General features: G+C 44.2%; 2 protein-coding genes and 1 non-coding gene across 4 annotated transcripts; all 3 read left to right on the forward strand.

Moving 5' to 3' along the window:
• Positions 1 to 22361: 22361 nt before the first annotated feature.
• Positions 22362 to 87407, forward strand: LOC132397064 (sentrin-specific protease 3-like). Of its 2 annotated transcripts, XM_059975322.1 has the most exons (12): positions 22362 to 22443; positions 31330 to 32711; positions 46116 to 46463; positions 48097 to 48208; positions 50100 to 50247; positions 57486 to 57533; positions 59261 to 59338; positions 60316 to 60453; positions 61579 to 61662; positions 67621 to 67671; positions 81862 to 81987; positions 85538 to 87407. In XM_059975322.1, exons 2-11 carry the CDS (start codon positions 31451 to 31453, stop codon positions 81970 to 81972), a joined length of 2379 nt encoding a protein of 792 aa, XP_059831305.1. In that variant the 5' UTR covers positions 22362 to 22443; positions 31330 to 31450; the 3' UTR covers positions 81973 to 81987; positions 85538 to 87407. The 2 variants fall into 2 exon arrangements, with proteins under 2 accessions (XP_059831305.1, XP_059831304.1); XM_059975321.1 differs by having other exon boundaries at positions 81862 to 87407.
• Positions 87408 to 99435: 12028 nt separating this feature from the next.
• Positions 99436 to 111351, forward strand: LOC132397067 (eukaryotic initiation factor 4A-I-like). Its single transcript, XM_059975323.1, has 11 exons — positions 99436 to 99547; positions 100273 to 100324; positions 101278 to 101410; positions 102004 to 102143; positions 102439 to 102607; positions 102980 to 103089; positions 103549 to 103692; positions 108488 to 108625; positions 109844 to 109933; positions 110174 to 110253; positions 110346 to 111351. The coding sequence occupies exons 1-11, from the start codon at positions 99507 to 99509 to the stop codon at positions 110488 to 110490; spliced, it is 1242 nt and encodes a 413-aa protein (XP_059831306.1). The 5' UTR covers positions 99436 to 99506; the 3' UTR covers positions 110491 to 111351.
• On the forward strand, positions 103304 to 103477 carry LOC132397596 (small nucleolar RNA SNORA81). Its single transcript, XR_009513409.1, has one exon. It is a non-coding gene; the product is annotated as a small nucleolar RNA SNORA81 (small nucleolar RNA).
• Positions 111352 to 138048: the final 26697 nt, after the last annotated feature.

Raw genomic sequence — 138048 nt, forward strand, 5'->3', positions numbered from 1 at the left:
CATTGTCTTGCTGGAAAACCAGTATTCTCCCAAGTTGCAGTTCTCTTGCAGGCTGCATCAGGATTTCCATGAGTTTTGCTGCATTCATTTCTCTACCATCATAGAAATCTACAGCACATTACAGGCACTTCATTGTGTTGACCATGTAACCTACTCTAGAAACTACCTAGAATTACCATCTATTTTCCTAAGCTCCATGTACCTAGCTAAGTCTCTTAAAAGATCCTATAGTATCCGCCTCTACCACTGTTACTGGCAGTGCATTCCATACACCCACCATTCTGCGTATGTGGAGGGTTGGACTTAACTCTGACAGCCCCCATCGTACCTTCTTCCAAACTCCTTAAAACTATGCCCCCTCATGTTAGACATTTCAGCTCTGGGGAAAAGCCTCTGGCTATTCACATGGCCAATACCTCTCATCTTGTACACCTGTCAGGTGACCTCTCATCCTCCATGGCTCCAAGGAGAAAAGGCCAAATTCACTCAACCCATTCTCATAGGTCTGGTATAGCTTTAACATTACCTCACAGCTCTTGAACTCAATCCTATGGTTAATGAAGGCCATCACACCATGCGCCTTAACAACACTGTCAACCTGCGCAGCAGCTTTGCGTGTCCTATGGTCACGGACCTCAAAATCTCACTGATCCTCTACACTGCCAAGAGTCTTACCATTAATATTATATTCTGTCTTTAAATTTGACCTACCAAAATTAACCACACTTATCTGGGTGTGGCATGTGACCAAGTGGTTAAGGCTAGCGATCTGAAGGTCGTGAGTTCAAGCCCCAGCCGAGGCAGTGTGTTGTGTCCTTGAGCAAGGCACTTAACCACACGCCACGGAAACCAGCATAAATACTGGCCTGATGAGGCCATAAGGCTTGGGACAGACTGTAATTTATCTGGGTTGAATTCCATCTGCCGCTTCTCAGCCCAGTTCTGCATCTGATCGATATCCTACTATAACATCTGACAGCCCTCCAGACTAACCATAACATCCCCAACTTTTGTGTCATCACCAAATTTACTAACCCATCATTCTACTTCCTCAACCAGGTCATTTATAAAAATCACAAAGAGGGGGTCCCAGAACAGATCCCTGCAGGACACCACTGGTCACTGATCTCCATGCAGAATGTGAACCATCTACAACCACCCTTTGCCTTCTGTGGGCAAGCCAATTCTGGATCCACAAAGTAAGGTCACCTTGGATCCTATACCTCCTTACTTTCTGAAGGAGCCTTGCATGGGGAACATTATCAAATGCCTTGCTGAAATCCACATACATGATATCCACTGCTCTACCTTCATCAATGTGTTTTGTTACATCCTCTAAGAATTCAGTTAGGCTCATAAGTCACAACCTGCCCTTGACAAAATCAGATTGTCTATCCAAATACTCATAAATCCTGCCTCTCAGGATTTCCAACAACTTGCTCACCATGAAGTAAGACTCACTGGTCTACAATTTCCTGGGTTATCTCTACTCCCTTTCTTGAACAAGGGAACAACATTTGCAAAACCTCCAATCCTCTGGTATTTCTCCTGTCCCTATTGATGACACAAAGTTTATTGCCAGAGTCTCAGCAATCTCCTCCCTCACTTTTCAGAGTAGCCTGGGTATATCTTGTCCAGTCCTGGTGACTTGTCTAACTTAATACCTTTCAACAGCTCCAGCACATCCTCTTTCTCTGACGGTGGTGTCTGAAAAGAGGGTGCTGTCCAAGTTGCGTGCAATCTTGGACAATGACTCCCATCCACGCCATAATGTACTGGTTAGGCACAGGAGTACGTTCAGCCAGAGACTCATTCCACCGAGATGTAACAGTGAGCGTCATAGGAAATCATTCCTGCCTGTGGCCATCAAACTTTACAACTCCTCCCTCGGAGTGTCAGACACCCTGAGCCAATAGGCTGGTCCTGGACTTATTTCCACTTGGCATGATTAACTTATTATTATTTAATTATTTATGGTTTTATATTGCTATATTTCTACACTATTCTTGGTTGGCGCGGCTGTAATGAAACCCAATTTCCCTCAGGATCAATAAAGTATGTCTGTCTATCTATACACTCAAGCATTTCAATCCACTCTAAGTTATCCTCACAATTACCAAGGTCCTTTTCACTGGTGAATACTGAAGCAAAGTATTAATTTAAATACCTCCACTATCTCCTCCGGCTCCATGCACGTGTTTCCACTGTCGCACCTGATTGGTCCTATTCTCACACAGCTCATCCTCTTGCACTTCACGTACTTACAGAATGCCTTGGGGTTTTCCTTTATCCTGCTCACCAAGGCCTTCTCATGGCCCCTTCTAGCTCTCCTAATTTCATTCTTGAGCTCCTTCCAGGCACCCTTGTAACTTTCTAGAGCTCTTACAGTACCTGGTTTCTTGAACCTTTCATAAGATTTTCTTTTCTTCTTAACTAGATTTTCTACACCATGGTTCTTTTACCCTACCATCCTTTCCATGCCTCAATGGAAGATACCTATGCAGAAAGCCATGCAAATGTTCCCTGAACATTTGCCACATTTCTGCCATGCATTTCCTTGAGAACATCTGCTCCCAATTTATGTTCCCAAGTTCCTGCCTAATAGCATCATATTCCCCTCAACCTCAATTAAATGTTTTCCCAAAGTGTCTGCACCTATCCCTCTCCAGCGCTGTAGTGAAGGAGATAGAGCTGCGAACACCATGACTGCACTCGGGTTTATATTCACAAGCCTTCCAGGGCCTGCTGCAGTGAAGCATCCCCACAGCCACCACCATGCTTCACATAGAGGATGGTGTGTTTTTGATGATGTGTGCTGTTTGGCTTGTGCCAAACAAGCATTTAGTCTGATGCGCAAAAGCCCAGTTTTGGTTTCATCACACCATAGAACCTTCCGACTGAATTCAGTCTTCCACATGCCTTATGGCAAACTAGCCGAGATTTCATGTGAGGTATTTTTTCAGCAGTGGATTTAATGTAAAACAATAAAACATTAGGAGCGGGGGAGGTGAATGCTTTTTATAGGTGCAATACATTGAAACATACAGTGTTTTCTGTAACAAATCAGTGAGGATTGTGTAAATGTCACCGTGCTTCTGGTGCTGACATCGCATGCCCACACCTGAACAAACCAATACACTTCTAACGTGGGAGGAAACTCAAGTGGTCATGGGGTTAATATATAAACTTCTCACAGACAGTGGTGGGAAATGAACCCTCAATAGAACCGCTGGCATTGTAAAGCAATGTGCTAACCGCTATGTCATTGTGTCACCCTGCAGGGGAGAGACAAAGAGTAAGGTGTCTGATCCTAGACCAGTTCCTATAGACTGAAGCCCCCCAATGTACCCCAAGATGAAGACCATAAGATAGTGAAGCAGAGTCAGCCCATTTGGTCCTTAGTGTCTGTTCTGCCATTTGATCATGACTAATCCATTTCCTTCTCAACCCCACTTGTGGCAACGAATTCCACAGATTCACCACCCTCTGGCTAAAGAAGTTCCTTCTCATCTCTGTTCTAAATGAATGTTCCTCAAAGGTTGTGCCCTCAGGTTCTAGACTCCCACACTATAGGAAACATCCTTTCCACCTCCACTCTTCGACAGTTCAAAATTTGATAGGTGTCATTGAGATTCTGCCCCCATGCTCTCCCCCCCAACCATTCTTCTAAATTCCAGGAATACAGGCCCAGAGCCATCAAACACTCTTCATATGGAATTCCTTTCAGTCCCAGAATCATTTTCATAAGGGGCCCATAACTGCTCACAATACATAACTGAACACTGACCCCTGTGGAACACCACTAGTCACTGGCAACCAATCAAAAAAGGCTCCCTTTGTTCCCCACTCTTTGCTTCCTGCCAATCAGCCACTGCTCTATCCATGCTAGTATCTATCCTGTTATACTGTGGGCTCTTATCTTGTTAAGCAGCCTCAGGCGCAGCATCTTGTCAAAGGCCTTCTGAAAATCCAAGTACACAACATCCACTGATTCACCTTTGTCTATTCTGCTTGTTATTTCTTCAAAGAATTCCAACAGATTTGTTGAGCAAGATTTTCCATCAAGGAAACCATGTTGACTTTGGACATTTTATCATTTGCCTCCATGTATCCCAAAATCTCATCCTTAACAATCACTCCAGCACCTTCCCAACCACTGAGGTCAGACTAACTGGCCTACAATTTCCTCCCTTCTTGAAGAGTGGAATGACGTTTACAAATTTCCATTACATCGATATAAAAATGTAAAAATACATCGATTCTTGAAAGATCCACAATCTCTTCAGCTACCTCTTTCAGAACCCTTGGGTGTAGTCCATCTAGTCCAGGTGACTTATCTATCTTCACTTGTCCACTTCCCAGACACCTTCTCCCTAGAAATAGCAATCACATTCACTTCTGTCCCCTGACATTCTTGTACTTTGAGCATACTGCTAGTGTCTTCCACAGTGATTTTTGATGCAAAATACTCATTCAGTTTGTCTGCCATTTCCCTTTCCCCCATTACTGCCTATCCAGCATCATTTTCAACTCACACCTCTCTTTTACTCTTTGTATATCTGAATAATTTGTAAAATCTTTTGTTATCCTCTTTGCTATTATTGGCTAGCTTACCTTCCTGTTTCATCTTTTCCTTCCTTACTGCTTGTTTAGTTGTCTTATAGTTTTTAAATGCTTCCCAATCCTCCAACTTCTCACTAATTTTTGCTCTATTAAAAATTAGAAGGCTATTATATGCCCTCTCTTTGGCTTTTATGTTGGATTTGACTTCCCTTGTCAGCCACAGTTGTGTCATCTTGCCTTTAGAATACTATTTTCTTGGGATGTATCTATCCCACACCTTCTGAATTATTCCCAGAAACTCCAGCCTTTGCTGATCTGCCATCATCCTTATTAATGTTCCCTTCCAATCAACTTTGGCCAGCTCTTCTCTCCTGCCTGTGTAATTCCCTTTACTTCACTGATACATCTGACTTTAGCTCCTCCTTCTCAAATTGCTGCATGAACTCAATTATAATCATAGTCTCCTAGGGTTCCTTTACCTTAAACTCCATAATCATAATCTTGTTAGCTATATAACATCCAATCCAGAATAACTGATCCTCTTCTGGGCTCAACTATAAGCTATTCTAAAAAGCCATTCTAGGCATTCTACAAATTCGCTCTTGGGATCCAAAAATAGTACCAACCTGATGTTCCCAATCTACCTGCATATTGAACTCCCCCATTACTATATTAACAATGCCCTTTTGACATGCATTCTCTGTCTCCCATTATAATTTCAAGCCCACATCCTGACTACTATTCAGAGGCCTGTATATAACTTCCATCAGGGTCTTTTTACATTTGCAGTGTTAACTTCTGACACATAGATTCTGCATCTTCTGATCCTATGTCACCTCTTTCTAAGGATTTGATTTCAATTATTTTTAACCTACAAGGCCACACCACACCCTCTGCTTACCAGCCTTCCTTTTGATACAATGTACAGTATATCCCAACTATAATCTTCTTTCAGTCACGACTCAGTGATGTTCACAATGTCATTCCTGCCAATCTCTGACTGTGCTATAAGATTTACCTTATTTCAGGTAGATGGAGCTCGTCAGCCTGGGAAAGCAGTCCATCTAAGAGAGGGAAAACTCTGATTTCAAACCTCCGCTGCCTTGTGGCCATACCCACTCATGGGAAAGGCTTCAGGAGTAAACCCTGAGGACAAATTGGAGCTGGAGTCCCTAAGGCAGTCCGACGTTGTCTTCAACCTCGTTCTAGCAACTCCTGCGACGACACCGGTGTCAAGCTGTTTCGGCCCTTGCCCTTCCCTTGGACAACATCGGTGGCGTGGAGAGGGGAGACTCGCTGCATGGGCAACTGCTGGTCTCCCATACAACCTTGTCCAGGCCTGCGTCCTGGAAACCATTCCAGGCGCAGATCCATGGTCTCGCGAGATTAACGGATGCCACCACATATTTTGTATACTGTGAGCATTCAAATATAACACCTTCTGTCCTGTATATGTCCCCCTGTTACACTGCAACTCATTCCACTGACTGCAATTTTGCCTTATCATCAGCCTGTCCTTCCTGACAGTCTCACTACGTCCGCTTGTGTACCAACTGCCCCATCCTCAGCTCTATCACTCAGTTTCCCATCCCTGTGCTAAATTTGTTGAAACCAGGGGTCCATGGCATGAAAAGGTTGGAAACTCCTGGTTTAAACCTTCATCAACCATTTTATCAAATCTGCCAACTTGGATATTGGTCCCCCTCAGGTCAGAATTAACTTGTCCCTTTTGTACAGGTCATACTGTCCCCAAGAAGGAATCTGAACCCCTGCCTCCTGCACCAGTTCCTCAGCCATGCATTCATCAGCTGAATCATCCTATTCCTACCCTCACTGGCATGTGGCACAGGCAGCAATCCACATATCACTACCCTGGGGTTCCTGCTTTTCAGCTTTCTACCTAGCTCCCTAAATTCTTTCTTCAGGGTGAGGGCAGAGGTGCGTGAAATACTGGAGACGCGATGGAGGGCAGAGTTGATAGTGGACGAAGGGAAGCCCCTTTCTTTAAAAAAGGAAAACATCTCCTTTGTCCTAGAAGGAAAGGCCTCATTCTGGGAGCAGATGCAGCGGAGGCGGAGGAATTGAGAGAAAGGCATAGCATTTTTGAGGGAGACAGGGTGGGAGGAGGAATTTCACGCATCTCTGCCCTCACCCCATCCCCCTGCCAACCCACCAGGGATAGAGTCCCCCTGATCTTCACCTATCATCCTACCTGCCCACAGATCCAACATATAATCCTACGTAACTTCCACCACCTCCTACGGGATCCCACCACCAGCCACATCTTCCCCTCCCCCCCGACACTCAGCTTTCCGCAGGGATCGCTCCCTACGCAACTCCCTTGTCCACTCATCCCCCCCATCCCTCCCCACCAACCTCCCTCCGGGCACCTATCCCTGCAAATGGAAGAAGTGCTACACCTGCCCCCAAACTTCTTCCCTCACCACCATCCTAGGCCCCAGACAGTCCTTTCAGGTGAGGCACCACTTCACCTGCGAGTCAACTGGGGTGATATACTGTATCTGGTGCTCCCGATGTGGCCATTTATACATTGGGGAGACCCGCCGCAGACTGGGAGACCGTTTCGCCGAACACCGGCGCTCAGTCCTCCAGCAGTGACTGGATCTCCCTGTGGCCACACACTTCAATTCCACAGACCACTCCCACTCCGATGTGTCTGTCCATGACCTCCTCAACCGTCAAAATGAGGCCACACGCAGGTTGATGGAGCAATACCTTATCTCCTGCCTAGGTAGCCTCCTACCTGCCAGCATGAACATTCAACTCACAGACCTCCGTTGATACCCCTGCCCCCCTCCTTACCCCATCCCTATCTATTATTTTAGTCTGGTTCTCTTTCTCTCTCTTTCCCCCCTCACTATAATCTCTCCCCCCAGCCCTACCTTTCTTTCTCTTTTATTTCCCATAATTCTCCACCTTCCCCCAGCCTATTTCCCTTCAGCCTATCACTTCCCAGCTCTCTACTTCATCCCTCCCACCACTTCTTATTCCCCCTCGACCATCCCATGTTACTTCACTCCTGATGAAGGGTTTCGGCCCGAAACATCGTCACTACCTCCTCCCATTGATGCTGTCTGGCCTGCTGAGTTCTGCCAGCATTTTGTGTTTTTATTTATTTCCAGCATCTGCAGATTCACTGGTGTAAATTTACCAGGTATACTCACTTTGCCCATTAACTAGCTCATCACCCTGAGTCATCAAAACGAGAAGGCTGCATTCCCCTGATTAGCAAACTTAACTAGTTTATTTGTTATGTGCTTATCCAAATCATTAATGTAAATTAAAAACAGCAGCAGCCCCGAAACTGATCCCTGCTGAACCCCACTTTTAACATCTTCTAGGTGTGAAAACAATCCTCTCACCGTAACTCGTTTTCTGTTTTGGAACCAATTCTGCCCCCATTCGCAAACCTTACCCTGAATCCCTACCCTGTAACTTGATTACCTCATACCTTGTCAAAAGCCTTCTGAAAGTCCAAGTAGATGATATCAATTGTTATATTGTCATAATAAACTTGAGTTGTCTCTTCATAGAACTCCAGTATATTAGTAAAACATGGTTTCCTCTTTCTGAACCCATGCTGGCTTTCTGCTAACATGCCTGTTCTTATCATCTGCTTTTCTATCTTATTCTTCATTATTGTTTCCATTATCTTGCCTGCAATACACATTAAGCTTACTGGTCTATAGTTACCAGGGTCAGTATGGTCACCCTTCTAGTATAGCCCATTTCTAGTCCTTGGGGATTTCACCAGTCTTCACTGACTTTTGAAAAGTACATGTTAGGGGTTTGAATATGGAATCACAGATCTCTTTACAGACCCTTGGATATACATTGTTTGGCCCTGGAGATTTATTAACTTTCAGCCTTTTCAGGTGAAACAGAACCTCACTTTCTAAGATCACTAAGTCATTTAAAACAACTGCATTTTGCTTTACACTTGCTGGCATATTGCTAACATCTTCGCAGGTGAATATAAGTTAAGAGTATCTGCTGACTCTTTCTCTGCATAATTTAACACCCCACTGCTATTCCTAATACACTTACCTTCCTCCTTGACTGTTCTTTTACTACCAAAATACAGAAGAAAATCTCGGCATCAATCTTAGCATAATCAGCAATATCCTTCTCAATCTGCCTTTTAGCAATCTGAATTTCCCTCTTGACTATAGCTCTCATATTTTCATATGCCCTACGGTTAACATCATTAGTAATTTTTCAATATTTTTTATATTGCTTTGTAATAGCAGTGGCTATTAATAGCAGTGGCTCTCCTGCTTCCTGACACTCATAGACCTCTGGAACACTGCTAGTGTCTTCCACAGTGAACACAGATGCAAAATACTCATTAAGTTCATCTCCATTTCTTTGTCCCCCATTACTACCTTACCAGCATCATTTCCCAGTGGTCCAACATCAACTCTCATCTCCCTTTTACTTCTTATATAACTGAAAAAACTTTTGGTTTCCTGCTTTATATTATTGACTAGTTTACTCTCATATTTTATCTTTTCCCTTCTTATAGCTTTTTAGTTGCCTTTTGTTGGATTTTAAAAGCTTCACAATCATCCAACGTCCCACTCACTTTTGCTACCTTATATGCTTTTACTCAGCATAACAGCTTTTATGCTTTTACTCCTTGGCTTTTACTCAGTTCTTAACTACCCTTGTCACTCACGAATGCCCACCCCTGCCATTTGAGAACTACTTCCTCTGTGGGACATATCTATCCTGCACCTTGTGAACTATTCCTAGAAACTTCAGCCATCTCTGCTCTGCTGTTATCCCCACCAGTATCCTCCTCCTGGGCAAGCTCCTCTCTCCCGCCTCTGTCATTCCCTTTATTCTATTGTGATACTGATACGTGTGACTTATGTTTCCCCTCTGAAATTGCAGTATGAATTCAATCATATTATGATCACTGTTTCCTAAGGGTTCCTTTATAAGACCATAAGATAAAGGAACAGAAGTAGACCATTCAGCCCATTGAGTCTGCTCCGCCATTCAATCATGGGCTGATCCAGTTCTTCCAGTCATCCCCACTGCTCTGCTTTCATCCCTTACTCTTTGATGTCCTGGCTAATCAAGGACATAGGAGGGGTGATTGATAAGTTTGTGGCCTAAGGTAGAAGGAGTCAATTTTAGAAAACCTAGCACATTTATTTTTCAATATAGTACCCTCCTACATTTACACACTTAGTCCAGCGGTTGTGGAGCATACGGATCTTGGACCTCCAGGAAGTGTCCACAGCAGGGGTGATTGATAAGTTTGTGGCCTAAGGTAGGAGATGAGTTATACAGCTGCCGTTACACGCACATGCAGTTCAACTCTTTGAGTGATTATGCAGAAAGGTTGTTAATAACTCATCTCCTTCTACCTTAGACCACAAACTTATCAATCACCCCCCAATGTAATGAGAGCTGTATAACTCATTTCCTTCTACCTTAGACCACGAACCTATCAATCACCCCTGCTGTGGACCACCTGGAGGTCCAAGATCCGTATGCTCCACAACTGCTGGACTAAGTGAGTAAATGTAGGAGGGGACTATGTTGAAAAATAAATGTGCTAGGTTTTCTAAAATTGACTCCTTCTACCTTAGACCACAAACTTATTAATCAGCCCTCGAATCTATGTTGAGTTCCCTAACAAGATCTGGGTCATTACACAGCACCCAATCTAAGATGGCCTTTCCCCCAGTAGGCTCAAGCACAAGCTTCCCTAGAGATTCATTTCATAGGCATTCAACAAATTCCCTTTCTTGTGATCCAACACCAACCTTATTTTTCCAATCCCCTTGCATATTGAAGTCCCCCACTACAATTGTGTCATTACCCTCATTACATGCCTTTTCCAGCTCCCTTTGCAATCTCAACCCCACATCTTAGCTACTATTTAGAGATCTATATATGATTTCCATAATGTTTTTTTTTACTCTTGCAGTTTCTTAACTGCACCTATAGAGATTTAACATTCTCTGACACTGTCACCTCTTTGTGAAGATGTAATTCCATCTCTTACCAACAGAGCCTTTGCCTTCCTGCCTGTCCTTTTGATACAAGATATATCCTTTGATGTTAAGCTCCCAACTATGGCCTTCTTTCAGCCACAACTTGGTGATGCCCACAAATTTATACTGACCAATCTAATTGCACCACAAGTTCATTCACCTTATTCCAAATGCTACACACATTTAAATACAGCACCTTCAGTCGTGCATTCTTCACCATTTTGAATTTTGCCTCTGTGATACAATTTAACTCTTTGCTCTGTCTGCAGTTGAACCCAATCATTGCCTTGTCCTTCCTTACATGAGAAACAGGGAGAGGGTACAGTGAGTATGAATAATGGATAGAGTACAGTGAGGGTGAACAGTGATTGTGAGAAACAGATAGTGTACAGTGAGCGAGAGTAACAGAGAAAGTACAGCGATTGTGAGTATCAGACCGTGTACTGTGAGTGTATGTGGCAGTGCGGGTGTACAGTGAGTGAGTAACAATGAGAAAGTGGAGCGTGTGTGAGTAACGGGGAGTATTCAGTGAGTGTGAATAACGGAGAACGGACAGTGAGTGTGAGTGGAGAGTGTACAGTGAGTGTGAATAGTGCAGAGTATACAGTAAGTGTGAGTAACAGTGAGAGTGTACAATGAGTATGAATAACAGGGAGAATGTACCTTGAGTGCGAGTAACCGAGAGAGTACAGCGAGTGTAAGTAACCTGGATAGTGTATGGGGAGCATGAATAGTGTAAACTTAGTGAATGTGAAGAACAGAGAATGTGAAGTGCTTGTGAGTAACAAAGATTGTGTACAGTGTGTGTGAGTAATGGTAAGTTTACATCATGTGTAACTGAGAGTGTACAGTGAACGTGAATAACAGGGAGTGTGTAGAGTGAGTGTGTACAATGATGGTAACATTGTGTACATTCAGTGTGAGTAACATGTAGTGTACAGTGAGTCTATGTATTGGAGACAGTAAGTGTGAACAACAGTGTGTACAGTGATTGTGAGTAATGGAGTGTGTATGGTAAGCGAGAGAAACAGGGCGAATATAGTGAGTGTGACTAATGAAGAGTGTACAGTGATTGTAACAGGAAGATTGTACAGTGAGTGCGAGTGACTGTGTGTGCACAGTGAGTGTGAGTAACTGTGTGTGTACAATGAGTATGAGTAATGGTGTGTGCAGTGTGAGTAACTGTGTCTGTGTACAGTGAGTGTGATTAATTGTGTTTGTGCGGAGACTGTGAGTATGAGAATGGTGTGTGTGCAATGAGTTTAAGTAACGGTGTGTGTACAGTGAGTATGAGTAATGGTGTGTGTACAGTGAGTGTGAGTAATGGTGTGTGTACAGTGTGAGTAACTGTATGTGTACAGTGAGTGTAACTGTATGTGTACAGTGTGTGTGAGTAACTGTATGTGTACAGTGTGAGTAACTGTGTGTGTAGAGAGTGTGAGTAACTGTATGTGTACAGTGAGTGCGAGTAACTGTGTGTACAGTGCGTGTGAGTAACTGTATGTGTACAGTGAGTGTGAGAAACTGGGTGTGTAGAGAGTGTGAGTAACTGTATGTGTACAGTGTGAGTAACTGTGTGTGTACAGTGAGTGTGAGTAACTGTGTGTGTACAGTGAATGTGAGTAACTGTGTATGTACAGTGTGAGTAATGGTGTGTGTACAGTGAATGTGAGTAACTGTGTGTAGAGAGTGAGTAACTGTATGTGTACAGTGAGAGTAACTGTGTGTAGAGAGTGTGAGTAACTGTATGTGTACAGTGAGTGTGAGTAACTGTGTGTAGAGAGTGTGAGTAACTGTATGTGTACACTGAGTGTGAGTAACTGTGTGTGTACAGTGCATGTGAGTAACTGTATGTGTACAGTGAGAGTAACTGTGTGTGTACAGTGAATGTGAGTAACTGTGTGTGTACAGTGAGTGTGAGTAACTGTGTGTGTAGAGAGTGTGAGTAACTGTATGTGTACAGTGAGTGTGAGTAACTGGGTGTACAGTGAGTGTGAGTAACTGTGTGTGTAGAGAGTGTGAGTAACTGAGTGTGTAGAGAGTGTGAGTAACTGTGTGTGTACAGTGAGTGTGAGTAACTGTGTGTGTAGAGAGTGTGAGTAACTGTATGTGTACAGTGAGTGTGAGTAACTGGGTGTACAGTGAGTGTGAGTAACTGTGTGTAGAGAGTGTGAGTAACTGAGTGTGTAGAGAGTGTGAGTAACTGTGTGTGTACAGTGAGTGTTAGTAACTGTATGTGTACAGTGAGTGTGAGTAACTGTGTGTGTAGAGAGTGAGAGTAACTGTATGTGAACAGTGAGTGTGAGTAACTCGGTGTGTACAATGCGTGTGAGTAACTGTATGTGTACAGTGAGTGTGAGTAACTGTGTGTGTACAGTGAGTGTGAGTAACTGTATGTGTACAGTGAGTGTGAGTAACTGTGTGTGTACAGTGAGTGTGAGTAACTGTGTGTGTAGAGAGTGTGAGTAACTGTATGTGTACAGTGTGAGTAACTGTGTGTGTAGAGACTGTGAGTAACTGTGTGTGTACAGTGAGTGTGAGTAACTGTGTGTGTAGAGTGAGAGTAACTGTGTGTACAGTGAGTGTGAGTAACTGTATGTGTACAGTGAGTATGAGTAGCTGTGTGTGTAGAGAGTGAGAGTAACTCTGTGTGTACAGTGAGTGTGAGTAACTGTGTGTGTAGAGAGTGAGAGTAACTGTATGTGAACAGTGAGTGTGAGTAACTGTATGTGTACAGTGAATGTGAGTAACTGTGTGTGTAGAGACTGTGAGTAACTGTGTGTGTACAGTGAGTGTGAGTAACTGTGTGTAGAGAGTGTGAGTAACTGTATGTGTACAGTGAATGTGAGTAACTGTGTGTAGAGAGTGTGAGTAACTGTATGTGTACAGTGAGTGTGAGTAACTGGGTGTGTAGAGAGTGTGAGTAACTGTATGTGTACAGTGAATGTGAGTAACTGTGTGTAGAGTGTGAGTAACTGTATGTGTACAGTGAGAGTAACTGTGTGTAGAGAGTGTGAGTAACTATGTGTACAGTGAATGTGAGTAACTGTGTGTAGAGAGTGTGAGTAACTGTGTGTAGAGAGTGTGAGTAACGGTGTGTGTACAGTGAATGTGAGTAACTGTGTGTGTACAGTGAGTGTGAGTAACTGTGTGTAGGGAGTGTGAGTAACGGTGTGTGTACAGTGAATGTGAGTAACTGTGTGTGTACAGTGAGTGTGAGTAACTATGTGTAGAGAGTGTGAGTAACGGTCTGTGTACAGTGAATGTGAGTAACTGTGTGTGCACAGTGAGTGTGAGTAACTGTGTGTGTAGAGAGTGTGAGTAACTGTATGTGTACAGTGTGAGTAACTGTGTGTACAGTTAGTGAGAGTAACTGTGTGTAGAGAGTGTGAGTAACTGTATGTGTACAGTGAGTGTGAGTAACTGTGTGTAGAGTGTGAGTAACTGTATGTGTACAGTGAGTATGAGTAACTGTGTGTGTAGAGAGTGAGAGTAACTCTGTGTGTACAGTGAGTGTGAGTAACTGTGTGTAGAGAGTGAGAGTAACTGTATGTGAACAGTGAGTGTGAGTAACTGTATGTGTACAGTGAATGTGAGTAACTGTGTGTGTAGAGACTGTGAGTAACTGTGTGTGTACAGTGAGTGTGAGTAACTGTGTAGAGAGTGTGAGTAACTGTATGTGTACAGTGAATGTGAGTAACTGTGTGTAGAGAGTGTGAGTAACTGTATGTGTACAGTGAGTGTGAGTAACTGGGTGTGTAGAGAGTGTGAGTAACTGTATGTGTACAGTGAGAGTAACTGTGTGTAGAGAGTGTGAGTAACTATGTGTACAGTGAATGTGAGTAACTGTGTGTAGAGAGTGTGAGTAACTGTATGTGTACAGTGAGTGTGAGTAACTGTGTGTAGAGAGTGTGAGTAACTGTATGTGTACAGTGAGTGTGAGTAACTGGGTATGTAGAGAGTGTGAGTAACTGTGTCTGTACAGTGAGTGTGAGTAACTGGGTGTGTAGAGAGTGTGAGTAACTGTGTGTAGAGAGTGTGAGTAAAGGTGTGTGTACAGTGAATCTGAGTAACTGTGTGTGTACAGTGAGTGTGAGTAACTGTGTGTAGAGAGTGTGAGTAACGGTGTGTGTACAGTGAATGTGAGCAACTGTGTGTGCACAGTGAGTGTGAGTAACTGTGTGTGTAGAGAGTGTGAGTAACTGTATGTGTACAGTGTGAGTAACTGTGTGTACAGTTAGTGAGAGTAACTGTGTGTAGAGTGTGTGAGTAACTGTATGTGTACAGTGAGTGTGAGTAACTGTGTGTAGAGTGTGAGTAACTGTATGTGTACAGTGAATGTGAGTAACTGTGTGTAGAGAGTGTGAGTAACTGTATGTGTACAGTGAGTGTGAGTAACTGGGTGTGTAGAGAGTGTGAGTAACTGTATGTGTACAGTGAGTGTGAGTAACTGTATGTGTACAGTGAGTGTGAGTAACTGGGTGTGTAGAGAGTGTGAGTAACTGTATGTGTACAGTGAGTGTGAGTAACTGTGTGTAGAGAGTGTGAGTAACTGTGTGTACAGTGAGTGTGAGTAACTGTATGTGTACAGTGAATGTGAGTAACTGTGTGTAGAGAGTGTGAGTAACTGTATGTGTACAGTGAATGTGAGTAACTGGGTGTGTAAAGAGTGTGAGTAACTGTATGTGTACAGTGAGTGTGAGTAACTGGGTGTGTAGAGAGTGTGAGTAACTGTATGTGTACAGTGAATGTGAGTAACTGTGTGTAGAGTGTGAGTAACTGTATGTGTACAGTGAGAGTAACTGTGTGTAGAGAGTGTGAGTAACTATGTGTACAGTGAATGTGAGTAACTGTGTGTAGAGTGTGAGTAACTGTATGTGTACAGTGAGTGTGAGTAACTGTGTGTCGAGATTGTGAGTAACTGTATGTGTACAGTGAGTGTGAGTAACTGTGTGTAGAGAGTGTGAGTAACTGTATGTGTACAGTGAGTGTGAGTAACTGGGTATGTAGAGAGTGTGAGTAACTGTGTGTGTACAGTGAGTGTGAGTAACTGGGTGTGTAGAGAGTGTGAGTAACTGTGTGTAGAGAGTGTGAGTAACGGTGTGTGTACAGTGAATGTGAGTAACTGTGTGTGTACAGTGAGTGTGAGTAACTGTGTGTAGAGAGTGTGAGTAACGGTGTGTGTACAGTGAATGTGAGTAACTGTGTGTGTACAGTGAGTGTGAGTAACTATGTGTAGAGAGTGTGAGTAACTGTATGTGTACAGTGTGAGTAACTGTGTGCGTACAGTGAGTGTGAGTAACTGTGTGTAGAGAGTGTGAGTAACGGTCTGTGTACAGTGAATGTGAGTAACTGTGTGTGCACAGTGAGTGTGAGTAACTGTGTGTGTAGAGAGTGTGAGTAACTGTATGTGTACAGTGTGAGTAACTGTGTGTACAGTAAGTGTGATTAACTGTATGTGTACAGAGTGTGAGTAACTGTGTGTGTACAGTGAGTGTGAGTAACTGTGTGTGTAGAGAGTGTGAGTAACTGTATGTGTACAGTGTGAGTAACTGTATGTGTACAGTGAATGTGAGTAACTGTGTGTGTACAGTGAGTGTGAGTAACTGTGTGTGTAGAGAGTGTGAGTAACTGTATGTGTACAGTGTGAGTAACTGTGTGTGTACAGTGAGTGTGAGTAACTGTATGTGTACAGTGAGTGTGAGTAACTGTGTGTGTACAGTGAGTGTGAGTAACTGTGTGTGTAGAGAGTGTGAGTAACTGTATGTGTACAGTGTGAGTAACTGTGTGTGTAGAGACTGTGAGTAACTGTGTGTGTACAGTGAGTGTGAGTAACTGTATGTGTACAGTGAGAGTAACTGTGTGTAGAGAGTGTGAGTAACTGTATGTGTACAGTGAATGTGAGTAACTAGGTGTGTAGAGAGTGTGAGTAACTGTATGTGTACAGTGAGTGTGAGTAACTGTGTGTAGAGAGTGTGAGTAACTGTGTGTGTACAGTGAGTGTGAGTAACTGTGTGTAGAGTGTGAGTAACTGTATGTGTACAGTGAATGTGAGTAACTGTGAGTAGAGAGTGTGAGTAACTGTATGTGTACAGTGAGTGTGAGTAACTGGGTGTGTAGAGAGTGTGAGTAACTGTATGTGTACAGTGAATGTGAGTAACTGTGTGTAGAGTGTGAGTAACTGTATGTGTACAGTGAGTGTGAGTAACTGGGTGTGCAGAGAGTGTGAGTAACTGTATGTGTACAGTGTGAGTAACTGTGTGTACAGTGAGAGTAACTGTGAGTAGAGAGTGTGAGTAACTGTATGTGTACAGTGAGTGTGAGTAACTGGGTGTGTAGAGCGTGTGAGTAACTGTGTGTGTACGGTGAGTGTGAGTAACTGGGTGTGTAGAGAGTGAGAGTAACTGTATGTGTGCAGTGAATGTGAGTAACTGTGTGTAAAGAGTGTGAGTAACTGTATGTGTACAGTGAATGTGAGTAACTGTGTGTAGAGAGTGTGAGTAACTGTATGTGTACAGTGAGTGTGAGTAACTGGGTGTGTAGAGAGTGTGAGTAACTGTGTGTGTAGAGAGTGTGAGTAACTGTATGTGTACAGTGTGAGTAACTGTGTGTGTACAGTGAGTGTGAGTAACTGTATGTGTACAGTGAGTGTGAGTAACTGTGTGTGTACAGTGAGTGTGAGTAACTGTGTGTGTAGAGAGTGTGAGTAACTGTATGTGTACAGTGTGAGTAACTGTGTGTGTAGAGACTGTGAGTAACTGTGTGTGTACAGTGAGTGTGAGTAACTGTGTGTGTAGAGTGAGAGTAACTGTGTGTAGTGAGTGTGAGTAACTGTATGTGTACAGTGAGTATGAGTAACTGTGTGTGTAGAGAGTGAGAGTAACTCTGTGTGTACAGTGAGTGTGAGTAACTGTGTGTGTAGAGAGTGAGAGTAACTGTATGTGAACAGTGAGTGTGAGTAACTGTATGTGTACAGTGAATGTGAGTAACTGTGTGTGTAGAGACTGTGAGTAACTGTGTGTGTACAGTGAGTGTGAGTAACTGTGTGTAGAGAGTGTGAGTAACTGTATGTGTACAGTGAGTGTGAGTAATGGTGTGTAGAGAGTGTGAGTAACTGTATGTGTACAGTGAATGTGATTAACTGTGTGTAGAGAGTGTGAGTAACTGTGTGTACAGTGAGTGTGAGTAACTGTATGTGTACAGTGAATGTGAGTAACTGTGTGTAGAGAGTGTGAGTAACTGTATGTGTACAGTGAATGTGAGTAACTGGGTGTGTAAAGAGTGTGAGTAACTGTATGTGTACAGTGAGTGTGAGTAACTGTGTGTAGAGAGTGTGAATAACTGTATGTGTACAGTGAATGTGAGTAACTGTGTGTAGAGAGTGTGAATAACTGTATGTGTACAGTGAGTGTGAGTAACTGGGTGTGTAGAGAGTGTGAGTAACTGTATGTGTACAGTGAATGTGAGTAACTGTGTGTAGAGTGTGAGTAACTGTATGTGTACAGTGAGTGTGAGTAACTGTGTGTCGAGATTGTGAGTAACTGTATGTGTACAGTGAGTGTGAGTAACTGTGTGTAGAGAGTGTGAGTAACTGTATGTGTACAGTGAGTGTGAGTAACTGGGTATGTAGAGAGTGTGAGTAACAGTGTGTAGAGAGTGTGAGTAACGGTGTGTGTACAGTGAATGTGAGTAACTGTGTGTGTACAGTGAGTGTGAGTAACTGTGTGTAGAGAGTGTGAGTAACGGTGTGTGTACAGTGAATGTGAGTAACTGTGTGTGTACAGTGAGTGTGAGTAACTATGTGTAGAGAGTGTGAGTAACTGTATGTGTACAGTGTGAGTAACTGTGTGCGTACAGTGAGTGTGAGTAACTGTGTGTAGAGAGAGTGAGTAACGGTCTGTGTACAGTGAATGTGAGTAACTGTGTGTGCACAGTCAGTGTGAGTAACTGTGTGTGTAGAGAGTGTGAGTAACTGTATGTGTACAGTGTGAGTAACTGTGTGTACAGTGAGTGTGAGTAACTGGGTATGTAGAGAGTGTGAGTAACAGTGTGTAGAGAGTGTGAGTAACGGTGTGTGTACAGTGAATGTGAGTAACTGTGTGTGTACAGTGAGTGTGAGTAACTGTGTGTAGAGAGTGTGAGTAACGGTGTGTGTACAGTGAATGTGAGTAACTGTGTGTGTACAGTGAGTGTGAGTAACTATGTGTAGAGAGTGTGAGTAACTGTATGTGTACAGTGTGAGTAACTGTGTGCGTACAGTGAGTGTGAGTAACTGTGTGTAGAGAGAGTGAGTAACGGTCTGTGTACAGTGAATGTGAGTAACTGTGTGTGCACAGTCAGTGTGAGTAACTGTGTGTGTAGAGAGTGTGAGTAACTGTATGTGTACAGTGTGAGTAACTGTGTGTACAGTGAGTGTGATTAACTGTATGTGTACAGAGTGTGAGTAACTGTGTGTGTACAGTGAGTGTGAGTAACTGTGTGTGTAGAGAGTGTGAGTAACTGTATGTGTAGAGTGTGAGTAACTGTGTGTGTACAGTGAGTGTGAGTAACTGTGTGTAGAGAGTGTGAGTAACTGTGTGTGTACAGTGAGTGTGAGTAACTGTGTGTAGAGTGTGAGTAACTGTATGTGTACAGTGAATGTGAGTAACTGTGTGTAGAAAGTGTGAGTAACTGTATGTGTACAGTGAGTGTGAGTAACTGGGTGTGTAGAGAGTGTGAGTAACTGTATGTGTACAGTGAGTGTGAGTAACTGTATGTGTACAGTTAGTGAGAGTAACTGTGTGTAGAGAGTGTGAGTAACTGTATGTGTACAGTGAATGTGATTAACTGTGTGTAGAGAGTGTGAGTAACTGTATGTGTACAGTGAGTGTGAGTAACTGGGTGTGTAGAGAGTGTGAGTAACTGTATGTGTACAGTTAGTGATAGTAACTGTGTGTAGAGAGTGTGAGTAACTGTATGTGTACAGTGAGTGTGAGTAACGGTGTGTAGAGAGTGTGAGTAACTGTATGTGTACAGTGAATGTGATTAACTGTGTGTAGAGAGTGTGAGTAACTGTATGTGTACAGTGAGTGTGAGTAACTGGGTGTGTAGAGAGTGTGAGTAACTGTATGTGTACAGTGAGTGTGAGTAACTGTATGTGTACAGTGAGTGTGAGTAACTGTATGTGTATAGTGAGTGTGAGTAACTGTGTGGGTACAGTTAGTGTGAGTAACTGGGTGTGTAGAGAGTGAGAGTAACTGTATGTGTACAGTGCGTGTGAGTAACTGGGTGTGTAGAGAGTGTGAGTAACTGTTTGTGTACAGTGAGTGTGAGTAACTGTATGTGTACAGTGAGTGTGAGTAACTGTGTGGGTACAGTGAGTGTGAGTAACTGGGTGTGTAGAGAGTGTGAGTAACTGTATGTGTACAGTGAGTGTGAGTAACGGTGTGTAGAGAGTGTGAGTAACTGTATGTGTACAGTGAGTGTGAGTAACTGTATGTGTACAGTGAGTGTGAGTAACTGGGTGTGTAGAGAGTGTGAGTAACTGTATGTGTACAGTGAGTGTGAGTAACTGTATGTTTACAGTGAGTGTGAGTAACTGTGTGTGTACAGTGAGTGTGAGTAACTGTATGTGTACAGTGAGTGTGAGTAACTGGGTGTGTAGAGAGTGAGAGTAACTGTATGTGTACAGTGAGTGTGAGTAACTGTATGTGTACAGTGAGTGTGAGTAACTGTGTGTGTACAGTGAGTGTGAGTAACTGTATGTGTACAGTGAGTGTGAGTAACTGGGTGTGTAGAGAGTGAGAGTAACTGTATGTGTACAGTGAGTGTGAGTAACTGGGTGTGTAGAGAGTGTGAGTAACTGTATGTGTACAGTGAGTGTGAGTAACTGTATGTGTACAGTGAGTGTGAGTAACTGTATGTGTACAGTGAGTGTGAGTAACTGGGTGTGTAGTGAGTGAGAGTAACTGTATGTGTACAGTGAGTGTGAGTAACTGGGTGTGTAGAGAGTGTGAGTAACTGTATGTGTACAGTGAGTGTGAGTAACTGTGTGTGTACAGTGAGTGTGAGTAACTGTATGTGTACAGTGAGTGTGAGTAACTGGGTGTGTAGAGAGTGAGAGTAACTGTATGTGTACAGTGAGTGTGAGTAACTGGGTGTGTAGAGAGTGTGAGTAACTGTATGTGTACAGTGAGTGTGAGTAACTGTGTGTGTACAGTGAGTGTGAGTAACTGTATGTGTACAGTGAGTGTGAGTAACTGGGTGTGTAGAGAGTGAGAGTAACTGTATGTGTACAGTGAGTGTGAGTAACTGTATGTGTACAGTGAGTGTGAGTAACTGTGTGTGTACAGTGAGTGTGTGTAACTGTATGTGTACAGTGAGTGTGAGTAACTGGGTGTGTAGAGAGTGAGAGTAACTGTATGTGTACAGTGAGTGTGAGTAACTGGGTGTGTAGAGAGTGAGAGTAACTGTATGTGTACAGTGAGTGTGAGTAACTGTATGTGTACAGTGAGTGTGAGTAACTGTGTGTGTACAGTGAGTGTGTGTAACTGTATGTGTACAGTGAGTGTGAGTAACTGGGTGTGTAGAGAGTGAGAGTAACTGTATGTGTACAGTGAGTGTGAGTAACTGGGTGTGTAGAGAGTGAGAGTAACTGTATGTGTACAGTGAGTGTGAGTAACTGTGTGTGTACAGTGAGTGTGAGTAACTGTATGTGTACAGTGAGTGTGAGTAACTGTATGTGTACAGTGAGTGTGAGTAACTGTGTGTGTACAGTGAGTGTGAGTAACTGTATGTGTACAGTGAGTGTGAGTAACTGTGTGTAGAGAGTGAGAATAACTGTATGTGTACAGTGAGTGTGAGTAACGGTGTGTAGAGAGTGAGAATAACTGTATGTGTACAGTGAGTGTGAGTAACTGTGTGTGTACAGTGAGTGTGAGTAACTGTATGTGTACAGTGAGTGTGAGTAACTGGGTGTGTAGAGAGTGTGAGTAACTGTATGTGTACAGTGAGTGTGAGTAACTGTATGTGTACAGTGAGTGTGAGTAACTGTGTGTGTACAGTGAGTGTGAGTAACTGTATGTGTACAGTGAGTGTGAGTAACTGTGTGTGTACAGTGAGTGTGAGTAACTGTATGTGTACAGTGAGTGTGAGTAACTGGGTGTGTAGAGAGTGAGAGTAACTGTATGTGTACAGTGAGTGTGAGTAACGGTGTGTAGAGAGTGTGAGTAACTGTATGTGTACAGTGAGTGTGAGTAACTGTGTGTGTACAGTGAGTGTGAGTAACTGTATGTGTACAGTGAGTGTGAGTAACTGTATGTGTACAGTGAGTGTGAGTAACGGTGTGTAGAGAGTGTGAGTAACTGTATGTGTACAGTGAGTGTGAGTAACTGTGTGTGTACAGTGAGTGTGAGTAACTGTATGTGTACAGTGAGTGTGAGTAACTGGGTGTGTAGAGAGTGAGAGTAACTGTATGTGTACAGTGAGTGAGAGTAACTGTATGTGTACAGTGAGTGTGAGTAACTGGGTGTGTAGAGAGTGAGAGTAACTGTATGTGTACAGTGAGTGTGAGTAACTGGGTGTGTACAGTTACCGTGAGCTGGACGTAGTGAGTGTGAGCTTTCTTGGACCGTGCACGCCCGGCATGACGAGAGCAGGTGGGGCGCGCACACCGCGCAGTCCGCTCGTAACGTGCCCAACCCCTGTGGACGGTCACGCGCTCCAGCTCTGGGCCGATGCGTGCGGAGCCGCGCTCGCTCGGTGTGAGCAGCGTCCTGACGTCATTGAGACGGCGTCCAGCTGCGCTACTGACGCGTCGAAGAGCGCGACGGGGCGAGGGGAGCTGCAGAGGGAGAGCGGAGCCATGATGGTGAGGGGGTTAAATAACGGCTGGGGGCCGCCATGCGAGCGGCCTGGTGGGATGATGTGGTGAGGGGTAGGGAAGGGAAGGAGGTGGGTGGGCTCGGCTGCTCCAGGAGGGTAGGTCACACATATGGGGAGAGGGACAGAGCGACCCCTCACTCTCCTCCTCCCTTTCATCTTTCCCCCCTCCTTCTCCCGTACGCCCTTCTCTTCACACCCATACTTCACCTCACCCACTCCGCTTCTTTCCCTTCCACCAGCCCCTCCCTCCCTCCTTCCCACCTTAGCACTTCCCTCCCCTATCTTGGATATATTTTAGAAATTTTACGTATGTTCCTTTTTGTGGGAAAGTTGATTTTCAGTAAGTGGGCTGTATTTTCTAGTTTGTGTTGGGTTTTGTCGGCTGAGACACCAGATCCAGGAGGAATTTTGATTTAATTGGTTAAAATTATTCACGCATGTATTTTCATTGACTGGAATGTATACTATTAATTTAAAATGTTTTTCGGTTAGGTTCATATGTTTTATATGTGTGGCCAGGTGTGGTCAGGGCTGCATCATAGAGTGATGTGAAAATGATTCTTGATTCTGGTTCTCCCCGACCCCAAGATAATGACCTAAGGCTGAACTTCGTGAAGTTGTGTGAGAGACTTGGGGAGGGGTTAAAGATGGAAGATTATTTGCGCCATATATATTGAACTTGAACATCAAAGTATAGTGAGTTGTGCCATTTGCATTGATAAGAATAGTCCCACACTTCCATCAGCAGTATGACACGGCTACAACTCACTAACCCTAATCAGTAGGTCTATGGGATGTGAGAGAAAACCCAAACAGTCAGGAGAAGAATGCACAAACATACAGACAACAGTGGCAATTGAGCCTTGGTCAGTGATCATCAGCAGGGAAAAGTGATGCTGCAACTGCAGTGCTTCAGGGAATGGGGAATCGGGGCATAATGATGACCCTTGCTCTTCACAGAAGATCTTTAGCCCACCTGTAGAGGTTTAGTGTCTTATTGATGAGTTTGCAGTTATTGGTTGGTGTGTTTTTTTTTCCATCACCAGAGTGCCAATGTTGGTAAAAGACAGTACAGCACAGGAACAGGGCACTTGCTCCTCATATCCCCCTTGAACCTACCCCCTCTCAACCTTCAATGCATGCCCTCTGGTATTAGACATTTCAACCCTGGGAAAAATACTGCCTGTCCACTCAATCTATGGCTTTCAATCCTGTAAACCTCTATCAGATCTCCCCTCAGCCTCCAGCACTCCGGAGAAACAACTCGTTTATCCAGATTCTCATGGCTGCACCTGCCCTCTAAACCAGGCAGCATCCTGGTAAACCTCTTCTACATCCTCGCCAAATGACATCCTTCCTATAGTGGAGCAAGCAGACTGCAAACAATATTCTAGATGTGGCCTAACCAGAGTTTTATAAAGTTACAACATAACTTCCTGACTTTGCCTAAACAAATAAAAACAAGCATTCCATAAGCCTTCCTAACCACTTTTATCAAGTTGATAGCTCACTGAAGTGGCAACCAACTTGGATCCCAAGATCTCTCTGCTCACCAGCACTGTTAAGGATCTTGCCCTTAACAGTGTACTGTCGCCTTACATTTGCCCTACCAAGGTGCAACACCTCACATTTAAACTCTGAGATAAATGGTAGGATGCAAAGTTTTCTCTGAGGAGGTGCACTAAATCTTCTGACATGTTCTCATCTCACCCCATTACAGTCTCCCCCCACCCTCTTGTCTGGGAGGATGCCTGAATCCCTTCTCTCCAATCTTGCTTGTTCACCTCTGTACTCTAAGCCCAGTGCACTCTACCAGTGAGGGTGTTTACTACCTGACTCATCCTTGCCCTGTCTAAAACTGTTTGATTTTTAATTTATCACATGGGTCAAGCTCTGCAGTTTGCACTGGGGAGAACTGAATTTCTGTGTCTCCACGTGGATATCTGAGCACAAAGGCAATTATCAATTCTGATGGAAGATTGATCATTTGTGTATATCACGAAGAATCAAGCCAGGTTACTTTTTAAAATAAAGGCAGAGTTCAATTGGACACTGCTTATTTAAATCTACAGTGACTATAACAATAGGGTTATTAAATACGCTTGAAGCCGCAAATTTAAATTTCTTCAGATTCATTTATTTACCATATTTACATTGAAACTACTGTGAAATGGGCTTTTTGTATCAACCAACACAAGCTCAGGGGTTCTGAGGCAGTCTGCAAGTGTTGCTACGCATTCTAGACTTGTTGCCCTGTAACACATCAGTTCTGTGCTGTATCGTGGGCTGGATGATAGAGTCTATTGGACTGACCAGAACAGAGAGCAGGGGGAATTTCTTTCACCAGTGAGTTATGAATCTATGGAATTCAATGCCACAGATGGCTGTGGAGGCTGTCATTAGGTGGATCTAAGGCAGAGGTTGATGGGTTCTTGATTAGTAAGGTCATCAAAGGTTACTGGGAGAAGGCAGGAGAATGATAGTAAATCAGCCATGATAGAATGTCGGAACACACTTGATGGGCTGAATTGCCTAATTCTGCCCTTGTATCTTAGGGAGTCCCTCCCCCAATAAAGAAAAGCTGAAGCTCCCAAGGACATTTGATTCTGGCCTGGAAGCTGGAGCTGAAAGTTCATGAAATAGTTTAGATTCAGAACAAGAAAACAAAACAATAGTAAAACAAACCTCTTTTCTCCCTCCCACCCACTCACACATACAGTGCCTGTAAAAAGTAGTCACCCCTCCCCAGTTTTAATGTTTTATTTTTGTACAACATTGAATCACAGTGGATTTAATTTGTTTTTTTTGACATTGATCAATAGAAAGTTATGGGAGTGGTTCAGTAATGAGCAAGAGAAAAATATCTGCTGTTTTTTCAGTGCTTCAGTGTCCAATTTGGAGGTTGAGTGAAATTCTGAATGGAGATAAAATATGCTTTTGCACTATTCTTCAAGTTCAATGCTTATTTCAAAATTCATAATACATTTTATTATCACAGTATTTATACTTTATACAACCTTAAGATTCGTTTCCTTACATGAAACAAAGAACCCTAATAGAAAACATTAAAGACAAAAGCAGACCATCCAAGCATCCAGTGTGGAGAGAGGGAAATAAAACAAATTGTGCAAACAATAAACAGCATTGGGAACTAAAGTTTCTGATGCCAGGCATCACTGCAGCTAACCTCAGCTGAAGCACCCATGAACATAGAATAGCATGGCAGATTGATCTTGAGTTCGGTTAAAAGGTGACCTATGACGTTATGCAGGCGCTTTAACCTACTCCCAGGTCAATCTAACTTCTCTTCCTCAGAGCCCTCCATTTAACTTTTGTCCACATGTCTATCTTCCGGAGAGCTACGTTGACTGGAGTCAGGGCTTTTTGCCAAAGAGGTCAAAGGTAGAAGCCAGACAAAGAGTGGTCCACTGGTCCCCCAGATTCAGGGGTTCAGCTCAGGGCTAACAAAATTGTCTGACCTGTCTGGTCAAACAAAATTGTTATGGAAATGAAGAATCCTTCTTCATTTGAGTGTGACAGTATTCCTTAGTCTCCACCTGGAACTTGCATGACTGGCAGTAGTGAAAACTGAGCTACTGGCATGATGAAGGAAGCTTTGAATACCCCCAGAGATGCAGGATCTTCATTACTGCCCTAAATGCCAGCAGCATTACGGACAGTAGAGAGATATGTCTTTCTAAGAATCTCTTAAATCTCCCAGTGACCATATGAGTTTCTTCCAGGTGCTCTGATTTCCTCCCACATTCTAAAGACTTACAAGTTAGGTTTAGTAAGTTGTGGGCATGATATCTTGGCACTGGAAGCATGGTGATAGTGCACTCAATGCATCAGCCTCTCTTGGGCCAACCAATGGCGTGGTTGTTCATCCTTTGTTTGTTTAATAATGGCAAGATACCGCTGGATATTGAGACCACCAGTGCTGCAGGTCTACCCCAATAGCAAGGTGCTCGATAGTGTTGAAGCTGGACTTGCTGTGCACTGTGTTGCAGTCACCTAGGGAAGTAGGTGTCAGAGGTGATGTGTGATCGAACGGACAGTGCATATGTTTTTGTTGAGATCGCAAAATCTGTTGGATATTGGTGATGTGGAATACCGGTTCATTGGTGAGAATAACAGCGGGGAACTGCATGGCCTCGGCTTTGGCATTGACCAGGCCCTTGTTCATGCCCTTGGGGTCACCAGTTAGGGGCCATTGGATTTAGGCTGGCCCAGACCATCAGTGCTGCACTCCAGTGTTGCCTCAGTGGGAGACAAGTAGGATTGCCTTAATCTGCGGCTGCACTGTGAGAGATGGGCAGAAATGTGGCTTCAGGGCACTTAGGAACTTGGCCTTTATATTATTTTTTAAATATTTTCTGTGACTATGTTTTTCTGTTAATATGTGCTATGTGTGCTGATGCTTGTGTGTTTTGCACCTTGGCCCCAGAAGAGTGCTGTTTCATTTAGCTGTATTCATGTGTGTGTTTGAATGACAATTTAACTTGAACAGAATGCTGTTAAATCTCCTCTGCACCCTTGAGATTGCAAAGGGTTTTGGAAAAGGCATGTAATAAGGGTAATGACACAATTGTAATGGGGACTTCAGTATGCAAGGGGATTGGAAAAATCAGGTTGGTATCGGATAGCAAGAGAGGGAATTTGTCGAATGTCTATGAGATGACTTTCTAGAGCAGCTTGTGCTTGAGCCTAGTCGGGGAAAGGGTATCTTAGATTGGATGTTGTGTAATAACTCAGATCTTAGTAGTGAATTTAATGTAAAGGAACCCTTAGGAGACAGTGAGCATAAATTGATTGAATTCATACTGCAGTTTGAGAGGGAGAAGCAGAAGTCACATGCATCAGTATCGCAATGGAATAAAGGGAAGTACAGGGACATGCAAGAGGAGTTTGCCCAGGTGGATAATGGCAAAGCAGAGGTGGCTGAAATGTCTGGGAATAGTTCACATAGCGCAGAATAGATATGTCCCACAGAAGAAGTTCTCAAATGCCAGGTGTAGGCAACCGAAGCAGACAAGGGAAGTTAAGGACTGCATAAAAGCCAAGGAAAGGGTAGCAAAAGTGAGTGGAATGTTGGATGATTGGGAAGTTTTAAAAATCATATTAAAATGATTGGACCTTCCCTAACTAACCTTCCGTGTGGAACCTTGTCAAAGGCCTTCAATCCATACCAGTTTCTTTCCAGTAACACCATAGGATCTTATCTTGTTAAGCACCCTCATGTGTGGCACCTTATCGAATGCCTTCTGAAAATCCAAGTAGATGACATCCACTGTTTCTACTTTGTCCATCCTGCTTGATACTTCCTCAAACTATAGCAACTAAAAAGCTCCAGAAAGGGAAAAGATGAAATATAAGGGCAAACTAGCCAATAATATATAGCAAGATACAAAAAGTTTTTTCAGTTATATAAAGAGTAAAAGAGAGGTGAGAGTTGATTTGGACACTGGAAAATGATGCTGGTGAGCTAGTAATTGGAGAAAAAGATATGGCAGACAGACTTAATGAGTACTTTGCATCTGTCTTCAATGTGGAAGACACTAGCAGTGTTCCAGAGGTCCATGAGTGTCAGGGAGCAGGAGTGAGTGCCATTGCTATTACAAAAGATAATGTGCTAGGCAAACTCAAAGGTCTTAAGGTGGATAAATCACCAGGAGCAGATGGACTACATCCCAGAGTCCTGAGAGAGATTGCTGAAGAGATAACCGATGCATTGGTCATGATCTTTCAAGAATCACTTGATTCTGGCATGATCCTGGTGGATGGAAGATTGCAAATGTCACTCCACTCTTCAGGAAGAGAGGAAGGCAAAAGAAAGGAAATTATAGTCCAGTTAGCCTAATCTCAGTGGTTGGGGAAGTGTTGGAGTTAAGGATGAAGTTTCAAGGTATTTGGAGGCTAATGATGAAATAAGTCAAAGTCAGCATGGTTTCTGTACAGGGAAATCTTGTCTGGCAAATCTGTTCTTTGAGGAAGTATCAAGCAGGATGGACAAAGTAGAAACAGTGGATGTCATTTACTTGGATTTTCAGAAGGCATTCGATAGGGTGCCACACATGAGGGTGCTTAACAAGATAAGATCCTATGGTGTTACTGGAAAGAAACTGGTATGGATTGAAGGCCTTTGACAAGGTTCCACACGGAAGGTTAGTTAGGGAAGGTTCAATCATTAGGTATTAATATTGAAGTAGTAAAATGGATTCAACAGTGGCTGGATGGGAGATGCCAGAGAGTAGTGGTGGATAACTGTTTGTCAGGTTGGAGGCCGGTGACTAGTGGTGTGCCTCAGGGATCTGTACTGGATCCAATGTTGTTTGTCATATACATTAATGATCTGGATGATGGGGTGGTAAATTGGATTAGTAAGTATGCAGATAATACTAAGGTAGATGGCGTTGTGAATAATGAAGTAGGTTTTCAAAGCTTGCAGAGAGATCTAGGCCAGTTAGAAGAGTGGGCTGAATGATGGCAGATGGAGTTTAATGCTGATAAGTGTGATGTGCTGCATTTTGGTAGGAATAATCAAAATAGGACATACATGGTAAATAGTAGGGCATTGAAGAATGCAGTAGAACAGAGTGATCTAGGAATAATGGTGCATAGTTCCCTGAAGTGGAATCTCATGTGGATAGGATGGTGGTGAAAGCTTTTGGTATGCTGGCCTTTATAAATCAGAGCATTGAGTATAGGAGTTGGGATGTAATGTTAAAATTGTACAAGGCATTGGTGAGGCCAAATTTGGAGTATTGTGTATAGTTCTGGTCACTGAATTATAGGAAAGATGTCAACAAAATAGAGAGAGTACAGAGGAAATATACTAGAATGTTACCTGGGTTTCAGCACCGAAGTTACAGAGAAGAGTTGAACAAGTTAGGTCTTTATTCTTTGGAGCGTAGAAGGTTAAGGGGGGACGATAGAGGTATTTAAAATTATAAAGGGGATAGATAGAGTTGACATGGATAGGCTTTTTCCGTTGAGAGTAGGGGAGATTCAAACAAGAGTACATGAGTTCAGAGTTAAGGGGCAAAAGTTTAAGGGTAACACGAGGGGGAATTTCTTTACTCAGAGAGTGGTAGCTCTTTGGAATGAGCTTCCAGTAGAAGTGGTAGAGGCAGGTTCGATATTGCCATTTAAAAAAAAATTGAATAGTTATATGGACAGGAAAGGAATGGAGGGTTATGGGCTGAGTGCAGGTTGGTGGGACTAGGTGAGGGTAAGCATTTGGCATGGACTAGAAGGGCTGAGATGGCCTGTTTCCATGCTGTAATTGTTAACCATATGTTATATGGTTAAGAATGACTGGTAGGCAGGAGGCAATGAACCGGAATTAAAGGGAGCCTTCTCTGGTTGGCTGCCAGTGGCTAGTGGTGTTAATCAGGGGTCAGTATTGGGATCACTATTTTTCACATTGTCAGTGATTTAGATACTGGAATTAGGGTGATGGCTTTGTGGCAAAGTTTGCAGATGATATGAAGATAGGTGGAGGGGTAGGTAGTGCTGAGGAAGCAATGCGATTACAGCAGGACTTAAACAAATTGGAAGAATGGGCAAAAACATGGCAGATGGAATACAGTGTTGTAAATGTATGATAATGCATTTTGGTGAAAGGAACAATAGTGCAGACTATTAACTGAATGGGGAGAAGGTTCAAACATCAGAGGTGCAGAGGGATTTAGGAACACTTGTGCAAGACTCCCAGAAGGTTAATTTCTAGGTTGTGTCTGTGGTACAGAAGGCAACTACACTGTTGGCATTTATTTCAAGGGGAATAGAATATAAAAGCAAGGGAACAATGCTGAGCCTTTATAAGACACTAGTCAGGCCGCACTTTGAGTATTGTCAACAGTTTTGAGCCTCATATCTCAGAAAGGATGTGTTATCATTGGGGAGAGTCCAGAGGAGGTTCATGAGGATGATTTTAGGAATGAAGGGATTAACATAGAAGCATTTGGCAGCTTTGGGACTCTACTCATTGGAATTTAGAAGAATACGGAAGAATCTCATTGAAACCTGCCAAATGTTGAAAGGACTTGATAGGGTGGATATGGAGAGAGTGATTCCGATGGTGGAGGTATCCAGATCTAGAGAGCACAGCCTCAAAATTGAGGGGCAACCCTTTAGAACAGAGATAAGGAGGAATTTTTTTTAGCCAGAGAGCAGTGAATCTGTGGAATGTTCTGCAACAGTCTGTGGTGGAGGCCAAGTGCATGGGACGTTTAAGGCAGAAGTTGATTGTTTCCTGATTGGTCAGGGTATCAGAGGAAATGGCCAGAAGGCAGGTGTATGGGACTGAGTAGAACTTGGGAATGGCGGAGCAGACTCGATGGGCTGATTCTGTTCCTATGGTCTTGTGGTCTCAAGCTTTTGCACCCTTCCTATAATGAGGCGACTGGAACTCAACATGATACTGGCAAATGTGGTCTAACCAAGACACGTGGGCTTGCTTTCCCCATCACAATCCTCACTGATTTCAATTTGAGCCTAAGGAAGTGTTTCACCGAATGTCTTGATATTTCAATGTACAAGTAATCTAATAAGTCTTAAGACCTTAAGGAGGCATGGTAGTGTAGCAGATAGCACAACAATTTACAGCACCAGTGATCACCAACAACCCTGGTTTGTCGTTTGGTTCAGTTAGTTTGTTCTTAAAAGTTCCACTGCTTTTTACTGTAAATTATTTGAAGGGACATTGATGGGAAGTTTGAGTCCCTGATCACCCTCTGTTCAGTGAGTGATTCTCATTCTGACACAGAAATGACAGCTCCCCATGTGTGTGTGTCTGTATGTGTGTGTGGCATGAGGGGAGAGAAGTGTGAGAACAGATGTGTTAAAAACCTCTTTTCTAAACCTGCAGGTATCTAGAAACTATGCAAGATAACACCCAAGTAAGGAAGTGCTGTGGGAAAGGCTCATCTCGGATGTGAAGAATTGTTCCCTCACTCCTTAAACAAGGGCAGCTACAATTCAGACAGAAGATGGACTTCAGAGGGAGGAGAGTGAAGCCATTGTTGGCTGAGGCTTGGTTCCACCAACCAAAGGGGTGTGGCTCACTAACCGTTACTGGTGGTTCCGACCTGACCAGGGGCAAGCTGCTGAAGGCTGGAAGCTACTCCTCGGCCAACCACACCACCTGGAACAACCTGTCTAGGAAGAGAAAAACAGCCTTTGAAGGGGTGGCTGAGAGCTCTGCCAGTGACTGGGGGATGGTGCCTGGCTGGGAGGTGCCAGGATGCAGCATTCCACATGATGGGGTCACTGACAGCTGGGCCACTTCCAGGCAGCTGGATGGCAACAGCTTTGCCGCACACTCAACCAGCTGCAGCCACTACATTCCGGCCTGGGCTGATCAGGGTGAGGCCCAGCACAGGGGGGGGAGTGAGCCCGGCATCAACCCTCGCAGAAGGCAGGAACGCAGAAAGTTCCGGAAGAGGCGCAGACTGATGCGGGCCCTGCACTTGCTGTTAAATCACCGCATATCCCCTCTGACTTTCCATTGGAGAATATGGGGCATGTTCTCCAGCAGGAGGCAAATAACCCGGCCTCGAGGTAGCAGGCGAGGCCTGCCCCGTCAACAGGGGCCAGTAGGCGAGGCGTTGGAAGAAGGAACGATTGACCTGCCACAGGAATGCCATCCAAATTTCCCTGAAACCAGTGAGCTGCCCCCGACTGACGTCCCTGGCCTGGACCCCGGGGCTTGCAGCTCATTTGCAGAAGGCCACAGGGACTCACTGGAGGGAAGCAACGAGTTTTGGCCGAAATTGGTGGGCAGGGGTCTGCAAGGCCCACCCATGGCCAATTGCCAAGTTTTGCCCGTGGACTACAAGCTCCTGACTCCAGCGGGGCCTTTTGAGAAGGTCAGTAGTCCCTCCGCCCTGCTCCGGGGGAGTGTTGCAGCTGGCTTCCCAGAGGTGCCAAAGGAAGGGCCGAGCACCTTTTCCCAGTTGGGTCACCGTGGACTCTCAGGAGCTGGCCGGGCACTCGGAGGCGTGGACCACGGGGAGAGCGCAAGGCTACTGAGCAACCCAAGTGTGGATGGGGATCGCCTCCTGTATTCCCGCCTCATGGCTCGGCAGAAGGGCATTCCCCAGCTCTGCCAGGCGGAAGGCAGTGGTGACACTTCAACCCTCAACTCCATTAGCGTGGGCGTTCAGGAGCAGGAGAGTGGGATCACGCTCAACCACACAAAGGCAGCTGAAGTGGGGAGTTCCAGCCGGCCAGCGGTCTCTGGCATTGCAGGTAGCTGTCACAGGAGGAGGTTTACGGAAGCATTCAGTTGGCTGAGTGCACAGTGTTTTGGTGTTCCCTGTTGGTCAGAGGATCCCAGATGTTTGTGTTCCTGTTGTCAGAGACTTCCAGATGTTTGTGTTTCCTATTGGTCAGAGGACAACTATATTTTGGTGTGCCCTATTATAGACAATAGACAATAGGTGCAGGAGTAGGCCATTCGGCTCTTTGAGCCAGCACTGCCATTCAATGTGATCATGGCTGATCATCCACAGTCAGTACCCCGTTCCTGCCTTCTCCCCGTATCCCTTGACTCTGCTATCTTTAAGAGCTCTATCTAACTCTTTCTTGAAAGCATCCAGAGAATTGGCCTCCACTGCCTTCTGAGGCAGAGCATTCCATAGATCCACAACTCTCTGAGTGAAAGAGTTTTTCCTGAACTCCGTTCTAAATGGCCTACCCCTTATTCTTAAACTGTGGCCTCTAGTTCTGGACTGCCCCAACATCGGGAATATGTTTCCTGACTCTAGCATGTCCAATCCCTTAAAAATCTTATATGTTTCAATTAGATTCCCTTTCATCCTTCTATACAAGCCCAGTCGCTCCAATCTTTCAACATATGACAGTCCTGCCACCCCGGGAATCAACCTCGTGAACCTATGCTGCACTCCCTCAATAGCAAGAATGTCCTTCTTCAGATTTGGAGACCAAAACTGAACACAATACTCTAGGTTATTATTACTATTAATACTACTGGTTAGAGGATCACAGATGTGTCTGTGTTCCCTATTGGTCAAAGGTTCTTGAATGTTTGGAGGAAACTAGATGTTTCTGTGTTAACTTTTGGTCAGGGGCTCCCAAATGTTTCCGTGTTCCCCATGTTCAGAGGATCACCAATGTTCTAGTATTCCCTATTGCTTAGTGGCTTCCAGCTGTTTCTGTGTTCCCTTTTGGGTCAGTTTCCCAGATGTTCTGGTTCCAAATAGGTCAGAGGCTCCCAGACATTTCAGTGCTCCCCATGGGTCAGAGGCTCCCAGATGTTTCAGTGTTCCTCATTGGTCAGAGGCTCCCAGATGTTTCTGCATTCCCTATTGCTCAGAGGTATGGAAGAATGGTGTAGGCATTTACAGCAGTTTAATTCCAACTCAGACTGGTCTAATTTAAAAGGCAAAAAATGGCAGATGCTAGAAATCAGAAATGAAAACTGAAAATACTGCTAATTTTCAGCAGGTTAGGCAGCTTCTGTGGAGGGAGAATCTGATTTAACATGTCATGTTGGAGCCAATTTGATGAGCATCTCCAGTTATAATTCAAAGTGGTATCAGTTTATTCTTCTCATAGACATCCATTCACAGTGTATAAATACCATAGAAATTAACCATTTGTTGCAGCCAACCAGACACAGGGTATGAATACCATAGAAATTAACCATTAGAGACAACCGTACAGAGGGAATAATACCATAGAAGTTAACCATTTGTCATACACATTCATATACAGAGTTTAGATACCATAGAAATTAACCATTTCTCATAGAGATTCATACACAGGTATAAATACCACAGAATTTAACAGTTTGTTAAACACATCCATGCACATGGTATAAATACATAGGAATTAACTGTCATAGACATCCATACACAGTGTAAAAATACCGTTGAAATTAACTGTTTATCATAGACATTTATAAACAGGGTTTAACCACCATAATAATAACCACAATTTGTCACAGACATTCATACCCAGAATATAAATACCATAGAAATTAACCATTTGTGGTAGACATTCACACAGGGGACGAATACAATATAAATTACCCATTTGTTATAGACGTACTTACGCAGGTTAAAAATACCATAGAAATTAACCATTTACCATAGATATCCATACACCAGCTATAAATACCATAGAAATTAACCCGTTTGTCATTGACATTCATACACAGGGTATAAATGCCATTTTAAAAAACTGTCATAAGTATCCATACACAGGATATAAACACCATAGAAACTAACAGTTTATTATAGACAGCCATACACAGGTATAAGTACCATAAAGTTAACCATTTGTCAAAGACATTTATACACAGGGTATTTCTATGATATTTATATCCTATCTATGGATGTCTATGACACATGGTTAATTTCTATGTTATTTACACAAAGTTGTGCCGAACATGTCCCTACTTCAGAAATTACTAGGCTTACCTATAGCCCTTTATTTTACTAAGCTCCATGTACCTATCTAAAAGCCTCTTAAAAGACCCTATCTTATCCGCCTCCACTACCGTTGCCGGCAGCCCATTCCACGCGCTCACCACTCTTTGAGTAAAAAACTTACCCCTGACATCTCTGTACCTACTCCCCAGCACATTAAACTTGTGTCCTCTTGTGGCAACCATTTCAGCCCTGGGAAGAAGCCTTTGACTATCCGCATGATCAATGCCTCTCATCATCTTGTACATCTCTCATCCTCCTTTGCTCCAAGGAGAAAAGGCCGAGTTCACTCAACCTATTCTCATAAGGCATGCTCCCCAATCCAGGCAACATCCTTGTAAATCTCCTCTGCACCCTTTCTATAGCTTCCACATCCTTCCTGTAGTGAGGCAACCAGAACTGAGCACAGCACTCCAAGTGAGGTTTGATGTTATATATACCCTGTGTATGGATGTCTATGATAAACGATTAATTTCTACAGTATTTATACCCTATGTTTGAATGTCTATCACAAACTGTTAATTTCTATGGTATTTATATCCTGTGTAGTGTTGTCGATATTTGTTACAGACATTCATACACAAGGTATAAATACAATAGAAATTAACTGTTTATCAAACATATCTATACACAGGGTAAAAATACCATAGAAATTAACCATTTGTTACAGACATTCATACAGAGGGTATAAATACCATAGAAATTAACCATTTGTCATATCATCCATACACTGGGTATAAATACCATAAAAATTAACCCTTTGTCAAAGACTTTCATACAAGGGAATAACTACCACAGAAATACATGTTTGTCATAGATAGTCCTACATGGTATGAATACTATAGATAAACCATTTGTTACAGACATCCATACACAGGGTATAAATACCAAAGAAATGAACCATTTGTCAAACACATCCATACGCAGGTTAAAAGTACCATAGAAATTAACCATTTTTCATAGACATCCATACACAGGATATACATACCATAGAAATTAACCATTTACCATAGATATCCATACACCAGCTATAAATACCATAGAAATTAACCGTTTGTTATAGACATTCATACACAGGGTATAAATACCACCGAAATTAACTGTCATAGATATCCATACACAGGGTATAACTACCATAGATCTAGAACTGGCTTGCCCACAGAAGGCAAAGAGTGGTTGTAAACGTGTTATATTCTGCAGTGTGGTTGGTGACCAGTGGAGTGCCTCAGGGATCTGTTCTGGGACCCTTACTCTTCGTGATTTTTATAAATGAATGACGAAGTGGAGGGACAGGTTGATGACATAAAGGTTGGGGGTGTTGTGGATAGTGTGGAGGGCTGTTAGAGGTTACAGCGGGACATTGAAAGGATGCAAAACTGAGCTGAGAAGTGGCAGGTGGAGTTCAACCCAGATAAGTGTGAAGTGGTTCATTTTGGTAGATCAAATATGATGGCAGAATATGGTATTAATGGTAAAACTCTTATCAGTGTGGAGGATCAGAGGGATCTTGGGGTCCGAGTCCATTGGACGCTTAAAGCAGCTGCGCAGGTTGACTCTGTGGTTAAGAAGGTTTATGGTGTATTGGCCTTCATCAATCATGGAATTGAATTTAGGAGCCGAGAGGTAATGTTGCAGCTAAATAGGACCCTGGTTAGATCCTACTTGGAGTACCGTGCTCAGTTCTGGTTGCTTCACAACAGGAAGGATGTGGAAACCATAGAAAGGGTGCAGAGGAGATTTACAAGGATGTTGCCTGGATTGGGGAACATGGCTTATGAGAATAGGTTGAGTGAACTCGACCTTTTCTCCTTGGAGCGAAGGAGGATGAGGAGAGGTGACCTAATGGAGGTGTATAAGATGATGAGAGGCATTGATCATGCGGATAGTCAGAGGCTTTTTCCCAGGGCTGAAATGACTGTCACAGGAGGGCACAGGTTTAAGGTGCTGGAGAGCAGATACAGAGGAGATGTCGGGGTAAGTTTTTTACTCAAGAGAGTGGTGAGTGCATGGAATGGGCTGCTAGCAGCGGTGGTGGAGGCGGAAACGATAGGGTCTTTTAAGAGACTTTTGGATAGGTACATGGAGCTTAGAAAAATAGAGAGCTATGGGTAACCCTAGTAATTTCTAAGGTAGGGACATGTTCGACACAACTTTGTGGACCGAAGGACCTGTATTGTGCTGTAGGTTTTCTATGTTTCTATGAAATTAAACATCTGTTTTTGGCAACCCTACACAGGGTATAAATACCATAGAAATTAACCATTACACATAGACATTCAGACACAGGTAATGAACCATTTGTCATAGTCAACCATACATGGTATAAATACCATAGAAATTAACCATATGTGTTAGACATTCATACACAGGGTACAAATACCATAGCAATTAACCATTTGTCATAGACATTCATACCCAGGGTATAAATACCTTAGAAATTAACCGTTAGACATAGACGTTCAGACACAGGTATAAAGACCACACAGTAATGAACCATTTGTCAACCATACACAGGGTATAAGTACCATAGAAATCAACCATTTGTCATAGACTGCGGATTTTATGTTCTGTCGCTGAGCAGCAGTGAGCCATCTGATTGGCCTATCAGAGTTCTCTTTAGGAACTAGTTGACTTGATCAGCATTTCTGATCTGGCTATTGTTCCCAGTCACACTCAATAAAAAATACAGCAGCAGCCGTGAGCGGCGGGTCTTGTGCTTCTCCAGGTCCTAAAGTCCACCCGCACTGAGACAGATTAAGTGGGACAAGTGAGGGCAGTGCTGACTGGAAAAGGTGGGGGGGGGTGTCAGGGTGAATCTTGCTAAGAAATATTTAAACCAAATACAAAGTTACCCATTCAACACAGAGTTAATGGCAGTGACTTAAAATGGTGGACGGTGTCGCGATCCGTCTTAAAATGGCGGATGGCATTCTCTTTCCTCTGTTTGTAAGTATGTGTTGTCCGTAAGTCAGACGTTCTTAACTCAGGGACTGCCTGTATCATAGAAATTATAGTCATAAACAGGTTATAAATACCATGGAAATTAACCTTTTGTCATAGACATCGATACACAGGATATCAATACCATGGAAATTAAATGTATATTATGCACAATATAATTACAATAGAAATTAACCATTTGTCATAGACATTCATACACAGGGTATAAATACCATAGAAGTTTGAATCGGGAGCAAGTTACAGCTTGTGATTCAGCTGGGAGCTCAGAGAATTCGACCGTGTAGGTAGGATTTCAGCCTACCTGGTCAATACCAGTGGAGGAGGGGGAACTGCGCAGGCGCGAGTGACGTCAGCGTCGAGCGCGCACTTTAAAAGGCAGGACTTCTTTTCAGAGCGGGCAGCGGAGTCCGTGGAAGCAGAGTCCTGGGCTTTGGCTAAGTGGGCTTCGGCGTAAGGGGACTTCGGTAAGCTTGTGTGATTGCTCGCTGAGGGGAAGAAGGTAAGGTCGCTAGGTGCTTTTTAGACTTATTCTATTAATTCAGTTCAGGTATGGGGGAGACAGTCAGAGCAGTGGTGTGCTCCGTATGCAGTATGTGGGAGGTCAGGGTCAACACAGTTGTCCCTGATGACCACACCTGCAAAAGGTGCGTCCAGCTGCAGCTCCTATCAGACCGAGTTAGGGAGTTGGAGCAGGAGCTGGATGAACTACGGATCATTCGGGAGGCAGAGGCAGAGATAGATAGGAGTTATCAGGAGGTAGTCACACCAAAAAACCAAGAAGTAGGCAGATGGGTCACGGTCCAGAGAGGCAGGGGGAGCAGGCAGAGAGAGCAGAGCACCCCCTGCGGCCATTCCCATTAACAATAAGTATACCGTACTGGATACTGTTGATGGGGATGACCTACCAGGAATGAGTTGTAGTGGTCCTGCCTCTGGCACAGAGGTTGAACCCTCAACTAGAAAGGGGAGGAGGGAAGAGAAGAGAGCGATAGTTTTAGGGGACTCTATAGTTAGGGGGGCAGATAGGAGATTTTGTGGGGCAGATCGGGAGTCTCGGATGGTATGTTGCCTCCCTGGTGCCAGAGACATCTCAGATCGGGTGCAGGCTATTCTTGAGAGTGAGGGCATGAACCCAGATGTAGTGGTCCATGTAGGGACCAATGATGTAGGTAAGGTGAGTGAGGGGGTCCTGCTTAGAGAGTTCAGGGAGTTAGGAGTGAAGCTGAAAGGCAGGACCTCCAGGGTGACAATCTCGGGACTGCTACCTGTGCCACGTGCGAGTGAGGCGAAGAATAGAATGATTATGCACATTAATACGAGGCTGAGAGCATGGTGCAGGAAGGAAGGATTCAGGTTTTTGGATAATTGGTCTTTGTTCCAGGGACATTGGGATCTGTTTCGAAGGGATGGTCTACATCTGAACCGGAGGGGTACTAACATTCTTGCAGGAGTATTTGCCAGTGCTGCTCGGGGGGGTTTAAACTAGATGTGCAGGGGGCAGGGATCCAGACCCAGAGGGTTGGTCAGAAGGTGCATGGGGTTAAATGTGTACAAGGTTTGGGTGATCTTGAGAAGGTCATCAAAATTCAGGGTGCAATTTGCCCGATGGAAGTTCAAGGAGCTGGGTTAGTAGACAGTGTTTTAAGCAAAGAGAGGAGGAATGGGCTAAGAATTCTATACTTGAATGCGTGTAGTGTCAGAAATAAGACAGATGAGCTTGAAGCTCAGATGAAAATGGGGAACTACGATATTGTTGGGATAACGGAGACATGGCTGCAAGGGGATCAGGCCTGGGAATTGAGTGTACCAGGGTATACGTGCGATCGTAGAGACAGAAATATGGGAAGAGGGGGTGGGGTGGCCCTGTTGGTGAGGAATGAGATTCAGTCCTTAGCAAGAGGTGACTTGGGAACAGGGGAAGTAGAGTCTGTGTGGATTGAGCTGAGGAACAGTAAGGGTAAAAAGACCCTAATGGGTGTTGTGTACAGGCCCCCAAACAGTAGCGTGGATATTGGGTACAAGTTGATTAGGGAGTTAACATTGGCATGTGCTAAAGGTAATGCAGTCGTTATGGGAGATTTCAACATGCAGGTGGACTGGGAGAATCAGGTAGGTGCTGGACCCCAGGATAGGGAGTTTGTGGAGTGTCTAAGGGATGTATTTTTGGAACAGCTTGTGCTTGAGCCAACCAGGAACGAGGCTATTTTGGACTTGGTGATGTGTAATGAACGGGAATTGATAAGTGATCTTGAAGTAAAGGAGCCATTAGGAAGTAGTGATCATAACATGATAAGTTTTTATCTACAATTTGAGAGGGATAGGGGCAGATCAGAGGTGTCAGTGTTGCAATTAAATAAAGGAGACTACGGAGCCATGAGGGATGAGCTGGCCAAAGTTAAATGGGCAGATGCCCTGGCAGGAAAGACAGTGGATCAGCAGTGGCAGATATTCTTGGGCATAATACAAAAGATGCAAATGCAGTTCATTCCAATGAGAAGGAAGGATTCAAAGAGGGGGAAGGGGCCACCGTGGTTGACAAAGGAAGTCAGAGATTGTATAGCATTAAAGAAAAAGAAGTATGACAGGGCTAAGATGAGTGGGGATACAGATGATTGGGAAAGTTTTAAGGAACAGCAGATCTTAACTAAAAAAGCAATACGGAGAGAAAAAATCAGGTATGAGCTCAGTCTAGCCAGGAATATAAAAGGGGATAGCAAAAGCTTTTTTAGCTATGTGAAGAGAAAGAAGATAGTTAAGAACAATGTTGGCCCCTTGAAGAATGAATTGGGAGAAATTGTTATGGGAAACAGGGAAATGGCAACGGAATTTAATGCATACTTTAGATCTGTCTTCACCAGGGAAGACACAAGCAATCTCCCAGATGTATGGATGGGCCAGGGTCATAAGATATCAGAGGAATTGAGACAGATTGACATTAGGAAAGAAACTGTGATGAGTAGACTGGTAGGACTGAAGGCTAATAAATCCCCGGGTCCAGATGGTCTGCTTCCGAGGGTTCTAAAAGAGGTGGCTCAGGAAATTGCGGATGCATTGGTAATCATTTTCCAATGTTCCTTAGATTCAGGATCAGTTCCTGAAGATTGGAGAGTGGTTAATGTTGTCCCACTTTTCAAGAAGGGAGGGAAGGAGAAAACGGAGAACTATCGCCCTGTTAGCCTAATGTCAGTCGTGGGGAAGATGTTTGAGTCCATTATTAAGGACGAAATAGTGGCACATCTAGATGGCAGAAATAGGATTAGGCCGAGCCAGCATGGATTTACCAAGGGCAAATCATGCTTGACTAATCTGTTGGAGTTTTTTGAGGGTGTAACAAGGATGTTAGACGAGGGTAAGCCAGTAGATGTTGTGTACCTAGATTTTCAGAAGGCATTCGATAAGGTGCCACATAGGAGATTGGTGAGTAAAATCAGAGCTCATGGCATTGGGGGCAGGGTTTCAACATGGATAGAAAACTGGTTGGCAGATAGAAAGCAAAGGGTAGCAGTGAATGGGTGTTTCTCAGACTGGCTGGAGGTGACTAGTGGGGTACCACAGGGCTCTGTATTGGGACCACAGCTCTTTACGATTTATGTCAATGATTTAGATGAGGGCATTGAAAACTATATCAGCAAGTTTGCTGACGATACTAAACTGGGTGGCAGTGTGACATGCGAAGAGGACGTTAGGAGAATACAGGGAGACTTGGATAGGCTGAGTGAGTGGGCAGATACTTGGCAGATGTCATTCAATGTGAATAAATGTGAAGTTATCCACTTTGGAAGCTGGAACAAGAGGGCAGAGTATTGTCTGAACGGTGTCGAGTTAGGTAAGGGAGACCTAGGAAATGCAAAGAGACCTAGGAGTCCTAGTTCACCAGTCAATGAAGGTGAATGAGCAAGTGCAACAGGCAGTGAAGAGGGCAAATGGAATGTTGGCCTTTGTTACAAGGGGAATTGAATACAAGAGCAAGGATGTTCTTTTGCATTTGTACAGGGCCCTGGTGAGACCACACCTGGAATATTGTATACAGTTTTGGTCTCCAGGTTTAAGGAAGGACATTCTGGCAATTGAGGAAGTGCAGCGTAGATTCACTAGGTTGATTCCTGGGATGGCAGGGCTGTCTTACGCAGAGAGATTGGAGAGATTGGGCTTGTACACGCTGGAATTGAGGAGATTGAGAGGGGATCTGATTGAAACGTTTAAGAAAATTAAAGGATTTGATAGGATTGAGGCAGGAAATATGTTCCAGATGTTGGGAGAGTCCAGTACCAGAGGGCATGGATTGAGAATAAGAGGTCAGTTATTTAAAACAGAGTTGAGGAAGAGCTTCTTCTCCCAGAGAGTTGTGGAGGTGTGGAATGCACTGCCTCGGAAGACGGTGGAGGCCAATTCTCTGGATGCTTTCAAGAAGGAGCTGGATAGATATCTGATGGATAGGGGAATCAAGGGATATGGGGACAAGGCAGGGACTGGGTATTGATAGTGAATGATCAGCCATGATCTCAGAATGGCGGTGCAGACTCGAGGGGCCGAATGGTCTACTTCTGCACCTATTGTCTATTGTCTAAGTTAACCATTTGTCATTGTGGGCCAAAGGGCCAGGTATAAAGACCATAGAAATTAACTGTGTTCTCGACATCCATATACAGAATATAAAGACCATCGTTGTTATAGTGATGCTAGAAAGTTTGTGAATCCTGTAGAATTTTCTATCTTTCTGTATGAATATGACTTAAAATGTGATCAGATCTTCACCTAATTTCTAAAACTAGATAAAGAGAACCAAATTAATTAAGTAACACAGAAAATATTATACTTGTGTTTTTATATATTTGGAAAATTGTCCCAATATTGCATGTATTTATTGGAAAAAGTATATGACCCTTTGTTTTCTGTAACTTGTATGAACCACTTGTGCAGGAATTACTTCAACCAAACATTTCTGATAATCGTTGATCTCTCCTGCACATCAGCTATGCCTGCTTACTAAACTGTTGGGATGTTGGTGAGTTGCCTTGCATGAACTTGCTTCAGGTCCCTCCACAACATTTCTATAGGATTAAGGTCAGGACTTTGATTCAGCCATTCCAAAACACAATTTTCTTTTTTTTGAACCCAGTGTATGGAGGTTGTTGATTTTCTCTTGTCTTTCGTGTCATTGTCTTGTTGCATTATCCAACTTCCATTTAGCTTAAGGTGATGGACTGCTACCCAGACAATCTCCTGTAAGATGCCTTGATACAATTTTGAATTCATTGTTCCCTTAACTATTGCAAGCTATTCAGGCCCCGAGGCAGCAAAGGAGCCCCAAACCGTGATGCTCCTTCCACCATGCTTCACAGTTGGGATGAGGTTTTGGTGTTGGTGTTGAATGCCCTTTTTCCTCCAAACATGGCAGTGAGCACTTTTGCCAAAAAGTTCAACTTTTGTCTCATCTGTCCACAGAACATAGTCCCAGAAATGTTGTAGAAAATCCAATTGGTCTTTTGCAAACTTGAGATGGACAGCATTCTTTTTTTTAATTTGAGGAACAGTGGATTCATCTGTGGTGTCCTTCCATGAACACCATTCTTGTTCAGTGTTTTTCTTATAGTGGACACATGGACAGAGACTGGCAAGTTCTAGAGAGTTCTGCAGGTCTTTTGATGTTACCCTTGGGTTCTTTTTCACCTTCTTCAGCATCGCATGTTGTGTTCTTGGTGTGATCTTTGCAAATGCTCACTCCTAGGGGAGAGTAGCAACAGTACTGAGTTTCCTCCATTTGTAGACAATTTCTCTTACTGTGGACTGAAGAACACTCAAGTCGTTAGAAGTGTTTTTGTCACCTTTCCAACTCCATGAATCTCTACAATTCTTCTTTTAAGGTTCTCTGAAAGCTTTGATTGAGGCATGGTGCTCATAAATAGATCTTTCTTGAGAAGAGCAGGCTCCATCAGTAACCTGACTTTGTGTGTCTTTTTTATCGGGCAGGGCACCTCTACAACCCACATCTCCAATCTATCTCATTGATTGCAACACCTGACTCCAAATAGCTTTTGTAGAAGCCATTACCCCAGAGGTTCACATACTTTTTCCAACAAATACATGTAATATTGGATAATTTTTCTCAATAAATAAATGAAAAAGTAGAATGTTTTTTGTGTTATTTATTTAATTGGGTTCTCTTTCTAGTTTTAGGATTTAGGTGAAGATTTGATCACGTTTTAGATCATATTTATGCAGAAATAAAGAAAATTCTACAGAGTTCACAAGCTTCCCATCACCACAGTAACTGTTTGTTATAGCATCCATACACAGGGTATAAATACCAGTGAAATCAACTGTTCGTCATAGACTGTAAGTACATAAGACATAGGCGCAGAGTTAGACCATTCGAGTCTGCAACACCATTCCATGATGGCTGATCATGGATCCCTCTCAAACCCATACACCTGGTTTCTCACCATATTCTTTGATAATCAGGAAACATTAACTTCTGTTTTAAATATACCCATGGACTTGGCCTCCACTACAGAGCATTCCTAGGATTCATTATTCTCTGGCTAAAAAAATCCGTCTGTTCTGAAAGGTCTTCTAGTTCTAGATACTCCTACCATATGAAACGTCCGGCTGGTGGCGCAGTGGCATCAGCGCCAGACTCTGGAGCAAAGGTTCCAAAGTTCGAATTTTCATCCGTACCTGGTTGAGTGTTGAGCTTGGCAACACTGTGCTGTGAGAAGGACGTGGGGGACCACTCACAGAATCTTTCCTCCAAGACAACCACTTGAAAAAATAAGTGGTCGCCGAGGCTCTGGTAGATTATGGCACACGAGAAAAACAAACCACAGGAAACATCCTCTCCACATCCACCTTATCCAGTCCTTTTAATATTCGGTAGGTTTCAGTGAGATCCCCCTAAATTCTTCTAAATTCCAATGAGTTCAGGCCCAAAGCTGCCAAATGCTGCTTATATGTTAACCCCTTCATTCTCGGAACCATCCTTATGAACCCCTGGACTCTCTTCAATGACAACACATTCTTTCTGAGATATGGAAGCCAAAACTCCAAATGTGGCCTGACTAGTGTCTTGCTCAGCAATATCTCTTTGCTTTTATATTTTATTCCTTGAAATAAATGCCAACTTTGCATATGCCTTCTTTACCACAGACTCAACCTGTAAATTAACCTTCTAGGAGCCTTGCATGAGAACTTCTAAGTCCCTTTGCAACTCTGATGTTTGCACCTTCTCCCCATTTAGCTAGTAGTCTGCACTATTGTTCCTTTTACCAAAATGCATTATCATGTATTTCCCAACTCTGTATTCCATGTGCCACTTTTTTGACCATTCTTCCAATTTGTCTAAGTTCTTTTGCCTCAGCAGTATCTACCCCTCCACATATCATTTGCAAACTTGGCCAAAAAGCCATTAATTCCATTATCTAAATCATTGACAAGTAATATGAAAAGTAGCAGTCCCAGTACTGACCCCTGAGGACCACCTGTAGTCACCGGCAGCCAACCAGAAAGGCCCCTTTTATTCCCGCTCACTACCTTTTGCCTGTCAGCCATTCCTCTATCCATGCCAGTATCTCTTCTGTAACACCATAGGATTTTATCTTATTAAGCACCCTCATGTGTGGCACCTTATGAAATGCCTTTTGAAAATCCAGCTGACATCCACTGCCTCTCCTTTGTTCACCCTGATTGTTACTTCCTTTGAAGAACTCTTAACAGATTTGTCAGGCAAAATTTCCCTTTATAGAAACCATGTTGAGTTTGACTTACTTTATCTTTAGCCTCCAATTACCCTGGAACCTCATCCTTAATAATAGATTCCAACACTTCCCCAACCACTGAGATTAGGCTAACTGGCCTATAATTTCCTTTCTTTTGCTTTTCTCCCTTCCTAAAGAGTGGAGCGACGTTTGCAATCTTCCAGTCTTCCAGGACCATGCCAGAATCAAGTGTTCTTGAAAGATCATGACCAATCTATCTGTTATCTCTTCAGCAACCTCTCTCAGGACTCTGGGATGTAGACCATCTGGTCCAGGTGACTTATCCACCTTAAGCTTGCTTGGCATGCCACGTTAAGCAGTGGTTTTGGCAGAGAAGATCTGTACACCTGAGTGAGGGTCCTTATGGATGGTGTAGTTAGTGTGGCCGTGTTGAACTCATACTCCAGTGATAAGCAAGAAGACTTGTTTAACCTCAATGCTGTACAATGAATATGCTTGTCTTACCGCCTGCAATGGTTTTGCAGATGCCCTTGAGATGAACGGGCACCCGCTGAGTGACCCGGACGAAGCTCCCCAGCTAGAGAGCAGCGATCCACGGCAGTACATGGCTGGAGTGGACAACTCAATTGTCATCAGCCATGTCTGCAGCATCGGTTCACAGATGGCCGAGCAGCTGTTTGGTGGAGATGAGGACGGCGGAGAGGGCAGCACAGCTAGTGTTGCCAAGCACAGGCGAGTGCCGGAGGGCCAAGGCAGTGGTGCCGGCGATTCGGAGGCTGAGGCAGCTGCCGCAGAGCAACTGAAGGCTGGGGACAGGACAGGCACAAACCACGTGGCGGCAATGAGTGATGAACACATCGCCTGTATCCATGGTAAGGTCACTGTGGTGAAATGGAGACTGGCAACCCATAAACTGTTGGAACTAGGCCAACACCTGGTATTGGGGCTTTTGTACAGTGGAGTGTAATATTATTACAGTGTAATAAGGGAGGGTAATATTATTACAGTGTAATAAGGGAGGGTCTCACTGTGTGAGGGAAAGCAGCAAAGAAGTGGTGAGGGAGGGTCACACTCTGGGATGGGTCACACTGTGGAAGGGGTGATACTAGGGGATAGTCACTGTGCGAGGGGTGATACTGAGAGAGTGTCACACTGGGAGGGGTGATACTGAAGGAGGGTCACATTGTGGGGGGATGTTACTGAGGGAGGGTCACACTGGGTCTTTAGGCTTCAATGTGGTAATGAGAAGAGGGCAGTTCTTGGGTGGTGAGTGTTCTTCGTGGTGGTGCTGCCTTCTTGGCATCATCTTTTGAAGATGCTCTCCTGAACTGATGTATCTGAGGGCCTCTCCCCGCAGGACTCAGTCAGGATTGTACCTGCATCTCTGGTGCTACGTGGCAGCAACTTTACCGGCCAAGCCGCTGCATCACTATGTCCAGCAGTATTGATGATGTCAGTGACGCAGAATCAGGTTTATTAACATTCACATTATTGTATGTCATGAATTTTTTTTTGTTTTGTGGCTGCAGTACAGTGCAATTTATAAAAAAAATGCTTTTAAGCTACAATAAGAAATATAAAAAATAAGTAGTACAAAATAATGAGATGGTGTTCATGGGTTCATGAACCATTCATAAATCTGATGGCGGAGGGGAAGAAGCTGTTCCTGAAATAGTGGGTGTGCATCTTCAGGTTCCTGTACCACCTCCCTGATGTTAGTAATGAGAATGCTTTACTGTGGAATGATAGAACGTTGAACAGTTCAGTACAGTACAGTACAGTACAGGCCCTACAACCCGTGATGGCCTTCTAACCTACTCTAGGATCAATCTAACCCTTCCCTTCCACACAACATACACAAAATGCTGGAGGAACTCAGCAGGACAGGCAGCATACTGTATATGGAAAAAAGTACAGTCACTGTCTTGGACAGAAACCCTTCGGCAGGACACATCCATGTTTCTAAGAGGCTCTTAAATGTACTTAATGTATTTGTCTGGCAGTGCGTTCCATGCACACGGCACTCTGTGCAAAAAGCTACCGCTGACATTGCGATCCTATACTTTCCTCCAAATACCTTGAAATTATGCCAGCTATTTTAGCTATTTTCATCCTAGGGAAAAGTTTCTGGCTGTTCACTTGATCTCTGCCTCTTATCATCTTGTCCACCGTCTTTTACTCCTGAGAAATGGACCCACATAGCCTCCTACAACCCTTTTTTAAACCCAGAGGATGACCTTTTATTCCTTTCTCCCCGATGAATTTTCCTTAACCGTGCTGAGGTTGGGATGAACATCATTGTAGTATCTAACTCTTAGGAAGAGCAGACCTACTGATAGGAAAAAGGTCAGTAAGAAAGCTCCTTCCCTCTGGTCCCTCTCGTCACCTCACTCTTGTACAGCCTCCCTACCTACTTGCCTCAGGGATGGACCTAACAGTGTGTTGGAGCTTGGAAAATCCTTTTCGTCGAGGCTGATTTCTCTCACAGTGATCCTTCCTTTGCAGGGCTCCTGGATGAGTATATCCAAGCGTACGGCAGCTTGATCCCCCTGAACACGGATGAGGTGATTGAGAAGCTCCAGGATGTGTTTGAAGAAGACTTCTCAACCCTTCACAGGTACGCGATCTGTTGCTGATGGTAGGCTCGATAGTGGCACAGTATCGCAGCAGTTACTGTAATGCTATTATAATATCTTGACCCAGGTTCAATGCCTGCTGCTGTCTGTAAGGAGTTTGTTCATTCTTCCTGTGATACAAGTGGGTTTCCTCCCACTGCAGAGATGTAGAGGTAGGTAGATTACTTGGTCACAGGGGTCTAGTTGGGCAGCATGGGCTCGTTGGGCCGGAAAATCCTGTTACCATGCTGCACCTCTAAATGATAAAAAGGCTGTGGGGGTGGGTGGATGTGGAAATGCTAGACTTACCATTCAAAGCAAGGTGGAAGGTGTGCTTATGACTTATTACTTTTTCTTTTGTTACTGCCACAGTTGCTTCCTTGTCCCCTTTACCCTGTGATCTAGTTCAAGGGCAGAGCCACTGGGGATAGAGAATGGACAAAAAGAATTGTTTACATCCTTAAGGGCCCAAGAGTAAAGGATGGACACATGAGCCAACTGTCATGGAGTCGGTTCCCCTCACCGTTGACAGTAGTGATCTTGGCAGGCGGGTGTTCCTGTTACTCTTTTGGTTGGACAGGGTTCGGTAGGACTGTTGATGAGCTGATTGTGGAGCCAACCTCCTCACTGCTGATACAGCTGTAACCCCTTGGGTCGCCTCAGGCTCGCTCAGCTCGTTCTCGTCTAGGGGGAGCAGCCTTCGGCCCCGCCAAACTGGGTAATCAGCTGGTGTGGGTGCTGTGTGATATCCCCGTCTCGCCCAAAAACAGACAGTACACCATATGCGATTAAATGAGTACAATTTATAAAGGTTACTATAACTAAGTGATTAATAACGATACAGTATATATGAAGAGAAAATTAAAGAAAAGGCGCCAAACTTATCAAAGTCCAAACCACTTCGTGCACAGCCATTGGAGCTCAATTACTGAAGTCTTCTGGCCACCATTCGATCCCCTCCGAACTCCTCGACTCGCAGCTCAGGACCCTCTGAACTCCTCGACTCTCCAAACAGCTCAGGACCCTCCGAGTGGTCAACCAAGCACATCTAGCTTCATCCCCCCCCCCCCCCTCCTCGGAGAATCTCCCGGCCTCGGACCCCCCCTTTGGGGTCCGATCCTCGCCCAGCTTAGAGCATTGCGTCCTCTCTCTCGACCCCCTCGCGCCGATCTGCCCAAAAGCCCGTCAACAAAAGCTTACAGACTCAGAAGAAAGAACATTAATCCCCATTTGGTTTACAAAGGAATACCATTCTCATGATCAGTAAATTAGCATTCCTGCTAGTTAACAAAAAGAAGAAACCCTCTTTACACAGCTAATGAATGCAGTGTTCCCGGATGGACAGGACTGGGTGGGATTGTTGGTGCACAGTGGGCTTGAGTGTAGAGTGACACTGCCACCCCACCCACCTCAACTGCCTGCAGTGTTCCTCTGACTCTCTTGAATGGGGTGCGATTATTGGTGAGCTGATCAAGTAGGCCTGAGTGTGGAACAGACCACAATGAATGACACATCATCCCTAACCTGGAGCCGGGATTGCAGAGTTGTTAGGACCACGCCTTAATAGGGCAGCACAATAGCATAACACTATTACAGTACAGGACACCCAGGTTCAACTGCTGCTGTCTTTAAGGAGTTTGTACATTTTCCTTATGAGCATGTTGATTTCCTCTGGGTGCTCTGGTTTCCTCCCACATTCCAAAGACACATAGGTTAGGGTTGGTGAGTTGTGGGCATGCTGTGTTGGCGCTGAAAGCATGGCAACACTTGCAGGCTGCCCTCAGCAAATGCTCCAACTGTGTTGGCTGTTTTTGGAAGTGGCACATTTGTTTGATGTACATGTGATAAGTAAAGCTAATCTTTTCTTTCACTGTGGCTTCTGTTTGTGCGCAGGAAGAGTATGATTCACCATGTGATGCAGTCTTACCATCGGATGGTTGGGAATAACGCTGTCCGCAACTTCCGTGTAACCTACAAGAGGCATGTGCTGACAATGGATGATCTCTCTACGTTATATGGGCAAAACTGGCTTAATGACCAGGTTATGTTTCTCTTGTTGTTGAGCACCTCGGATGGGAGGGTTATTATTCCTCACTCTCTAATTTGATACTTTCCTTTCTCTTGACGTGCCCACCAACCTAAAATCCCCAAAATTCTGAACTATGGCTTGTTGGTCTCCCCAGAAACCCCACAACCAAAAGATCCTCGATTGCACCACCCACGCTGGCCAGCACTCAAGTCATTCTCTGCTTTCACCACTGGGATTCCTGTGTGGCAAATCAGGAACCAGAGATGCACAGAGTAGCATGGCCTGGTAGGGGAACACCAGTGACCAGGGACGGAAATGCCTGTAGAAAGTGGTGGAACAGCACAGTCTAACACAGGTAGAGTCCTCCCCACTGCTGAGCACAATTGCATGGAGCACTGCTACAAGGAAGTCCCACCATGCAGATCATGCTCTCTTCCCACTGTACCACCAGACAGGAGGTACCTGAGGATCCCACAACCACCACGGTCAGGAACAGTTACAGCGCCTATAAAAAGTATTCACCCCACCCCTTAGACATTTTCATGTTTTTTGTTTTACAGCATTGAATCACAGTGGATTTAATTTGTTTTTTTTTGACACTGATCAACAGAAAAAGACTCTTTTGTGTCAGTGAAAACCTCTCTACTAAGTGATCTAAATTAATTACAGATATAAAACACAAACTAATTGATTGCATAAGTATTCACGCATTTCAAGTCAATATTTAGTAGCAATTACAACCTTGAGTTTGTGTGGATAGGTCTATATCTGCTTTGCACATTTGGACACTGCAATTTTTTCCCACTCTTCTTTACAGAACAGCTCAAGCTCTGTCAGATTGCATGGGGATCGTGAGTGAACAGCCCATTTCAAGTTCAGCCACAAATTCTTGACCGGACTGAGGTCTGGACTCTGACTTGACCACTCCAGGACATTAACTTTGTTGTTTTTCAGCCATTCCTGTGTAGCTTTAGCTTTATGCTTGGGGTCATTGTCTTGCTGGAAAACAAATCTTCTCCCAAGTCACAGTTCTCTTGCAGACTGTATCAGCTTTTGCTTCAGGATTTTCTTGTATCCTGCTGCATTCATTTTACCCTGTACCTTCACAAACCTTCCAGAGCCTGCTGCAGTAAAGCATCCATACAGCATGATGTAGCCACCATGTTTCACGGTAGAGATGGTGTGTTTTTGATGATGTGTAGTGTTTGGCTTATGCCAAACATAGCATTTACTCTGATGGCCAAAAAGTTCAATTGTGGTTTAATCAGACCATCCAGCTGACTTCAGAGTCTCCCACATACCTTCTTGGCAAACTCTAGCTGTGATTTCATGTGAGTTTTTTTCATTATGTCTTTCGCTTTTCCACTCTCCCATAAAATACCTGGTCAACAGAGTCTCTGCCATCTCAGCTACTGGAAGCTTCTAACTCCTCCAGAGTTGTCATAGTGGCCTCTCCCACTCGTCCCCTTCTTGCATGGTCACTCAGCTTTTGAGGATGGATTTACAGCTGTGCCATATTCTTTCCATTTTTTTATGATTGACTTAATTGTACTGCAATGTATATTCAGTGAGTTAGTAATTTTCTTGTGTCCATCTCCTGAGTTGTTTTCAATGACCTCTTCACAGAGTTGCTTGGAGTGTTCGTTTGTCATCATGGTGTAGTTTTTACCAGGATACTGACTCATCAGCAGTTAGATACAGGCGTAATTTTACTGCAATCAATTGAAACACCTTGACTGCACGCAGTGATTTCCATTTAACTAATTCTGGCCTTTTGACTTCTGAAACCAATTGGCTGCACCAGTGATGAGTTGGTGTCATACTTGTAATTAATTTAGATCATTTTGTAAAGATCCGTTTTCACTTTGACATGGAAGAGTTTTTCTATTTATCAGTGTCAAAAAAAAAGCCAAATTAAATCCACGTGAACATGAAATCTTCTGGGGGTGGGGTTATACTTTTTACAGGCACTGTATTAACCTTCAGTTCACACTTCTCAATTCTGAACTGATTTTACAACCAACAGACTCACTTTCAAACACTCTACAAACTCATGTTCTCAGTCTTAATTTTTGTTTGCACAGTTGTCTTCTTTTGCACATTAGTTGTCTGCTTATGTATAGGTTTTTGTAAATTCTGTTGTATTTCTTTTTTTTCCTGGTGAAGACCTATAAGAAAATGAATGTCAAGGTAGTATCATTATTGTCATCGTTTTGTGCTGTGTAGGGTGACATAGGCAATCGTGGTCTTGGTAAATTTTTCTACAGAAGTGGCTTGTCATTGCCTTCTGGGCAGACTGGTGATGTGCACCAGCTGCTCATACAACCACTCACCACCTGCACCCATGGCTTCATGTGACCCTGATCAGGGGTGGGGGGGCTAAGCAGGTGTTACACCTTACCCAAGGGTGACCCGCAGGGTAGTGGAGAGAAGGAGCACCTTACACCTCCTTTGGTAGGAATGATCTCTACCCTGCCACTCTCAAGGTAGTATATGGTAACATATGCATAATTTGATACTAAATTTACTTTAGATGTTGAGTGGAATGCTCCCTGTAAAGTCTGCTCTGTTGTCATCCACTACTATGCAGCCAACCAAAGCCCAATGGAAGATTTCCATTACTGATCAACCTTGGCTTGACCCTAAGTTGCTGTGACTTGGGAGAGATGTGCACATCAACCTCCCACAAGTCACATCAGATTGACACAGTGGTGCAGTGTCTCATAGCAGCAGTGACCTGGGTGTGGTGGTCCTCCTTGTATCTTTGTGCTCTGTTCTCCTGTCACGTTCCAAAGACAGGCTGGCAAGGTAATTGGCTGCTGTGAATTGCCAATAATGTGTAAGAAAGTGGTAGAATCTTAGGAGTGTTGATGGGGATGTAAGAATAAATTGGGAATAAGGTAAATGATTAACCCCTTTTGTTTTAACTATGTCCCTATTAAAGGGATGGCGCAGTAGCGTAGTGGTTAGTGTAACACTATTACAGAGCCAGCGATCCAGGTTCAATTCCCACTGCTGTGTGTAAGGTGTTTGTATGTTCTACCTCTGATCATGTGGGTATCCTCTGGGTGCATTATTTAGTTAAACGATCACATGAGTGTAATTAGGCAGTGCTGACTCATTGGGCCTGAAGGGCCTGTTACTCTCAAAATAAAAGTAATGAAAAAATAAATCAATGGGTGCTTGATGATTGGGTTGGATTTAGTAGGCTGGTTTCCATAGCAATGGACACAAAGTGTGGGAGAAACTCAACAGGTCAGGCAGCATCTATGGAGGGGGATCGACAATCAACATTTTAGGCTGAGACCCTTCATCGGGACTATAAAGGAAGGGGACAGAGGCCAGAATAACAAGGTGGGGGAAAGGGAGGGGGTACAAGCAGGCAGATGATAAGTGAAAACTGTGCACAATTAGATGTCTTTGTGGAGAACTGAATGAAATAAAATTCCACCAAAATGTTTATATTGAACTGTTTTAAAATACATAAAATGTTCAGTAGGTTTGGTATGTGGAGAGAAAAAAATTAACATTTGAAGCAAGTTTCCTGTCAGAACCGGTATGAGTATTGGTTTAAAGCAAAACACACACAATGCTAGAGGAGCTCAGCAAATCAGGCAGCATCTATGTAAATGAATAAACAGATGAAGTTTCGGGCCGTGACCCTACTACAGGCCTGAAAAGGAAAGAGGGAAGATGGCAGAGTAGAAGTGGTGGGGAAGGAAGAGGGTGATAGGTGAATCCAGGTGGGAAAGAAAGGGAAAGGGCGAGAGAAGAAGGAATCTGATAGGAGAGGAGAGTGGACCATAGGAAGGAGGAGGAAAGAAGAGGTAAAAGGCCAGAGTGGAAAATAGAAGAGGCGAGGGGGAAGGAATTGTTTTTATAAGAAGAAATTGATATTCATGCCATCAGGTTGGAAACTACCCAAACAGAATATAAGATGTTGCTCTTCCACCCTGAGGGTGGCCTCATATTGATATCAAGTGTTCCGTCCCTCTTCTTCTATTCCCTACTCTGGCCTTTTGCCTCTTCCTACCTGCCTATCGTTTCCTCCTGGGTCCCCTCCTCTGTCCTTTTTCCTATGAACCACTCCATGAAAGAATGGGGGGAGATTGCCATGCTTGGCAGAACAAAGGACCAAGAGAAGGCCATTGCTTATGCCATTGAGGGGATATAAGCATCTCTGAGGCGAGTTCATAGAATTACAGCACTCCATCAGCATCATAGTGAATATTTTAACCGTCCTCTTGAATAGACTCAATGAATGATATACCCCCTACCCCAGTGGTCCCCAACCACCGGGCCGCAAAGCATGTGCTACCGGGCTGCGAGGGAACGATATGATTTGGTTATATAAAAAGATATGAGTCAGCTGCACCTTTCCTCATTCCCTGTCATGCCCACTGTTGAACTTGAACGCACGCAAGGTCATCAGTCAGACATTAACCTACAACTACTCAATGAGTTAAAAAACAAACGTCGCTTGATAGTTTCTTTGGAAGAGGTGGTAGGAACATAAAAGACAGCTCAGAGACAGCTGAGGTCGAGTCTAAAAAGAAAGCTTTCTTCAACAGAAAATATGACGACTCTTACATAAAATATGGCTTTAATGCGAACGGTGACTCGCACTCTCCAAGCCCCCTGTGTGTGATATGTGGAGACAAGCTGTCTACTGAGGCAATGAAGCCCTCAAAGCTGCTTCGGCATCTTGAGTCCAAGCACCCTGCACTTAAAGACAAGCCAGTTGACATTTTTGAGCAGAAAAAAAGTGAGCAAGCGGGACAGAAGCAAGTGCTGGGAGCCCCCGCCTCCACAAATGCTGCTGCTCTGAGAGCATCGTACTTGGTGGCTAGCCGTATTGCTAAGGCTACGAAGCGTTTCACTGTTGGTGAAGAATTGATTCTGCCTGCTGCCAAGACGTGTGCCATGAACTGTTGGGAGAAGTTTCAAGATGGCACAGGTTTCTCTTTCATCTACCACAGTTTAAGGAGAATCGATGACATAGTGGAGGACATCGAAGCACAGCTGTTGGAACGGCTTAACGAGTCACCATGTGACGAGGAGTGGATAGCAAAACTCGCTGATCTGTGTGACATCTTCAACCTGCTCAATGAACGCAATTTGTCACTTCAGGGGAGAAGGACAACTGTCTTCAAGTTGGCAGATAAAATGTCTGCTTTCAAAGCCAAACTGGAACTGTGGGGACGGCGAGTGGACAGGGGCATATTTGACATGTTCCCAAATCCCATGAGCTGGGATTTAGGGAGAGACTGAGGCTGCACCGTCCTTCTCACAGCTGTTGCGCTATCATCTGTCTTTGCTGTCGACAGAATTCAAGCGTTACTTCCCAACCGCAAATGACCCAAGACGTGCAAAGGAATGGTCTGTGACCCATTTGTGAATGTCCCCGGTGAATCATCATGTCAGCGCGGGAAGAAGATCAACTCCTCGAGCTTGCAAATGACGGTGGGCTGAAAGGTATGTTTGACATAACACCTCTGCCGGCATTCTGCATCAAAGTCAAGGCTGAATATCCTGAGATAGCCACGAAAGCACTGAAAATGTTGCTTCTGTTTCCAACATCATATCTCTGCGAAGCGGGGTTTTCTGCAATGAATGCAACGAAAACTAAACTGCAGTATAGACTGGACATAAGGAACCCCCTTCGAGTATCACTGTCTCCCATGACCCCTCTTGTTGCAGGGAAACAAGCCCAGAGCTCCCACTGATTCAGCAATATTGGTGTGTTGCAATGATTTTATATGTTCATACGAGGAAAATATGTGCTGTGTGTTTAATATCCAAACGTTACTTAAAATGTTATGATGCTACTGACTTATAAGTGACGTATAATTTTAAAACTATATTCATGAGAGGAAAATACGCACTGTGTGTTTAATATTAAATTTGTTGAGATAAACCCTTTTAGAAACTAAATTGAGTGTATTAGCCATTTGTAAGTGACTTATAGTTGATTTATCAGTTATCATATATTCCAGTTGTGATTAACACCACCCCCAGGCCCCCGTTGGCCGGTCCGCAAGAATATTGTCAATATTAAACTGGTCCATGGTACAAAAAAGGTTGGGGACCCCTGCCCTACCCCCATTCCCCACTCTGGCCTCTTACCACTTCTTCCCTGCCTATCATTTCACCCTGGTGCCCATCTTCCTTCCTTTTCTCCAATGGCCTATTCTCCTTTCCTATCAATTTCCTTCCGCTACAGCCCTTTACATTTGCTACCCACCTGGCCACCTATCACCTTTTGGCTTGCCTCCTTCCTCTCCCCCCACCTTTTTATCCTGGCATCTTCCCCCTTCCTTTCCACTCCTGATGAATGGTCTCAACCCGAATCATTGACTGTTTATTTATTTCCATAGGTGCTGCCTGACCTACTGAGTTCCTCCAGTATTTTGTGTGTTCTTTTGAATCCCATTAGCTTTCTAACCAAAATGGATACATTATTAGTTGATTGTGACCCTCTTACTGGTCAGAAATGTCACCCCCTCCCTACCCTTGTTGTGTCCTCTGAACTGGTGATTCTGATATCCATGGATGTACACTGTAATGGTCTTGTCCTATTGTTTGTCTTTCATTCACTTGCACTGCAGTGTAAACACTTGAACCATTTTTATAATGCTGTTTACATTGTAAATACATTGTAAATATCTGTGTTTTATTTCTAATTGTTGTTTGTTGCATGTCACACCCTGACCAACACACCACAGCAGATTCCTAATACATGTAAATGTATATGGTGAATAAAGTTGATGCCTGTTGATCTCTCTGAGTGCATCACCTCACATTTCTCCAGAATAAATTCTATATTGCAGTTATTCAGTTCTCTGCCTTGTTGGAAATTGTTAGAGGCTTTGGGAAGTGGACGCCTGTGCCATGGTGTGCCCCTTTTTTGGAGTCATTGCTGAGTGGCACCATGTAGGTGCTGAATTGTAGGACACCAGGTATCACAGGAAAGATTTTCATAGAAAGGGTTAGGTGACTTTTTTATTTGAGGTGCATTCAGGGGAGATTCCAGTGATCCCAGTATGTACGCAATTTGTATCTGTCCTGGAGCAAAGCGTAAACGTAAAGGAAAAAACATTTCCATATGTTTCTCATTTATGTGGCTGACTTTCGAGAGGCTTGGAGCATAATTTCTGTTCAAAATATTTGGACCTGTTGTTTGATTGCTAAGTGTTTTCTTGTGGTACAGTGGTAGGACATGAAGTACTTTTTCTTGTATTTTACTACAGGTCATGAACATGTACGGAGACCTCGTTATGGACACTGTCCCTGACAAAGTAAGTCCGTTTGCCTCGAATCACTGCTCAGAATCATGTTTATTATCACTAATGTGTTGTGAAATACGGGTGCAGTACAGTGCAATACATTAAAAATTACTGTAAATTACCTTAAGAAATGTAAGAGAGGAAAAAGAGAGCAAAATACTGAGGTATTGTGCATAGACCATTCAGAAATGAGCTGGTGGAGGGGAAGAAGCTGTCTTTCCCTGAAACGTTGAGTGTGTGTCTTCACCTGATAATGATCTGCCCATGTGTGTGTCATTATCAAAGTATTTGCAATACAGAAACAAAATGCTGAAATTTGAAAGTTCCTCCACCTCATCACTAGTAACTTTTTTAAATGCAGCAACTCACTTGGGTTGATGAATGGCAAGATTAATGTTGATGGAGGGAAGGATTAATGTTGACGGGGAACAGGGTTAATTTTGATGGTGGGATGAATTAACATTGAAGAAGGGCAGCATTTATGCTGACAGTGTGGGATGCACACTAATTGAGAGCAGGATTAAGGCTGATGATGTGGGATTAACGCTGATTGAGGATTAACGATGATGGTGTGGGATTAGGATGAATGAGGGCAGGATTAACACTGACGGTATGGGATTAATGCTGACCGAGGGCAGGATTAACGCTGGCGGTGTGAGATTAATGCTGACCGAGGGCAGGATTAACGCTGGCGGTGCGAGATTAACGCTGATTGAGGGCAGGATTAATGCTGACAGTGTGGGATTTACGCTGATTGAGGGCAGGATTAATGCTGACAGTGCGGGATTAATGCTGATTGAGGGTAGGATTAATGTTGACGGTGCGGGATTAACGCTGATGGTGCGGGATTGACACCAGCGGAGGGGTGGAGTTACGCTGGTGGAGGGATGGAGTGATGCTGATGAGGGTGGAATTGATGCCGACTGAGGGATGGAGTAATGCTGATGGAGGACGGAATTAAATTTGACATAAGGGTTGGGTAACGCTGGCAGAGGGCAGGATTAACATTGAGGTTCATTTAGGGAATTAGGTGCAACAGAAAAAGATCCTCAGAATACGTACACAATGCTGGAAGAACTCAGCAGGCCAGGCAGCATCCGTGAGAAAAGAGTAGCCAAGGTTTCGGGCCGAGACCCTTCATCAGGAGTGGGGGTTTTGTCTACTCTTTTCTCACAGATGCTGCCTGGCCTGCTGAGTTCTTCCAGCGTTGTGTACGTATTCTTTGATCCACAGCATCTGCAGTTGTATTTTTGTGTTTAGAGAAAGATCCTCCTCTTTCAGGAGTTTAATTGATATCACTGTAATTTTTGATTATCTGTCGTCTGAGTATGAAACAACCACGACTACCTTCTCCCTTTGTTTTTCTTTTTACATTTTTCCACCCTTGTAAACCGATTGTAATTAACAAGAGTTTTGCCACATTCTTAACTTCCAAAGGACCTTCAGATCACGAAAGCTTGCAACATTTTACCAGTTGGACGTGTCTCCCTAACTAACTAATGCAAAGCCCTTGTCATGTCCATTTAACCTCTCCAATTTCTCCAGTCTATCTCACTGTTCCTGAATTCACTTGACCCTGCATTAAGCAAGGAGATCTCCTCTACTCCATCCATTTAACCTACAGGTTACAGAGTAAGGAATGCTGTGGGTGAGAGGAAAGATTATTGTGGTTTCGATGGGACTAATTGGATATGCAGATGATGGTTACAGATGTCTAACAACTTGTCTCCTTCACACAGGTACACTTCTTCAACAGCTTTTTTTATGACAAGCTGAGAACAAAGGGATATGATGGCGTGAAAAGATGGACCAAAAACGTAAGATTCCATTGCACCCCTCCCCCCAAGCCCTATTCTCCCCTGAGAGTGGTGCCATGTACAGTGCAAGCTACTCCCAAAGTAGTTTCTGCCCCAGCCCTTTCATCCAGGCCAGGTCTATCTTGGGGAGAGTGAACTTTACCCATAACTTCCATGATCTCAACACTTGTGGCCAAAGTTCCTGCAGAAGCTGGGTCGAGTCTATTGAAGCTACTCTAAATTCTAAAGATGTTCCCACTTCACCTGTGTGAAGCCACCTTCATGTTTCATTGGGCTGTTTTTTATTTTCTCTTTCAACATTCTTCTGACTTAACCCCATAATATTTGATGCCTTAACTAATGAAAGATCAACTTAATTCATCATGTACATTTACATCATTAGGAACTTGCTGTAGTGTATTGGCACTACATACAGCAAAAAGCATCAACATTCATCAGTTGTAAAGAATAAAGAATTATATAAAATACAAAGTTTGAGTGGAATAAAATATGATGTGTATAACGCCTGTATTTACAATGTAAACAGCATTATAAACAGTAGTTTAAAGTGTTTATACTGCAGTAATAGTTAGCAGAGGTGGGGGGGGGGGGGGCTAACTAGCATGATTGATCCGATTAAACTGCCTGAGAAAAGAAACTTTTAAGATGGTGTGATGTTTTTCTTTCATTAGCCCTGGACTACTTTCCAGAAGGGAGCTTTCGGAAAAGGCATTTTATAGGGTGGGTAATGTCTGCTTCTTTGATCTGTACACAGACAAGCCCTGCAATGGTGGTGGACTCAAGCCTTTTCTGCTGACCTGACAGTTCACTATAGTTTACATATATTGTGAGGGGATGCTGCACCAAACCAGACAGTGTGCAGCTCTTGACTTGAAAGGGGAGTTTCACGGACTTTGACTAATGCCACTTCTACCCACGCTGACAGACCCGGTCATGAACCGTAAAGTTACGTTTTGCTTTACACATTCATCCCACAGGTTGACATCTTTAACAAGGATCTGCTCTTGATCCCTATTCATCTGGAGGTTCACTGGTCCCTGGTCTCTGTTGATGTGCGGCAAAAGACAATAACGTACTTCGACTCCCAGCGCACCCTGAACCGGAGGTGCCCCAAGGTACAGCAGAGGGAGTTGGTTTCCAGCATTGATTTTGAGGATTATGGCAATGGAACCCACACTGTGTGAGATATAAAAGATCTGTTATTTCCCACTTTCTACATGGCAAAAATAGAAGCCATGTGATCTTACACCACAACAGATCCAAATCCAGCAAGGTTGTTTTCTGGTATTATAGCATGACAAATGTAAGCAGGTTTTATCCACTGAGGTTGGGTGACACTAGAGCTTGTGGTCATTGGTTAAGGGTGAAAGGTGGAATATTTAAGGGGAACCTGAGGGGGAGCTTCTTCACTCAGAGGGTGATGCTAGTGTGGAATGAGTTGCCAGAGGAAGTGGTCGATATAGGTTCAAATGCAACATTTAAGAGAAGCTTGGATATGTACATGGGTGGGAGGGGGTATGAATGGCTATGGTCCAGTTGCAGGTCGATGGTGCTAGGCAGAATTTTTGGTACAGCCTTTTTCTGTGCCTTAGTGCTCTATGACAGACTCATGCAGAAGGAACTGTTTCCAAGTGTCATACAGCATCCAACGGTAGTATTGTACACCTTATAGTTGAGGTGCATTTATCACAAAGTAGATAATAAAGCATAGGAGCAGAATTAGGCCATCCAGCCCATTGACTGCTCCACCATTCTATTATGGCTGATTTATTGTCCCTCTCAACCTCTTCTCCCTGTTACCTTCAATGCCTAGACTAATTAAGAACCCATCAACCTCCACTTGGCCTCCACAGCTGTCTGCAGCAATGAATTCCACAGATCCACCACCCTCTGGCTAAAGAAATTCTTCTTCATCTCTATACTGTAAGGTTGTAGTCACCTTTATTCACCTATAGTACCATAGCAATTAGCATGACATTTTGCAGCACCAGTGACCCATCCCTTTCTGTAAGGAGTTTTTACGTTCTCCCTGTGACTGCGTAGTGCTCCATTTACCTTGCATGTTCCAAAGGCGTATGAGTTTGGGTTAGTGAGTTGTGGGCATACTATGAAACAACTCAGGTTGGAAGGACTGTGGAAGTAGCCAGGCTCCCTATGGGTGGGCTTCTCTCCATGGGCTGGGTGGTGTCCAAAGGTGTATGAACTGAACCCTGTAGCCTGAAATCTCATCTCCCTTCCAGCACATTGGAAAGTACCTTCAGGCAGAAGCTGCCAAGAAGAACAGACGTGACTTCTACGATGACTGGAAGGGATATTTCAAAATGGTGGGTAGCCTGCAAAATCAGTCATGTATATTGAAAATAACTAACTTGTTGGAAAAGTTAAGCCCGTTATTTGACCGTAACAGCTTCTGATTATTTATAAATTGAGTGCATCCCATTTTTTTTAACCATGGTATTGTAACAAGCTTAGGTTCAGAACTAGAATCAGGTTTATTATTGCTGACATACAGTATGTTGTGAAATGCGTCATTTTGTGGCAGTAGAACAGAGCAGTGCATAAAAATCACTGTTAGTTGCAATAAATCATAAATAAATATTATGAAATAAGAATAATGATGTAGTATTCATGGACCGTGCAGAAATCTGAAGGTGGAGGGGAAGAAGTTGTTCTTAAAATGATGAGTATGGGTCTTCAGATTCCTGTACCACCTCCTGATGGTAGTAGAAGAGGGGGAATGTCCGGGATGGTGAGGGTCCTTAGTATTGGATGCTACCTTCTTGATACACCGCCTTTTAAAGATGTCCTCGATAATGGGTGAGGGTGCCACTTTTTCAAGATGCTGTCAATGATGGCTAGTGTCCATGATGGAGCTGGCTGGGTCTACAACCCTTTGCAGCCTCTTTCCCTGCCCGTTACACAGACCTGGTGTGGGACAGATTGGGCTGCCAAGGGTCAATCTGAACCAACAGACTAAGTGTGGTTTTGGGGTCAGGTTAGAGTCTAGGGACACAGACATGGAGGATTTTGAGGTCAGGTCAGAAACAAGGTAGGAGTACACAGTGAGCCAAAGGCCAGCTAGGACGATTGCTAGTGACCTCCCCCCCAGTTTGGTGAGTACACCCATGTTGGTGTGTCCTAGTATCAGAGGTCCATGCAGGCAGAGGTACAAGGACCAGCGGACCCCCCCCCCCCCACCCCCAGTTTGGTGAGTACACCCATGTTGGTGTGTCCTAGTATCAGAGGTCCATGCAGGCAGAGGTACAAGGACCAGTGGACCCCCCCCCCCCACCCCCAGGTTGGTGAGTACACCCATGTTGGTGTGTCCTAGTATCAGAGGTCCATGCAGGCAGAGGTACAAGGACCAGCGGACCCCCCCCCCCCCACCCCCAGTTTGGTGAGTACACCCATGTTGGTGTGTCCTAGTATCAGAGGTCCATGCAGGCAGAGGTACAAGGACCAGTGGACCCCCCCCCCCACCCCCAGGTTGGTGAGTACACCCATGTTGGTGTGTCCTAGTATCAGAGGTCCATGCAGGCAGAGGTACAAGGACCAGTGGACCCCCCCCCACCCCCAGGTTGGTGAGTACACCCATGATGGTGTGTCCTAGTATCAGAGGTCCATGCAGGCAGAGGTACAAGGACCAGTGGACCCCCCACCCCCACCCCCAGGTTGGCAAGCCCAGACTTCAAGGTCTGGAGTTCCCATCGTTGGGTTGATACCAAAGTTGGCAAAAGAGGCCCAATGGAGAAGCTCTGGATCTGCGAGTCTGTAAGTCTACAGGGGAAGTTGGAGCCCTGATATCTGCGAGTCCGCTGGGGAAAGCAGCCCCAAGCTAAAGACCCTAACAATGTGCCTATTACTAAAACTGCTTTTCTCTTTGGTGGCTGGGGATTCCTGCTTGATTGCATTCATTCACTACAAGGAATGTAGCATCGATGCCTGACGGTCTATAGGGGTGTAACATTCAGAGCATTACCATTTGCACAGGATCAGAAAAGGCTGCAGAGGGTTGTAAACTCAGCCAGATCCATCATAGGCACTAGTCTCCCCACCATCCAGGATATCTTAAAAGCTGATGCCTCAAGAAGGCTGCACCCATCATGAAGGACTTCCCACCGCCCAGGACATGTCCTCCTCATTACTACCAACCGGGAGGGAGCGCTTGGAGGCATACAATCAACATTTTAGGAACAACTTCTTCCCCTCTGTCATCAGATTTCTCAATGGTCCTTGAACACTATCTCACTATTTTTCTCTCATTTTGCATTATTTATTTATTATAAATACTTATTGTGATTTTTGTATATTGCACTGTTACTGCTGCAGAACAACAAATTTCATGACATGTCAATGATATTAAACCTGGTTCTGCAAGTATTTGCCTCTATTGGCTTCCTTAGTTATTTACCAGCCTCTGTATGATTGTCAAAGTGGGGATTTCTGAGTTACCAGTGGGCTTGTTTTTCCACACACCTCTTCTGTCTATCCTTGAGGCTGCTCCATCCTTTCATTGACATAAAGGAAAGCTTGATAATCCAGTTCCTCAGCTGGGGAAGGTTACTTAGCGTCACTTCCCTGTCCTGTGTGGTTCAATGGTTCCATTTAATATCAGAGAATATATACAATACATAACCTTAAATGCTTACTCTCCACAGACATATCAAGCTCACCTTTGTCCCCCTGCACCCACACCTCACTGAGTTCTGCGCCCACCATGAAGCTGAGCTCTTCTTCCACCACCTCTGTCTCTGAGCCCATTTCTTTGGCAAGGATTCTCCATCCTGCACTAATGACACCTTCACCCGTCTTCAACCCTCCTCCTTGTCTTGGACAACCCGTTCTGCTCTTCTGCCTGTTCTGGACCTTTTCATTGCCAACTGCCACCAGGACATCAACCATCTCCACTTCATCACTGCTCTCTCTAATTTCAACTTCACTCCTTCCAAATGCACTGCTCTCCACTCTCTCCGAACCTCAGCATCAAACCCTTAGATAAGGGGCGTGCTGTAGTAGTCTGGCGTACTACTCCTTGCAGAGGCCCAGTGACAACTCTCAGACACCTCAAACAGGATGCCTCAAAGGAGCACCAGGCCATTGTCTCCCACACCATCACAGACTTCATTAGCTCTGGAGATTTCCCATCCACTGCCACCAGCCTCAGAGTTCCCTCACCTCACATCTCTCATTTCTACCTTCTGCCTAAGATCTATGATCCTGCTTGTCCAAGTAGACCTATTTTTGTTGCTTGTCCCTGCCCCACTGAACTGGTATCTGTATACCTCGACTCAGTTTTATTCTCCCCCCCCCCACCCCCCCCAGTTCAGTCCCTTCCTACCTACGTCTGTGATGCCTCACATGGTCTTTTCAAGGATTTCAAGTTCCCTGGCTTCCATCATCTTATTTTCACTATGGATGTCCATTGCCTATACACCTCCATTCTCCACCAGGAAGGCCTCAAAGCTCTCTGTTTCTTTCTGGACATCAGAACTGACCAGTTCCCCTCCACCACCACTCTCCTCCGTCTAGTGAAACTTATCCTCACTCTAAATAATTTCTCCTTTGGTTCCTCCTACTTCTCCTACTTCTTTCAAGCAAAAGGTATAGTAATGGGCAGTCACATGGGTCCCAGCTCTGCCTGCCTGTTTGTCAGCTACGTGAAACAGTCTATGTTCCAAGGCTACACTGGTGACCGTCCCGCATTTTTCCTACACTACATCGATGACTGCTTTGGTGCTGCTTCCTGCATGCATGCAGAGCTCATTGATTTCATCAATTTTGCCTCCAACTTCCACCCATATTCACCTGGTCCATTTCAGAAACTTCAATTTCCTTTCTTGATCTCTCTGCCTCTATCTCTGGAGACAGCCTATCTACTGATGTCTATTATAAACCCACTGACTCTCACAGCTACCTGGACAAGGGTTCCTCTTGTCCTTACCTACCACTCCACCAGCCTCCACGTCCAGCATGTAATTTTCCATAATTTCAGCCATTACCAACGGAGTCCCACCAACAAGCACATTGTTCACCCACCCCTGCACTTTCTAATTTCTGCAGGGATTGCTCCCTATGTGACTCCCTTGTCCATTCATCCCTTCCCACTGATCCTTAATCTGAAACTTATCATTGCAAGTGCCCCACCTGCCCCTACACCTCCTCCCTCACTACCATTCAAATAGTCTTACAAGATGAGGTGACACGTCACCTGTGAGACTTTTGGGGTCATGTACTGAGCTCCCGGTGTGGCCTCCTGTATATTGAGGAGACCCGACGTAGATTGGGAGGACCGGTTCACTGACCACCTACACTTCGTCTGCCAGAAAAACTGTGATCACCCGGTGGCCACCCATTTTAATTCCACTTCCCATTCCCAATCCGACATGCCATTCCATTGTCTCCTTTATTGGCATGATGAGGCCACACTCAGGTTGGAGGAGCAACACCTTATATTCAGTCTGGATAGCCTCCAGCCTGATGGCATTTCTTTCACCATGGCCTTCTGCCCTCTGCTGTCAAATTCCCTCTTCTCCAGCCTTGTATTTCTCAATAATCAACTTCCGAGCTCTTTACTTCACCCTCCCCTCTCCCGGTTTCACTTTTACTTTGTGTTTCTTCCTCCCACCCCCCCACCTCTTAATTCTGATTCCTCATCTTTTTTTCTCCAGTCCTGATGAAGGATCTCAGCCGGAAACTTTGCTGCCTGGCCTGCTGAGTTCCTCCAGCACTTAGAGCGTGTTTCTTGGGTTTCCAGCACCTGCAGATTTTCTCTTGTTTATTCATCCCAACAGTTGGACATGTCACAGGCTCTCTCTCACTGAGAACTTCTGCCACAGCGAGAGGGGAGACAAACAGATCACTGTTTTGATGCGACAGTCTGCAGCATCACTTTGTTTTGAGTTCCTCCGACTTGAGAATCAGCATCAAACTTATGGATAATGAAGTAGGTTTTCAAAGCTTGCAGAGAGATTTAGAAGAGTGGGCTGAACGATGGCAGATGGAGTTTAATGCTGATAAGTGTGAGGTGCTACATTTTGGTAGGAATCCAAATAGGACATACATGGTAAATGGTAGGGCATTGAAGAATGCAGTAGAACAGAGTGATCTAGGAATAATGGTGCATAGTTTCCTGAAGGTGGAATCTCATGTGGATAGGGTGATGAAGAAAGCTTTTGGTATGCTGGCCTTTATAAATAAGAGCATTGAGTATAGGATGTAATGTTAAAATTGTACAAGGCATTGGTAAGGCTGAATTTTGGAGTATTGTGTACAGTTCTGGTCACCAAATTATAGGAAAGATGTCAACAAAATAGAGAGAGTACAGAGAAGATTTACTAGAATGTTACCTGGGTTTCAGCACCTAAGTTACAGGGAAAGATTGAACAAGTTAGGTCTTTATTCTTTGGAGCGTAGAAGGTTGAGGGGGGACTTGATAGAGGTATTTAATATTATGAGGGGGATAGATAGAGTTGACATGGATAGGCTTTTTCCATTGAGAGTAGGGGAGATTCAAACAAGAGGACACGAGTTGACAGTTAGGGGGCAAAAGTTTAAGGGTGACACGAGGGGGAATTTCTTTACTCAGAGAATGGTAGCTGTGTGGAACGAGCTTCCAGTAGAGGCAGGTTTGGTATTGTCATTTAAAGTAAAATTGGATAGGTATAAGGACAGGAAAGGAATGGAGGGTTATGGGCTGAGTGCAAGCCAATGGGACTAGGTGAGAGTAAGCGTTCAGCACAGACTAGAAGGGCCGAGATGGTCTGTTTCCGTGCTGTAATTGTTACATGGTTAAACTCTTTGCTACCATTGAGGTCGCTCAAGTGCAGAGGCCTCTGACAGCCGTACTTGCTATTCCAATGTTCTGATGTCCCGTGGAACATCAAGGCCAAGGGCAGCACCCCAAAGGCACGAGCACGTCTTTGGGTCCAGCCCTGTGGACAACCTGATTCATTGCCAGTGTCACTGAAGTGAGTGAGATCAGACTGTTTAACTCCAAAAACACTGAGCGTCTGGACACTTGACCGGACTCTGTTCTGTAAGATGAGAAACAGAACTGCTGATCTGTACGCTGCAATCTGAAACAGTATAATCTAGACTAAGGTGATGCCATTTTGATTGTGAATTAATTTTATTAATCCATTATGTTTCCATATGTAAGCAGCTGGAATATAAGTAAGTAATTTTATCCTATTTAAGAGTAAAATATCCCTGTTGCATCCCAGGGTTATCTTCCAATTTGACACAACAGCCATAGAACTAACATTAGCCTTTTGTGTTTGCAGAATGTTGCGAGGCAAAACAACGACAGTGATTGCGGAGCCTTTGTGCTGCAGGTACCTGTCAGACTTGGCTATTGAACTGTCACCTACTGCTTTCGGGTGACGGCGTTCCTAATTCCTTCCTCAAAACAATCCCCAATGGCCCAGCTTTGTTATGCTCCCTTTGTTCTGAACTTTATATTTTTATCACCCCCTTCTCTGTTCTCCATCACTGAAATGTGTATGTCATTTCAAATACAATACAGCACAGTACAGGCCCTTCGGCCCACAATGTTGTTCCGACCCTTAAACCCTTTCCCCCATATAACCCTCCACCTTAAATTCCTCAATATACCTGTCTAGTAGTCTCTTAAATTTCACTAGTGTATCTGCCTCCACCACTGACTCAGGCAGTGCATTCACACACCAACCACTCTGAGTAAAAAACCTTCCTCTAATTTCCCCCTTGAACTTTCCTCCCCTTACCTTAAAGCCATGTCCGCTTGTATTGAGTAGTGGTGCCCTGGGGGAAGAGGCGCTGGCTGTCCACTCTATCTATTCCTCTTAATATCTTGTATACCTCTATCATGTCTCCTCTCATCCTCCTCCTCTCCAAAGAGTAAAGCCCTAGCTCCCTTAATCTCTGATCATAATGCATACTCTCTAAACCAGGCAGCATCCTGGTAAATCTCCTCTGTACCCTTTCCAATGCTTCCACATCCTTCCTATAGTGAGGCGACCAGAACTGGACACAGTACTCCAGGTGTGGCCTAACCAGAGTTTTATAGAGCTGCATCATTACCCCGCGACTCTTAAACTCTGTCTCTTGACTTATGAAAGCTAACACTTCATTAGCTTTCTTAACTACCCTATCTACCTGTGAGGCAACTTTCAGGGATCTGTGTACATGTACCTCCAGATCCCTCTGCTCCTCCACACTTCCAAGTATCCTGCCATTTACTTTGTACTCTGCCTTGGAGTTTGTCCTTCCAAAGTGTACCACCTCACACTTCTCTGGGTTGAACTCCATTTGCCAAACTTGATCAAATACCTTGATCAAACTTCTGCAGCCAGTAGTGCATATTGGCACTAATGATGTAGTTGGGAAAGGGGAGGAGGTCCTGAAGAGAGAATTTAAGGAACTAGGCAGAAAGCTGAAAAGCAGGACCTCCTGGTTTAGTAATCTCTGGATTGTTGCCAGTGCCACATCCCAGCGAGAGTAAGAATAGAATGATTTGGCAAATGAATGTTTGCCCGAGGAACTGGAACTGGGCGCAGGGCTTCAGATTTCCGCAGAAGGTTTGACCTGCAGAAAAGGCACAGGCTACACCTGAATATCCTTGCAGGCAGGTTTGCTAGAAGTGTTGGGAAGGAGTTAAAGTAATTTGGCAAGGGGATATGGCTGAGGATGGAGCAGTTGGTAAGCAAGCAAAGGCAGTGTGCGATGAGAGTGTCAGCAAGGACAAGCAGATCATGGGGCCAAATTGCAGTCAGTGGGATGAGGACAAAATCGAAAAGGGTAACCAATACAGGACTGAAGGTGTTATATTTGAATGCACACAGTGTATGGACTAAGGTGGAGGATCTGTAGTGCATTGGAGATTAGCAGCTATAACTGTGGGCACCACTGAATCATGGCTGAAAGAAGATTATAGTTGAGAGCTTAACATACAATGATACATATTGTGTCAAAAACACATGCAGATAAACAAAGGAGATGGCATGGCTCTGTAGGTAAAAAATGAAATCAAATCCTTAGAAAGAGGTGACGTAGAATCTTTGTGGGTAGAGTTAAGAAACTGCGAAGGTGAAGAGACCGTAATGGAGTTATATGCAAGCCTCTGAACAGTAGCCAGGCTTGGGTTACAAAATACAATGGGAGATAGAAAATGCATGTCAAAAGGACAATGTTACAATAGTCATGAGGGATTTCAATATGCATGTAGACTGGGAAAATTAGGTTGGTGCTGATTTTGGATCCCAAGAGGAAGAGTTCATAGAATGTCTATGAGAGTGTTTCTTAGAGCAGCTTGTGGTTTGGCTCACTGGAGGATCAGCTGTTCTGGATGGGGTATTTTGTAATGAACTAGATTTGATTACACAGGTAAGAGAACCCTTACAAGGCAGTGATCATAATATGATAGATTCACTGTCCAGTTTGAGAGGGAGAAGCTATATCTGGATGTATCAGTGGAGTAAAGGGAATTACAGCAGCACGAGAGAGGGACTGGTTGATTGGAAGGGGACACCATCAGAGATGATGGCAGACCAGCAATGGCTGGAGTTTCTGGAAGCAATTCGGAAGGTGCAGGATAGATACAACCCAAAGAAGAAGTAGTATTCTAAAGGCAGTATGACACAACCATGGCTGACAAGGGAAGTGAAAGCCAACATAAAAAGCAAAAGAGAGGGCATATAATAAATCAAAAATTAGTGGAAAGTTAGTGGATTGGGAAGCTTTTAAAAACCAACAGAAGGCAACTAAGAAAGCCATAAGGAAGAATAAGATGAAATATGAAGGTTAGCTAGCCAATAATGTCAAAGAGGATACCAAACTTTTTTTCAGGCATATAAGGAGGAAAAGAGAGGTGAGAGAAGATATCAGACTGCTGGAAAATGACACTGGAGAGGTAGTAATGGGGAACAAAGAAATGGTGGATGAACTGAATAAATATTTTGCATCAGTCTTCACTATAGAACACACTAACAGTATGCTGGAAGTTCAAGAGTGTCAGGGCAAAGTGAGTGCAATTGCAATTGTAAGTTTTCACAAATAAGACGGTGGAGGCATTTATGTTTAGAAAAAACCATAGCAACTCATTTATTGAACACCACAATACTGAATACAAAGTGCAGTAAATCCCTTTGTTTAATTACCTCATCACATCAGACCAGTCTTTCAAAGTGAATCCCAACTCAATGTTGGTGGTTGTGTATTATGAATGTGTCCACACATTTCATTACCTTACACAGCCCCTCCACCCACCAGAATTCACTAAAACCAGTGTTAACACCCAGCTCAGGCCGCATATTCCATGGGTGGAGGAACAGTGGATGCCTCTAGCTCGTCCAGAGGGTTTGTTGACACACTGATGGTCATGTCATGATGGCAGGGGCATGGTAGCAGAATCCTCCAAATTTTGATGGGCTGGTTTAAGGCAATCTACTGAAATATGTTGAAGTTTACCCATCTTATCTATGATAAAAGTCTTCTCTCTCCATTTCTAAATGTGGAACAGGCTGTACACCATCATGGGAGGTAGGAATAGGTACGAAAGGACTGAATTTACTGAAGAGGGTGGAATGCTGTTGAGAGGACAACCAAGTGGCTGTGGTGTCAGGATTAAAATCATATGGCACTCATATGGTTGCTCGTATACCTATTCAGCTATGAACGACTATTCTGAACCCCAGCAGGACCCATGGAGACGATCATGCCAAAACTCATCTGTCAGGGAAGCCCTTAGAGCAACCTTTAAGGAGCAGTGAAACCACTCTCAGAGGCCATGATGTATCGTAGGTCTGATATGAATTGAGGACCGCATTCAGAGGAAATATCAGATGGGGCACCAAACTGAGCAAACCAGGTGCTGATGAATGCCCAGCCCACGTCTGCGGCTATCATCGATGCTAGAGGGTCAATTTCTGGCCACTTCATGGTACTGTCCACCATGGTAAGTAGGTGCCTGAAACCGCGTGAGGAGGAAGAGGACCAACCAGGTCCACATTGATATGGTCAAACTGATGCTCAGGAACCTCAAAAGAAGTCAATGGCACTTGGACATGACGGTTAATTTTTTTCCCTGTGGCTCTCCGCACAGGCTGCAGTCCAATCACTCACGTCTTTTCTGAGGCCATGCCTCACAAATATTAATGCAACCAGTTTTTGAAAAGCAGTATGCCTCTAGGTTGTGGGCTCCATGGGTGAGGACAACCGGTTGAGACATCGCACAGAAGAGAAACCCCAGCTTCCCCAAACTTAATGTCAGCAGAATGCAAGCCCCTGACTGCTGTTCGGTAAACCTGGACCTCTTGGTCAGCTACAATGCCAGCATAGTCAACCCCTGTATGTATGGCCTCAAGGACTGGCTGTGAGAGTCAATCAACTACAGCATTATCTTTCTGTTGTTATGTTGTACATCAGTTGTGAACTCTGATGTGTAGGTGAGTTGGGGTTGCTGTTGGGCAGACCAAGAGTCTGATATTTTGACCATTGTGTGCACGAGGGGCTTGTGGTCTATGAACGCTGTGAAAAGCCGACCCTCTAGAAGAAAACGAAAATGGAGGACAGCCGGATGGAGACCAAGAAACTCACAGTCAAACATGTTGTACTTCCTTGTGGGGGGGGGGGGTGAAATGGAGCTACAGGCTGATGAAGACGGATAGCTGCAACATGCCTCTGACCAAGTTCATGCACAGCACCCACAGCATAGTCTGAGCCGTCAGTAGTAATGGCTGCAGGTGTGTTGGGGAGCGGGTGTGCCAGTAGGGTCACGTTGGAAAGAACTTCTTTAGTTTCATTAACTGCTCTGGTCATGTCCACTGACCAGTCAAACATGTGATTAGGGATGTTGTCTTTAAGCGCACTATACAGGGGAAGCAAAAGTTCAGTAGCTCATGGACAATCATCCATGTTGGCATAAGTACTCGAAATGTGTTTGGATTTGGATGCACTGGCGACAAGTATGTCATCCAAGTAAACAAAAAGAAAAGTCTTTTAATACAGAGTCCATCAGCTACTGGAAAGTGTGCACTGCATTTTTCATCCCAAACGCATGCACAGAAACTGAAAGAGGCCAAATGGGGTTATCACAACCATTTTGGGAATGTCCTCTGAGCACACAAGTATACAGGTGGTAGCCCCTAACTAGATCGACTTTGGAAAAAATTAATTTTCTAACAAAACATGCTGAAAAGTTCTGAATGTGTGGGACCGAGTAACGATCAGGGGTTGTGGCCTCATTAAGGCATTGGTAATCGCCACAAGGGCGGCAACCGCCATTGAATTTAGGGACCATATGAAGGGGTGAAGCCCAGAGACTATTTGACTGGCATATAGTGCCAAGCTTCCATGTTAGTAAACTCAGCCTTCATGGTTGCCAGCTTTGCTGGGTCCATTTGTGTGTGGGCTAGTTATAGAAATAAAACCATAGGATATAGGAGCAGAAGTAGGCCATAGAGTCTGCTCCGCCATTCAATCATGGGCTGATCCAATTCTTCCAATCATTCCCACTCCCCTGCTCTCACCCCATACCCTTTGATGCCCTGGCTAATCAAGAACCTATCTATCTCTGCCTTAAATACATCCAATCACTTGGCTTCCACAGCCACTCGTGGCAACAAATTCCACAGATTTACCACCCTCTGACTAAAGTAATTTCTCCGCGTCTTAGTTCTAAAAGGACATCCTTCAATCCTGTTGTGCCCTCTTATCCTAGAATCCCCTACCATGGGAAGTAACTTTGCCATTTCTAATCTGTTCAGGCCTTTTAACATTCAGAATGTTTCTATGAGATCCTCCCTCATTCTCCTGAACTCCAGGGAGTACAGCCCAAGAGCTGCCAGACGTTCCTCATACAGTAACCCTTTCGTTCCTAGAATCATTCTTGTGAATCTTCTTTGAACCCTTCCAATGTCAGTATATCCTTTCTAAATACGGAGCCCAAAACTGCACACCATACTCCAAATGTGGTCTCATGAGTGCCTTATAGAACCTCAACCTCACAGCCCTGCTCTTATATTCTATACCTCTAGAAATGAATGCCAACATTGCATTCGCCTACTTCACAACTGACTCAACCTGAAGGTTAACCTTTAGGGTATCTTGAATAAGGACTCCCAAGTTCCTTTGCATCTCTGCATTTTGAATTCTTTCTCCATCTAAATAATAGTCCGCTCGTTTATTTCTTCCATCAAAGTACATGATCATACACTTTCCAACATTGTATTTCATTTGCCGCTTCTTTGCCAGTTCCCTTAAACTATCTAACTCTCTCTGCAGACTCTCTGTTTCCTCAACACTACCCGTTCCTCCACCTATCTTTGAATCATAGGCAAATTTAGCCACAAATCCATTAATACCATAGTCCAAATCATTGACATACATTGTAAAAAGCAGCGGTCCCAACACTGACCCCTGTGGAACTCCACTGGTAACCGGCAGCCAGCCAGAATAGGATCCCTTTATTCCCACTCTCTGTTTTCTGCTGATCAGCCAATGCTCCATCCTTGCTAGTAACTTCTCTGTAATTCCATGGGCTCTTATCTTGCTAAGCAGCCTTACGTGTGGCATCCTATTAAAGGCCTTCTGAGAACCCAAGTACACCACATCTACTACATCTCCTTTGTCCACCCTGCTTGTAATTTCCTTAAAGAATTGAGGTAGGTTTGTCAGGCAGGTTTTTCCTTTCAGGAGACCATGCTGGTTTTGGCCTATCTTGTCATGTGCCTACAAGCACTCCATAATCTCAGCTTTAACAATCAGTTCCAACAACTTTCCAACCACTGATGTCAGGCTAAGAGGTCTATAGTTTCCTTTCTGCTCCCTTCTTAAACAGTGGAGTAACATTTGCAATTTTCCAGTCATCCGGTACAATGCCAGAATCTATAGATTCTTGAAAGATTATCATTAATGCCTCCGAAATCTCTCCAGGTACTCCCTTCAGAACCCGAGGGTGCATTCCATCAGGTCCAGGAGATTAATCCACCCTCAGACCATTAAGCATCTTCTCAGTCGTAATTTTCACTGCACTGACTTCACTTCCCTGACACTCTTGAATGTCTGGTATACTGCAGACGTCTTCCACTGTGAAGACTGATGAAAAATTCCTCTGCCATCTCTGCATCTCTCATTACAATATCTCCTCCGTCATTTCGATTTGGTCCTATATCTGCCCTTGATACTCTTTTACCCTTTATATACTTAAAAAAGCTTTTTCTTTGATATTAGTCACCAGCTTCCTCTCATAATTCATCTTTTCCTTCCAAATGACCTTTTTAGTTTCGTTCTGCAAGTTTTTAACAGCTCCCCAATCCTCTACCTTCCCACTAGCTCTGGCTTCCTTGTATGTCCTCTCTTTTGCTTTTACTTTGGCTCTGACTTCGCTTGTCAGCCATGGTAGTGTACTCCTTCTTATTTGGAATATATCTGTCTTGCACTTCCCTCATTTTTTGCAGAAACTCCGGCCGTTGCTGCTCTGATGTCTTTCCTGCAAATGTCCCTTTCTAGTCAACTTCAGCCAGTTCCTCTCTCAGGCCATTGTAATTTCCTTTACAGGTTTCCCCCGCAATTCAAAGATTAGAGCATTCCTGTGAAACCGTTTGTAAGCCGAAATGTCGTAAAGTAGTGGTCACCAACCTTTTTAAGCCCAAGATCCTCTACCTTGGCCTTAGTGAAAGGCGAGATCGACCCCAGATCAATTAGTTACACGCATGCGCACCAGGGCAGAAAAGACCGGAAGTAAAACCCTGCAACCTGGAAGTAGAAATAATGTATAAACACCAGGGGTACCCACCCTTTCTTGCACCACAGACCAGTTTAATATTGTCAATATTCTTGCGGACTGGCCGACGAGGGCGGGGGGGTGTTAAACACCACCAGAATACAGCGATACTCGAAGCAGGTTCATTGTGTCCAGTCTATTCCATAATTTAGTTTTCACGGCTCTTGGCACTTAGCTTCTGTCCCACTTGCTCACATTTTTTCTGTTCACAAAACTCAATGGGTTTGTCCTTAAGCGAGGGTGCTTGGACTCAAGGTGCTGAAGCCATTTTGAGGGCTTCATTGCCTCATAAGACAGACTCCAGGCCCGAACTCCAGCCTCCCGTCTGCCTACCGCTAGATGCCTTGGCCAGGTGCAGCTGGTCATGAGTGGGGTGAGAGGACAAGGTCAGGGCCAAGGTCCCCATGCTGGGGCCACGGCAGTTACAGTCGAGAGAGAGTGACCGACCGAGCGAGGAGTGCAACAGGGCGCGCACCCGCTCCCCTTGTAGGATCTATCGGCTGAGAAAAGATTGTTTCAGTAGAATGCAGCGAGGTAACTTCTCTGCTACTTATGAAATCCTGAGCCCGTCTGCGAATATTTTAGCACCGGGTTCCCTACGAACATTCGGTGTGCTAAACAGGTTCAGAGGTGGCGCCCACTTGTCCGCACTCCAGGCAGTTCTCGCTGGCGGCACGAGGGTGTCACTGTGTTTACGTGACTGATGACCTCGTGTGGGTTCAAGTTCAACAGTGGGCGTGACAGGGAATGAGGAAAGGTGCAGCTGACTCATATTGTTTCCTCAATATGGTGGTTGGGGTCTACTGAATTACACTGTGTAGTGCAGGGGAGTTATATGCACGTGCACTGTGCAGAAAGAACAGAACTAAAACCCTGCAACCCGGAAACAATCTCTCAACATTATTTATGTATTTATTTTTCATTTTTTTTCGGGATCTACTGGGAAAGTCTCAAAGATCGACCAGTCGACCACTATCATAAAGCAAAGAAGCAATTAACGTTAATTTATATGGGAAAAATTTTTGAGAGTTCCCAGACCCAAAAAATAACCTACCAGATCAAACCAAATAACACATAAAACCTAAAATAACACTAACATGATGGTAAAAGCAGGAATGATATGATATGATAAATATACAGCCTATATAAAGTAGAAATATTGTATGTACGGTGTAGTTTCACTTATCAGATCGGGAAGACAGTGAGCCAAAATCGATTTGGAGAAAAGAATCGGCATGCATACGCCTACGCACATACACAGATACGTATGTACATGCACACGCATGCGCACACAAATGCCCACACAAGGCTTCACCCCGTCATGGTAGTCTTTCTTGGAGTAAACACACGTATAAAGCGGGCGACTTTTTTCGTAAAAGCGAAAATCTTCTTTGGTTAGCGAAAACAGGTACTGATGTAGGTCTTTCGTAACAGCGAGCTGTCGTAAAGCGAACGTTCGACAAACGGGGGCCACCTGTATTCCACTGAAATACTGACACATTGGATTTTATTTTTTTCTCTCTCAAATGTCAATGTGAACTCGATTATATTGTGATCACTGTTCCCTAAGGGTTCCTTAACTTTAAACTCTCTTATCACCTCCGGATCATTGCACAATACCCAATCCAGCACGGCTGATCCCTCAGTGTGCTCAATAACAAGCTGTTCGAAAAAACCATCCCTTAGACATTCTACAAATTTGGAATGAAAATAAGTGCTGAGAAAACCAAGCTCATGGCAAATGCCTATGGTGCCATCACAACAGACATCTCAGTCCATGGTCAGAAACTTGAGAAAGTGCAGCAGTTCAAATACCTGGGGCAATCATCAGTGATGAAGGATCAAGACCAGAAGTCCTGGCAAAAACCACACAGACAATGACTACACTATCCAAACTGGAGACAATATGGAGGGACAGCAACATCACCATGAAGTACAAGATCAGACTCCTGCGTGCATTGGTATTCTCCATCTTCCTGTACGCGTGCGAGACATGGACTCTCACAGCAGAGCTACAGAGGAAGATACAGGCTTTGGAAATGAGATGCTATCGTAACATCTTGGGCATCTCATACTTGACCACGTCACAAATGAGTAAATCTGCAAGACCATCCAGCACCACATTGGCCCTCATGAAGACCTCACAACAGTGAAGGAAAGAAAGCTGAGATGGTACGGCCACGTAACAAGATCCAGTGGTCTTGCAAAGACCGTTCTACAAGGAACTGTGGAGGGGAAAAGGAGAGGCAGACAGAGGAAAAGATGGACGGACAACATTAAAGAATGGACAGGGAAAACATTTGCAGTGACCCAGGCTCTGGCACACAGCCATGACAGATGGAACAGACCGGTGCAAAGCTTGTCATGACGGTGCCCTGACGACTCCACCAGGAGTTAAGGGCACAAGGAGAAAAGAAGAAATTCTCTCACTTGTGGTCCAGTACTGACCCGGTTTTCCCAATCCACTTTCATGTTAAAATCCCCAACAATTATCTGACATTTTCTGACATGCCTTTTCTATCTTCTGCTCTAATTTGTAATCCACATCCCAGCTGCTGTTCATAGGCCACTATACAACTGCCATTAGGGTCCTTTTACCCTTGCCATTTCTTAACTCAACCTGTAGAGACTCTACACCTTCCAATCCTATGTCATCCCTTTCCAATGATTTAATATTATTTCTTATATATAGAGCCACACCACCCCCTCTGCCTAATAACCTATCTTTCCAATATACTGTATATCCTTGGACATTCAGCTCCCAACAGCAGCCATCCTTTAGATAAGTTTCAGAGATGGCCACAACTTCATGCTTGCCAATCTGTAGCTGAATTTCAAGATCGTCCATTTTAGTCCTTATGCTGTGTGCATTCAAATATAACACTTCCAGTCCAGTATTTGTTGCTTTCTGTTTTTACTGCACCACGCCTGTATTGTCCTGTAACTCATGTCACTGGCTTTGATTAAACCTCATCTCCTTCCTGTTCTTTCTATAATATCTTTTGCACGCTATCTTTGATTTATTTCTGTTTTCCCCTTCCTCAGCCCTATCACCCCGGTTCCCATTCCCTGCCCAAATTAGCTTAAACCCTTCCTAACAGGCCGGCTGGTGGCGCAGTGGCATCAGTGCTGGACTTCAGGGCAAGAGGTCTCGAGTTCAAATCCAGCTGGCTACCATTAAGAGCTGGTGATCTCTTTAAAAAAACCTCACCCGGCAGAAGGCAGTGGCAAACCACTGCTATAACTTGCCTAGTATGCGATTTCCCAATACGTCACAGCAGTGTGGAAGGAAATCGTCCGCTACCTGGAAATAATTCCAGATGCGACATACTTTTTTTTAACAGCTCTATTAAATGTGCCAGCTAGGATATTGGACCCCTTTGGATTCAGGTGTAACCCATCCTTTTTGTACAGGCCGTACTTCCCCCAGAAGAGGCCCCAGTGATCCAGGAATCTGAATCCCTGCCCCCTACACCAGTCTCTCAGCCCCGCATTAATACACCTGATCATGTTATTCTTGCACTCGCTAGCACGTGGCACAGGCAGCAATCCTGAGATCACTACCCTAAATCTAGTGCTTGAGCCTATGATTTGTGACTGTCTTGGAAAATGTTGGCTTGGTGAGGTTTTGGAATTCACCCAGCAGTCAAGTAAACTCACATGGTACATTCACTTGACTGAGTCATTGTGGAGAACCTACTGGGGGTGCAGGGTAATGGCCTTGACATCCACAAGATAATAATTCGTAAGATCAACTAATAGTCTTAGAACACACAGGAAATCTGCACTGAGCAGAGGTCTAGTCACTTCAGCCAGGACAAAGTCCATGTGTAACATCGCCCACAGAACTAGAGTGTCACCCATCGTATCCTGTAGGTCTAGATCCTGCTGCCTCCAGCGAGGTTTCGTCACTCTTTATCTTCTGAGCAATAGGTGATACTGGCAGCACACTCACTTGAGCACCCGTGTCACACAGGAAGCATCACCCTGATGGGGTGTCAGTAATGAACAGTAGACGACCCTGGCAGATGGAACCCACGGTGTTCACAGACCTTTGATATCCCGATGCACTGGCACTGTCAAAGCTGCAAGGCAGTCGGCATTTCCTCACATTCATACCAAAGCAGACCTGGCGTTGTCCGTTTCACAGCCGCAGACATCCTTATGTTGAGGGACCTTGCTGACCAGACTTATTGATGTAAAGGAGGAGGAATGATTCACTGCTGCCTGGTTGAGTGTAGACTATCAGCCATTTTAGCAAACTCCCAATAGTCCTTCACGGGTACATTAGCAAGAGCTATGTGAACTTGATCAGGCATTTGCTACACAAAAGTTCTTTAAAAAATAAACAAGGATGGTAATTTCCCAGGGGAGACAGCATGTGGTCCATTAGCTCTGATGGATTAGCATCACTGAGGCTGGCCAAGAACAGCAACTCTTTGGTGCACTGGGGCTCCAATAGTCCACAAGTCTGTCAAAGGCGAATTTTCAGCCATTAGTATTTATCGTGTTCAGGCGGGTGTTATAGTAGACTCACCACCTTCGTAGCTGTAGAGTTGCTCAACAACGCTACCATGTGGCGGTGTCACTGGTGATTTCTCGCAGTGCAAATTGGGCCCTAGGTTGTACAAACCAAGCGACAGCATTTTGCTCCCAAATCTCTGGCTATTTCAAAGCGATTGTGCTGGCTGACATGTTCAATAACTCTGGAATCTTCCTAGAGCATTAGGGTCACCAATATAGGTTTTCACAAATAAGGAGGCTTTTATGTTTAGAAAAAACATAGCAACTCATTTATTGAACACCAATACTGAATACAAAACGTGGTGAAACTCTTTATGAAAGTAATTTCCTCATCACGTCAGACCAGCTGCTTAAAACGAACCCCAACTCAGTGTTGGTAGTTGTGAATTATGTACATTTCCACCAATTACATTACCTACACTATTACTAGGGAGAAGGTGCTTAGGAAACTGAAGGTAGATAAGTCACCCGGACCAGATGGACTACACCTCAGGGTTGTGAAAGAGGTAGCTGAAGAGATTGTGAAGGCATTAGATTGCAAATGTCGCTCCACACTTCAAAGAGGGAGGGAGGCAAAAAAAAAGGATATAATAGGCCAATTAGCCTGACTTTAGTTGTTGGGAATATAGTTTGAGTCAATTGTTAACAATAAGGTTTCGGGCACTTGGGGGCATATGATAAAACAGGCCAAAGTCAGCATGGTTTCCTTAAGGGAAAATCTTGCCTGAAAATCTGTTTGAATTCTTTGAGGAAATAACAGGTCAGATTGACAAAGGAAAATCAATGGATGGCATTTACTTGTATTTTCAGAAGGACTTTGACAAGATGTCATGTCCAATTATTAACCTTAAATACACCCAACAACCTGGCCTCCACAGTTGCACATGGCAACAAATTCACCACCTTTCTCTGCATCTCTGTTTTGAATGAATGCCTCTCTATCCTGAGGCTGTGCTCGCTTTTTCTAGAGTAACCCACTATGGGAAACATCCTTTCCACATCTACTCTGTCCAGGCCATGCATTGGGTTGATTGGCAGGAGTCAAAGGGAGCCTTTTCTGATTGACTGTTGGTGACTAGTGGTGTTCCACTGGGGGGCTGGTATTGGGGTCGCTGTGTAAAAGAAGCGGTGCCGGTTTGCAGACACCTAACAAAGGTAGGTGTAAGGGCAGGTAGTGTTGAGGAAGCGGTGAGCTGCAGAAGGAGATAGACAAATTAGGAGCATGGGCAAAGAAGTGACAGATGGAATACAGTATTGGTAATGTATGATCATGTACTTTGGTAGAAGGAAAAAAGGTGTATACTTTTTTCTGAATGGAGAGAAAACTCAAAAGTCCGTTAGTAAGAGATTTGTTATTTTAAGGCAGAGGCTGATAGACTTTTGATTCATCAGGGTGTGAAAAATTGCAGGGGGAAGGCAAGGGGATGGAGTTGAGAGGGAAATGGATCAGTCATGATGAAATGGCAGAGCAGACTCAATGGGCCGAATGGCCTAAATTTGCTCCTGTGTCATGGTGTTATGATCTTATAACCTACTCCATGATCAATCTAACTCTTTCTTCCCACATAGCCCTCAATTTTCTTGCCATCCATGTGCCTGAGAGTCTTTGAAATGTCCCTAATGTAATCACTTCAGATTCATTTATTTATGATATGAACATCAAAACACAGTGAAAATGATTCTCTACCCTCTGTCCCCAAAACCATCTCTGTGAACCTAAAAAACAACCTAGTCTGAACCATGATTTTGATGGTGAATGGAAATCTCTCCCCCACCCTGACACCCACTGCTCTCTGATATCCCTCTTCAGTCATCTTAAAAATTATGCCTACAGGTGAGGAGGGAGTGATGGACAGATGGGGGAAGGAAGAGTGGCTGAAGGTGATTGGACAGGAAGGTAGAGCATCGAATTAAGATCGGGAGGGCAAAAGGCAATGGCAGGAGTGGAGTGTGGGGTGAAGGTAGGGAGGGCTGAGGGGAATGGTGGGAAGTGGAGTGTGGAGTTAAGGTGTGGAGGGCAGAGGGGAAAATGTGGGTGATGGGCAGATGGGAAGGGTGGAGTTGGGGAAAGGAACCAGGTGACAAGAGCTGGGCAGGATGGTGAAATACGTGAATCAGTAGGATAGAGAATTGGAACAGAGATGAAGTAGGTCACCAGAAGTTGGAGTGTGTGACAGTGAAGAGATTTCAAACACTCGGGTTAAGCCAGGGCTAATATGAGTGCTTTGTGCTGTTTCAGTTCTGTAAATGCCTGGCTCTGGGACAACCGTTCAGCTTCACCCAGCAGGACATGCCCAAGCTACGACGACAGATCTACAAGGAACTGTGCAACTGCAAGCTGGCCATGTGAAGAGCCCACACCCGGGTATGGCCAAGGCAAGCCTAGTGCTGGGCCATCAACCAACCAGATGCATCCTGTAGTGGACATTACACAGATAATGCGAGATAAGAGGCTTGATTAAATAATCCTGGTCTTCAAATGTGTTGAAACATGAAACTGTTCTTCTCCTTTTTTAAAAAGAAAACTTTTTTTTCTATGCCATATTTTTTCAGTTATTTAAGTGTTATTCAATTTTTGAGATTCTGGTTTGTTGTGTTGTATTACCACATCAGGATTACGGGACAAAATCAAAGCAGCAGTGGCTAGACGTGAACATGTTGGCTGGTCAGCATTGTTAAAACTGTCCTCTTGAGCAGGGAGGAAGTGATCTGGCCCAGAGGCCTGTTTCCTTTGGGATGTGGCTGCATTGGCGTGGAGTGGATGTGATGCTGGCCACCCTGTAACTTTATCCTGCCACTGATAAATATGCTGCTTACCTGCAGTGGGCTTGGGGAAGTGGGGGGAGGGGTGAAAAAGTTCACTTGGTTACTTCAGGTTTACACGAAGAAAATTACATTCAGTGACCTCGGGGTTAATGTGATTGTGGTGGTTACTCACTTTCTAAGTCCACCAGATTCACTGAAGGCATTGTTTGGTATTCTATTTTCTGTTTATGTATATTTTTTTACAAGCTCGGACTTGATACGTGACCAAAATGTTTTGAGGGGAGAAAAGAAAGCATGTTGCCACAACTCGGAGTACCTCATAGAGAGGGCGCATTATCCCAGCGCTAGTGTGAAAACCCAATCAGTTCATTTGTGACCCTCCTCTCTTTGTCGGAGGTCCTGCTGTTCACTGGTAGCATATGAGTGAGCATTTCTCTCAGGAAAGGAGGGAGGAGGTGATGGGTAACTGGTTCTGGTTTCAGTGAAGTACTTTTCCTCAAGAACTTCCGTATAAATGATATGAACTGGATTACCTTCTGACTGTTTTCTTAGTTTATACTCATCAGTAGGTACTATGGGTTTAGGGATTTTATTTCTCTCTTTTATTTAAAGTTCCTATTGGGAATTCAAGATTGATCCATGGCATTTGGGCTGCGTTTTGAGTAGTCCCTGTTACACTAATTGATGTTTTTGTGTACGAATACAGGTAGCTGGAAACTCTTTGAGATAACTTCTTTAAGCTGTGGTATGAAATGTATTTGACTGGTGCCATCCCTTGTTAATCCAAGCAGCTGCCTTGCAAGTTAGACTTGAGTTCACTTGTGCCGTTCATCTGAGACTTACAAAGATGGTACTGCACACAGGCTGCTTTGCCCATCCTTTTGACCGCTCCAATTCAAATGCAGCTCAGTCTGAGACCACGTGGACTCTTCTTTCACCTGCCCGTTGGATAAAGTTGAGCAAGGCTGAGAACGATAAGCCTGGCTTTGTACCATAACTTTCTATTAGGACGAACTGGGGCAGAGTTGATGTCAGTTCATGGTGTACCTGATATTGGCATTGGAGACCCTTACTCCCCTGTACGGTGTGTTCCTTTATCAGTTACAGAAGCTGTGTCAGTTTCTTTTGGAGGATATTTGCTGTCCAGCTGAAGTTCTGTACTTGCACTCTCTGGTTCCTTCTCTCGTGGACAAGAGTTGATAGCTGTAGAATTCCGAACTGAAAAGTTTCTATTGCTTAAGTTGCCCCATAGTGGAGAGGGATTTATTGTATCCTAATTATGCCAAGATTTCCTGAGACGCATACCATTCAATGAATTTTCTGCAGCGACCTATTAGTAAAACAGTTCCTGCCCTGATAGAGGAAGAATCCACTGGTAATCACTGAGCACTTTTAGGCTTGCTCTGAGCGAGATGTAATTCTACTCCGTTTTGAAACTCAAATGGTCAGCAACCTGACCTCCTGAGAAGCTTGAGTGTTTCTGGAACACTCCAGAAGGAATGGTCATACTGTGAGCTGAGGCAAGGGGGCACAGGGAGATTGGTGTAAACTTGGACATCTATGGAAAGGGCAGGAGTTCTGCCTCCTTAGATGTGTGTAACTTTAGGGCTGAAACCACTATGATTGAGTTGTTTAGCTTTTATCATCCCAGAACAAGCAAATCAATGGCAAAGCAGAGCAGGGAATTTGACCTAAAGCTGCCTTTATCACTCCTCCTCCCTGTCCTATGCCTTGGGGACAGATGGAATGTGTGTAGTGTCTCAGAATTCTTACCAAGTTTGCTGATTGTTGTATTTTGGACCAGGCTTATGTGGGCAAAGCAGAATCCATGACATGAAATGGTGCAGTTTGTGATCAGTCCTTTTGCTAGTTCACATGCTCCCTCCTAGCATTTTGACGACTTTCCCTCCAACCTCTCCACTGAGACCCAGAGCTGTGAGATGTTACCATGGACCGTATTGCTGGTGACCTTCACAATGATGCTTCACGTTGAGCTGCTGTGCAGCAGTGAGCTACTTTTGAACTTGTATATTCAGTCAGAGCAGCAGATACTTGTAAAGGAACAAGCTGGTTCCAAAATGTTAAATTCAAATTCGTAAACTAAACTATGATAAATTTGCTCATGCAGTACAATTGTATGACTCCTCCAGCTGTGTTTTGACTAAGTTAAAGCCGTTTGTTCATGACTTATATCTGTAGCCCACAAGCATTGAAGTTCAAATGAATTGAGACCAGATCTGTAGGGTGTGGTGCAGCTAAGATTAATGTGTTGGTAGAAGTGGACAAAGATAATTGTGTTGGTATAAGTCCTATAACCTGCATTGTCTCATTTCCCAGATCTCAGTCTGAAAAAGGCCAGAAATGTTGCAGGCTTCTTGGGGAGCCTACTATCTCTATGCGTCTGTGAAAGTGGCTTGGCCTCTCAAGAGCTGCAAGATTGAACAAGATTCTGCAGCTAATCTGGTCTCCGCTCATTTCTGTCCGTTGGGGGTGGGTTGCTTGATTGTTGTGCTGTTCATTAAGGAGGGGCCAGTCACCTGCCTACCATATGTTGGCACTGTGGTGCTTACCAGGGGTCAGTCTGTGTACTCTTTGAGGTTGGAGCACTCCAGTGGTCACATGCTGTCCCCAGACACTGAATGTACAACCTTTGAAGGTATGTTTCCTTGTGAAAACTTTGTTTTGAGGTGCCCAGAAGTTTACCAAATGTTTGAAACTCAGCTCATCGCCCAAAGCTGGGATTACATTTTCCTTCTACACTAAGTTGCCTGAGAGGTTCTGACTTGTGGCTTTGCTCGGTGGCTGCCGATGTGTTCTGGATTATTGTGCCTTTTTTATGATTAGGACCAATTAACAGCAGTCAGTGTGGTCTCTTCCAATAGTTCTTAAAGTCCCTTTTGAAACCTGCTTCCACTGTACTTCCTGGCAGCATTTTCCTGATTGGAAATCACTGTGTCAATACATTGGTCTTTTTCATTTTATGTATTCCATCCTTATCCATTGATAAATGATTCGACTGCCACTGGGAGCAGTTCCTTCTCTTCGTGAAAGCCTGTGTCATTTTCAATTTCTTTAGTAAGTCTCCTCTTAACCTTTGGAGCAACCCCAGCTTCTCAGTCTGACACTCCATCATTCTACTTTTCTTTCAGTGGTCGACTTTTGGAGATACCACGTCCTCCTAATATGGTGAGAGTGGAAGGTGGAAGATTGGCTTCAAGAGAAATTGCAACCTGGGAAGACCCATCTTTCATTTCTGATGTGGAAGCACTGTTTTTGATTAGAAATTCCCTTCATTGAAAATAACCGTTTATTGAAGGCTTTAGATCTTGTTTGCAAAAGGCACTCAGCTGATAACTAAACTATCAAACCTCCATTTGTATTATATTGGATTTTATAAGCTATGGGTCAAGTCATTCCGTGAGTCCATCCTCTTTTCTCAAGGTTCAAGCATCCCCCTCTTAAGTACTATCCAGTGGCCATGCCAATACTCTGTTCCTTTAGAAAGGTAGGGAGAAGGGGCTTGTGAAGTGGTTGTGGCCAAAATCAGTGATGTATTGATGGTGTAGGCACGGCAATTATTCCTTGCATGTTGCTGAGCCGTCGTGCTAAATGGTGGAGAGAAGAGAGAGGGAAGATGTTTAGATTTTGGTCACCTCTTTTTCCATCAGCTCAGCACTCCCACATTGCAACTACAAGTCTGTGTGCTCTCTCTGTTGCTCATAGCTGGCCTTGCTGATTTGACTCCACCACTGTCCATGCTAGTGGGAAGTTGCGAAATGAGAATATGGCAACTTTACCAAGAGAAAATGATATGCAGATAGGAGCGGCAGCCTAGCATATGTGCAGTTAGCATGTAAGCTGTACCCTGACTAGCCCCTGATGGTAGGTTGCTGTGTGTTGAACTTTCTGTGTCAACTGTAGGTGGTGAATAGCAGAACCTAGCTATCCCCTCCATTCTGAACCCCACATCGATACCAACTTCCCCTAGCCTCTCCTACATCTGTGCACACGTGAATATCAGTTCCATTTCATGCTCTTTGGCCACTGATTGGTTGTAGGCAGTGTGGATTTTTTTCAGGATATTTGGCTGGGTGGTCGGGAGGGGGTATGGGTAGTGTGTTACACTTGAGTCCATATGATATAATGCAGACATGAAGGTTATTTGTGTTTTATACTCGTGTGCCCATATTCAACGTGTATGGATATCACTGTTGTACCGAATCCAATTTCCTATACCTTATATTGACACAATAAAGATCTGAGTCTTGAGCATATAAAAGGAAACATGAATGGTGTTTCTCATGTAAGGTCTATTAACTGAGCACCTCAATCATAGGGGGCTTGAAATTCTGATAAAGGGAACGAGCCTTTCTCCTTCCATCCAAAAGGTATACTGTGGATTCTGGTTAACTGAACTGTTGGTTAATCAGGATAGCTGCTTATTTAGAACAACTCTCAAAGAACAAAAACTAATGGGGAAAATTGCCGGGATTCCCTTTGCATATTTGCAGCACGATGCTGCTTAATTGGGGCAGGCAACTGTTGCTAAACGGTTTCTAACTAGTGTCAGTCACCTGCACTTGTGTGGCCATTAGACACTACACCATGCTACGAGCAAAATAGCAAGAGTTGCGTGTGGTTCTCTTTAAAACACAGTGACTTTTATCACTGGTAGTTGGCAAGAAATAAGCAATAAGAGAAATCAGAACTGTTTTGCTCACTGCGATTTCAAGCATTCAAGCTCGGAGACGCCAGAAACTACTTCAACAAGTTACTACAAACATTTTGAAGCTATCGACAATCATCGTGAATTTTACAATGAAAATGAAGACTTGTCGACAGCATGGTATAAATCCAGTCCATTACCTACCCTAGGTGTCTGTGCTGATTTTGTTCATTTCCAGACAAAAGAACGTGACATAAATGAACTCAATAAGTTTTTATAGTACTCTAGTAGTATTTGTAGTGTTCTAATATGTTCTGTATTTCATTTAAATACATAAACTGTTACTCAATTTGTCTTTTTTATATCTTTTTAACTTATTTTCATGACGTTTCAACTAGTTGAGCAGCCGCCTCATTGGCCCAAAATATACTGGTCCTGATGTATCCCAGTTAACCGGAATCCACTGTACGTGTTTCCAAGATGTCTTTTGCCTAAATTTTTCTTTCCCCAATGCAAAAAGCATTAAATCCCAGCTGTGATGGGAATGTCGGTACACAGTGTTGAGCACCTTGCCAACCTGGCTGTGTATCCTGGACGTCACAGTCAAACAGCCACTCTCCCCATGCCACCTCAGTTTGTGAAGGAATCACCCTGAGCAGTCCAGCTGATATTAGAGTCATAGAGTACTACTGCACACAAACAGGCCCTTCAGCCCATCTAGTCCATGCAGAACTATTCGCATAAACATTAATGAGTGATTAGCTCTATTTGTCAGATTTTCATCAAAACATATGGTGAAATGCAACCAGCACAATCTGAGGGCAGCCCGTGACTATCACCATTTTTCCACAGGTAACATAGCATACCCACAACTTACTAACCTTAACCTGTAAACTTTTGGAATGTGGGAGAAACTCATGTGGTCAAGGGGAGAGCGTACAAAGCAGACAGTAGTTGGAATTGACTCCTGTTCTTCAAAATCACTGGCACTGTAAAGCCTCATATTAACCGTGCCTCCCTGTTTGCTCTAGGTTCTGCACATACTAGAAATCTCAGTTCAAGGCCCATGGGAGCTTAGTTTAATTGCCGTTCTTCAGGTCACATGCTTCTATGGCTCAGCTGCAGTCTGGTCCATGACCAGTGAAGCAAAAGCTTATGGATCCAATGCAGCGCGTAAAAATCCAGGGGATGTACCCGACGGCACCAAGTCAGGGAGCGTGGGCAAAGTGCGTCATAGAGTAACACAAGGGAATAAAAGGGTTATCTGGTCAATGGTCAGATTCCCTGAAGGTTAACATGCAGGTTGAGTTGGTAGTAAGGAAGGCAAAGGTAACGTTAGCATTGATTTCCGGAGCACTGGTATATAAAATTTTGAGGCTTTATAAGGCATTGGTCAGACCAACTTTGGAGTATTGTGAGCAGTTTTGGGTCCCATTATCTAAGAAAGGATGTGGTGGCATTAGAAAGGGTCCAGAGGAGGTGTATGAGAATGATTCTGGGATTGAAAGGGTTTTTGTGTGAGTGTTTGGTGACTCTGGGCCTTTACTCGTTGGAGTTTAGAAGAATGGGGGCGAACTCATTAAAACCAATTGAATATTGAAAGGTCTAGATAGAGTGGATGTGGAGAGGATATTTCCCATAGAGAATCTAGACCAGCGGGCACAGACTCAGAATATAAGGATGTCCCTTTAGAACAGAGATGAGGAGGAATTTCTTCTAGCCCAAATGGTGGTGAGTCTGGAATTCATTGCCACAGACAGCTGTGGAGGCCAAGGTATTGGGTATAGTTCATAATCTGTAAGGGCATCAAAGGTTATGGGGAGAAGGCAAGAAGATATGGTTGAGAGGGAAAATAGATCAGCCATGATCAAATGCCAAGAGTAGACTTGAAGGGCCAAATGCCCTGATTTTATTCCTATGGTTTTTTATCATTGTGAAGGAACTATTCCCTTCACAATTCCCTGGCCCAATCTTTCTTCCCCCAATCCAGGGATCTAGTCCTTCCAAGTGGAGCAGTGGTTCACTGACAAATCTAATTTTTTAGTGTTTATGATTTGGTCTCTGTACTGGAGAAACCAAGCAAATTTTGGTGTCTGCTTTTCGGAGCACCTGTGTTCAGTACATTGGAGTGACTCTGAGCTTCTGGTTGCTGCCAGTTTAATTCTCCACCCTGTAGGTCAGTGCCCTCTTGCTCATTACAGTGAGGACCAAAGCAAGCTCCAGGATCAGGAACTTCTGCCATCTGGACACTTGGCATCCTTTTGAACTACACTTTCCACAAGAATTGCTCTCTCTCTGATTTCCTTGTCCATTCATCTCTCCCCACCTATCACCTTCCTGGCACTTACCCTGCAAGCAGAAGAAATGCTAAACCTGCACATTCAACTCCTCCCTCACCTTCGTTCAGGGTCCCAGTCCTTCCAGGAGAGGCAACACTTTACCTGCGAATTTGTTGGGACAGTGTACTGTATCCAGTGCTCCCAATGCAGCCTCCTCTACATTGGTGTGACCCCATATAGATTGGGCACTGCTTTGTTGAGCACCTTCACTCCATCTACAAAAACAGAATTTCCCGATTGCCAACCATTTTAATTGTAATCCCCATTCCCATTCCGGCATGTTGGTCCACACTGCCTCTACTACCATGATGAGGCCACCCCCACTTTGGAGGAGCAACACCTCATATACTATCTGGGTGGCCTCCAGCCTAAATGTTGGAGGTGGTTTGGGCATGTGATGAGCAGAGAGGCCAACTCCATCATCAAGACAGCACAACGCTGAACCCCTGAAGGGCAGAGGAAGCACAAGAGACCAAAGAAATGAGGACCCTGAACCACACCTGTGGCACAATAAAGATGGCCAGAGTGAGATGCAGGACCTTCATTGCTGCCCTAAATGCCAGAGGTGTAACAGTCAGTAAGTAAGTAAGTGAGCCTCCAACCTGATGGTACAAATGTTGGTTCCAGTAATTTTCCCCTGTCCCCTTTCCTTTTTTTTTGTAATTTATTTTTTTATTGAAGTTCATCATCAATCAAACATTTCCATAAGATGTATTTCAGACATTGTACATATATATCATACAATCATATATATCACAAATCTCCACAAAGTATTTATCTGAGGTATAGACTTATAGAAAAGGGTGGAAAGGAAAAACAAGCAAAAGGAAAGAATTATGTACAAGTAGGGAGTGATTTTTTTTTACAACAGATTTGTGAGAATAAAATCAGGCCTATGAGGCATTATGTAGTTAAACCATTTTTCCCAGTATGAATCAAATTGTTCAAGCTTATGATTAACAGATGCTGTTATCTTCTCCATTTTGTAAATGTCCATTGTAATTAGTATTTAAAGTTGGGCTCTCCTGTGATAACCATTTCCTAGTAAGAGTCTTTTTACCAGCCACCAACAGTATATTCATTAAATATTTATCCCTTTTCAACCATTCTTGAGGTATATACCCAAAATATATGGTCTTACTCTCCAAGGGTATTTCACATTTAAAGATGTCTTGTGGAGCATTGTGTATCCCCCTCCAATAGTTTTTGATAACAGGGCAGTCCCAAAAAATATGATAATGATTTGCATTTTGATTTCCACAATTTCTCCGGCAAACAGAGGTTACTATCATAATGTGACTTCTGAGAGGGTGTAATAAAATATCTTATAAAGTTTTTCCATCCAAACTCCCTCCATTTCTGTGAACTGGTACACTTCCATTGATACCTCCATATTATTGTCCATTCTTCCTCAGATATAATTATCCCTCCTTCCTTCTCCCATTTTGTTTTAATGTATGAAGTCGAATGTGTTTTAAGATTTGACAACCTCTTATACATGCTTGAAATGATTCTACTACCATTATCTGAATTATATGCTTTTCTAAATAGCTCTATCAAGCATATACTTGCCTTGGTTACATTTTTAAGCATCTTATTAACATATTGTCACATCTGTAAATACTGATAAAAATTTTGTTTTTCTAATAAGTGTTTCTCTTTAAGCATTTCAAATCTGAACAGTGTTCCTTCTTTCATTATGTTGCAAAGAACTGTTATTCATTTGGCTGTCCAGTCCTTAAATCTAGCATCCAATTTACTTGGTGTAAAATCCGAGTCATATGCACACCATTTAAGAATTGCAATATCTCCCTCTAGATTATATTCTTTTATAGTAGTTTTCCATATTTTAAGAGTCAATTTCACCCATGGGTTATCAATAGTATTTATGTACCTTTGCAGGTTGTTAACAGCCAAAATTGCCTGTATGGGGATGGGAAGTACCCACTCCTCAATGATTTTCCATTGAGCGTCATATGATGGGTTGCACCAACATATCATAGCCCTCAACTGTACTGCAAAATAATAATCTCTAAGAAAAGGTAGGCCCCATCCCCCCTTTTCCTTTGCTAATTGCAAAGTTTTGAGATGATCTCTAGGTCTTTTACCCTGCCAAATATACCTTGATAACATCTTGTTCCATTCATTGAATTGATTTTAATTAATTTCTTTTGGTAGAGTCTGAAAGAGATATAACAGTCTGGGCAGTATATTCATTTTAATAGTCTCAATCCTGGAACTGAGACTGAAAAAAAGGATCAGGCTCCATCTTGCCACATCTTCCTTAATTTTTTTATATAAAGGCTGATAATTACATTCTGATAATTTTGCAAAATCTTTTGGCATAATGATGCCCAAATATTTGACAGACTCTGTGTGCCATGCCCAGGGGTATCTACTTTCAATTTCTCTTGGTGGGCTATAATAATATGAAAGTAATTGGGTTTTATCTATGTTGATCTGTATCCTGATAATTGACCAAATTGTTCAAAGGATTGCATCAATTTCAGTAAAGAGTATGTTGGTTGCCCTAGATAGATCAAAATGTCATCCGCATAATAAGCCAATTTATGCTCAGTCCCTTTAATAGTAATTCCCCTGATATCTTCATTTTGTCTGATGTATTGAGCTAATGGTTCCAGATATAACGCGAAGAGTAGCAGTGATCATGCACAACTCTGTCTTGTGCCCCTTTCTAGGGTAAGACTATTTGATAAATATCCATTGATTTTAATCCTAGCTGTAGGATTGTCATATAGTGTCTGTATAGTTTTAATAGTTGTGTCCTGGAAACCAAATCTATGTAAAACTCTGCAAAGAAAATTCCAATTAAACGAATCAAATGCCTTTTCAGCGTCCATGCTTATCACTATAGCTTCGATTTTATTTTTTTGTATATGATCCATAATGTGAAGTGTCCTTCGTATATTGTCTTGTGTTTGGCGTGATCGTTACGTATCAGTATGGGTAGAAACTCCTCTAATCGTTTGGCCATGATAGAGGTAAATAGAGGTAAATAATCTATAATCTACATTAAGAACGGATATTGGTCTAAATGACCCACATTCCATTTTATCCTTACCTTCTTCCGGTATAGCTGAGATTATCGCTTCCTTCCAACCGGTTGGCATTTGTGCCTTTTTTAGAGCCCAGTTCAGTGTGGGGAGTAAAACAGGAATTAACTCATTTTTAAATTCTTTGTACCACTCTGCCGTATACCCATCTGATCCTGGTGACTTGCTTAATTTAAGCCTACTAATTGCAGCTTTTAATTCAACTTCAGTTATGTCAGCAGTCATCATTCTATTTTGTTCTTCACTTGAAGTGGATAACTCTAGAGAATTCAAGAAGGTGTCAATTTGGATTATGCTTCCCCCTGGAATTTTAGAATATAGAGTTTTGTAAAACACTTCAAACGCTGCTTGAATTTCACTTAACTTATTTTTTATCGTTTTTGTTCTTGGGTCCCTGATTCTATGAATTGTATATTCTGCTTTTTTTTTTTCAGTTTCCATGCCGGTATTTTCATAGATTTTGATCCACTTTTATAATGTCTCTGTTTCAGAAACATTAAATTTTTCCTGATTTCTTGCGTAGTCAAACTATTAATTTCATTCCTAATTCTTTTAATTTCCCCTAATGTATCCGGTGCTAAATTCAATTTGTGTTTCTCTAGTTCCTTCAGCCTATTTTGTAATTCCTCTAATGTTTTATTCCTTTTTTTCCCCTATATGAAGATATCAGTATAATTTTCCCTCTTAAGACAGCCTTCAGAGTATCCCATAAAATGGGAGGTGAAACCTCCCCATTATCATTAAATTCTAAGTAGAGACCAATTTCTTTTTTAATTTGTTCCTTAAAGTATGGATCATTGAGTAGACTTGAATTTAGTTTCCAAATAGTATTCTTTCGTTGTAGGTCAAAATCAACAGATAAATATATAGGTGCATGGTCACTTACATCTATTGCCCCAATTCCACAAGTGTTTATTTTGTCTTTGTCTTTTCCAAATGTTATGAAATAGTCTATTCTTGTATATACAGAATGGGAAGCAGAATAATGAGTGTAATCCCTTCTGTCAGGGAAAAGGTCCCTCCATATATCAATTAAACCAACATCCTCAAAAAGTGTATTAACTTTCTTATGTAAAGATTTTGTTTCATAGGTTTTTCTATTGGAAGACTGTAAGTTTGGTTGTAATTGTAAATTTAAGTCTCCCCCACATATCAGGAGACCTTCTGTTTCCGTTACCATAATATCAGTAATATTCTGAAAGAAACCTATATCACTTCCTGGGGATGCGTATATATTCAATAGAGTAATGAATTTCCATCTATATTCCCCCTTACCAGAATATATCTGCCCTCTTTATCTCCCATTTCGAATACTTTTTCAAAAATTTAGCTTACTTGAGATAAGAATAGCAACTCCTCTCCCATGTCCTGATTTATATGAGAAGAAAAACAAATTAGTGAAGCCCATTCTCTTTAGTTTTTTATGCTCATTATCACTTAAATGAGTTTCCTGTAAATATACTACATGGGCTTGTTCTGTATTCATTTTGGATAAAATTCTCTTACGCTTGATTGGATTTAATACTATTGACATTAAAAGAAATGAATTTTACCTTGTCCTTAGCCATCTGTATTTATCTGTAAATGTATCATGGAACTTAGATTAAAACTTAATCAATCTACTCCCTGAACAAATAAGAACCAAGAAACTCAAATAATAACAAAAATGGCAACGAAAGTGTGATTCCAAGGCTGAGGTCTCTAGCAGATGACCCTGCGTTGAGCTAGAGGAAATGTCTAGCTGTGGGGGATAACCACTCCTACTTGTGAGTTGAGGGCCCCCATTGCAGTATTCATAAAAGTCAGTGAACAAATATATTACACAGAAAAGATTTCCTTCTGTACTCATATATATATTTTGGTGGGGAAAAAGGAGTAAGTGAGCAAATAATCCACATTATAATAAGTATTTCTTGAGATAGGTATATCACAGTCTACTTTTGCTTTCATTTAGTTTCTCAACATTTTTAAAGTTAGCTAAACCTTATGGCTTTTCTGGAGGGGGTGAGGACTGACTTTGGAAAACTCCCGATCTCTTTCTGATATACTTCTCAAGGCCTCCTCCCGTCTCCTGCCTTCTCGATTCTTGCACTATTTCCCAAGTGGAGCGGGATAATTCCTCTGCCAGGCTTTCCCTCTGTTTTAATCACGCTGACGGGCACCCCTCTGGCCTCCATGTCTGTAGTCGCCTCTTCCACTGTCTGGTACAACAGCGTCCTGTCTTCATAAAACACTCAAAGTTTAGCTGGGTACAGAGTTTGAAATTTAATCCTTTTTTGCTTTAGTACAAGCTTTACTTCAGAGTATTCTTTACGTTTCTGCAGGACCGCGGGGGGGGGGGGCAGTAATCTTGGTCGAAATATATTATCGCCTAAAAACACCCTCTTCTTACCCCAGGCCCTTCATAGAATCTCCGCCTTGGTACTGTACCGAAGGAATTTAATGATTATTGAGCGTGGCTTTCTATCCTGGGTAGGTTTCGGGACTAATGCGCGGTGGGCTCTTTCGACTCCCAGCTTCATAGCTGGGGGAAGATCCAGCGCATCCCGTAGTAACTTTCGGACAAACTCCGTCATAGACGAGCCCTCCGCTCCTTTGGGAGCGTTGTAGATCCTGATATTTTTCTGCCAGGATCTTCCCTCCAGGTCAAGCAGTTTACCTTCTTGGTGATTTAATATTTTTATCATCTTACTGAGTACTTGTTCAACGTTTTGAACACGATCTTCCACCTTCTCAATTCGAGTCTCTGCCACCACTATTTTTTGATTGATGTTGGCAAGCTCTAACTTAATATCATGTAGCTGCTGCTTTATATCTTTCTGGAACTCCCTTAGCTCTTTCAGAATTTCGATCATATTTGCCGCTCCGCCTGAACGAGGTCCAGCGTCCGCCTCGCTAGCACGCGGTCGGGTAGGAGAGCCACTCGCTGCACTCCTCTTGGCTGCAGGCTCTGCAGTGTCGCCTTTTTAAATTTCCATTCTTTTACCCCATTCTTGCCCCTCTTTTCAGTTCAAATATTCTTCGAAAAATACTATATTTGATGGGTTAACGGGGCTTAATATGTGTTTTTCCAGAGGAGCTAGTGACTTAAGCTGCCATTCTCGACGATGACGTTACTGGAAACCCCCCCTTTCCTTCTTTAATTCCCCACTCTGGCCTCTCACCTGCTTATCACCTCCCCCTCCTTCCCCTTCTCCCATGGGCTTCTCTCCTCTCCTATCAGATTCCTCCTTCTCCAGTCCTTTAACTTTTACACCTATCACGTTCCGGCTTCTTCATCAGCCCTCCCCCACCCACCTAGCTTTACCTATCACCTTCTAGCTTGTACTCCTTTCTCTCCCTCCCCCCCAACTTCATATTCTTGCTTATTTCCCCTTCCTTTCCAGTCTCGATGGAAGGTCTCTGCCAGAAATGTCATCTGTTTATTAAGTTTCCATAGATGTTGCCTGACCTGCTAAGTTCCTTTAGCATTTTAATACATACAAAATGCTGGAGGAACTCAGCAGGTCAGGCAGCATCTACAGAAAATAGTAAATAGTCAACATTTCAGGCCAAAACCCTTCATGGGTCTGCCTCGCTGAGTTCCTCCAGCATTTTGTGTGTATTGCGTTGATTTCCAACATCAGCAGATTTTCTCTTATGATCCCTCTTGGATTTTGTGTGTGTTGTGTCTGTCTGTTCTATCGGCTCAACCTGCTACTCATTCTTTTTAACTCTTTTTCAATGGGAGTGGAGGACATGACCTGCTAGACACATCTTAAAAATAAGACCTTCTGGAAATCCTGAGCAAATTTTAGAAAATGCTGGAGGAATTCAGCAAATCAGTCAGCATGTATGGTGGGGAATAGACAGTTGATGTTTCAGTCTGGGTATTGGCTTGAAACGTCAACTGCTTAGTCCCCAAATTCAGATTAATATATTTATTACAATAAAATATATTGCAAAATGCTGTATGATTCAAGTATCATTGCCAGAGGCTCAGCAATCTCCTCCCTCGCCTGGGCTACATCCCATCCGGTCCTGGCGGCTTATCCAAAAACTCCAGCACATCCTCTTTCTTAGTATGTATCTACATGCTGAAGCTTTTCGGTCTGCTGCAAGTCACAGCTTCCTTCACGCTCTCAGAGGGGCACACCTCTGCTGTTTTGAGACGTCAGGTGGGCAGCTCAGTGGTGTCGTGGTTGATGTTAATGCTTTACAGCACCACTGATCGGAATTGAATTCCCACCTCTGTCATAAGTTCTCCCCATGACTGCATGGGTTTCCTCCTACATTTGCCTGTTGTTATTGTGGCACAGGCTACATACAACTGCCAAGGTTCAACAATTTCTATGCTTAATATTTGTGGCATATTCTTGGCAACTTGTTGAAGGTAAAAAGCTTCCAGAATATTGCTGTTGAGAGGCCAAGTTGCCAGGCATCCCAGCATTCATCAAACAAACACTGCACTGAGTATGCCAGAATCAATGATGGCGATTACCTTAGATTGCACGGGCAGCTGGTCCCCAGACCATGTTAGTGTATGAGGTATGAAAACCTTCAACGTTAAAGATTAAAGAGAGCTTTATTTGTCACGTGTACATTGAAAGATACAGTACGATCTGTGTGCATCAATAACCAGAACAGTGTGAGGAAGTTCAATTCCTACCACTGTCTGTAAGAAGTTTGTATGCTTGGAGTTCATCTGAGTGCTCCAGTTTCCTCCCAGACACGTGAGTTAGGGTAGTTGTGGGCATGCACAACCAAGTGCTATTTCAGATGTCTCACTTACTTGCACAAATCCCACAGAAGAAAGTTGTGCACCCCATAGTTATAGAAACTCAGCTACCAAGACTAGAGAATTCAGATCCTAAAGAATATTAGACAGATGAGCCACAGGGTAGTACACCACTTCTCATCCTTCACTTAGCTCGCTCAACCTCTCTTCATAACACGCTCTCTAATCCACACAGTATCGTTGCTGCATCCTTTCTAAAGTTTCCATATCCTTCTTATACTTGGGCAACCAGAACTAAACACAATACTCCTCAGAATTTGACCTTTGGATTCTAGTAAATCTACACTACGCTCTCCAAAAGGCTAAATATTCCATACCTAGAACTCCGTGTATAGGTGTGACAAATTGATTGGAGCCTCAGGGGGTACTTAAGTTGTTTGTTCAAAATGCATGATGTCCCATTGATCTGCCATAACTTTACCGGGCACTTTTGCATGATCATTATTCAATGCTAAACCTTTCCTGACCTTGTTATTGCTGAAAATTACCCTGAACAAATTTACTATATGTCATTCATGATCAAATCCACTTGTCCCAATCTATATAATAATTAAAATCCCCCATTGAAGCCAATATTAGGGTAGTATATAGTGACATTATGTACTTTGGTCCTTCCTTTACTACATTCTTGTCTAACTGCATTTATACCACTTGGCAGTTGCTACTGGGGTCCTCTCCATGTTGGCCAGTCTCAGATCATCACAACTAGGTAGTAGGAGCTGGAGTTGGCCATTTGAGCTTGCACTGCTGTTCAATTTGATGGTAGCTGATCTGCTTCAACACTTTTCCTGCCAATAACGACCCCTCCAATTCAGTGCTTTAAAGGAAATAGTTATTAAATCCCTCTCCAGTTTGCAAATCATAAACACGTAATTCTTGTCCTTGCAACAGCCTTGTAAATTTTCTCCAAACGCTTTCAGTCCTAGCGGTATCTTTCTTGTAGTAGGTGACCAGAACAGCACACAATACTCCAAATTTGCACTCACCAGCACTTCATACAACTTCAAGATGATATTGGTTTTCGGTTGCCCTACGAGCCTTGTATTTGACTCGGCCATCTTGCTGCCTACTTATTAACAGTTCTCATCGTTTTACAGGCATTTTTTGTGTTCATCAAAACATTCTTCCACCTATGGTTGTGTTGTCTGCATAACTGGTTAAGTTAATGTTGATTTACACACACACAAAATGAGGGTCAGGCAGCATTATGTAAGGCAACAGTCGAGGTTTCAGGGCGAAACCATTCATCAGTAAGGAGCGGCGCACTCACATTTTCACCACAGATCGTTTGTCGGTGCGCCTGGCAGGTTCCCTGTTTTCATCTCTTCCCACATTCGAAATGGGCTGCTGTAAGTCACACCTAGTGTCTGTGTGGATGGCAAGCATAGGGAAACGTGAGTGAATGGAATACCTTATAGATTTAAATAATCTGGTTAATTTTTGAAAGTCCTAGTAGGGGAACTCAATGAGTTAGACAGTACCTGTGGAGGGAAACGGTTGAGCCCTGGTTCCATAGGTGCTGCCCAACCTCCAGAGCTACTCCAGCTTCCACCATTGGCAGTCGGTTTCAGACATCACTGCCACGTAAAATTCTTTATTTTATTTCATTTGTCTCATTATTAATACCCATCAACAAGTCATTACTTATCTCCTCTATCCAATCAGGATCTTGTAAATCTCTAAGAAAATGTCCTCTAGGAACCATCCGGTGTCTCAGCCGTACCTCTCTCTGTATGCCAGGCTGCTGAGGTTTTCAGGATTAGCTCCGGCGGGCCTGACATTCTTTGTCTGGGAATGAATGGAGAGGGGTCCGGGCACGTGGTCGCCATAAGAGGAAATACCCATTGATTCCTCCGCCGGTCCATCACCATCACATGCCCATAACGGGGGGGGGGGGGAACACAAGCCTTTCACCAACCCGACACCGCCACATTTTATCCACAACACAGGCATTGAATAAAACCAAAACTCCTATGCCGGCGGTAATCGGCCCCGACCGGAAATCGGGAGCATCCGCGACCGCTCACACTAGCTTGAAGCCGGGCGGATGCGTTGATGTCACTGGGAGGGTGGGAGAAAAGAGATAGTGGGGGAGGGGTGGGACGTCGGCCAACCAGGAGCGGCGTGGTGCGCAGTGACACGACGGCCGACCAATTGTAGTGTGGCGGACGTCAGGACAGCAGGTTGGGTTGAGCCCGCGCCGAAGCGGGGGCGGTATAAAAGGCGCTGCTTGCAGCGCTGCAGTTCTCTCTTGACTACGGAATGTCCAGAACGGTTATGTCAGAAGACGGTGCTGACTACAGGTACCTCTCGGATAAAAGCAGTGGGATAGAACATTCACGTAAAAAGGGCTAACCGCCAAAAAAACATAAAGGTTCTCTTCATGCTTTAATTCGGATCAGTTAATGAGGAAAGGGCGGGTAGAGATTTTCTACAAAATGGCCGGCGGGGAGGATGAGCGGAGCCCATTCATTCAGCGGCGGGGGCCGGCGTCCTCGCTCAATCTAGTTTCCAGAGATGTGTGGTGTGGTCGGGAGGCTGCGGGCTGGCGGATTGACCTAACGCGCTGTCGTGTGCGAGGGGATGTATGGCGGCTGCCCATTGTGTCTAATGGCGGCCCGGCTGGTTCCTTGGGCGAAGGGAGCGCGATTGGAGGTAGAATGTACGTTGGGTGGCCCCGGTAGTGTGTGTTGGGTGGGGGGGGGGTCCGAGCTGCACATGCGCGTTCCCATCGCTGCGCGCGCACAGCCCCCGCCCTCTGCGCAACTGGGAGCCGCGTGGGTCTGCGGTTGCACATGCGCCTTCGGAACTACCGCACAAGGCGCCGGCGTGGGGACGTCATCTTCCCGTGACTATTGCAGTCTTGCCACGTGGTTGACCAGCTTCGGGCGTCAGTGCATCCTGGGCCAGACTGTAGGGCTAGATGATTACTGAATCATCTCAGAAACCTGATGTGTGTTGTGAAATGCTTTCTCTGCATTTGCAATTGTTCATCACCACGTTTATAACCGTTCATCCTTACTTTCAGATCTAACGATCATGGCTCCCCTGACAGAATGGAACCAGAAGGAGTCATTGAGGTGAGCAAGACAGATTAGATTTGTGTGACTGCAGATTGATTGTAGCTATTCCAACTTACTACCATATAGGTTAATTTTCATTATTTTGTCCAAGTGGGCGAGTAGTGTGTCAACCAGAATGTGGTGTTAATGTAAGGAAAGTGAAAACGGATGACTGGTGCATACTCTGCATTGAGTTTTCTGTCCTTCCCTGTATTAACATCGTAAACTTTGGATAAGTATTGGTTTATTGTGGTCACATCTGCTGGGTACAATACAAAGTTCCATACCGATCAATTCATTACAGAGTGTATTGGTTTAGTGTATGGTAAACAATAACAAAGCTGAGTAAAGTCTTAGAACCCAGGCTTGTCCCATTTGAGTGTTTGGTAGCATAGTCCTGGTTGTATACTGAGTGCTTTGGCCTAGAAGGCAGGAGGGTGGTGCCACCTTTATGGTGTAACTTCAGATCAACCCCTTGTGAAATTTTGCTTGGAAGCAGTGATTTTGCTTCTGGAGTGCAGGCTATAATGTCCCATTGTCCAGTCATTTGTGCAGATCTCGCTTGTGTTTCTTGTTAGCATCAAACCCAGATTTATTAATTGAGAGGCATTGTAATACTGGTTTGAAACGGTGATGTTTTACCGAGACTGTAGCTGTAGATTGTGGAATCTGCTGGAGCAGAAGAGGTGCTAGAGTACTCCCTCTCCAAAACTAACTGCCTCACCGCACTCAGGGCCCAAACAGATTTCACAAGTCATGGCATCCTCCCATGACCAACCATTCAGTTTCACCTTGTCTTCCCACAGCAATACGTCCAAACCAGCTAAATATAAATAGAATTGGAATTGACCATTTCCCTCCATATACGCTGCCAGACCTGGTTGAGTCACCTCTTTTGTTGCACGGCCTTGCTGTGTTTTGTAAACGGAAAATTTAACTGCCTGACTTAATATGGTTTATTTTGTTTGCAGAGTAACTGGACTGAGATTGTTGATAACTTTGACGACATGAACCTACGTGAAAACCTCCTTCGTGGAATCTATGCATATGGGTTTGAAAAGCCATCTGCTATCCAGCAGCGAGCCATTCTTCCCTGCATCAGGGGTAGGGATTGCACTCGGTATTAAGGTAGTAGACAACTTGCCAAATTTCTGGCTGATCACAGGGGTGGGCTAGATACCAGCAGATGGGAAATAGGCTTTGGATAATGTATTTAGAGTTATCCAACTGGCACAGTAGCAAGAACCTTGTGTAATGCCAGTGATTGGTGTTCAATTCCCACCATGGCCTTTAAGGTGTTTATACGTTCTCCCTGTGACGGTGGATTTCCTTCCATGTTCCAAAGTCATGCTATGTTGTTGAAATCATGTTGACATTTGTCAGCTGCCCACACCACACCCATGGTCTGTTGGTTGCTGACGTAAAGGATGCATTTCAGTTTCAGTGTAGATGCTTCTTGGTTCTGAGTCTGGCTTCTATCCCCTGTCACTGGGCAAGGAATTACCTCACATGGTAACATTTCTTAAATCTGACTAGGGGTATAGTAATCAGTCCTCATTCATCTCAGCATATTCTGTCAATGAATGCTTGCTGATTCATGCTGTGGGCACATGATTTGTTAAAAGGTGGGTTTCATTGACTGGTGTGAGCTGTTTCACCGCAGAGACAACTCTAATTCTAACCTTCTCCCTCTCCAGAGTATGATGTTATTGCCCAGGCACAATCCGGGACGGGCAAGACAGCCACATTTGCCATTTCTATCTTACAGCAGCTCGATGTGGAACTGAAGGAGACACAGGCCTTGGTCTTGGCTCCAACCAGGGAGCTGGCTCTGCAGGTAGTATTTCCATCTGCCTTTGCTTTGGTCATTGTGGATGTTCTTGTGGTCCTCATGTTGCTTTGTGCAAATACTTCCAATCTTTGTGTTGAGTTGCTAGCCCTATGGAAAGTAATTTTGTAACATGCTCAGCTTATTTTGGTTTCTGCCCCCTTTCCAGTCCTGATTAATTCCTCTCCATAGATGCATCCTGATCTGCTGAGTTCTTCCAGCAAATTTGTGTTTTATTCTCTCATCTGTAGAATCTCATTTATACATCTGGCCTGGTTCCATAATCCACTTGTGTGTGTTTCAGATTCAGAAGGTCATAGTGGCCCTAGGAGACTACATGGGAGGCACTTGCTTCTCCTGTATCGGTGGTACCAGCATCAGATCTGACATGCAGAAGTTTCAGTTGGAAGCACCCCACATTGTCGTGGGGACCCCGGGCCGTGTGTTCGATATGATGAACCGCCAGCACCTTTGTAAGTCTATTGTTGCTAACCTAAAAATGATTAAATGTTGGCTGTCAGTCTGGTAGTCCATTGAAGGCTGTCACTCAAGCAGCTGATGCTTCTGGTTGAAGGAACATGGTCAGACCTTCTATCTTAACAATGGTAACGGTGGCCAGCATTAATCTGAACGTTGATGGGCTTGTTGAATAAACTCCTTCAAAGAAGAAATTGTTAAAAGGTCAGGAAGTATCTGTGGAGGCAAAGGGGTATAGAGGTTTGGTTGATCTGAAATGTTGCCTGGTCTTCGACCAGATTAGTACTATTGCAAGAAAATGAATGTTTTTTGTTTTGTTCATCTTGCTTGCTATTGCAAACCAGTTTAGGTAGATATTTCTGTTTTAGCTACAAGATACATCAAGATGTTCGTTTTGGATGAAGCTGATGAGATGCTGAGCAGAGGGTTTAAGGACCAAATCTATGAAATATTTCAGAAACTTAACACCTCCATTCAGGTATTGTCACCATGTTTCTTTAGGCTATGCAGTTTGTCAGTTTCACTACTTGCACCCATCTTGGCTTTCTGTTGAGCATAGATCTTGGCAGTGCAATAAAGTCTTGGCTGGGGATTTTTTTTACTAACTATCCTCCCACACTGCTTTTCTGACTTGTCAAGCTTGTATTACAGTTAGAATTGGAAATCTGTAAGTTGATGTAGTTATTTCTAATATTGTCCTTTGCAAGCATCTTGCTGAAGTTGAGAGCATTGGAGGAAATCTGAGGTTCTCATCAGTGACAGCAGGATTTGTTAGGACATAAATGAAAGCCCACCCATGGATGTGGGAGAAGTGGACCTCTTTCTTAATGTCCGGTGCTTTGACCTGTACATATGGTGGCACATTCTCAGCAAAAACAGCATTGCATTTGTGGCACCAAGATGGAAATTGTAATTCTGAAGTGCTCTTATAAATCAGGTGGTATTGCTATCTGCTACGATGCCTTCGGATGTCCTGGAGGTGACCAAGAAGTTCATGCGTGATCCGATTCGTATACTTGTGAAGAAGGAGGAGCTCACACTGGAGGGTATCAGGCAGTTCTACATCAACGTGGAGCGTGAGGTGAGGTCATGAGGGACGTGAGCAAGCTACTGCTATCCAGGGAGCTTTTTACTTCTATGGCAGCTCTGTGCTGTTCTGGTCTCAGCTCCCTGGTAGAGTGACTACCTATGTTCCACTGTGCATGACTGCTTCAGTAATCTTGCATAACTATACTGAGGTGACATTTTCAGCAAGTTCTTCAATTATAGGATGCTTGCGTTGGGGATGTTTATGTTTTGTTGATTTGATCTGTGGAGACCATAAGACACAGGAACAGCATTAGGCCATTCAGTCCATCGAGTCTGTTCCACCTTACCATCGTGGCTGATCCTGGATCCCACTCAACCCCATACACCTGCCTTCTTGATATATTCTTTGATGCCTTGACTGATCAAAAAACTTTAAATTTCCACCTTAAGTATACTCGCATTCCACAGATTCAGTACTCTTGCTTTAAAAAAAAACTTCCATTCTAAAGGGTTAGCTGTCATTTTTGAGGTGGTGCCCTCTAGTTCTGAATACTCCCTCCATTGGAAACATCCTCTCCCCATCGAGCCTATATAGTCCTTTACACAACCAGTGGGTTTCAGTGAGATTCTTCCCCACCCCCACCCCTCCCAACCCCTACATTGTTAAAAATTCCAGTGAGTATAGGCCTAGGGCTTCCAACCCTTTCATTCCTGGAATCATCCTCGTGAACTCCTGGACTCTGCAAAGACAACACATCTTTTCTGACATAAAGAGCCCAAAACTGTTGACAGTACGGCCTGACTAGGCATTATCTCTTTGTTTTTGTATTCTATTCCCCTTGAAGTAAATGATAACATTGTATTTTATCACAGACTCAACCTGTAATTTAAGTTGGGAGTTTGCATGAGGACTCCTAAACCTGATATTTGGACCTTCTCCCTATTTATGTAATACTTCACATTTATGTTTCCTTTTGTCAAAATTCATTATCATTACATCCCAATACTGTATTCCATCTGGCACTTTCTTGCCCGTTATTTCAATTTGTTTATGTCCTGCTACAATCACATTACTTCCTCAGTACTATCATATCATCTACAAACTTTTGCCACAATCCAAATCTTTCTCAAATAATGTGAAAAGCAGCGGTCCCAATACTGGCCCCTTAGGAACAACACTAGCCACCAGCAACCAATCAGAAAAGGACCCATTTATTCCCACTCCTGCCATCAGCCAATCCTCTATCCTTGCTATAATGCTGTAGGATTTTCTTTTGCCTTGCTCCCTTCTTAAAGAGTGGAGTGACATCTTCTGGTCCAGGTGACTTGAAGGTCTTAAGGTGGTCCACCTTAAGACCTTTTGAGTTTGCCTAGCACTTTTTCCTTTGTAATAGTAATGGCACCCCCTCCTGCTCCATCACTCGCAGACCTCTAATACACTGCTAGTGTCTTCCACAATGAAGACAGGTGTGTGCATAAAAATTCATCTGCCCTTTTTTTCCCCTATTAATGCCTCACCACCATCATTAGTCAGTGGTCCACCTCTGGCCTCCATAACTGAAAGAAAACTTGCAGTATCCTAGAACCATAGAACACTACAACACAAAAAGAGGCCATTCGGCCCCTCTAGTCTGCCAAAACTTTATTCTACTAGTCTCATTGACCTGCACCTCCATAACCCTCCAGATCTCTCCCATCCATGTATCTGTCCAATTTATTCTTAAAACTTAAAGTGAGATGGCAGCTTGTTTCACACTCCCACCACTCTGAGTGAAGTTCCCCCAAACCTTTCCCCTTTCACCCTAAAGCCATGTCCTCTTGTATTTATCTCCTAATCTAAGTGGAAAGAGCCTACTCGCATGTACTCTGTCCATACCCCTCATAATTTTGTAAACCTCTATCAAGTGCCCCCTCATTCTTCTATGCTTCAAGGAATAAAGTCCTAACCTGTTCAACCTTACTCTGTAACTCAACTCCTGAAGACCCGGCAACATCTTAGTAAAACTTCTTCACTCTTTCAATCTTACTGATATCCTTCCAATAGTTAGGTGACCAGAACTGTGTACAATACTCCAAATTTGGCATCACCAATGTCCTATACAAGCTCACCATAACATCCCAACTCTACTCAGTACTTTGATTTATGAATGCCAGGATGCCAAAAGCAAAGTTTACAACCCTGTCTGCCTATGATGCCACTTTCAAGGAATTATGTATCTGAACTCCCAGATTGCTTTGTTCCTCTGCACTCCTCAGTGCCCTACCATTTACTGTGTATGTCCTGCCTTGGTTTGTCCTTCCAAAATGCAACACCCCACACTGCCATTTTCTGGCCCATTTTTACAGTTGGTCCAGATCCCTCTGCAAGCTTTGAAAGCCTTCCTTGCAGAGCGATCGCCTCCAATCTTAAGGTCATCAGCAAACTTGCTAATCTAATTTACCACATTATCATCTATATCATTGATATAGACAACAAACAACAATTGTCCCAGCACAGATCCCTGAGCACTAGTCACAGGCCTACAGAATGAGAGGCAATCATCCACTACTACTGTTTTCTCTCTCACAGCCAATTTCAAATCCAGATTACAACCTCTTCATGGATACCTAGTGTCTGAACCTTCTGAACTAACCTCCCATGCGGGACTTTGTCAAATGCCTTATTAAAGTCCATGTATACAACACCCACAGCCTTTCCTTCATCTACTTTTCTTGGTAACCTCAAAACTCTACAAAATTTGTTAAACACGATCAAAACCATGCACAAAGCCGTGCTGACTATCCTTGATCAGCCCTCGGCTGTCCAAATACTTATATATCTGATCTCAGAACACCTTCCAATCATTTACCTACTACTGATGTCAGGCTCACAGGCCTGTAATTACAATTACCTGGTTTACTTTTGGAGCCCTTTTTAAACAACAGAACAACACGAGTTACCCTCCAATCCTCTGGTACCGCCACTGTGGCTAAGAACATTTTAAATATTTCTGCCAGGGCCCCTGCAATTTCTACACTAGTTTGTCTCAAGGTCTGAGGAAATATGTCAGGCCGGGAGGGATTTAATGCAAAGAAACTGTTTAAAAGATCTCTCCCCATCTCATGAGGCTCCACGCATAGATGACCACTCTGATCTTCTAGGGGACTAATTTTGTCCCTTATTATCCTTTTACTCTTTTGCAATATTTTTATTAATTTCTTACATAAAAGAAAACCGGGTACAATAATATATAAGATAAATAATATATATCAATTACAATATATTGAAATCACTGATGGTGTAATTGCCCCATATCCATAAACTTAAACATAAAATTGAAAACAAATAGTTTTATTGTACAAAAAAATCTAATCCCACTGCCAGAAAAAAAATCAGCTGTTTTTTTTAAAAGGAAGAAGTCATTAACATATAGTAAAACATATTAGCCAACATCTGTGCTTAATAGCAAATCAAAGATTTTGAAAGTAACTCAAAAAAGATCCCCACAATGTTAAAAAATATTTTACTCTTAATATACTTGTAGAAACCCTTTGGGTTTACCTTCACATTATCTGCCAAAGCAACCTCATATTTTTTTGCTTTCCTGATTTCCTCCTTTAGTATTCTCTTAACATTTTCTATACCTTGTTGCTTATACCTGCTATACACATCTATTTCTTAACCAGATTGCCAATATCCTTTGAAAACCAAGGTTCCCTATGCCTGTTTAACTTTGCCTTTAACCCTGGCAGGAATGTGCATCCGTGCACTCTCAAAATTTCACATTTGAAGGCCTTCCACTTACTGAACATATCCTTGCCAGAAAACAACTTATCCCAATTCACTCTTCCAAGATCCTTTCTCATTTCCACAAAATTGGCCCTTCTCTAATTTAGAACCTCAACTCGAGGACCAGACTGTTCTTATCAATAATTAAACTGAAACTAATGACATTATGGACATTGGACCCAAAATGTTTGCCTACATATACTTCTGTCACCTGACCAGTCTGGCTCCCTAATAGGAGATCAAGTATTGCATCCTCTCTCGTAGGTACTTCCATATCTTGGTTTAGAAAACTTAACTGAACACATTTGACAATTCTGTTTATCTCTACAGATTTGCTCCTCCAATTCTATTGGGCGGCCTATAATACAACGCTATTAGTGAGGTCACACCTTTCCTGTTCCTCAATGCCACTCATGGTCTCTAGACAAGCACTCTGGGCTGACCTGTCTACGCATTGCTATGATATTTGCCCTGACTAGTAATGCACTCACCCCTCTTGTCACATCTGAACCCCAGAACATTAAGCTGTCAGTCCTGCCCCTCCTGCAACCAAGTCTAACTAAAAGCAATAATGTTGTAATCCCATGTGCCAATCCACACCCTAAGCTCATCTGCCTTAACCTACAGTATTCCTTGCATTGAAATAGATGCACCTGAGAACATTTCTATCATGTACAAACCTTTGATTTCTATCTATACAAGCAGTCCTCGCATGACCTTTATCCTCTTACACCTCACTAACTGCTCAAACATTCTGGTTCCCCTCCCCCTGCAAATCTAGTTTTAAACCCCTCCCCCGGAGCAGCGCTAGCAAATCTACCTGCTAGGATGTTAGTTCCCCTCCGGTTCGGGTGCAAACTGTTCTGTTGGAACAGGTCCCACCCTCTGTAGAACAAAGTCCAGAAACATGAAGCCCTCCTTCCTTCACCATCTCCTGAGCCAGGTATTTAGTTTCATTATCTTATCTCTAGCCTCACTAGCATGTGGCACGGGTAGCAGTAGTTTTGCAACGCTACTAGAAAACGGGTGGGGGTGTATTAATATTTTGTTGATGTTAGTGCCGTTGGTTTTCTCCTAGGAATGGAAATTGGACACGCTATGTGATCTGTATGAAACTCTCACTATCACTCAAGCTGTGATATTCATCAACACCAGGAGGAAAGTGGATTGGCTCACTGAAAAAATGCTTGCCAGAGATTTCACTGTTTCTGCATTGGTAAAGATTGCATTGCACTTTCATTTCTGCTTTATTAAATACTACTTTTACCCTGAATTGTATCAGTCAGTCAGCTGAGGACCTGTTCAATGTGGTAGTCGTCTTGCTTTCTTGTGACCAATCAGTTACAGTGCTGAATAGCAATTAGCATTCACCAAAGCCACAGATAGGGTCATAAAGAGACTTTCCAACATTGGCCTTCATTGATTAGTATTTAGTACAGGAACTGGGATGCTATTTTTGAAATTGTACCAAATGTCAGTGTGGCCAGTTTTGGAGTATTGTGTACAGTTTTGGTCACCTACCTACAGGGAAAAAAGCAATATATTCAAAAGGGTACAGAGAAGATTTACAAGGATGATGCAGAACTTGATTTGAGTTGTAGGAAAGAGCTGAATGGGTTCAAGTTTGTCATTTAATCTTACACAGATACAGCTCCTGGTCAAAGGTGAAAAACACAGTGCCAACAGCCATACAGTAGAAAGTATATAAGATACCGAGCATGTATAAGATATCAGTGAAGTACTATCACACACAAAAACAAATCCAGACCTTGTCTGAATGTTGCAGCATTCTGTTGTCAAACACAATACTGCCTAGTGAACACTAGGGGGAGGGGGGGAGACACCGACTCTGGCTTGGACGTTGCACCTCACCCCACTGACTCTGCCTCTGCTGGGTGGCTGTAAACAGGCAGCACTGTAATTTAGTCCCTGCTATAACAAGAGGCCATGTAGCTCCCTGCCGTCTTGTCAGTCTGCAGCAATCTACATTAACAATGTCCAAGAGGGTCTTGATCACAAGAAAGCAAGTAAGATGATCACTTGTTTAGATTGTCAACCACCTTTGCACACCCACTCTTGGAGGCAGCACCATGTTCCGCACCAGGTCCAGCTCCTTCAATTTTTCCATCAAGGATTAACTTGCTGATGGGGTAAACCTTATAAGTTCTTGATGATCAGCAGGGTCTTGTGACATAAAATGTATATTTACAAAGCGCCTTTGATCTTGCTGCAGTTGAAAACACCCAACTTATGGAGGTTCGAATTTCTCCTCTAAAGTGTAGTAGATTGAGGGCTGATTTGATACAGGCCAGTGGATAGAATACATATGAAGTGTTTTTTGCTTGAGGGACATGAGGAACCACATTCATTGGTGAATGGAGTTGGGCTGTTTCTGTGCAGTAGTGCTTTGACAGCTGATGCTGTTTCCCTGCAGCATGGTGACATGGACCAAAAGGAGAGAGATCTCATTATGCGGGAGTTCCGCTCTGGATCCAGCCGTGTTCTCATTACTACTGACTTGCTGGTGAGTTTTACACAATGATTTATATCGTTGAGTGCTGTGCAGACATAATACAATGAATTGTGTCTGCAACAGTTTACACCCTGTTGGATTTTATACTCACTACATACGCGGCTCTACAAAGTACTGTGCATTCATCAGTATGAAAGTTACACTGTAAATTCAATGCCTTGCTGCTTCATCACACTGTATGTACCGTTGTTGCACAATTACGAGTATCTGATGGTGGTGCTGCTGTTTTAGGCCCGTGGTATTGATGTGCAGCAAGTGTCCCTGGTTATCAACTATGATCTACCTTCAAACCGTGAGAACTATATTCACAGGTGAGTAATCGGCTGTATCCTTACATTTATGGCTGCTTTGGTCAAGTTCGTCCTTGCCTCAACCAACTGATGGACTACTTTTCTTCCTGCAGAATTGGCCGTGGAGGCCGTTTTGGGCGCAAAGGTGTCGCCATTAATCTAATCACTGAGGAAGACAGACGGACCCTTCGTGACATTGAGTCGTTCTACAACACTACTGTGGATGAAATGCCAATGAATGTGGCTGATCTGATCTGAGTTGGTTTTGAGAAGCTGTGATTGAGGCTGTGAATGGTGACTGTTTACCTGAAATCCCAGATTCTCTTTTAAACTGTTGAGTGTCTCCTGGATGCTCAGAACTGATCATTGTGTACAACGCTGTTGGTGGTCAGCTTGAATTTGGAGGCAATCCTTGTCCTTCCTCCTTGAAAGGTTCAGACTGGTATGGGGTGGGTAAAGAAAATACTTATGGGGCCATTAAAATTTCTGGGTAAGTACCATTTTGGGCCCAGTTGTCTCTTAGATTTAGTAGCATTAGATATCCTTCATCATATAACCATTTACTTGCGGACCCGGAAGTACCTCCGATGTCTGAAGTCTGCCAACTACGTGAAGCCAGCTTACTTCAGGATAATGTATTAGATTGGAAGTGCAGTGTGGGTTAGCATTCTGGGTGTGTGCACTAATCATGGATGGAAAGTGTACAAATCTTGCATTCTGTATAGTATTTATTAAACACCGTTCAATAAATTTGTATTTGTTTATGTGCAGTGTTCTGGGAATCGTCAATAAGCACCTGTGTGGAACAGGGTAGGGATTCAAGTCCATGGTAATGGGATGTGAAGTGGCTGGAATTACTATAGCTTGCAACACTTCTGCATAGAGCATTCTCCCATGCTGGGCATGGCTGCACACCTGTAGCCATCTAGATGCCAGGTTATCAGTCTGAGGCCATTTCTCCACCCACTTAATTTTAAAAAGAACTATTTCACTTGCCTGAGCTATGGCAAATTGCTGAGCTCAACTTGTGTTGCTAGAGTGGTGTCCTGTGTCTCGTGCTTTGGATGTTGCACTTTATAAATCCATGTATTATTGAACATTAAATTTGGTAAACACCCACCAATGCCTGTTTGATCAAATTATTTGACTAGGTGATTCCACTCATTACGATGATGCCTGTATTTGATCTATATTACATCTTGGGTCTCTTCCTTAATAGTTCAGACTGAGCTGCATAAAAGACCCTAATGGGACTTGACAGTTCTTTGAGACTGTCAAACAAAACTTACAAAATGAGGGCTGATTGTTCTAAGCTAAACTGTGGAAATTTTCTATGGTCATGAATCTCAGGTGATGGAGGTCCAATCGTGATTATATTTATGGTAAACTTGAAAGTTGAGAGTTTTGAGGAACTGACAAGAAGGAATAAAGCTGCCATGGTTCCTTTGGGGGGTGGTTCTTGAATCACAGGAAGAGCTGTGGCAATTTGGTACTGATTGCCACACAGCTCTGAGCGTGGTAGGCCTGAGCCAAACATGATGAGGGCTTTTAGAGCTTCCTCCCTATACCTGTACTGTACTTCCTTCACCAGGGCTTCCATCACTCAAAAGACCAAGGTTCCCAAAACTTGCATTTGCCATTTATTCTGACAGGAACACACAACTCTGAAATTTTGACCTGGCCATGCCTGCCAGGTCCTTTATGCCATTCTGATTTTGATTCTAGTCCTATTCATAATTATCTAGAAGCTAATGATATAATCACTAGCTGCAAAATGTTCCGCTACACAAACCTAATAGATCTGGTATAGCACACTAATTGAGATCTCTTTGTACCAATGATGAAACTTTGCACCTCAACTAATTGGACAAATGGTTCCGTCTATCCTTTTTACAGTATTGGACTGCCAGTCAATATGTAGAAAGTTAAAATCACAACCTTGCGTTTATTGCAAAAGACTGCCATCTCTACAAATGTACTGTGTGCTGAGCCAAGCTGCGCCTAGGTTAGCTGTTGAGCTTCCTGGGCTGTCCAATGCCAGCGCTAAGTACGATAGGGCAGAAAGTTGAGCTCTTCAGTCTTTACTGCATAGCAACAGTTCCTGCTGCCCAGTCTGGGTTTCTTCCACTGTCGGTACACTGATGACTAACCCCTCAGGAGACAGGCTGGGTTCAAACATAGGAGAATGCAGTGCTGGAAATCTTCAAAACACAAATTGTTTGAAACTCAGTAGGTGAGGCAGTACTTATGGAAAGAGATGATAAGCAGACTGTTGAGGCTGAAGCACCTAACTGTCCATGCTGTCGTTCTCTTAACAGTTGTAGGTATGCAGCACTCGGGTGGGAGGAGCGTACAGAGGAAGAGCCACACTTGGTGTGTGAGTTCCTGGAAGTAGGATATAACCATTGGATATAGGAACAGAATTTGGCCATTTGGATCCTCAAGTCTACTCCAGAGTTTCATTGTGGTTGATTCATTTCCTCCTCACTTCATACTCTGGCTAATCAAGCAATAATTAAACCTCTTGTCATATACCCAATGATTTGGTCTCCACAGACACCTGTGGCAATGAATTCCAGTTTCTCCAATTCCTGGCTTAAAAAAATACCTCATCTCTTCTAAATGGACATCTACCCTGAAACATTGTCCTTAATAGTCAAGTCCAAGTTCAACCACTAACTGGCCTATAATTTCATTTCTTCTGCCTCTCTCCCTTAATAAAAAGTACTGTATTGATCCTAAGTGGGAAATTCTTTCATTACAGCAACATTTAAAAACACACTTTTTTGCAGACTTAACAAATAATGAAATACAGAATAATATCCAGTGATAATGTACCAATGCTCAAAATAAAGCAGAGACTATTCTATGATGTGTATTCTGTTGTATATGCTTATTGCATTTGGTAGGAAAGATTTCCTGTTAACAATCCTTGTGACAGTAGAGCTGAATGAGTCTGTTTGAAAGGGGGTACCGTTGCTTTTTCAGTAGGTCATGCAGAGTATGTGCCCAATTGTCCATCATGGATAACAGTTTAGCGACTTCCTTTTCACCACTAACTGATAACCAAACCTTATGGCTCTTCTGGAGGGAGTGAGGGCTGTCTTCAGAAAACTCAGTCTCTTCCTGATGTACTTCTCTCGCCCTCCTCCCGTCCCCTGCTTCCTCAATTCTCTCACTATTTCCCAAGCAGATCAGGAAAACTGCTCAGCCAAGCTTTCCCTGGGTTTGACCACACTAATGGGCAACCCTCTGGCCTTCACATCTGTAGTCGCCTCTTCTACTGTCTGATATGGTTGCGTCCCATCTTCATAAAACAGTCACAGTTTACCAGGGTACAGAGTCTGGAATCTAATCTTTCCTTGCTTTAATAGTCGTTTTACTTCAGAATATTCCTTATGTTTCTGCAGGACCACTGGGGGTAATCTTGATCGAAATATATTAATTTCCAGTTCAAAAACATCCTCTCCTTTTCCCAGGCCCTTCGTAGAATCTCCACCTTGGTATCCTATCTATCGCCGCTGCTGGGCTTTAAATGTGCAGTCCCTCATGCATGCAGTTGTAATTTAAATTGCAGTGTTTAAGAGCAGCGACTTGAAAGTTTTACTATCAGCAGCAGATGTAATGTGTGGCGGCAGGGAGTTCCAAACTGGAATGGAACTAGGGTACAGTGAATAGCAGTAGCAGTCCTTGTTGGTCTGGATGGTCTTGTAGTTCAGGGATTGGTTTTGTAGGGTTGCTGGTTACACAAAAGGTGACTAATGTTGGATAGAGTTAATGAGTTTCCTTGTAAATTGTTGTAAGCCTGGCTATTGTGCGGCATCTTTGGAGAGTATCCCATTTGAGGTCAAGAAGCATATCTGTAACACTGCTGGTCTTTCTATAATCACTGGTTACAAACCTGGCAGCTCTTCTCTGGACTTTCGCAAGGTTATTGATGTGAATGGTTTGGTAGGGATTCCAAATGGCACTACAGTATTCAAGTCTTGGACAGACAAGAGTTTTATAAGCAATTTCTTTTGTGATTTTTTGAGCAATTCCAAAAGTTATACCGTAGAAGGCCAAGGATTTTGTTGGAAGTAGAAATGGTTTGGTTGATGTGTTTTACCCAGCTAAGGTTATCTGACAGTTCAATGCCCAAGTAGGGGTGATGTTTTACTTCCTGGAGTGCGTTTCCCATGAAGTACTGATGATGGTAAAAAAATTTCTTGTGGGTCATTCTCATAATGTAGCACTTTGAGATGTTAAATTTCATCCACCAGGAGGACTCCCACTTGCTCAGCGAGTTCATGTTTTGTTGAAGGGTATTGCAGTCATTTGGAGAATTTATGGGTCTGTACAGAATCAGGTCATCTGCAAACAGTCTAACTTCAGATGTAACACAAGTTGGAAGGTATTTTTATAGGTTAAAAAAACTAGTGGGCCCAAGGCAGTGCCCTGTGGTACTCCTGAAAACACTGGACAGCTGGATGAGGATTGCCTGACGATTAATACCTTCTGGTGCCGTTTAGTTAGAAAGCTTTCGATCCAATCCTTGGTAGAGCCTCGGATGCCAAGATGGTCAAGTTTAGCTAACAGGCGTTGATGTACAGTATCAAAAGCTTTACTAAAATCCATTATGCAAAGGTCAACTTGAGTTTTTTGCATCCAGAATCTGGGCTGGATCATTATTCTTTCTTTATCAATCTTTTTATTAATTTAAAAAGGTACATATATATAAACAAGAAGAGAATTATCTTAAATAACTATATTGATAACAATTCATATAAAAGGTAAAATAAACATCAAGATCATATATAGTATTAATCTAATAGTATATAATAAAATAAGATCAATTTTCTTATCATTCCATGAAAAGAAGAAAAATAAAGAAACTTTTATAATTTTATATACATAAAAAACCCCCACTAAACAAGAAAAAGAGAGGAAATAAAAGACTGGGCAGCCCATACTGAGAGTAAAAGCAAGAAAACAGAAACTTTCTGATCAAATCCAATGTTTCGAAAAGGTTACTGGAAGAGCAATAAATCAAACCATATGAAAATATTGAATAAAAGGTCGCCAGGTTTCTTCAAATTTAGAGGATGCATCAAATGTCCGACTTCTTATTTTCTCAAGTTGGACAGGACATAATGGAGGTAAGCCAATAAATAGTAGTAGGTGGATTAGAATCCTTCCATTTAAGCAAAATGGCTCTCCTAGCCAATAAAGTTGTAAAAGCTATCGTCCATTGAGCAGAAACAGGAATATATCCTGCTTCCGGTGGAATGATCCCAAAAATTGCTGTAAATAAATTCGGTTGTAGGTCCAAATTAAAGACTTTTGATAAAGTTTTAAAGACATCTTTACAAAAATTATCTATCTTGATACAAGACCAAAAGATACGTGTCAAAGTAGCCACCTCAATATTACATTTGTCGCAAATAGGATTAATATTGGGAAAGATACGGGCTAATTTATTCTTTGATGTATGTGCCCAGTGTACTACCTTGAACCGTATCAAGGAATGACGGGCACAAATAGATGAAGTATTTACCAAATGAAGAACTTTATCCCATTGATTATCTGAAAGCGACTCTCGGAATTCCAATTCCCATGCATCTTCAATTTTATCGTTAGATACCATTCACAAATTCAATAACCATTTATAAATTATACCTATCAGTCCTTTTTGAAATGGTTTAACCTGAAAAAGAGTATCTATCATATTGGGTAAATAAGCAGATGGAAAATTTGGAAGAAAACTACATAAAAAATCATTAATTTGTAAATATCTAAAAAAGTGTGCATTAGATGAGTCATATTTGTCCACTAACTGAAACCAAGTTCTTAATGTATGTTTAATAATGGGACTGAGGTTTGGACTACCAATCTTAGAAAGCAAAAAAGGAAGAGGAGCTCCCAGTAAAGAGGTCAAAGAATACCCCTTTATCCAGTTTTTCTCCAAATCCACCCAAAGGACAGTCATGTATTTCTGAATAATGAATCCAAAGCAAAATATATTGAATATTAATTGCCCAGTCATACATTCTAAATTTTGGCAAAGCCATACCATCATGCTTTTTTAACTTCTGCAATTGAGGTTTACTCAATCTAGGATTTTTATTATTCCAAATAAAAGGTAAAATTTTAGCGTCTATTCTATCAAAAAAGAGTTTAGGGACAAAGGAAGGGATTGTTTGGAATACATATAAGAACTTAAGTAACACTATTATTTAAATAGCATTAATTCGACCAATTGATGATAATGTCATAGGAGACCATTTAGAAAGTATTTATTGTGTGTATTCAATTAATGGAAGGAAGTTATATTTATACAGGTTCTTAAAATTTTTGGTAATTTTAATACCAACATAAGTAAAGTTATTTTTTGCAGTGCTAAAAGGAATTTGATCATAGTGATCCAAGTAGTTATTAATTGGAAATAACTCACTATAAAGAGCAGGGGCCAGCTTAGCCCCACACCGGGAACAGGCTGTGGGTTTTGTTGACGATTTAAGAAGGTTGGCCTCCGCCAGCACTGGTCCTGAGGCTGGTGCCACACCAGTGTGAACGGAACAGTAAGGATGAGGATGTTTCTGGTAGTGGAGTGAGGGTGAGCAATGGGACAATGAGGATGTTTCTGGTAGTGGAGTGAGCATGAGGAACGGGATAGTGAGGATGAGGATGTTTCCGGAAGTGGAGTGACGGTGAGGAACAGGACAGTGAGGATGAGAATGTTTCTGGTAGTGGAGTGAGGGTGAGGAACAGGACAGTGAGGATGAGGATGTTTCCGGTAGTCGAGTAGGGGTGAGGAACGGGACAGTGAGGATGAGGATGTTTCCGGTAGTGGAGTGAGGGTGAGGAATGGGACAGTGACGATGAGGATGATTCCGGTAGTGGAGTGAGTGTGAGGACTGGGACAGTGAGAATGAGGATGTTTCTGGTTGTGGTGTGAGGGTGAGGAATGGGACAGTGAGGATGAGGATGTTTCTGGTTGTGGAGTGAGGGTGAAGAACGGGACACTGAGGATGAGGATGATTCTGGTAGTGGAGTTGGTATGAGGAATGGGACAGTGAGGATGAGGATGTTTCTGGTTGTGGAGTGAGGGTGAAGAACGGGACACTGAGGATGAGGATGATTCTGGTAGTGGAGTTGGTGTGAGGAATGGGACAGTGAGGATGAGGATGTTTCCGGTAGTGGAGTTGGTATGAGGAATGGGACAGTGAGGATGAGGATGTTTCTGGTTCTGGTGTGAGGGTGAGGAACGGGAAAGTGAGAATGAGGATGTTTCTGGTTGTGGTGTGAGGGTGAGGAACGAGACAGTGAGGATGAGGATGTTCCCGGTAGTGGAGTGAGGGTGAGGAACGAGACAGTGAGGATGAGAATGTTTCCGGTTGTGGAGTGAGGATGTGGGAACAGGACAGTGAGGACGAGGAAGTTTCTGATTGTGGAGTGAGCATGAGGAATGGGACAGTGAGGATGAGGATGTTTCCGGTAGTGGAGTGAGGGTGAAGAACGGGACACTGAGGATGAGGATGATTCTTGTAGTGGAGTGAGTAAGAGGAATGAGACAGTGAGGATGAGGATGTTTCTGGTTGTGAGAGGGTGAGGAACGGGAAAGTGAGGATGAGGATATTTCCAGGAGTGGAGTGAGGGTGAGGAACGGGACAGTGAGGATGAGGATGTTTACGGTAGTGGAGTGAGGGTGAGGAACGGGACAGTGAAGATGAGGATGTTTCCAGTAGTGGAGTGAGGGTGAGGAACGGGACAGTGAGGATGAGGATGTTTCCGGTAGTGGAGTGAGGGTGAGGAACGGGACAGTGAGGATGAGGATGTTTCCGGTAGTGGAGTGAGGGTGAGGAATGGGACAATGACGATGAGGATGTTTCCGGTAGTGGAGTGAGGGTGAGGAACGGGACAGTGAGGATGAGGAAGTTTCTGGTACTGGAGTGAGCGTGAGGAAGGGGACAGTGAGGATGAGGATGTTTCCGGTAGTGGAGTGAGGGTGAGGAACGGGATAGTGAGGATGAGGATGTTTCCGGTAGTGGAGTGAGCATGAGGAATGGGACAGTGAGGATGAGGATGTTTCCGGTAGTGGAGTGAGGGTGAGGAACGGGACACTGAGGATGAGGATGATTCTTGTAGTGGAGTGAGTAAGAGGAATGAGACAGTGAGGATGAGGATGTTTCTGGTTGTGGTGAGAGGGTGAGAAACGGGAAGTGAGGATGAGGATATTTCCAGGAGTGGAGTGATGGTGAGGAACGGGACAGTGACGATGAGGATGTTTACGGTAGTGGAGTGAGTGTGAGGAATGGGACAGTGAGGATGAGGATATTTCCAGGAGTGGAGTGAGGGTGAGGAACGGGACAGTGAGGATGAGGATGTTTCCGGTAGTGGAGTGAGGGTGAGGAACGGGACACTGAGGATGAGGATGATTCTTGTAGTGGAGTGAGTAAGAGGAATGAGACAGTGACGATGAGGACGATTACGGTAGTGGAGTGAGTGTGAGGAATGGGACAGTGAGAATGAGGATGTTTCCGGTAGTGGAGTGAGGGTGAGGAACGAGACAGTGAGGATGAGAATGTTTCCGGTAGTGGAGTGAGGATGTGGGAACAGGACAGTGAGGATGAGGATGTTTCCGGTAGTGGAGTGAGGGTGAAGAACGGGACACTGAGGATGAGGATGATTCTTGTAGTGGAGTGAGTAAGAGGAATGAGACAGTGAGGATGAGGATGTTTCTGGTTGTGAGAGGGTGAGGAACGGGAAAGTGAGGATGAGGATATTTCCAGGAGTGGAGTGAGGGTGAGGAACGGGACAGTGAAGATGAGGATGTTTCCAGTAGTGGAGTGAGGGTGAGGAACGGGACAGTGAGGATGAGGATGTTTCCGGTAGTGGAGTGAGGGTGAGGAACGGGACAGTGAGGATGAGGATGTTTCCGGTAGTGGAGTGAGGGTGAGGAATGGGACAATGACGATGAGGATGTTTCCGGTAGTGGAGTGAGGGTGAGGAACGGGACAGTGAGGATGAGAATGTTTCCGGTCGTGGAGTGAGGATGTGGGAACAGGACAGTGAGGATGAGGATGTTTCCGATAGTGGAGTGAGCGTGAGGAAGGGGACAGTGAGGATGAGGATGTTTCCGGTAGTGGAGTGAGGGTGAGGAACGGGATAGTGAGGATGAGGATGTTTCCGGTAGTGGAGTGAGCATGAGGAATGGGACAGTGAGGATGAGGATGTTTCCGGTAGTGGAGTGAGGGTGAGGAACGGGACACTGAGGATGAGGATGATTCTTGTAGTGGAGTGAGTAAGAGGAATGAGACAGTGAGGATGAGGATGTTTCTGGTTGTGGTGAGAGGGTGAGAAACGGGAAGTGAGGATGAGGATATTTCCAGGAGTGGAGTGATGGTGAGGAACGGGACAGTGACGATGAGGATGTTTACGGTAGTGGAGTGAGGGTGAGGAAAGGGATAGTGAGGATGAGGATATTTCCAGGAGTGGAGTGAGTGTGAGGAACGAGACAGTGAGGATGAGAATGTTTCCGGTAGTGGAGTGAGGGTGAGGAACGGGACAGTGAGGATGAGGATGTTTCCAGTAGTGGAGTGAGTGTGAGGAACGGGACAGTGAGGATGAGAATGTTTCCGGTAGTGGAGTGAGGGTGAGGAACGGGACAGTGAGGATGAGGATGTTTCCAGTAGTGGAGTGAGTGTGAGGAACGGGACAGTGAGGATGAGGATGTTTCTGGTAGTGGAGTGATGGTCAGGAACAAGTCAGTGAGGATGAGGATGTTTCCGGTAGTGGAGTGAGGGTGTGGAACGGGACAGTGAGGGTGAGGATGTTTCCGGTAGTGGAGTGATGGTCAGGAACAAGTCAGTGAGGATGAGGATGTTTCCGGTAGTGGAGTGAGGGTGTGGAACGGGACAGTGAGGGTGAGGATGTTTCCGGTAGTGGAGTGAGGGTGAGGAACGGGACAGTGAGGGTGAGGATGTTTCCGGTGGTGGAGTGAGCATGGAAGCAGTTGACGGGCCTGGTCGTGCATGAGCCGCAGATGAAGGTCATCCTTTTGGCTTGTGGCGATGATGTCCTCACCAATCCTGAGTATGCGAGACTGCCAGAGTCAACTGGGGAAAATCTTCTGGTCTTTTGGTCAGTGGGGTTTGGACTCCCTGCCAGAGGAGCTGAGACCATTTGTGTGGAGCCCCAGCCACCGCCTCTCTCTGATGGCCTACCCAAGCTGCACTGTGGAGATGTGGCTGGTGAACTGGCAGGACTTAGAGACAAAGGTCTCTGCCAGGCTGGGATGCTGGTCAGGTCTATTCCACGCAATCAACGTACTGGGTCAGGACGTTGGTCATTAACCAGTTAGTAGCCTCCTTGCTTTGGTATCGGCTGGTCACTTTAGTCCCGACCACTGTATTTATTACCAGTACCCAGAGGAAGTTGGTGGAATTCTGGGGCACCAGGAGGCATTGGGTCTCTGCTACGGCCCTGAGCATTCCGATCGCTGAGGGACATTAGTCACTGGTGTACGTAGGTACCCAGCTGATGGCTCTCCACCTCAGGACCCTGCGGTGATACGTGTACACTGAGCACCCTCCGAGGTGCCACGTTCTGGCGCCTCTCTCTTCGCCAGGAGCACTACCTACAAGAGGGTACACAGCTCCCGGCAGTGAAGGTCAGCTGCACCACTATGAGAGAGCTACTGCAAATCTGGGTGAGTATGGTCTCCCGTGCCTGCAGGGAATGGCACATGGGCTGCAGGAGAGGTCTCTTCCCATCCTGATGTGCTGAGGGGGGAGCACCACACTGTGGGAGAGTACTCACGTTTTGAAGCGTTCATCCCTGCCTGACTACTCTTGCCCCCTTGTAAATGTGAAGAGCGTCAGCATGTAGGACAAGGTGGGGTGTATCTAGCTGCAACACCCAGCTGTTTTAGTTTTTGAGATATAGCACGGCCACAGCACCTTCCAGCCTAATGAGCCCCGGCTGCCCATTTACACCCATTTACACCCACTACTAACCAGTCTTCTGATTGTGGGAGGAAACCAGTTCACATGGTCATAGGGAGAGCTTATAAACTCCTTTCAGGCAGTATTTCGAATTGAACCTGGGTTACTGGCAGTGTAATAACCATATGCTAACTGCTAAACGAACATGCTTGTCCAGCTGTGTCCCACTTCCTCTTCCTCTTGCACAGTAAAATCACAACTGCTGATGAGTTGTAAGAGGTGCTGCTGACTTGACACATGATCTTTGAGTCATACAAAAATCACCCACAGCACATGAGAAATATTCCTTACCCTTGCTCTAGATGGGAATCTTATTGCAACATAAGATTCTGTGGGAGCTTGGATGTTGGACACTAAGAGGACGGTAATTGTCAATCTCGACCAGACTCAGAATAGGAATCTATGTGTCCATCGATCTCCGTAACTTCAGCCATCTCCAACAGGATGCTGCACAAAACACGTCTCTCCTTCACCACCCCCCAGATTTTCTGTACAGATTGCTCCCTTGTTCGCTCGTCCTTTCCCATTTAACCCTGCAAATGGGACAAGTGCTACACCTGCCCCTTCACCTCCTCCCTCACCACCATTCTGGGCCACAAACAGTCCCTCCAGGTGAGACTGCTGGGGTCACCGACTATCTAATGTGGCCTCTGTATTGTTGAGTAACTGTTGAGTATCTAATGTGGGTATCTAATTGTTGGGTTTCTAATGTGGCCTCTGTGTTGTTGAGTAACTGCGCTCTGACCACCACCAAAGGCAGGATCTCCCAGTGGCCACCCATTTCAACTTGACTTCCCATTCCCATTCCATCTATCGACAGCCTCCTCTACTACCATGACACCACACTCAGGGTGCAGGAGCAACACCTTATATTTCATCTGGGTAGCCTCTAACCTGATGGCATGAGCATTGATTTATCCTCTTCCGGTCATTTCTACTCCCTTCTCCTTCCCTTTTACAATTCCCCTTTCACTCCTTCTCTTCTCCTTGCCTGCCCATCACCTCTCTATCATTCCCTTCCTCCTTACTTCCATGCTCCAATCTCCTCTCCCTTCACATTCCCTCTTCATCAGCCACCTTTTCCACCCACCACCTCCCAGCTTCTTACTTCATCTCCCCGTCCCAAACCTACCCACCCACCTTCCCCTTACCTGGCCACCACCAGCTTGTGCTCCTTCCTTATCTCCCACCTTCTTATTCAGGATTCTTTCACCTTCCTTTCCAGTCCTGAAGAAGGGTTTCAGCCAAAAACACCATAGACACTGCCTGACCTGCTGAGTTCCTCCAGCATTTTGTGTGTTGCTCAGATTTCCAGCATCTGCAGAATCTCTAATGCAGCTGAGAAACAAGTTAAGATTTTCCTAAAATTCACAGCAATACCAAAAATGCAGATCAGGGGCTAGAAAAAACCAGGAGGCCCAACCGTACATCAGTACTGTCCCTCTCCGCAGAGTGACCCTCCCTCAGTACTGTCCCTCTCCACAGTGTGACCCTCCCTCAGTACTGTCCCTCTCCGCAGTGACCCTCCCTCAGTACTGTCCCTCTCCACAGGGTGACCATCCCTCAGTGCTGTCTCTCTCCGCAGAGTGACCCTCCCTCAGTACTGTCCCTCTCCGCAGAGTAACCCTCCCTCAGTACTGTCCCTCTCCGCAGAGTGACCCTCCCTCAGTACTGTCCCTCTCCACAGTGTGACCCTCCCTCAGTACTGTCCCTCTCCGCAGTGACCCTCCCTCAGTACTGTCCCTCTCCGCAGGGTGACCATCCCTCAGTACTGTCCCTCTCCACAGGGTGACCATCCCTCAGTACTGTCTCTCTCTGCAGAGTGACCATCACTCAGTACTGTCCCTCTCCGCAGAGTGACCCTCCCTCAGTACTGTCCCTCTCCACAGGGTGACCATCCCTCAGTACTGTCTCTCTCTGCAGAGTGACCCTCCCTCAGTACTGTCCCTCTCCACAGGGTGACCATCCCTCAGTACTGTCTCTCTCTGCAGAGTGACCATCACTCAGTACTGTCCCTCTCCGCAGAGTGACCCTCCCTCAGTACTGTCCCTCTCCACAGGGTGACCATCCCTCAGTGCTGTCTCTCTCCGCAGAGTGACCCTCCATCAGTACTGTCCCTCTCCGCAGAGTGACCCTCCCTCAGTACTGTCCCTCTCCGCAGAGTGACCCTCCCTCAGTACTGTCCCTCTCCGCAGAGTGACCCTCCCTCAGTGCTGTCCCTCTCCGCAGTGACCCTCCGTCAGTACTGTCCCTCTCCACAGAGTGACCCTCCGTCAGTACTGTCCCTCTCCGCAGAGTGACCCTCCCTCAGTGCTGTCCCTCTCCGCAGAGTGACCCTCCCTCAGTACTGTCCCTCTCCGCAGAGTGACCCTCCCTCAGTGCCGTCCCTCTCCGCAGTGACCCTCCGTCAGTACCGTCCCTCTCCGCAGAGTGACCCTCCCTCAGTGCTGTCCCTCTCTGCAGGGTGACCCTCCGTCAGTACTGTCCCTCTCCACAGGGTGTCCCTCCCTCAGTACTGTCTCTCTCCGCAGAGTGACCCTCCGTCAGTACTGTCCCTCTCCGCAGAGTGACCCTCCCTCAGTACTGTCCCTCTCCGCAGAGTGACCCTCCCTCAGTACTGTCCCTCTCCGCAGAGTGACCCTCCCTCAGTGCTGTCCCTCTCCGCAGTGACCCTCCGTCAGTACTGTCCCTCTCCACAGAGTGACCCTCCGTCAGTACTGTCCCTCTCCGCAGAGTGACCCTCCCTCAGTGCTGTCCCTCTCCGCAGAGTGACCCTCCCTCAGTGCTGTCCCTCTCCGCAGAGTGACCCTCCCTCAGTGCCGTCCCTCTCCGCAGTGACCCTCCGTCAGTACCGTCCCTCTCCGCAGAGTGACCCTCCCTCAGTGCTGTCCCTCTCTGCAGGGTGACCCTCCGTCAGTACTGTCCCTCTCCACAGGGTGTCCCTCCCTCAGTACTGTCCCTCTCCGCAGAGTGACCCTCCCTCAGTACTGTCCCTCTCCGCAGTGACTCTCCGTCAGTACTGTCCCTCTCCGCAGAGTGACCCTCCCTCAGTGCTGTCCCTCTCTGCAGGGTGACCCTCCGTCAGTACTGTCCCTCTCCGCAGTGACCCTCCCTCAGTGCTGTCCCTCTCTGCAGAGTGACCCTCCCTCAGTGCTGTCCCTCTCTGCAGAGTGACCCTCCGTCAGTACTGTCCCTCTCCGCAGTGACCCTCCGTCAGTACCGTCCCTCTCCGCAGTGACCCTCCGTCAGTACCGTCCCTCTCCGCAGAGTGACCCTCCCTCAGTGCCGTCCCTCTCCGCAGTGACCCTCCGTCAGTACCGTCCCTCTCCGCAGAGTGACCCTCCCTCAGTGCTGTCCCTCTCTGCAGGGTGACCCTCCGTCAGTACTGTCCCTCTCCACAGGGTGTCCCTCACTTAGTATTGTCCCTCTCTGCAGAGTGACCTTCCCTCAGTGCTGTCCCTCTCCGCAGAGTGACCCTCCGTCAGTGCTGTCCCTCTCTGCAGAGTGACCCTCCCTCAGTAGCACAGGTTTTTTTTCAAAATTACAAAAGTTTATTTACACAACAAATATACAAAGTACACACATTCAGTATTTACAAGATTAAGATATGATTACTACTGTCTATAAAACAGTCAATTCCCTGGGGGTAATTCCCTACCGCTCCAGGAGATCCCCCACTGTATCCATTGTGACCATGTTCTCCCTGTCCAAGGACAGCCTGGCACGAACATTTCCTCGGAAGAGGGGCAGGCAGTCAGCCCGGGCAGAGCCCTCCACGTTCCGCCAACTCGACCCGTGAATGGCCATCTGAGCCGGGCCCAGGAGCAAGCCCACCAGTAGATCCTCCTCGCGACCTACCCCCCCCCCCCCCCGTACTGGGTGCCCGCGTACGAGGAGCGCAGGGCTGAAGTGATCCAGAACCTGAGCAGCATCCCCTTCAGACACTCAGACTGGGACTGCAACCTCTCACCCTCCATACAAGCGAGGTACACTGACTCCCTCCACCCCTCCGGCCACAGAATGGACAGGGGATGGGGGGGGGGTGCCAGTGAACCTGTTGCATGGTACAGCCCAACGCGACCTTCCATCACAGGTCCCCCATGAGCTGCCAACAGGGTACGCACACACAGTGACCGACCGGCGTCCACGATCGGAAGACTCAAGACTGCAGCAGAGACCCACTGCATTCTATTGCCCTGGAAGAAGTCTACCAGTCTCTTCTGGATCCCGGAGACTGGGTGGCACTAAAGTAATCAGCCAGTACCATATCATCGAGGCGATCAGCTGCTCTATAACCATCACCATTCTGCTGTATGAAATTGCACAAAGGAGGCCTGACCAGCGTCCCAGCCAGGCAGAGATCTTTGTCTTCAAATCCTGCCAGTTCGCCGGCCAGGTCTCCTCTGTTGAGTTTGAGGTAGATCCCCAAGTAGATGTGTGGTGCTCTACACACAGGGTCTCAACCTCTCCACTGACCCACCAGGAGCCCACACACTTTTCCCAACTGAACCTTGCAGAGGATATGGCTGAGAAGATACGCTGGCAGTTTCACATCCTCTACAAGTCATCAGGGTTGGCGAACATGAGGAGGATGTCATCGGATCAAGTTGAAAGGACGACCTCCATGTCTGGTTTGCGTTTGAGCAGACCCATTAACCTCTCACAGAGAAGGCACACAAATGGAGTACAACTGCTCCGACATGGGACACCCCGATGCAACCCCTCCAAAGCACAAGGGGCACTGTCTGGGGACTTATTAACCTTCATGAAGTACTCCACAGCAGTGTACAACATTTGAATGCAGGCTACAAAATGTGGCCCGAGCCCAAACACTTGCAGAAGCCCAAGAAGTTGTTTGTGGTCCACCCTGTCAAACGCTTTCTCTTGGTCAAGGGAGAGAAAGGTGACTGACAGACCAGCCTCATGGCACAGGTAGATCAGATTCTGGACGAGATGGATATTGAAGCAACACACACAAAATGCTGGTGGAACGCAGCAGGCCAGGTAGCATCTATAGGGAGAAGCACTGTCAATGTTTTGGGCTGAGACCCTTCGTCCTGACTGCAGCATTTTGTGTGTGTTGCTTGAATTTCCAGCATCTGCAGATTTCCTTGTGTTTGTGAGATGGATATTGTCCTGGATGGACCACTCTGGGACTATGTAGGACTGATCAGGGTGGATCACTTCACCCAGATGATAGGACATTGCCCGGGCAAAGATTTTAACCTCCACACTGAAGAGAGATACTGAGCTCCAATTCCTCAGGCAACAGAGATTCCTTTTCTTTGGCAGGAGGGCTACAACTGCTCTGCACTGTGTGAGGCATCTTACAAGTTGCTGGGCTTCCCCTCAGTACCCTTGCATAATGAACCCCTAGAATGTCCCTGAAGGCCTAGAAATATTAAACAGTCGACCCATCTCTTCCCGGGGACTTGTCTCTCTGCTGCTGGTTGGAGTCTGCTGATCACTTGGCTGCTCCAAAGTCAATTTCTCTTCACTCCGTCGCCTTGGGCTAAACAATTCAAACACTGGCTTGTTGAGCAGAGGGGAAGGGGTGAGAAATAATTGTTTGCCCAGCTCCACAGATGCTGCCTAATCTGCTGAGATCCTCCAGCATTTTATGTATGTTTCTCAAGATTCTCTCTGGTTATGATTTGCATGAGGCATTACCAACTCGGAGTCGTGGGCATCCTTTTCCTGATTACCTCTGGACGAGCCAGGCGAGGACCATAGACAGGAAAGGCTGATGGTGCCTGATCCAGTGATCATACAACTTTCACACAGCAGAAGTTACTGACAGGAAACCAGAGCAAAGCTCTCGCCTGTCCTACTTCCTGCTACTTTCCCGCTGCTTGCTGTGTTAGAACGCAGAACAGTTCGAGCCCTTTGGCCCGCAATGTTGTGCCGGCCTTTGAATCTAACCCTTCCCTCCCACATAGCCCTCCCATTTTCTATCATCCAGGTGTTTATCTAAATGCCCCTGATTCATCGGCCTCTACCACCCCAGCAGTGCATTCTACACACCACTCTCACCCTTTGACATCCCCCTACACTTTCCTCCAATCACCTTAAAATTATGTCCTTTCGTATGAGCCGTTACCGCTTGGGAGAAAGGCGCTGGCTGTCTACTCCATCTGAAACGTGCTCCCTTCTCATTACGCCCACCAGGTTAGGTATACAAGCCTACAGATCCACACTCAATAATTCAGGAATAATTTCTTCCTCTCTGCCATCAGATTTCTGAATACTCCATGATCTCATTAATACTCCCTTACTGTTCCTCTTTTCCAATGATTATTTATCTACTGCTGTAACTTATCATTGTTTATGCAGTCACAAAACAACACAGGTCAGTGATAATCTGATTCTCAATAACAAGATGAAGTACAAACAAGGGTGATGCACCATCAATAACTCTGAGACATGGGTTAAGGTAGGCTTTTATTGGCTGGAAGAAAGCACAAGCAGCAAGTGACCATCACACAACATCCTGGAGACTGAGGGAGGGTCTGTGTCTCCAATCGCCTTTATACCGGGGTCTGTGGGAGGAGCCACAGGAGCAGTCAGCGGGGGGGGGGGGGGGGGGGGCGTGTCCAGACAGGTATGTGTAGTTCACCACAAAGGGAGAATCTGCAGATGCTAGAATTCAGAGCAACACACAGTAAATGCTGGAGAAACTCAGCGGGCCAGGCAACATCTAGAAAAAGAGTACAGTTGCTGTTTCGGGCCAAAATGTCGACTACTCTTTTGCACAGATGCTGCCTGGCCTGCTGGGTTCCTGCAGTGCAGAGAACATACGGTGTAGGTAGACAGAAAAGTGCGGGGTCACAAAGAGCAAGGTTGTGATGTCAAGTGTCAAACTTACTGTATAAAAGAAACATTCAGTCATCTTACAACAGCTCTCTTTCTATTATCTACAAATGGTCCTGATTAATGTATGAAGTGAAAATGTACACAACACCCACCCCTGTGGAACTATCAGCCAATCTGACTACAGCCCATCAGCCAGTCTTCTATTCATGCCTCTTTTCTTGTTCAGGAGCTCCACGGGCAGCACCTTGGCAGTGTCTGATAGCCTGAGGCAAGAGGGAGCCACTCAATCGCAAGGCTAATGAAGCCGCCTAGTTAACAGATTAATCATGGACAGTTAGTGAATAAAAAGAAACAAAGGGAAATGTTAAAGGCATATAATGCAGTCCAGTTCTACAGCCTGACTACTGGAAACTACAACACACTTTACAGTGCAACAATCGGGGGTCCAACTGTTCGATGAAACAGAATAACTCCTACCTGAGAAGCAACTTAGATCTGCTCCAATTTGCCCGCTGGACAAACACAGCAGATGCCATCTCATTGGCTCTTCACTTATCCCTGGAACATCTATACAGCAAAGATGCACGTATCAGAACGTTCTTTATCAACAACAGCTCAGCATTCCATCAAAACTAATCAATAACCTCCAAGACCTTGGCCTCAAAACTTCTTTGTGTCATTGGATACTCAATTTCCTCAGTTGTTGTGGAAGAAAATCCTGAATAAAGAATTAAAGCAACACACACAAAATGGTGGTGGAATGCAGCAGGCCAGGCAGCATCTATAGGAAGAAGCACAGTCAATGTTTTGGGCTGAGACGCTTCGTCAGGACTAACTGAAAGATGAGATAGTAAGAGATTTGAAAGTGCAAGGGGGGTGGGATGAAGCTGAGAGCTGGAAAGTTGATAGGCAAAAGGGATACAGAGCTGGAGAAGGGAGAGGATCATGGGACGGGAGGCCTTAGGAGAAAGTAAGGGGGCGGGGAGCACCAGAGGGAAATGGCGAGCAGGCAAGGAGTGATTGTGAGAGGGACAGAGAGAGAAAAAAAAGAGAAGGAAAAAGCTGTAGAAAAGCTGTCTCCAGAGATAGAGACAGAAAGATCAAGAAAGGGGAGGGAGGTGTTGGGTGAATTTCAAGATTCAAGAACTTTATTGTCATTCTAACCGTACATCAGCTCTGCAGGGCAGAATGAGACAGTGTTTCCCAGGAGCAGTGCAATCATAACATAACAAACGCAACACTGAATAATAAACATAACAATAAATAGTAAAACACAACAGCCACATGTCAGCTAAAAACAAGTTATAAGTGTCCAGTGCAAGTTAAAAGTATCCAAAGCAGAGTCAGGTAGAGCAACTATTTAGCAGTCTGCCTGCCTGTGGGAGGAAGCTGTTTAGTAGCCTTGTGGTTTTAGTTTTGATGCTCCTGTAACGTTTACCTGATGGCAGAACAACAAACAGTTCATGGAGAGGGTGTGAGGGGTCTTTAATGATGTACCATGTCTTCTGGAGGCCTCGACCCTGAAAGAGGTCTTGGACAGAAGGTAGGGAGACCCCAATAACCTTCTCTGCTCCCTAACCACCCTCTGCAAGGCTTTTTTGTCGGCAGCACTGCAGCTGGAGTACCAGGAGCACTGGAGCACACTCTCAACCATGCCTCTGTAGAATGTAGTTAAGATGTTAGTGGGGAGTGATGCTTGTTTAAGCTTCCACAGAAAGTGCAGTTTCTGCTGGGTCCGTTTCACAATCCCAGTGGTGTTCCTGGACCAGGTGAGATTGTCCGAGATCTGCACCCCAAGGAACTTGATGTTTTCCACTCTCTCCACTGTGGAGCCGCTGATGCTGAGGGGTGTGTGCTCAGGCTGATCATTGACGATCATCTCCTTGGTTTTGGTGACATTAAGCATCAAGTTGTTGTCACTGCACCAGCTCTCTAGGTGTTTGACCTCCTCCCTGTACATTGTTTCATCATTTTTGCTGATGAGCCCCAACACTGTGGTATCTTCAGCAACTTTAATGATCAGGTTCTCCTTGAATCTGGCTGCACTGTCATGTGTTAGCAGTGTAACCAGCAATGGGCTAAGCACACAGCCTTGTGGGCATCCAGTGCTCAGTGTGGTGGAGTCAGAGACGTTCCTGCCAACACAGACTGACTGTGGTCTCTCTGTCAAGAAATCCAGAATCCAGTGACACATGGCAGTGTTAAGGCCAAGCAGCAACAGTTTCTCCACTAGACTCTGTGGGATGATGGTATTGAACGCTGAACTGAAATCAATGTACAGGATTTTGGCATACGTGTCTTTGTTGTCCAAGTGAGAGAGAACTGTGTGCAGTGTGGTGGATATTGTGTCCTCCATAGAGCAATTAGACGATAAGCAAACTGTAGAGGATCCAGCGATGAGGGGAGGCTGGCTGTGATATGAAGCTTGACAAGCCATTCAAAACATTTCATTACTATGGGGGTCAGGGTGACTGGACGGTAATCATTCAGACAGGCTACAACTGATTTCTTTGCTACAGGGATGATTGTGGAGGTTTTGAAGCATCTGGGGCAATGGGGTGACTAAGGGAGATGTCGAAAATGTCTGTCAGGACATCTGCTAATTCCTTGAGCACACGTCCAGGGATGTTGTTGGGACCTCCTGCTTTTCGTGGGTTAACCTTGGCAAGGGTCCTCCGTGTTTGCTCTGAATCAATCTGAATTTGAGGGCAGGGTGAATGTTGGAGCCAAAGTTAATGAAGTCAACGAGCTCAGCATGCGTGCAGGAGGCAGCGCCAATGTAGTTGTCGATGTAGCGAAGGAAAAGAGGGGGACGGATACCCGTACAGGCTTGGAACATGGACTGTTCCACAAAGCCAACAAAAAGGCAGGCATAACTGGGACCCATACGGATGCCCATGGCTACACCTTTAGTTTGGAGGAAGTGGGAGGAGCTAAAGGAGAAATTATTAAGAGTAAGGACTAATTCTGCTAGACGGAGGAGAGTGGTGGTAGAGGGGAACTGGTTAGGTCTGGAATCCAAAAAGAAGCAGAGAGCTTTGAGACCTTCCTGGTGGGGGATGGAGGTATATAGGGACTGGACATCCATGGTGAAAATAAGGCGGTGGGGGCCAGGGAACTTAAAATCATTGAAAAAAATTCAGAGTTTGAGAAGGGTCATGAACATAGGTGGGAAGGGATTGAACAAGGGGGGATAAAACAGTGTCAAGTTATGCAGAAATGAGTTCGGTGGGGCAGGAGCAAGCTGAGACAATGGGTCTACCTGGACAGGCAGGTTTATGGATCTTAAGTATCTTAAGTTAAAGTATCTGTGTTGTTAACACCCTGCACCTTCCTTTAGCTAGCAACATGCCCAGTGCATATCACAGCTGGCTGGTCAAGATGGAAGACAGTGAAGGTCACAAAGCGCAGGCAATACCCTGTGGGTTGTCAAGTTTCTGACAATTAAACAGTGTGTCTTCTCCACAATATTCATCAGCACAGATGTATGACAAGTCAGTGTGCTTAGCCCCCTGCTCTATTCACTTTATACTTAGGAGGATGATTGAGAATCTGTCTGAGTGGTGTCACAACAACCTCTTACTCAATGTCAGCAAGACCAAGGAGCTGATTATCGACTTCAGGAGGAGGAAACCAAGGTTCCATGAGCCAGTCCTCGTTGGAGGTTCAGGGGTGGAGAGGGTCAGAACTTCCTCAGTGTTATTATTTCAGAAGGCCTGTCCTGGGTAATTATGAAGAAAGTACAGCTGTGCCTCTACTTCCTCAGGAGCTTGCAAAGATTCAGCATGACATCTAAAACTTTGACAAACTTCTATAGATGTGTGGTGGAGAGTATATTGACTGGCTGAATCACAGCCTGGTATGGAAACATCAATGCTCTTGAATGAAAACTCCTCCAAAGAGTAGTGGATATGGCCCAGTCTATCATGTGTAAAGCCCTCCCCAGCACTGAGCACAACTACATGAAATGTTGTCATCGGAAACATCATCAGTTACCCTCACCACCCAGGCCATGCTCTCTTCTTGCTGTTGCCATCAGGAAGAAGGTACAGGAGCCTCAGGACTCACGCCACCAGGTTTAGGAACAGTTATTACCCCTCAACCATCAGGCTCTTGAACCAGAGGGAATAACTTCACTCAACTTCACTTGCCCCATCATCAAATTGACCCCACCACCTATAGACTCACTTTCAAAGAATCTTCAGCTCATGTTCTCAATTTTTATTGTGTATTTATTATTATTATTAATTTATTTTTGTATTCACATGGTTTGTTGCCTTCTGCACACTGGTTGAACACCCAAGTTGGTACTGTCTTTCATTGGTTCTGATATGGTTATTATTCTATGGATTTATTGAGTATGCCTGCAAGACAATGAATCTCAGGGATGAATATGGTGACATATATGTACTTTGATAATAAATTTACTTTGAACTTTGAAAGGCGTTTGTATATTCTCTCCGTGACCACCTGGATTTCCTCCCACCTTTCTAAAACATACAGGCGAAGGTTAGTGAGTTGTTGGTGTCAGAAGCGTGGCGACATTTAAGTGCTGCCCCCAGCACACCCTCGGACTGTTGGTCATTGATGCAAAAAACACATCTCACTGTATGTTTTTCTGTACATGTCACAAATAAATCTTTAATCTTATCTTATACTGGATAGGGTGGACATGAAAAGGATGTTTCCATCAGTATGAGAGAGCAGAATCCAACATCACACCATCAGACTAAATGAGAATTGAGGCGAGGAGAAATTTCATTAAAAAAAACGAGATTCTGCAGATGCTGGAAGTTTTGAGCAACACACATAAATACCCTTCAGTCTCAGCCTGTTATTCAATCAACTGTTTATTCTCCTTCAAAGATGCTACCTGACTTGCTGAGTCCCTCCAGCATTTTGTGTAAGGAAGAATTTCATCAGCCAGAAGGCGTGGAAGTAATTACCACAGACTGCAGCGCAGCCCACACCATTGGGTGTACTTAAGCCAGAGTCCGGTGATAGGTTCCTGATTGGTGAGGAGGTTAAATGTTCTGGAAAGAAGCAGGAGAATGGAGCTGAGAAAAAAAATCTGCCATGATTAAATGATGGACTAAACTCAATGGACCAAATGGCCTGATTTTACTCTGAAAGGTGGGGTATGGGATACTTTGAACATGTGATTGGATACTTTGGCAGGGTCCACATCCGAGAGCAAGGAACAACCTGAGGTTTGACAATTTAAACCACTGGGCCAGGTTGAAAAGGTCAGGGTGTTAGGGTTGGAGGTGAGGGATGGGCTGCTTCAGTTTACTCTCCACGAAGTTTAATCTGACCTGAGGCTGCGGCCTGCAATTAGCGGGCTCCTGAATTGTCTGCTGGCTTCATGGCTGTGGACTCACCTTCATTAACTTCAGTTTGAACACTTTGCTTACTTTCATTGTCTGCTTAATTTGTTTTTCTTTCTACACATTGGGCGTTCGATGGTCTTTTGTTAAAGGGTTCTATTTTATTTCTTTGTTTTGTGGCTGCCTGTAAGGAGACCAATCTCAAGGATGTATACAGTATACATGCTTTGAAAATAAATGTACTTTGTCCTTTGCCTTTGTACTTTGATATATTACTGTCTTACGGAAATACCCAGAGTCTGTAGAGAGAGGAGAGATAGCTATCTAACATTACAGGAGACAAAGACTGTCGATGGAGAGCCTTGAATGACAAACCTGCTGGAGGAACTCAGCAGATCAGGCAACATGTTGAAGGGAAATGGTGTATCAACGTTTCGTGTCAAAACCTTACTTCAGAACCAAGAAGGCTACTAGTGTGTAGAACAAGAGTTAAGACCATAAAACTATTCCAGAATCTAGTTAATTTTGAGAAATCATTAATAATATCTTTACAATCTCTTTAGTCACCTCTTTCAGTATCCTGGGGTGTAGTCCATCTGGTGTAGGTGACTTATCCACCTTCAGACCTTTCTCATTATACCAAAGTTCGGCTCTGGATCCAGCAATGTTCTCATTACCAAGCACTTTCTCCTTAGTAATAGCAACTCTGCTCACTTCTGTCCCTGACACTCTCCAATTTCTGGCATAGTGCTTGTGTCTTCCACAATGAAGACTGATGCAAAGTAGTTATAAGTTTGTCTGCTACTTCTTTGTCCCCTGCAACTACCTCTCCAGCATCATCTTTGAGTGGTCTGATTTCCAGTCTCTTTTCTCTTTTACTCCTTATATAACTGAAAAACCTTTGGTATCCTCTTTTATATCATTGGCTAATTCACCTTCATATTTCATTTTTTCCATGCTTACGTTTTTTTAGTTCACTTCTGTTGATTTTTAAAGACTTCTGAATCCTCTATTTCCACTAATTTCTGCTCTATTATATGCCCTCTCATTTGCTCTTATGCTGTCTTTGATTTCCCTTGTCAGCCATGGTTGTGCATCCCTTTGGAATATTTCTCCATCTTTGGGATGTATCTATCCCACGCCTTCCAAATTGCTCCCAGAAACCCCAGCTATTCCTGTTCTGCCATCATCCTTTCCAATCAACTTTGGCCAGCTCCTCTCTCATACTTCCGTAATTCCTTTTACACCACTGTAATACCGTTGAAAGGCGAAATATTCAAGGGATTCCTGAGGTGGAACTTCTTCACTCAGAGGGTGATGTGAGTGTGTTATGAGCTGCCAGAGGAAGTGGTGGATGTGGGTTTGATTGCAACATTTAAGAGAAGTTTGGATAAGTATATGGATGGGACTGGGCAGGTTGATATGGACTAGATGGGTTGAAGAACCTGGTTCATGACAGGCAATTGATGATGTTTCCTTACAGCATGCCACTGTGGACCAAAAGGAGAGATGTCATTATTCGAGAGTTCTACTCTGGACCCAGCCATGTTCTCATTATTACTGATTTGCTGGTGACCCTTATGATAATTTATATCTGAGTACCATGCAGACATAATACAATGAATGGTTTCTCATTTGTACCCTGTTGGACTTTATACTCTTACTACTTAGTGTCTCATGCACTGCTCTACTGAATAGTTTGTATCAATGCTTGTGCTGTTTCCTCTGGTAAATTCAAAGCCTTGCTGCTTCATCACTGCACAAAGTACAGGCTCCATCATATCACTCCTTTCATGTAGCTGGTGGTGCTGGCTGTTTATCTAAGACCCGTGGGATTGACATGCAACAAGTCTTCCTGGTTATTAATGCAAATATCTAATCAGCCAATCATGTGTGGCTGTAAGTCGATTCAGAATCAGGTTTATTATCACCGGTATGAGTTGTGAAATTTGTGAACTTAGCAACGGCAGTCCAACGTAATACATAATAATAAATGAAGAGATAAGTTAGTACATCAATTGTAGTAAGTGTGTATTTGATAATTAAAAATAGTGCAAAACCAAAAACAATATATATATTTTTAAAAAGTGAGGTAGTGTTCACGGGTTCAATGTCCATTTAGGAATCAGATGGCAGAGGGGCAGAAGCTGTTCTTGAATCACTGAGTGCGTACCTTCTTCCTGACAGTCACAAAGGATGTTTCTTAACAAAGGACGTCGCCTTTCTGAGGCACCACTCCTTTAAGATGTCTTGGAGGCTAGTACCCAAGATGGAGCTGACTAACTTTACAACTTCCTGTAGCTTCTTTTGGTCCTGTGCAGTAGTTTCCCCCCCCCACCCTCCAACCATACCAGACAGTGATGCAACCTGTCAGAATGATCCCCATGTTACATCTATAGAAGATTTTGAGTACCCGCTGGAATTCAGAGGAATGAGGGCAGATCTTATAGAAACATGTAAAATTATGAAAGGGATAGATAAGATAGAGGCAGGAAGGTTGTTTCCACTGGTAGGTGAGACTAGAACAAGGGGACATAGCTTCAAGATTCAGGGGAGTAAATTTAGGATGGAGATGAGGAAGAACTTTCCCAAAGAGCGGCAAAATCTGTGGAATTCTCTGCCAAATGCAGTGGAGGCTACCTCAGTAGATATATTTAAGACAAAGTTGGATGGATTTTTGCATAGTAGGAGAGTTAAGGGTTATGGTAGGTAGGTGGAGATGAGTCCATGGTCAGATCAGCCATGATCTTATTGAGTGGCAGAGCAGGCTCGCCAGGCCAGATGGTCGACTCCTGCTCCTATTTCTTATGTTCTTATGAATGTTTTAGGTAACAAACCAAATCTCCCCAAACTCCAAAGGAAATATAGCTGCTGTCTTGCCTTCTTTATAGCTGGATCAATATGTTGGGTCCAGGTTAGATCCTCAGAGATATTGATACCCAGGAACTTGAAACTGCTCATCCTCTCCACTTCTGATCCCTCTATGAGGATTGGTTCATGTTCCCTTATCTTACTCTTCCTGAGGTCCACATTCAGATCTTTTCTTACTTCATTAAGTGCAAGGTTGGTGCTGCAACACCACTCAGCCAGCTGGTATATCTCACTCCTGTATGCCCTCTCATTACCATTGGAGATTCTACCAACAATGGTTGTATCATCAGCAAATTTATAGATGGTATATGAGCTATGCCTAGCCACACAGTGACGGGTGTAGAGAGAGTAGATATAACCACCTCCTCATATGAGCATGCAGATATGGTCAAGAAGTTCAGTTGTTGATCAGACCAAACACCAGAATGTCAAAGTAATGTGATCTAAATGTTTTTGACCGTGGAATGATGGTTGGTGGCAGACAGGGTGGTTTGAGTATCTCAGAAACTGTCGATCCCCGGGATTTTCTTGCACAACAGTCTCTCAAATTCATAGAGACTGGTGTGAAAAACAAGAAACATCTATTGAATAAAAACACAAAAAGCTGGCAGAACTCAGCAGGCCAGACAGCATCTATGGGAGGAGGTAGTGAAGGGTTTCGGCCCGAAATGTTGTCACTACCTCTCCCATAGATGCTGTCTGGCCTGCTGAGTTCTGCCAGCATTTTGTGTTTTTATTTATTTCCAGCATCTGCAGATTCACTCATGGTGCCTTTGAGAACATCCATTGAACAGTAGTTTAAATGGTTCAATTTTATATCAGAGAATGTATACAGTATACAACCTGAAATTCTTATTCTTCACAGACATCCACAAAACAAGAAACCCCAAAGAATGGCTGATGGTAACATCAGAACCCCATGGCTGAGAACGCCTTGTTAATGAGAGAGGTCAGAGGAGAATGGCCAGATTGGGTCAAGCTGACAGGAAGGTGAAAACACTGGTGTGCAGAAGGGCATCTCTGAATGCATAACACATTGAATCTTGAAGTGGATTTGCTCCAGCCCCAGAAGACTACGAACATTCACTTAGTGGCCTCTGAAGAGGTACTGAATTCAGTGGCCACTGAGTTGGACGATAAATTTACTTTGAACTTTAAAAAAAAACACAGTACATGTTAGTGCAAAGTGATGAAAGTGGTAATAGTGTTGCTAAATGTAGTGTTTAGTGTTGGGTGGTCAAAGAACAGAATCGTTGAGGGGAAGTAGCAGTTCCTGAAATCACTGGTGTGTACTTCAGGCTTCCTGGATGGTTGGGGTCTTTGATAATAGATACTGTTAGGAGCGTTGTGCCTGTGAAGTATTGGGCCAAGTCCACGATTCCCAGCAGCGTTTTATGTCGCTGTCCATTCCAGTTGCCGTACAAGACTCTGATACAACCAGTCAGGGTACCTTCAACAGTACATCTGTAGAAGTTTGTTAGAGGTGTCCAATGACAAGGGAAGCCTCCTCAATCTCATGAGAAAGTAAAATGCACCTTCCTTGTGATTGCCTCTGTCTGCTGGGTCCAGGATGTAGATTTCTCCCCTAACCTGTTCTAAGAATCAGAATCATGATCCTAATGGAGGTTCTCAGCCTGAAAAGCTGACTGTTTATTCCCTGCCTGACCTGCTGAGTTCCTCCAGCATCTTGTATGCTGATCAAAGTCAGAATCACCGTGTGTTTGGCAGCCGCGGCAGAGCAGGGTGATACATAAAACAGAAGTTACAAGCAGAAATACAAGTCGATGAGTAAGGCGTGCAAAAAGAGAGCAAAAGTAGTG

The sequence above is a fragment of the Hypanus sabinus genome, chromosome 7 (assembly GCF_030144855.1).
Source record: "Hypanus sabinus isolate sHypSab1 chromosome 7, sHypSab1.hap1, whole genome shotgun sequence".
In the NCBI taxonomy this organism is placed as follows: Eukaryota; Metazoa; Chordata; class Chondrichthyes; order Myliobatiformes; family Dasyatidae; genus Hypanus; species Hypanus sabinus.

Bases quoted from the DNA above. Each gene is read 5' to 3' on its own strand.
- LOC132397064 (XM_059975321.1), top strand. From the start codon at position 31,451: ATGGACTTCAGAGGGAGGAGAGTGAAGCCATTGTTGGCTGAGGCTTGG. The intron at 46,464-48,096 runs GTAAGGTCACTG...CTTCCTTTGCAG, and splicing joins ACACATCGCCTGTATCCATG to GGCTCCTGGATGAGTATATC. The intron at 48,209-50,099 runs GTACGCGATCTG...GTTTGTGCGCAG, and splicing joins GACTTCTCAACCCTTCACAG to GAAGAGTATGATTCACCATG.
- LOC132397067 (XM_059975323.1), top strand. From the start codon at position 99,507: ATGTCCAGAACGGTTATGTCAGAAGACGGTGCTGACTACAG. The intron at 99,548-100,272 runs GTACCTCTCGGA...CCTTACTTTCAG, and splicing joins GAAGACGGTGCTGACTACAG to ATCTAACGATCATGGCTCCC. The intron at 102,608-102,979 runs GTAAGTCTATTG...TTTCTGTTTTAG, and splicing joins GATGAACCGCCAGCACCTTT to CTACAAGATACATCAAGATG.